At 44.7% G+C, this 140,734-nt stretch overlaps 7 protein-coding genes across 25 annotated transcripts; 4 read left to right on the top strand and 3 right to left on the bottom strand.

The window, feature by feature from the left end:
• Positions 1–9,549: 9,549 nt before the first annotated feature.
• Positions 9,550–17,217, bottom strand: UNC5CL (unc-5 family C-terminal like). Its single transcript, XM_040249751.1, has 8 exons — positions 16,424–17,217; positions 15,600–15,900; positions 14,615–14,877; positions 13,861–13,962; positions 13,534–13,601; positions 12,582–12,682; positions 12,313–12,426; positions 9,550–10,301 (listed from the first exon to the last, which is right to left on the bottom strand). Exons 1-8 carry the CDS (start codon positions 16,806–16,808, stop codon positions 10,079–10,081), a joined length of 1,557 nt encoding a protein of 518 aa, XP_040105685.1. The 5' UTR covers positions 16,809–17,217; the 3' UTR covers positions 9,550–10,078.
• An 8,726-nt stretch (positions 17,218–25,943) lies between these two features.
• TSPO2 (translocator protein 2) lies at positions 25,944–27,037 on the top strand. Its single transcript, XM_040249048.1, is given in 5 exon segments — positions 25,944–26,116; positions 26,397–26,512; positions 26,515–26,537; positions 26,752–26,778; positions 26,780–27,037. Coding segments are annotated over 5 exon segments (597 nt in total).
• A 12,135-nt stretch (positions 27,038–39,172) lies between these two features.
• On the top strand, positions 39,173–52,714 carry APOBEC2 (apolipoprotein B mRNA editing enzyme catalytic subunit 2). The gene is made up of 3 exons (XM_040249744.1): positions 39,173–39,453; positions 48,733–49,296; positions 52,321–52,714. Exons 1-2 carry the CDS (start codon positions 39,323–39,325, stop codon positions 49,274–49,276), a joined length of 675 nt encoding a protein of 224 aa, XP_040105678.1. The 5' UTR covers positions 39,173–39,322; the 3' UTR covers positions 49,277–49,296; positions 52,321–52,714.
• Positions 52,715–54,875: 2,161 nt separating this feature from the next.
• OARD1 (O-acyl-ADP-ribose deacylase 1) lies at positions 54,876–60,877 on the bottom strand. Of its 6 annotated transcripts, none has more exons than XM_040249746.1 (6): positions 60,401–60,877; positions 59,689–59,768; positions 59,199–59,343; positions 58,108–58,166; positions 56,996–57,108; positions 54,876–55,489 (listed from the first exon to the last, which is right to left on the bottom strand). In XM_040249746.1, exons 2-6 carry the CDS (start codon positions 59,725–59,727, stop codon positions 55,387–55,389), a joined length of 459 nt encoding a protein of 152 aa, XP_040105680.1. In that variant the 5' UTR covers positions 59,728–59,768; positions 60,401–60,877; the 3' UTR covers positions 54,876–55,386. The 6 variants fall into 6 exon arrangements, with proteins under 6 accessions (XP_040105680.1, XP_040105681.1, XP_040105683.1 ...); XM_040249747.1 differs by having other exon boundaries at positions 60,417–60,859; XM_040249749.1 differs by having other exon boundaries at positions 60,602–60,832.
• A 154-nt stretch (positions 60,878–61,031) lies between these two features.
• On the top strand, positions 61,032–86,717 carry NFYA (nuclear transcription factor Y subunit alpha). 10 transcript variants are annotated; one of them, XM_040249734.1, is made up of 10 exons: positions 61,033–61,156; positions 68,233–68,378; positions 69,962–70,045; positions 72,783–72,929; positions 77,851–77,982; positions 78,189–78,294; positions 79,349–79,521; positions 80,549–80,722; positions 81,724–81,825; positions 84,130–86,717. In XM_040249734.1, exons 2-10 carry the CDS (start codon positions 68,304–68,306, stop codon positions 84,181–84,183), a joined length of 1,047 nt encoding a protein of 348 aa, XP_040105668.1. In that variant the 5' UTR covers positions 61,033–61,156; positions 68,233–68,303; the 3' UTR covers positions 84,184–86,717. The 10 variants fall into 10 exon arrangements, with proteins under 10 accessions (XP_040105675.1, XP_040105668.1, XP_040105669.1 ...); XM_040249735.1 differs by having other exon boundaries at positions 69,959–70,042; XM_040249733.1 differs by having other exon boundaries at positions 69,959–70,045.
• Positions 86,718–87,718: 1,001 nt separating this feature from the next.
• On the top strand, positions 87,719–124,247 carry LOC120870145 (adenylate cyclase type 10-like). Of its 4 annotated transcripts, XM_040249728.1 has the most exons (32): positions 87,719–88,055; positions 89,085–89,189; positions 91,730–91,768; positions 92,516–92,659; positions 95,900–96,105; positions 96,383–96,473; positions 96,570–96,658; positions 97,253–97,444; positions 97,828–97,949; positions 100,875–100,951; positions 101,055–101,244; positions 101,735–101,790; positions 102,486–102,639; positions 102,795–102,984; positions 104,165–104,251; positions 106,014–106,285; positions 106,840–106,976; positions 107,878–108,003; positions 110,158–110,424; positions 111,224–111,553; positions 113,982–114,045; positions 115,582–115,801; positions 116,132–116,257; positions 118,326–118,498; positions 119,082–119,238; positions 120,776–120,980; positions 121,068–121,164; positions 121,628–121,746; positions 122,011–122,128; positions 122,569–122,767; positions 123,285–123,489; positions 124,004–124,247. In XM_040249728.1, the coding sequence occupies exons 2-32, from the start codon at positions 89,099–89,101 to the stop codon at positions 124,066–124,068; spliced, it is 4,608 nt and encodes a 1,535-aa protein (XP_040105662.1). In that variant the 5' UTR covers positions 87,719–88,055; positions 89,085–89,098; the 3' UTR covers positions 124,069–124,247. The 4 variants fall into 4 exon arrangements, with proteins under 4 accessions (XP_040105662.1, XP_040105660.1, XP_040105663.1 ...); XM_040249726.1 differs by having other exon boundaries at positions 96,383–96,658; XM_040249729.1 differs by lacking the exons at positions 87,719–88,055; positions 96,383–96,473 and having other exon boundaries at positions 88,958–89,189.
• Positions 124,248–134,082: 9,835 nt separating this feature from the next.
• On the bottom strand, positions 134,083–138,724 carry TREML1 (triggering receptor expressed on myeloid cells like 1). 2 transcript variants are annotated; one of them, XM_040249730.1, is made up of 6 exons: positions 138,645–138,724; positions 138,125–138,457; positions 136,010–136,124; positions 135,529–135,617; positions 134,981–135,033; positions 134,083–134,621 (listed from the first exon to the last, which is right to left on the bottom strand). In XM_040249730.1, the coding sequence occupies exons 1-6, from the start codon at positions 138,685–138,687 to the stop codon at positions 134,307–134,309; spliced, it is 948 nt and encodes a 315-aa protein (XP_040105664.1). In that variant the 5' UTR covers positions 138,688–138,724; the 3' UTR covers positions 134,083–134,306. The 2 variants fall into 2 exon arrangements, with proteins under 2 accessions (XP_040105664.1, XP_040105665.1); XM_040249731.1 differs by having other exon boundaries at positions 135,529–135,614.
• Between the last annotated feature and the right edge of the window lie 2,010 nt (positions 138,725–140,734).

The raw sequence follows: 140,734 nt of genomic DNA, 5'->3' as shown, positions 1-140,734 counted from the left end.
TGCTGCTGCTGCTGCTGCTAAGCCGCTTCAGTCGTGTCCCACTCTGTGCGACCCCATAGACGGCAGCCCACCAGGCTCCCCTGTCCCTGGAATTCTCCAGGCAAGAACACTGGAGTGGGTTGCCATTTCCTTCTCCAATGCGTGAAAGTGAAGTCACTCAGTCGTGTCCGACTCTTAGCGACCCCATGGACGGCAGCCTACCAGGCTCCTCCATCCATGGGCTTTTCCAGGCAAGAGTGCTGGAGTGGGGTGCCATCACCTTCTCCGCTCCACTGAGAGACTCGGAGATAAATGCAAAGATCTGACACCCAAATAGTGTCAAAAAGCTAACATTTACTACATTCCAGGCCCCATGCCAACCAGCTCATGTGGGTAAACTCATTTAATTCTGACAGATAGGTAGGCTGCTGTGTCAAAGACATTCAACAATAACTCAGTGGCTTAAAAACGTTAGCAGTTTATTTCTCTTTCATGTAACGTCTGAGGGAGTCTTCCTGGTCAGTGGGATGCTCCATTTCAGGCAGAGTCAGTGACCCTGGCTCTTTCCATCTTGTGTCTCTGTTGTCCCCCAAGATAGGGTCCTCGTCCTCCCAGGGGAAGCTGGGTCACCATCAGGTCTGTCTGCAGCCAGCGGGGAAGAGAAAGGGGGCTTGGGGGAGCCATGCTGATTGCCCGAAGGCCCCAGGCCTGGGAGTCTCCTGCCGTGCCCCCTACTCACAGTCTGCTGGTGGGCTTTGTCACCTGGCCTCACCTAACTGCAGGGAGGCTGAGAAGTGTACGCCCAGTGCAATTCTTTTACCTCAAAGAAGTGGGAAATGTGTTCTAAGAGACAACTGTCAACCACCTCATCTCAGTTATGCTCAGAGATACTCATATGGAGAAATGTTTGCCCCTGGTAACAGCCATACCATCTGACAAACTAATTTTAGCCATCGAGGTAGAACTGGATCCCCTTCAGAGAATATGTGTGTTTTGTATGTTTTACTAACGAAGATCTAATGGCAACGCAAGACTAAACCCAGAAGTCTAGTTCTAACGGGAGGTGGGGATTTGGGCAGACCTTTTTGAGCAGTATTATAATCCAGGTTTTAGAGTGAAGAGGCTTGGGTTTGAGTCCAGGCCCTTCACTGAGGAAAATCACTGGGAACGTCCCTGGCAGTCATGTGGTTAAGACTCTGCACTTCCGCCGCCGGGTCATGGGTTCGATCCCTGGTCAGGGAACTAAGATCTCACATGCCACTTGGCATGGCCAAATAAATAATAAACACATTTTTTAAAAAAGGAAAGAAAATCACCGAACCTCTCAGCTGTCAGTTCTCTGTAGAAGACAATCCAGGAACACAACTGATGTCGCATGGCTATTACTCTGAGAGGTGCTGTCACACGTCTGGGATTATTGTTGGTTGGAGGGGACCTATGCAGTCTACCACCAAGCTGCCCTTGGGAAACCCTGTCCAAGCTCTGGGCTTCAGAGGAGTAGATTTCCAAAGGTGAGCCTGGAGAAATGTGGCAGGAACGCCTCTGCCTCTGTGTGTGTGTGTGTGTGTGTGTGTGTGTGTGTGTGTGCGCACGCGCGCACGTACGTGCATGCACGCTGCTTCAGCCACCTGGGCAGCTAGTCGTTTATCCACATGGATGACTTCATTTTTGATTGAGTTAACAAGTACTTATTGAACACAGTTTCCTGAAAGCCTGCTGTAAATTGGATGCTATACAGGAACCCTATAAATTTTTACAACCCGGTATTCTTCAAGAATTGGAATAGTACAAGCGATAACTGAGGAAGAAGGGGAGGACAGAGCAAACACTAGAGAAGCAAGAGCCTTCTTGCTTCCAAGTGCCAATGAGTGTGTTCACAATGAGACAAACCAATCCACTGTACAAATTTCTAGAATATATAATCTGTTTAGTCGGAGCTGATGCTCATTACAACAGCTCACATTTGGTGAGAGCTAACTGAGTGCCAGACATGAAGCTAAGTTTTGTCAAGACACTATCTCATTTAACCTTGACAGCCCTGCAGACTGGTGTTCTTACTGTGGCACTGCCCTTAGTCCCATTTCACAGATGCAGAAATAGAGGCAGACAGACGTTAATCACCTCACTCAAGGTCACACAACTTGTAAACGGCAGGCTCAGGTCACATTGCCAGGCTTCCAAGATTGGGCCTCAAGGGAATGGAACCACATTCTGCTTTGATAACATTTAATAAATGTAAAGGCTCATCAAGGGAGAGAAACAAAGGCCGCAGTAAAGAGATCACCCGATCTGCTCCCAGGGACGGAATACACCTTAGTCATCTCTACCTAGCTTGGCCCAGAAAGAAGAGGGTACATGGGAAGAAAGGACAAAACAGGCACACAAAGAAGGAGAGCTTCCAGAAACTGAGACTTCCCAAGGGCTCAGGCTCTGGCGCCGAAAGTGGTCTGCTCCTGCCATCTACCCACACGTGGCCCCTTCGGCCGGAACTCAAGAGGACCCAAGCAAGACATGAAGGTTTTCCTGGCAGATCTTCAGGATGACCAATGCCACTGGGTGCCCTTCTCTGTCACCCACTCTTCTTACACTTTTCTTGAATTCCCAGGGGCAGGATGGCCAGCTACCCCCCTGGATCAAGTGTTAGACTCTTTGCAATTTCCATCTCCCTCTCTACCTAACTAAGGAATTTTCTTACAATCCCATCGATACTCACTTCAGCATTTCCTACAGATTATTGTAATTTTCAGATGGCATCTTTCTGAGTAAATAAAGGAGATGTTTTCCAAATAAGGAAAGCAAATCTATTCCCACTTGAGGGTTGAAGCTTGTATAAAGTACATTCCTATCCTCAGGCTAACGTCTTTATGACTTTACAGCACTAACCAGTTAGTATTGATGACAGATTTTTTTCTGGCCAAAAGCCATAATAGTCTACCTACGAGAAACTAGCATAGATTAGAACAAAGCCAGTGTGAGAAAGAGTACCTGAAGATAAGAAAATAAATGAAGGATTCTAAGCAAATAATAAGTAGCCAAATATGTGCTGAGTAGATGAATAAACATACCTGTGTGAGGCTTTAAAAAGGATGAACGAGGATGACAGTTCTCATAAAAGAATGTTCCCCGGCTTTTGAATATCAAAGACCAATAAATTTATTTGTTTTGTTTTTTTAGATTGGGAAGGGGAAGATCAACATAGGATCACTACCTTTTTATTTTGCCAGGTAAGGACATTTTAATAAAACTATCGTCTCCACTATTATCCTTTCATGAGATAATAGACCCTTTGACACCAGCAAAGTAAAAAGGGTATGAACACAAAATAAAAGGCAGTCTTTACAGAGAAAAAATCATGGGCACTTTGGATAGGGGTCCTAGTTGTACATGATAGAGTCTCCCTCAAGCTAGTTTAAGTGGAAAGCAATAGATTATGGAGTCTAGCGAGTCCATGGAATCATTGGAAGGGCTAAAGGAACAGATAAATAGGACTTCTAGTCCTGAGTCCCCGAACCCTTTCGCAGCATCAGGCCACAGAGAGAGCTGCCAAGTCAGGAAGGTGCAGCCACAGCTGCTGGTTCCTGGACCACTTCCACTCCTCAAAATAATCACCACCCTCTTGCCCCATTCAACACCCTACATTACGTTATTCAACACCAAGTCAAAGCCCCACCTGGGTTCAGCTGATCAGCAGAACTTAACCACATCCAAAGGACTTCCCTTTTGCTCAAACGGTAATGAATCTGCCTACAATGCAGGAGACCTGGGTTCGATCCCTGAGTTAGGAAGATCCCCTGGAGAAGGGAATGGCAACCCACTCCAGCATTCTTGCCTGGAGAATTCCATGGACAGAGGAGCCTGGCTGGTTACAGTCCATGGAGTTGCAAAGAGTGGAACACGGCTGAGCAACTAACATACACTTACAAGCACCTCTAGATGCCTATGTGCCAGCAAGTCTGGGAAGCGTAAGTTTAGTTTTCAGCCTCTGCACTACAGGAAGGCAAGTGGGGCTGGAGAAGGCGTTGAGTAGATCAGTTCACTATTGCTGGCAAGCTTTTGCTGCATGCTCATGAACCGTGTCCAGTCTGATCCTGGATTGTGCAGGGATCAGAGAGATGCCCCGAGGGATGTGTGCAGCTGTGCTTTATTGAGAAGATTCTGCAAGTCAGGGAATAAGGCTAACATCTGCTGAGGGCATGACTTTTTTCATGAGGAGAGTTTGCTCCCTGGAGCCACAGCATTAACCACACCCTGGCTATTGTGGACACCCATCAGATTCACAGTTTCCATCAACTTTGAGTAGCTTTTTCCACATTTGGGGATATCTGCATACAAGGAGTCCCTTCTTCCCAAGAGTAAAGTCAGAATTCAAATTTCCAAAGTCCTTTGTAGCTAGGATTCACCGTGTGATCTGGGCTCTGACTCCCTGAAGGCCCCCCTACACACACACACACACACACACACACACACACAAACACACACACACACACACTCTTGAGATCTGATTCAGAAAAGGTGCGAAATATGTGGAGCTTCCATTTTTGCTGACATGGATGGCAGCAGAGGCCTCGGCTTTCCGAGGTGATGGTAAGATCCGGTTCCTAACTCAGAAGTAGCAGAAGTGGTGGCAGAAGAGGTTGCATAAAGTTGAAATTCTGCTCTCTAGTGCTCAGTAGCAGCAGCCACAGTAACATCAGTTTCCTCCCCTTGGGCTGATGTTTCCACACAGTTTAGGGCAACAGTCTGGAAGCTTAACTTCAATTGTATTTCTCAGCCCTTCAAATGATTGTTTATTCTTTACGTTAATGCCCCATCTGTAATCTCCAGTAAGAGTGGATTCTGTTGTCAGCAACTAAGAACCTATCTGATGTGCTGGAGCTGGTGAGCCAGGAATACCTGACTCTGAATCCATCCCTCAGTACCACACTGCCATCTGAGCCATTCTTACAGCACAGAGTGTCTGCCTGGACCTATCTCCTACTTCCCTCTTGACTCAGGTGCAGAGAGAGATACAACGCAAGTGCTCATCTCTGACTCCCACCATCCCAGGAGCTTCTAACAAACAAAGAGTGCTCTTCTTCATTGATTTTTTTATAACCAACACTTTGCAGGTGTTCAACAAATGTTTGATGAATTAATGAATAGGCAAGTACACTATAAAGTTATTCCCAGCTGGATCCATAATACAGATCTTCACTGTCCATCATGATACCCACTAGCCAGACACGCCTACCACGCCCTTAAAATGTGGATAGTGCCCCTGAGGAAGTGAATTTTCATTTTATTTTAATTGTTTGAAAATTTTTAGTTCATACTTCATTTCATTTTTGGAAAACTTTCAGCTCACTTAACTTGCATATGTAAATGTACTTTTTCAGCTGTAATTTTATGAAAGCTAAATACAGACCTGCCTCTTGAGAAACCTATATGCAGGTCAGGAAGGAACAGTTAGAACTGGACATGGAACAACAGACTGGTTCTGAAAGGAAAAGGAGTACGTCAAGGCTGTATATTTTCACCCTGCTTATTTAACTTCTATGCAGAGTACATCGTGAGAAACGCTGGGCTGGAAGAAGCACAAGCTGAAATCAAGATTTCCGGGAGAGATATCAATAACCTCAGATATGCAGATGACACCACCCTTATGGCAGAAAGTGAAGAGGAACTAAAAAGCCTCTTGAGGAAAGTGAAAGAGGAGAGTGAAAAAGTTGTCTTAAAGCTCAACATTCAGAAAACGAAGATCATGGCATCTGGTCCCATCACTTCATGGAAAATAGATGGGGAAACAGTGGCTGACTATTTTTCTGAGCTCCAAAATCACTGCAGATGGCGATTGCAGTCATGAAATTAAAAGACGCTTACTCCTTGGAAGGAAAGTTATGACCAACCTAGATAGCATATTCAAAAGCAGAGACATTTCTTTGCCAACAAAGGTCCGTCTAGTCAAAGCTATGGTTTTTCCAGTGATCACGTATGGATGTGAGAGTTGGATTGTGAAGAACACTGAGCGCCAAGGAATTGATGCTTTTGAACTGTGGTGATGGAGAAGACTCATGAGAGTCCCTTGGACTGCAAGGAGATCCAACCAGTCCATTCTGAAGGAGATCAGTCCTGGGTGTTCATTGGAAGGACTGATGCTAAAGCTGAAACTCCAATACTTTGGCCACCTCATGCAAAGAGTTGACTCAATGGAAAAGATTCTGATGCTGGGAGGGATTGAGGGCAGGAGGAGAAGGGAACGACAGAGGATGAGATGGCTGGGGACGACAGACGATGAGATGGCTGGATGGCATCACCGACTCAATGGAAATGAGTTTGAGTGAATTCCAAGAGTTGGTGATGGACAGGGAGGCCTGCCATGCTTCAATTCATGGGGTCACAAAGAGGTGGACACAACTAAGTGACTGAACTGAACTGAAATACAGATCATATATTTCCAATGAAAATTTAGCACATTTTATATAAAATACACACCAGTTTCCAAATACTTTATGAAACAAGAATGTAAACTCTTCTATTAATTTTTATATTGATTACACGTGGAAATTATACTATCCTAGATATATTAGGTCAAATGAAGTGAAGTGAAAGTCACTCAGTTGTGTCTGACTCTTTGTGACCCCATGGACTATAGCCCACCAGGCTCCTCTGCCCATAGGATTCTCCAGGCAAGAATACTGAAGTAGGTTGCCATTCCCTTTTCCCGGGGATCTTCCCAACCCAGGGACTGAACGCAGGTGTCCTTCACTACAGTCACATTCTTTATCTGAGCTACCAGGGAAGCCCAGCTTTAACGAAATATATTATTCAAACCTGACTTCATCGGTTTCTTTTTACATTTTTTGATATGACTACTAGAAAATGTAGGCTTCACAGTATGTGGCTTTCACAGTATTCTGAGGGGCATCTTGAATCTGACCTTCGCATGAATGTCATTCTGGAGGCAGACAGCGGGCCAATGATGTGTGTTACCTCTGGGCACTGCAGCCTCTAACCCTGCAGACGTGGACCTGACCTTCAGTTCATTCCCCTCCTGACTCTTAACCCAACAGGTGAAAGTTCAGGCATGGGCTTCTACAACATGCGTAAGAGAAGTCACAAATCTGGTATTTTTAGAGACCAGAGAGGTAACCTACCTGGGAAAGGGCCGGAGATAGGGCCACAAGTAGTGACCAACTGCTCTACTTAAAGGCAATACACAAAGAAAAATCCCCAAGTGGATATTCCCTGGGTCTCCCGTGTGCCATCTCTGCACAGGACCATAAAATCCAAAGAGGCCCTTTGAGAGCCTTGAACATGGTCGCTTCATCCCAGTGTAGAGACTGAAGCCAGAGAGGGAAGAGCCAAGCTAATTAGCACTAGAATTGCTAAGTGTCCCAATGCCATCGGAACATGCCTTCTCTTGGCTTTAGGTATTGGCAAATATGTGCCAACTGGGTTTGATTTGAGAAAGGAAAGATCCACCTTACAGGCATCAGGCAGCTTGCCACCCTCCTCAAGATTTCCAAGACTCCGTTTCCCAGCTCTGTGAGCCCATCCTGATAGATTAAGGCTGTGGCCAGAAGGCAGTCTCTCCCATCCTAGAACCACCCTCCACGATATCCCCCATGGCTTTTATTCACAATTCCACAAGACATAAAACCCCTAAAGTGACTTGTTCCAGGGTAGGGAGTAACACAAAATAAAGATGCCTTCAGCTGGTGTAGAAAACTAGGAACAAACAATAGGTGATGAGGGGGGAAGGGCACCAGACTCCAGGTGAGAAAGACACTCTTAGTCAATCCTGAGCCAAATGAAGACAGAGAAGGCCAAGATGCCAGCCTGGAGTAGCTGGCATCCCCCAGTGGGGTAGGAGGACTAACAGGATGGATGGGGTTAGGGGAGGAGGGAGGCAGTGGGGTGGTAGGCAGTGGGATGGTCCCAACCTGAAGGCTTGCTTCTAACAGAATGGAAAGCAAACCTCCCTAATCTACCGTTCTGGACCCAGATGACATTCATACTAGCAGTACAATCTACAAAACACTTCTCTCCAGCCTGCTCCCATCGGTACAGCTTTACCACATAAAACCATTCCTATCCACATCGGAATTTACCAATCTAAGCAAAATACAGTTAGTAACAAAGAAAGGCAATTTTCATATTTTATTATACAATATTGTTCATCATAGAAAAAGCTGTAATATTTTTTAATTAAATACAGAAGCAAATTGTTAGTGTTGCCAGAGAGATCATTTGCCTGCTCTTGAAAAATTTAACAACACCTATTTGCCAACAAAAGAATTGCTTGAATAGAGTCAAATCCTTTGTTCTCCTTTCAGGACCCAGCCTACTGATTTATTTTCTATACAGTGTCTAACACACAGTAGGTACTGAATAAATAATTTACTAAATGGGATGTTCTTTAATCCCTATCCTCTCTCTCCTGACCCTAAACTGGATCCTGACTCACACAATAAAGGACTTCCCTGGTGGCTCAGACAGTGAAGAATCTGACTGCAATGTGGGAGGCCTGGGTTCGATCCCTGCGTCCGGAAGATCCCCTGGAGAAGAGAATGGCAATCCACTCCAGTATTCTGGCGTGGAGAGTTCCATAGACAGAGGAGCCTGGTGGGCTACAGTCCACAGGGTTGCAAAGAGCCAGACACAACCAAGTGACTTTCTTCTTTCACAAGATAAAACCCCCACCCATCGATTCCTAGGGCAGTCTGGTGTCTTTCAGTAGCCTTGATACTTAACCATGGTCTCGAGACATTTGCCTGAGAGGAATGATGAGGGTCTTAGAGAGAAAAAGAAACACACAAGGGCAAGCACAGTAACTAGGCAAAAACAAAAAGATGCTCAGACAAGCAGTGACCACAAGATTCAGGGATGGAGCCACCGCAGGGGCCAGCAACAGCAAAATGCAGTCAGAGAGACTTAAAATGCACACAGCTCGAGATAAAGAGATTAAAAGGTTGGGCAACAATAATCTTGAAAGTTTCTTTCCAGCTTTAACGTTTCATGACAGAGATAATGGCAGAGAGAGAGGAAGACAAGGCAAGGATGAGAGGATAGAGACAAAGGAAGTCAGGGGAGACAGGTAGATCAGCTGCTGTGACTGCCCATCTCTAGGTCTGGCCTTGAACTCCGGTCCTGCTCTCGCCTCACACTCACCGTGCGGGCTCCTTGATGCCTCAGCGCCCATGTGCATTAGGCTGCTACTGTCAGTCCAGTCACCTCTCTCCCTTTCTCCACCTGAAGATCTCTGAGCCACTCTGCAAACCATCTCTGCAACATCCTTCACAAGGCTTTCTCACTGCTCCAGCCCATACTCAGCCCCCTCCCTTCCCAACTCCTTATGCTGGTACAGTTCATATGACATTCATATCTCTAACCACAGGGCAAGCGCTGGGAGTTTGCCCTCAGCTCCTACGAGGGCATCTTTGTTCCCTCAAGAGGGGTTTCAGTTCAGTTCAGTTCATTTCAGCTGCTCGGTCGTGTCTGGCTCTTTGCGACCCCATGGACTGCAGCACGCCAGGCCTCCCTGTCCGTCACCAGCTTCTGGAATTTACCCAAACTCATGTCCACTGAGTGGATGAAGCCATCCAACTGTCTCATCCTCTGTCGTCCCCTTCTCCTCCTGGTCTTCAATCTTTCCCAGAGGGGTTTCTCAAGGGTCCAAACCCGACCTCATTTATTCCAGGAGTTCCCATGATACCAAGTCCAATGCTGAGTATCACTTAAGTGCTCGGCGAATACCCTGCGGACTAACCAGTCCCCAAGGAGTGCCAACAGGGCAGTCTAACAGTGCACTGGTCTATTAACCAGCTTCCCGGAGGCCGGCCAAGCTGGGGCCATCTCCTGGGCTCCTGCGCCCCCTGCCGGCCAGGAAGGGCTCTGCACACAGGACGAAGCGGGCCGGAAGGGCGGTCCCGAAAGGCCGAAAGGCGCGGGCTCACAGTGGCGTCCGGCCTTGCTGTGGCCCCGGGGGAACCACGCGAGGGTCCTGATGAGGTCGGTGGGTCCAGCCAGGAAGAGCAACTGTTTTTCTTCCTGGGTGTCGGGGCACATCACCCCCGGCCTCCCGGGGGACAGAGCCGCACCCTGCGCCGTGCCGGGGCGCTCAGAGCTTCTCGTCCAGCTCCAGGCCTTGGTTCTCCTGGGCGCCAGCGCGCAGCCGCGGTGGGCTGCCACTTTGCGTCCCGTTCAGGTAGTTCTGGATGACGGAGGCGCAGTCCAGCCGCTCCATGAGGGTCATGAGGTAGTGCAGCTCCTGGAGGCTGCCATTCTGCTCCTCAAATAGCTCCAGGATGGCTGCCGCGGGGCTGCGCTGACAGGACATGAACCTGGCCAGGAGGGGGGGGTGGAGGGGGCGGTGAGAGGAGGGAGGGGCCCTGTGTCGAGATTCACCACCCACCTGCCCCCAGCTCTGGCCCTCATCATGCCTTCTTTCAGGACACTAGATGGTGGGAGGACCCAGGACTTTGACATCAGAGATTGCCTGGGTCACATCTGAGATTGCATTGGCTCAAAGTCTACTCCTCGCTAGGCTTCAGTTTTCTCTTTTCTCACACCAGGGCTTAGATGAGAAGACCTCTGAGGATGCAGAATATCCATCTGCGATGTTCTCTGTTTGCCTTCTCTGCGCCCTACCCCCACCCCAAACACTCCCCACCCTCCCTCTCTCCCAGGCCACATCCTGCCCACCACCAGGGAAATAGTTCTTCCTACCCATGGGCTCCCCCTGCTCAAAACCCCTCCAGAGTCTCTTTCACCTGCTAACCAAGCCCACTCTCCTGACTTCCCTGCCCACCCACCATTTGGCCTTGCCGTGTTTTTCTGACCTTTTCTCCCGGCTCCCTTCCTGAACCTTCCTTCCCACCTTAAGCATACCAGACCTGCAGTTGACCCTCTGGCCCCCTCCCCAAGTTGATCCCCTACTTCCCTACCACCTGAAGCGCTTGTTCCCACCTCAGGTGGAGGAAACCATTCTGCACCCCTCAGTCCAGACTCCCATTAGGCTTTATTATTCTTTTTTATTTAATTGAGATATATAATTGACTCTCGAACACCACTTTGAGCTGTGTGAGTCCACTTACATGCAGATATTTTCCTATAGTAAATATTACAGTACTACATGGTCCTTGGTTGGTTGAATCTGTGGAGGCTGAACTGTGGATGTGGAGGGAAGCTGTAAGTTATACTAGGATTTCAACTGCATGGAGGGTCACCCCTCTAACCTCTACATTTTGCAGGTCAACTGTAATTGATGTAAGTCTTCATTATTCTTGCTTTAGCCATTTTGTACCTGTTTTCAACTTGCCTCACAATATTGGGTACATAAAAATAATGTCAAAGGAACACATACCTTGATTTTTTTTTTAAGCTCTCTGTATCCCTTAGTATAGAGTGACCTCCCTGGTGTTGGGACCATATTTTATTCATTCTGTATCCCAATGCTTAGTCTAGTTTTCCAGGACTAGTAGGTACTTGATAAATGTTTAATAAAAGAGTGGTTTTATTTTTTGCTTTTGAGGGAGAATTTTTATTTATTTATGCCACACCCTATGGCATGCAGAATCTTAATTCCCTAGCCAGAGGTTGAACCCACATCTCCTGCAGTGGAAGCACAGAGTATTAACCACTGAACCACCAGGGAAGCCTTTTAAGTGGGTGATTTTAAAATCTACCTTGTTTTAAGGATCCAGCTCTCATCCCATCTGCTGGGTGCGGTCTTTGACCATTGTTGTCATCGTCTGAGTGCTGGAGCTCAGCTCAGAATTGGTCTACTCATCTCTCTGTGCATAGCTGCACTGCCTGTTTTGCCAATGTTTATTGAATTAACGTGTGCCATGCACTCAGCTACAGGCTTTACACACATTATCCTGTAGTCTTCCATTCTGCCCTGCAGGACACAGCATGTCAAGCACTCAGTATGTACCAGTGACTTACATGTGAACTGATTCCCTGTTAAATATTTACTGAGCCAATATTTATGTACTGCACACTGGCCATGAACCAGGCATCGCTCTAGGTACCAAGAATACAGTGATAAACAGAGGATGTCCAGAACCTTCCTATGGAGTCCCTCTGACTTCCCCTGGTCCTCTCCCCTGGCTTTTTCCTCTCTCACCTGTCATGTCCTTTTCTCTTTGAAGCCATGAGAACAAGGACTGCTGGACCCAAACCAATGAGATCATTGCCAATGAAATCAATTCTCTTCTGGGAAGTAGGGTGGGGAGTAGCCATTCCCTGACCTTTAAGTCACTCTTGTGTGAATGGTCCAGTCTCCAAGGGGTCCTCAGAACCCCCACCAGTCCACCCCCCGCTCCCACGTGCACGCTTTTTCCCTCTTACCGGATTTTCGTACCGCAGAGCCCTAGGTGGGAGGCCAGTCGCCGCCAGTCGTTGCCAGTGATGCTGTTTGGTTCCAGCAACATCTGCAGCTGCTCGAAGAGCTCTGGGGGCAGCCTGAGGTATAGGAAAGGGTGTCCTTGAAGGGGAGACTCAAAAGGCCCAGACTGGCTCCACAGATACCGCAATGCTGTGCTCACCCTGCAAGCCCAGGGACAGCAATCCCAAACATCCCCCACCCTTCACAGCAGCCTGAGCAATCCCCACCTCACCTATTGCAGGGGGGTGGCTGGGTGACTGGGGGTGGGGCTGCCCAGGATTCCTCCTCCGATGCCTGGAACCTGAGGATTTCCATGTACTTGGTCTCCAAGCCCTGAGCCAACAGAGGGGCAGGGAACACACTTAGGGATCATGAGACGTCCCGTGAGCAAAAAGCCAGGGCACCCACCTCCATTCCTCCCATCTCTGCTTCAGCCAGGAGACACAGCCCCACCCTAAACAGTACCCTCTACCCTCTGCTTCCCCGATCCCAGAGCCTTCAGCCTTGAGTTTGCTCACTGAGCTCTTTGGGACCTGGGACATGAAGACCAAACAAGGTACATCCTAGGGCACCAGGAGAAGTGCTGAGTGGGGTCAAGGGCAGGGGAGGTCATCTAATAATAGAGATGCTGAACTCAGGCATAGGTGCCCCCTTCCTCCATTGTTCTTCTCCTTGGTTACTCCTTCCCGAAGGGTACCTTGAGGGGTATCTGCCTAGTCTCCAATAAGATGCCACATGGTTCCTCAAAGATTCCCCTGATTTCTTCGCGTCTTCCCGCAGGAGGGCGGGATCTCTAACTTTCATCCCACCTACTCAAGCCCCTCCTCCTCCTGGGTCACTCTCCACCTGAAGATACACAGCACTGTCTCCCAGATGCAGACAATCTGTCCAGAAAGAAAGCACTTCTCTTTGATGCCCAAGTTCCTCCAGGTTGGAAGAAACCACTACAGGGTTCATGTAGGGTCTGGTTCTTTTACCCTCCGGCTGGATTCAACCGTGGATGGACAGGAGAGTCAAAGATGGGGCGTCACTTGGAGGCCAGACAGTCTCTGCCCCTGGAAGAATGCCCTCTTCACCTCTTGACTGTGTGATCAAACCCATACTTGCTGGGCACCAGACCCTCGCCTACCTCGTCCACCACTCCCCCAGCCCTGCCCCTCCTCAGCCCCTCCGCGCCGACTCACATCCTGGAAAGTGTGCATGGTGACGATGATCTCATTGGTCAGCGCTGAGCAGTCCTCGTTCTCATTGGCTACAAAAAAGGAGATGTAGCAGGTGAGGGAGGAACAGGCCCAGAAGAGGAGAGCAGGACAGCAAAAGAGACTTCCACAGAAAGACTTTGGAACTCGGAAGCAGCTGTGCCGGCCACCCCATCTTTCTCTCTGTGAAGATCTGCTGTGGCCCCTATCTTTAAAGAGAAGCTCTGCACGCGTGGCCGAATGAGGCGCTGCAGGGCTCCAGGGTGACCAGGAGGGTGGGGGGAGGAGGGGGACACGGGGCTCCCGGGCTACCTGCTTTTCTCCGGAAGCAGAAGGAGCGGAAGGGGCACTTCCCGTGCCAGATGTGCAGGTGCGGTACGAGCTGACAGCTGCTGTCGTCCACGTTCTCCCAACCTGCAGAGAGCAGAGGGCCTCAGGAGGGTGGCCTTCGTTTAAGGGGAGGTCAGGGCAGGAGCAAAGGCAGGAGGGTGACTCCAGTGGGTGGCAGGTCCCAGGGCCTGGGTGGGGACCCTGTGGGTGGTCTTCCTTCTTCCAGCACACAGACCCACCCCTCCGCCCTTCTACCCCTCACCCTCCTAGCCTCTAAAAGCAGCACGCATGCGCACCCTGTCCGCGCACACACACAACCACACCCTTGGCGCCATGGACAATTCCCGCAGCCAACCCACAAAGCAACGAGGGGAGAGAAGACTGGGCCTCCTCCTCTGACGTGGGCTCAACCAGGCAGGAGCATAAAAGCCTCCTCCTCCCGCCCTGCCCCTGCGGAGGCAACACCTGTCCTCCCGCTGCTCACCAGCATCATCTGTCCTCCCACGGAGGGACCAGGGCTGAGTGCAGCAGAGGGAGGTACTGAGCAAAGCCTGGGGCTCCGGGAGGCAGCAAGAGGAGCCAGAAGCACCCTCCTCCTTCGCCCCCCAAGGCTGCTGCATGCCCAGAAGTCTCAAAAAGAAACTTGAGGCACCCAGATTTCCACCTCAGAGAAGGCCCAGACCCCTCCCTCCATGGGGCTCCCCGATGCACTGTCCCCCAGCCTGGCCTCCCTCACCCTCTGAGATGTATTTGAGTTTCAGGCACTGGTCTCCTCGGGCCCCGGTGAAGTCGAAGAGCTGGCAGGGCCCACGCAGGCGCCCGCCGTGCGGCTGCTCGTTGGTCACGGCCCACTGCAGGGCGCAGGGCGTGTTATTGAGGAAGTAGACACGCAGCTGCAGGTGGGACTGCCCCGGGGCCAGCGGCGAGCAGAACACAGCCAGCTGCAGCCACTTTCGGGCTTCCCGGCCCACCGGCGCCTCCAGCACACAGGTGTAGAGGCTGCAGAGAGAGGCGGTGGCAGGGACCACGTGCGATGAGACCGGGGAGGCCGGGACACCAGCCCACCTGCCACCCAGCTCCCACCGCACCAGGGGCCTCTGTGGGGGCCTCCGGGGAGGAAAGGAGAACATTCCAGGCCATGTAGGGAAGAACTAGGGTGGAGGGGTTGGCTAGAGGGACGGAATGTGAGTCATGCCAGTGACTGTCACTGTGTCAGTGTAGGAAAGAGGGAAGCTGAGCTTCGGGCCACCATGCATGGCCCTGCTCTGGTCATGGGTGGCAAGGAGACTGGGAGGCAGAGGGTCAAGGATCCTAGAAGGACAGAGCCAAGGACAGACATGACATGGGATGGAGTCTTAGAGAACTGGAAGGGGCAACGTGCCCTAGACAGCGGGGAGACAGTCCTGAGCCAGCGCACAGAGAAGAGACAGACAATATTAGAGACAGAGGTAGAGACAGGACAGGCCCCTCTAGACAGACGACCGGGGCTGAGCCAGACCTTTCTAGACAGACAGAGGGACCATGGGGGGATGCACAGTCCTGGATGGGCTGGGAGCAAGATAAGCAGCCATAGGCACTGGGACAGAGGGAGTGGGGAAGGATGGGAGATACGGGCTTTGCAGGCCAGCTTGGACAGCATAAGAGGCAGTCCCCGCAGAGAGGTGAGGACGAGGCAGGCAGAGACAGGGGCGGGAAGTCCAGGCCCACAGGCGGGCACCCACCTGAAGTGGGAGAGGTGGATGCGACATTCATCCCGGGAGGTGTGGTCTCCCGGCCGCCCCAGCGGCTTCCAGGCCTTGGCGTCCAGCAGGGCGGTGTTGCTGCTGTAGGTGCGGGCCTGGCTGGGCTGCTGGGCACAGTGCTTGAAGGTGAGGGTGCAGGGCTTCAGGAAGGAGGCCCCGTGGGGGCCGCACGCCACCACGGGGCTCACCAGCCCCTGAGCTCGGGACAGCGAGGGGGCATCCGTCAGGTCCCACACCAGGGTCAGCGACACCCGCTCCTGGCGGCCCACAGACACAGCACCTGGGGAGGACAGAGAGCTGAGGGGGGCCTGGCAGGCAGGCACACCCCTGCCGCAGAGGAGGCTGGCCAGAGCGGGAGAGGAGGTGGGCCGGGAGCCCCAGAGAGGGGACGCCACAGGGCACTCAGGGCGGGAGACAGTGTGGAGGAGAACAAGAGGGTGGTGACTGACTCGGGATGGAACCACAAGCAAGTCGTCCCCCTCCTCTGAGGGATGCTGCGAGCGAGCGCAGGCCCTTGTGTGAATTTGCAAAGGGTGCTCTTCCTCCAGACACTTTACTTCCCTTTTGGGGAGAACTGTCGTAACAGACTGTTCATTAGAACAAGGCCCTTTGCCTCCACCTGCCACGAAACTGTCATAAAAATGTGTAGTATATCCATCTTTGGAGTCAAGAAAGACGTACAGGAAGCATACAATTTTCAAAATTATGAAGGTGTCTCTGAATGGTGCACTCTCAGGGTTGGCGCCCCGTCTAATATGTAACATGAACAGCTGTAGGCTGAGAAGGGAGCTGGGTGCTGTTACCTGGAGGGATGAGCAGGGAAATGCCTGTATCCTGGAGCATCAGGCAGCCGCCGCGATGGTCCACTTCTCGGGCGGAAAACACCAACAGTTTGTGCATCAGCTGCCGGATGACGGTCTGGCCTTGGGTGGGCGTGTGCAGTTCCTGATAGAAGGTGGCTACCTCCTGCAGCGTGGCTGGCGGGCCTGCCCTGGAGGACTCATCTTCCGGTAGGGGAGTGGGAGGGGGCGCTGGCTCCTCTTGGCTCTCCAGCTCCCAGCAGGCCCCCAGCAGCCGGCGAGGACAGTGCCATCGAAGGCACTGGACCAGGAGCACGGCGCCCGCCACCGGAACCCCCACCAGCAGTAGGAACTGGGCGGGCTGGAAGGAGCTCTCATGGGAGCACATCCGCCTGGTCGCTTGATGCTGCCGGTTGCCCTGCACCCGCGTGCCCGCCGAGGCCAAGGGCCTGGGGGAGAGAGTCAGTGTTGTGTGAGCCGTCGGAGGCTAAGACCTGGCTTCTAAGTGGCTGCAGTGAAGAGAGGGCAAATTGTCTTCATCCCAGCGTACCCCATGCACCCCAGTCAGATCAATTTCCTTAATAGAACTTCACTGATCTCTCCCTCCCTCCGTCTATTTCCCTCTCTCTCCCTCAAGAACCTGCCGTGACTCCCCATGACCTAATTAATTTCACCTCACTAGACAGAAAGACCTTGGGTTTGGAGTTAGAAGATGTGAGTTCACATGCCACCTTGGTCACTGCCTGAGTGAGCTTGTCCTATTGTTTAATGTACCTCAGTTTCTACCTCTGTCTCAACAGAGCCCTTGATCTCCATGGGCCGACAGAAAGTGAAAGAAAGAAAGTGAAGTCGCTCAGTCGCGTCCAACTCTTTGCCATCCCATGGACTGTAATCTACCAGGCTTCTCTGTCCATGGGATTTTCCAGGCAAGAGTACTGGAATGGGTTGCCATTTCCTTCTCCAGGGGATCTTCCTGACCCAGGGATCGAACCCAGGTCTCCTGAATTGCAGGCAGACACTTTACCCTCTGAGCCAGCTGGGAAGCCCATGGAAAGTCTTGAAATAGAAAAGCAAGGACTTTGCTGGTGGCACAGTGGGTAAGAATCTGCCTGCCAATGCAGGGGACATGGGTTTGATCCCTGATCCAAGAAGATCCTGAACCCAAGCTCTAGAGCCCTCAGCTGCAACGAATGAGCCCTTGCACCACAACCACTGAAGCCTGCGCAACTGGAGCCTCGCTCAGAAGCCAGAGAAGCCGCTGCAATAAGAAGCCTGTGCACAGCAGCCAGAGTGTCTCCCAGGCTCCACAACTAGCGAAAGCCCAAGCACAGCAACGAAAACCCAGCACAGCCAAAAATAAATGAATGGATAAAAAATAAATAAGCAGAGTGTCAAAAAAGATATATATGCACAAAGGATTTTTTTAATAGAAAATGAAGTCACAAAGGGCTAGACATCCTCTGATATCATTAATGTAGATAGCAAAACTAGATGAAGTGTAGATATACATTTATGAGTGTGTATATGTAAGTGAGGAGAAGGCAATGGCAGCCCACTCCAGTACTCTTGCCCGGAAAATCCCATGCACGGAGGAGGCTGGTGGGCCACAGTCCATGGGGTTGCTAAGAGTTGGACATGACTAAGCGACTTCACTTTCGCTTTTCACTTTCATGCATTGGAGAAGGAAATGGCAACCCACTCCAGTGTTCTTGCCTGGAGAATCCCAGGGACGGGGGAGCCTGGTGGGCTGCCATGTATGGGGTTGCACAGAGTCGGACACGACTGAAGCGACTTAGCAGCAGCAGCATATGTAAGTGATGGGCTTCCCAGGTGGTAAAGAACCTGCCTGCCAGTGCAGGAGACATAAGAGACACAAGATCCCTGGGTTGGGAAGGTCCCCTGGAAGAGGGCATGGAAACCCACTCCAGCGTTCTTGCCTGAAGAATCCCATGGACAGAAGAGTGTAGTGGGCTACAGGCCATAGGGTCGCACAGAGGTGGACACGACTGAAGTGTCTTAGCATGCACACATGCACGATTTAAGTGATAGAGAAAGGTCTGGAGCAGAGCTGTGTAATAAAAAATTTAATATGAGCCACAGATGTGCTTTTACACTTTCTAGAGTCTACATTAGAAAAGTAAAAAGAACCAGGAGAAATTAATTTTTAATATATTTTATGTAACCCAATATATTCAAAATAATATCATGTTGACAGATAATCAATGTAAATTTATTGCAATATTTTACATTCTTTTTTCATTACAAGTCTTTGAAGTCCATGTGTATTTTACACTCACAGCACATTGCAATTGATATTCTGTCTACTTCAAGGACTCAGCAGCAACATGTTCTAGTGATTCCTGCTTTGGACATGCGAGTCTGAGGGAGGACAACCTCCAAACTATTCTTATTGGTTGTCACTGAAAGAGATGAGAAATTGGGGGAGCTGGCAGGTGTGAAAGAGGACTTTCTTTTTTCTTAAACCCTTTTTTCTGTAGTCTGAATTTTTCACATTCAAGCTCGTCTTTCTATTAATCTTCTAATTCTTTTTAAACACTATTAAAAGTGGGAAAAAAATAGCCTCTCAGACTGATGATGAGGATGGCATGAGATCATGTGAAAATCACTTGTAGATGATAAACCCTGTCCAAATAGGTATGTTTTATTTATGCCCCTCCTTCTGCTAGAAAGGTCAGAGGGTAACTCACAGGGATATATTATATATATATATATTCTACAAGAGTAACAAAAGTTAAAAGTGGAAGGAGAAAGAGAAAGAAAACCCAAAGTGAGGGTCTCCAGGTGAGGTCCACCAGGTTCCCAGGGTCAGACGGGAGCCTGTGCTGTCCAGCAGCATCCCCCTAAAGATGCCAGCTCTTGGGACTTCCCTGGTGGTCCAGTGGTTAAGAATCTACCTTGCACTGCAGGGGCTTGGGTTCGATCCCTGGTTAGGGAAACTAAAATCCCACAGGCCACTGAGCCCACTAGGCCTGCGTGCCCCAACTGGAGAGTGTAAGTGCCCCAACTACAGAGCCCACATGCCGCAGCTAAGACCTGATGCAGCCAAATAAATAAACAAATAATTTTTTTAAAAGATGCCAGCTCTTCCCCAGGTCTTCTCCTCCGACTTATCCTCTTCCTCCCTTAATTTCCACCCTCAGCAAGACTGGGTTCTGCACAGCTGGTGAAGTCTAAGCTTTGGCCTTTGTTCCTGCTATCCTCTGCTTCACACTGTCACCCTCTGCCTCCTTCACTCGCCTGGACCACTCTTGCTTAGTAGTGCCCCCTGCCAGCCCCCACTCACCAGCCCTTGACTGTTTTGCCCTCCCTGACCACCATCCTCCCACCATATTAACTGTTTGTTTTAATTTTTTCTTGGCCACACCGCACAGCATGTGGTATCTTAGTTTCCTGTCCAGGGATCACATACACATCCCCTGCATTGAAAGCTCAAAGACTTAACCGTTGGACCACCAGGGAAGTCCATACTGATTAATTCTTGATCACATGCTCTTCTGTATGGATTTCCACTCAAATGAGCAATTTCTGAGCACCCACTGTGGCCTAGGCATTGTCCTGACACAATGACATCTTACTCGGCTCTCAAAGAGCTTCTGAGAGCATGGGATTCATTTACTCCGAGGTTGAGTTCTGTAAGACACCACACCCTCCTTCTGAGTCCCCAGGGTCCCCATGGTTGATCCACTAGGATCTGCCCTGGTGAATTATTCCCTCACTCACACCTTGTGCCTCAGCTGGTAAAGAATCCACCTGCAATGCGGGAGACCTGGGTTCAATCCCTGGGTTGAGAAGATCCCCTGGAAAAAGGAAAGGCTACACACTCCAGTATTCTGGCCTAGAGAATTCCATGGAATGTATAGTCCATGTGGTCACAAAGAGTCGGACACAACTGAGTGACTTTCACACCCCTAACCCGACCTGAGGCTGCGCCCCCAAGCACCTGCTCCACCCTTGCCCACCTTCTTTCTTCCTTCTCAAGACCCATGAAACCTAAGCCCCCTTCCCAGCTCCCCCGGCCAGGGACTAAAGCTCCTCTGTATCCTCAGGATGGAGCCCTGGGGTGGGATCTATTTCCCCCGTGTCTTCATTGAAAATATAGACAAGAAGGGAAGGCATGACGTTGCCCCCTCGGCCTTAACATCTAACCCTGCAGATGGTGGCCCTGGCAGGGCACATGAGTGGAGCAAGTGAGCTGGCGAAGCCTGAATCTGGCGGAGATGGGGATCAGAGCCACAGGCTTCCCTTTACATCCCATTCAATCTTTGCAGTCCTTTCGCAGTAAAGATAATTGGAATTATAACTGTAATAATAATAGCTAACATCCACAGAGCCAGGATGTTACAGCGCTCTACGTGGCCCAGCTCATTTGATCCTCACAGCAGCTTTATGAGCTAGCTGTTATTTTTATCTCATTTCCCAGATAAGGAAGCCAAGTTTCCTCCCCCAGTGAGGGCAGAGGATGGATTATTAAGCTACAACTGAAGGCAGAAGGGAAGGATGAGCAAGGATGACAAGAGCTTCCAGAAACACTCCCTTTCTCTCCCTGCCCCTTCTTTTTCCCCGAGGTCTCTTCCTTTTCACTTCTAGAGGAATTGAAGTTGAAAGAGAAAGAAATGAAAATAAATAAAAGGAAAAACAAATATAAGGAACTAAAGGCACACCCTTGGTGCCACAGTGAGTGACGCTCTCGCCTACCCCCTGCCCACCAAGGCACCAGCAGCAGGAGATGGGCCAGCTGTAGGGAAAGAAAGGAGGGGCTCACTCTGTTTCTACAGCAACAGCTTTTCCAGGGCCTCCAAAGACCAGAGTCCAAATCCCCTCCACTCCATTGGGTGGTGCAGCAAAGTCCCCTTGTCCTACCTTCCAACCTGGAGGGCCTCTCACAGGAGCCAATTCATTACCTGGCCTGGAGCAGGTAACTCCTCCCTCCTCTCAGCCCCCTTTCTGCCAGGCTGACAGCTCTCCAGGCTGCGTTGGTCCTCACCCCATCCTTCTCTTTGCCCCCAGGAAGGGAAAGTGTCCCGAATATATAGCGTAACAGCCTGGTACCTGCAGACTGGACCCTCCCACCCCCATGGCTGACCCTTTGGTACCCAGCTCTCCAGTATGTCCTGCCCCAGACTCTGGATCATCCTGGGTAGCACTTTCCCAAGATGAGAGTCTTTTAGAATGTGCCATCACCTGTCCCTAGGGAGTTGCTTCCTCCAGCACAACGATCCAGGCTCCTGCTGCAAAGTTCTGCTCATATTCTTTAAGGAAACTCTCAACCCCTCTCCCACATCACTGCTTCTTATTGGGTCTACTGCTGAAAGATCTCCAATTATACATAAAACGTGTACCAGGCTAGTGAGTCCCAGCCTAAGTCATGGGCTGCATTCACCGAGTGCCTCCCCTGATCCTCACACCCACTGGGCTGTGGCCCTCTGCCAAGCCCCTTCCTTCTCCCTCCTCCAGCACCGGGTCTCCACACCTGCCAGCCTCACCTGAGCTGGCCTAGCTCCACCCCAGGGCCCCAGGTAGCCCCATCTTAACGCTCAGCCCACCCCCGGCTGCCCCAACGGGTGCTCACCTTACTGTGTAGGTGACCCCAGAGGCTGCCGGCTTGTCCAGGAAGAGCAGTTTCTTCTCTGAGAAACAGAAGTAAGCCAGACTCCGTCACCAAGCCTGCAGACAAGTGGAGGTGGGCGGGGAATTCAGGCAGGAGTGGCCTGGCGCTTCCCGCTTCCCGCTTCGTCAGAGTCCTGCCTCCCAGCAGCCCCAAAGAGGGGTGGGGAGTCTGTCCTGTATGCTGGCAAAGTCCAGACAGGTGAAGGAGGATCCAAAAGTCCGCGGACTTACCCGTCTAGATCTGGAAGGGAGGGACAGAAGGAGACAACCTGGGTACAGGTGAGGCCTCTCTAGCCTGCCCTCTGCTGGTCCGTGGCTGCTGCAACAGCACAAGGTAGGAGAAACCCTAACTAGGGCTTCTCAGACTGTAACGTGTACTTGAACCATCTGAGGGACCTTGTAAGAATGCAAGTTCTGATCCCATTGGTCTAAGGTGGGGCCTGAGGTTCTCTATCTTAGAAGCCCCTAGGTGATGGCACTGTGGGCCTGCCCAGGGAGCTTGGTAGTGGCTTAGTTGCTGAGTTGTGCCCAACTCTTGTGACCCCATGGACTGTAGCCCACCAGGCTCCTCTGTCCATGGGATTTCCCAGGCAAGAATACTAGAGTGGGTTGCCATTTCCTTCTCCAGGGGGTCTTACCAACCCAGGGATCGAACCCACATCTCCTGCTTTGCAGGTGGATTCTTTACTGCTGAGCTTAGACAATGCCTAGTTCTACCCACTTCCTGCACAGATATGACAGTGGAGACATGGGGCTATTGGCCCACAGGTTGCTGGTGGCATTGGGGCACAACCATACCCACTCCCTACAGAGGCTCTTTCCACTGCCCACAGGGTTGATGCCACTCTGGATGTTTGCCAGCCTGGTTTTTACTTTGTCACTCTGCCACTGGGATGAAAGCTCCCTTCGCAGACGGAGGTTTTTCCAGCCATCTGCTCCATATCTTCAGCTCTAGATAGAGCCCGATCGATCCAAAGTAGGTGTTTAATAAAGACTTGGACAAAAGAGTGGGCCAGCTGAGAGGAAAGAGGAAGCATTTTTGGATCCAGACTGCCAACACTGAACCCGGTGACCCACTTGCTGACTGTGTAATCATAGGTTAGTTGTTCAACCTTTCTGAGCCTCACTTCCTGGCCTGTCAAAAGCACATGATAATATTTGCCTTGAGAGGGATAAAGATGGTCATTATTAAGCTAATAAACATAAAGCGCACACCAGGGCATGGTTACTCAGAAGTGGTAACTTGTTGCCATGGTCTGGCCTCCTGCAGCGGAGGTCTCTCCCAGCCCCACATTGATCATCACCCATAGAAAATGAGTAACTGCTGCTCCTTTCATCTTAGTTAATGATTCTCTAGCTTCTTGTCCCAAACTGCAACCCCCACCCCTGCACCGCCTTCCCCGGTAGGAGGGGATAAATACCCCCCAGAGGTGCCCAGGTCCCCAAAGTGGAGAGATGGGGCAAAGGAAGGGTGGAGAGTAGCCAACCTGGGGAGGGGATCGTCTGTCTAAAGCACAAGCAAGAAAGAGGTGCTCAGAACTTTGGGGGATGAAGAGGGCAGTGGTTGGTCTTTGCTGAACAAAGCTCTGAGCCACACAGGTGGCTGCCTTTTGCTCTGAGTCAGGAGATTCCAGGGGCTTGTGAAACATCTGTCAAGTTCTATTCCAAGCCAGGATGGGCCATGTGAGCTAGGAGTCAATAACGAGGGGCTACGTCTTATGAGATCATTTCCGAAGCTGGGGCTTGTTTCACTGGGGACAGCCCCAGTTACCTCTGAGGGTCCCTGCCACCCCTACAGACACAAAGCTGGTTCGTGCGATGCAGAGACCACGATGCCAGGCATCAGAAGCCTGGCAGCCTGGGGCTCAGCTGTCTCAGGAGGTTCAGGTTGCACAGCACCAGTGCCTCCATAGTTTCATCAAGGGGGCGGGCCCCTCCAGAGACTGAGTCTAGTAGACCAGGGGACCCTCTGCTGAGAGGAACCCTCCTGGGCCATACAGGCAGCAACCTGGACTCCCCAGCTAATGCCACACCCTTGTCACTGGAGAAAGGCCGTCGAGCTGGGAGCCCCGCTCCACCCTTCTCCCTGTGCCCACCCTCCTCTGCCTTCCACACATCACACAACAGTGGCACTCAGTCTGGGAGGTGTGCTGCCTGAGGTAAGGGGAAACACAGGACTGAAGATAAATAAGGAGGCACCAGCAGTTGGAGGAGAACAGGAAAAAAGCTTTGGGGGTGGTGGGAGGGGGGAGACCTCCAACACTGGATAGAAAACTAGAAATGATAGAGAGACAGGAAGGCAGAAGGGGAAGAAACAGACAGTGAGAAGCAGAGAATAAATGGAAAGATGTACAGGCCAACAGGATGGTCAGCCCTGTCCCCAGAACCTCCAGGACATGTTCATGGGCCCTTGACAGAAGAGGATGGTATAGACTGTCACTCCAGACACTGAGAAAAATCACCTTTTTTCCCCTTCAAATTCTGTCAATCATGGGGACAAGGTTGAAATATCATAGGCAAATGAGAAGCATGATATTGGGTGGGGGATCTTGGTTGGAGGAACTCAACCAAGTTGGTGGCTCAGAGATAAAGAATCCACCAGCAATGCAGGAGACTCGGGTTCCAACCCTGGGCTGGGAAGATCCCCTGGAGAAGAGCGTGGCTACCCACTCTGGCACTCTTGCCTAGGAAATCCCATGGACAGAGGAGCCTGGTGGGCTACAGTCCATGGGTTTACAAGAGTAAGGCACGACTTGGCAACTAAACAATAACTTCCGTTGGAGGACGGTCTTTGCCTCACCCTGCTTGCAAAGGAAGACGAGGAACAAAATACAAGTAAGCATGGGAAAGGAAGCTGCTCAATCGTGTCCGACTCTTCGCAATGCCACTGCAGCCTACCAGGCTCTTCCGTCCATGGGATTTTCCAGGCAAGAGTACTGGAGTGGGGTGCCATTGCCCTCTCCGCCTTACTTTGCTGCTGCTGCTGCTAAATCACTTCAGTCGTGTCCAACTGTGTGAGACCCCATAGACGGCAGCCCACCAGGCTCCCCCGTCCCTGGGATTCCCCAGGCAAGAACACTGGAGTGGGTTGCCATTGCCTTCTCCAAGGAAGTAAGCATGGCAGCGTTTTAATCAGAGACCAAGCGGTTGTTCCCTTGAGAGGTCAGGCCACAAGACATCTGGGTGCTTATGTTTGTGGCCCCGACCCTCTGGAAGTGGAGAGATGGAGGGGGACTCTCCCCCAGCCTCTCAGGGTAGATGAGAACTTCAGAGAAAGGAACCCATAGTGTCATTCAGCTGAGTCTGAACTTGGGTGGGAGCTCCGGCAGAGTGGGCCCCTGGGGTTTTCCAGTCTGTAATAGTGAGATAAGCCTGGGGCAGATGTGCTGGTTGGTTCTGGACTGGAAAGGAAGCCCAGGGTTCTCTGGCTCCTGTCTTCCAAATGTGGTTCTTCCAAGTTGGTTATGTTGGCTTGGTTGAGTTTGATCTCAGACACTGCCCTCGATCAAGGGCCTGCTATGTACCTGGCCAAGTGCCATCCACTGTGGGAGGCAGAAGAGATGGGCGATCCTGGACCTGAGATCCAGGAGTCACACACATTGGGGGAGAGGAGTCTTTCACTGAGAAACAGTTGTCAGTCCTAGACAGGACACTCTTGAGTCCCACATGAGTGGTGTGGAGAAAGTAAGTCCATGGAACGTGGAAAAGGGGAAAGGCAGTGTTGGCTCAGAGGAGGGGGCTGGGCGCAGACCCCAGGGGTTGTCCAGGACTAGACCTCCTAGGAGAGGCTCAGGCCGGGGAAGAGTGTCAGGTAGGAGGAGACAGAGAGGCAGATGCAGGGAAGGCTACCATCAGTGTGTTCTCTGCCTCCCCAGATCGCACCTCCTCCAGGAGAATGTGGCCTCAAGGGGCCATCTTCATGATCCTGCCCCTTCTGGGGCCCACCCTTGTCTGGCTGCTCATCCATCACTCGATGTCTGACTGGTGTGACAGCCTGAGAAACCTGCCCTGGTGCCCACCCCACAGAGTCTTGTTGCTGGGGTGGACAACCATCTACTCCATCAAGGAGCAAGTACTCGCTTCTCATGCCCTGGGCTGGGAGCATGTCTCCCATCCCTGAATTGCTGCCGCACACTGGTCTCTAAAGGGATGGGACCTCATCTTGCCTCTTTTGGGGTGTCTCCTCTGTACCTGCCTAGGATTCCAGCCCACCCTCCCTTACCTGCCCCCTGCCCTCAAAGGATGTCTAGACCCACTTACCCCCTGTTTCAGCCCACAAAGGATTTTCTTTTGGCAACCACAAGTCACCATTTACCAAGAATCAGCCTCCTGTGAGCACTGTCCACAGCTATGCCTCCCATCTGGTGTGGAAGGACCTGGGAGGGGGCTTCGGGCAGCCGCTGGCACCGCCCCTCGGTCTCCACGCTGTGCAGCTCACCATCAGCTGGGCTGTCCTGATCCTCCTGTCACAGCCCGCACCCCCGACCTGGTAAGGCCCCAGAGCTCAGCAGTGGGGCAGGGGACGGGGCAGGGAGGCAGCCTGGCCTCCGAAGCAGGGAGCGAGGCGCGTCAGGTGCAGGCAGGCAGCAGTGGGGCAGGTTGCACCGAGCACAGAGCAACTTGGCTCGCTGGCTCCAGGGCGCTGCAGAAAGGTCAAGGGCAATTCCCAAGGCAGCCCTCCTGACTGCCCCGCCCCCGCCCAGGCCCTGCTGCACCTGCTGCTGCTCTTCCGGGCTGGTGACGAGCACGGCTCTGATCTGGCACCCCATCAACAAGCTGGCCACCCTGCTGCTGCTGCCCTACCTGGCCTGGCTCACCGTGGGCGTTTCCATCACCTATCACTTGTGGAGGGACAGCCTTTGTCCCGAGGACGGGCCCCCAAGGGGAGAGGAGCGACTGAGGCCAGGATCAGGGGAGAGGAGGGAGGCAGAGGTGGGGGCAGAGGAGACCAGAGGCAGGGCTGTGGAGGGGACGGTGATGAGTCCCTGAAGGTGACTTGATCCAATGCGGCCACTGTCCTGGGTCCCCTCGTGCCACTTTCCATTAGGATTCAGAGACACGGGAGAGGGGGAAACAGTTCACATTTAATATAAAGTAATACATCCTGTATTAACAAGAGTTAATTTAGTAGTAATAGCATCAATGAATAAAATCCTAACTAACTTTCCGGGTATGATGTGAAGTGTGTGAGGTTCGAGACAGCCGGGTGGGAATGGACATGTCTGTGTCTGTGTCTGTGTGTGTGTGTGTGTGTGTGTGTGCACGCACCTGAATGAAGGTATGAATGCCCTGCCAAACCTCGCTCAAAATTTGGGACTTAAAGCCACAGAAAGATAAAGTAAGAAAGGATACCAATTATCTTGTCAAACTATATATTTATTGCTTATTTTATATCATAATATATAAATATATATTATATACTGCCTATATAATATATATTCTATATTATATTAATCTTATTTATTTTAATTTTTTATATTGGCATATAGCTGATTAACAATATTCTATTAGTTTCAAGTGTGCAGCAAAGTGACTCACTTATACATATATGTGTATCTATACTTTTTCAATTTCTATAATTAATTTATCTTAATTAATCATATTAATTACACTGATAATATAGTATATAGTTATATGATACATTATGCATTGTATATGTCATACTACTCTTTTTCAATTTCTATAATTAATCTTAATTAATTATATTAATTACACTAATAACAATATAATACAGTTATATGATACATTATCCATTATATATGTCATACTAAGACCTTAAGTCATTATATCTGATAAGATTATAGATCTTTTTATTTTTGCCTTCTTATACTATTAGTTTTTTACATCAATTAATCATTATTAATAAGAAAACATGTTGAAAAAGATGTAAGCCTCATGCTGATCAGTGAATTGAGGAGGAGTTTTTTGACCAGCCTTCTCTCTTACTTCTCTTTCTAAACCTTCTTAATGCTTTTTTTTATTTTCCTCTCTTCCGTCCTCTTGCTTTCTTCCCTTGTTGTCTCAAAGCCCTGATGGTGACAAGAATTGATGGCCCCAGGGCTGCCTCCCTAAATCTTAAACAAGGCCAGCTGGAAGGCCCAGGTGCCTTGTGGAAGGAGCTTCTAAAAACGTCAGCCAGACTCTAGGGATGCGCCTGGGCATGGTGTTTTTAAAACTGCCAGGACTTCCTCATGTGTAGCCCACCTGAGAATCACCACTGAGGGTGTTCCAGAGCCATCTGGAAGCTTATTAAGGATGCATAGGGACTTCCCTGGTGGTCCAGGGGTTAAGATTCCATGCTCCCAATGCAGGGGCATGAGTTCAATTCCTGGTCAGGGAACTAAGATCCCACATGCAGCCAAAAACTTAATAAATAAAAATGCGTGTTCCTCGTACCCTACTCAAGACCTAAGAATCAGAACTTTGGGGGTGAGCTTAGGCATCTTTGGATTTATATCTTGCCTGGAGAATCCCAGAGATGGGGGAGCCTGGTGGGCTACCATCTCTGGGGTCGCACAGAGTCAGACACGACTGAAGCGACGCAGCAGCAGCAGCATTTCTATCAGCTGCTCACTGAAATTAGAGCGCTCCAAGCACGGATGGTCGTTCAGGGCTCTCTTTACTGTGACAGCCTTAGATCCCGTGAGTTGAGTTCTGGGTCTGGGACCAAACGTATCCCCGTGGGGGGCCAAGGACCACACAGGGGGAACATTGTGTCTTCCAGACCACAATGCCGGAGGACATTATCGTTTGAGAAGGAGACAGGCTGTTCCTGGAGCTCACCAAAGAAGGAGAAGCGAGAAGGAATCTCCTCCTTCCCGCCTTCTCTGGGCATGCTCTGCCCAGCGGGGCCCATGGGTCACCTGTGTTCTACCTGCCCTTTTGTCCCCAGCCCCAGTGTGGCACAGGACACAGAGCTGTTCATTTATCTTTGATTGATTAAATAAAGGAACACATTGTCCCATTAAAAGATAATGCTGACCAGCCCCCCACCTGCCCCTGACCCTGGACCAACTGAAAAAGCCTCTCCTTGCAGGGAGGGAATGGCAGTCACTGGAGAAGGGCATGGCAATCCACTCCAGGATTCTTGCCTGCAGAACCCCATGGATGGAGGAGCCTGACAGGCTATGGTCTATCAGTTCAGTTCAGTTCATTTCAGTCACTCAGTCGTGTCCGACTCTTTTCGACCCCATGAATAGTAGCACACCAGGCCTCCCTGTCCATCACTAACTCCCGGAGTGCACTCAAACTCATGTCCATGGAGTCAGTGATGCCATCCAGCCATCTCATCCTCTGTCGTCCGTTTCTCCTCCTGCCCCCAATCCCTCCAGCATCAGAGTCTTTTCCAATGAGTCAACTCTTCACATGAGGTAGCCAAAGTATTGGAGCTTCAGCTTTAGCATCAGTCCTTCCAAAGAACACCCAGGACTGATCTCCTTCAGAATGGACTGGTTGGATCTCCTCACAGTCCAAGGGACTCTCAAGAGTCTTCTCCAATACCACAATTCAAAAGCATCAATTCTTCGGCGCTCAGCTTTCTTCACAGTCCAAATTTCACATCCATACACGACCACTGGAAAAACCATAGCCTTGACTAGACAGACCTTTGTTGGCAAAGTAATATCTCTGCTTTTGAATATACTATCTAGGTTGGTCATAACTTTCCTTCCAAGGAGTAAGCGTCTTTTAATTTCATAGCTGCAATCACCATCTGCAGTGATTTTGGAGCCCCCAAAAAATAAAGTCTGACACTGTTTCCACTGTTTCCCCATCTATTTCCCATGAAGTGATGGGACCAGATGCCATGATCTTTGTTTTCTGAATGTTGAGCTTTAAGACAACTTTTTCACTTTCCTCTTTTACTTTCATCATGAGGCTTTTTAGTTCCTCTTCACTTTCTGCCATAAGGGTGGTGTCATCTGCATATCTGAGGTTATTGATATTTCTCATGCCAATCTTGATTCCAGCTTGTGCTTCTTCCAGCCCAGTGTTTCTCATGATGTACTCTGCATAGAAGTTAAATAAGCAGGGTGACAATATACAGCCTTGATGTACTCCTTTTCCTATTTGGAACCAGTCTGTTGTTCCATGTCCAGTTCTAACTGTTCCTTCCTGACCTGCATATAGGTTTCTCAAGAGACAGGTCAGGTGGTCTGGTATTCCCATCTTTCAGAATTTCCCACAGTTTATTGTGATCTACACAGTCAAAGGCTTTGGCATAGTCAATAAAGCAGAAATAGATGTTTTTCTGGAACTCTCTTGTTTTTTCCATGATCTAGCAGATGTTGGCAATTTGATCTCTGGTTCCTCTGTCTTTTCTAAAACCAGTTTGAACATCAGGGAGTTCTCGGTTCACGTATTGACGAAGCCTGGCTTGGAGAATTTTGAGCATTACTTTACTAGCATGTGAGATGAGTGCAATTGTGCGGTAGTTTGAGCATTCTTTGGCATTGCCTTTCTTTGGGATTGGAATGAAAACTGACCCTTTCCAGTCCTGTGGCCACTGCTGAGTTTTCCAAATTTGCTGGCATCTTGAGTGCAGCACTGTCACAGCATCATCTTCCAGAATTTGAAATAGCTCAACTGGAATTCCATCACCTTCTCTAGCTTTGTTTGTAGTGATGCTTTCTAAGGCCCACTTGACTCACAATCCGGGATGTCTGGCTCTAGGTGAGTGATCACACCATTGTGATTATCTGGGTCATGAAGCTCTTTTTTGTACAGTTCTTCCGTGTATTCTTGCCACCTCTTCTTAATATTTTCTGCTTCTGTTAGGTCCATACCATTTCTGTCCTTTATCGAGCCCATCTTTGCATGAAATGTTCCTTTGGTATCTCTAATTTTCTTGAAGAGATCTCTAGTCTTTCCCATTCTGTTGTTTTCCTCTACTTTGCACTGATTGCTGAGGAAGGCTTTCTTATCTCTCCTTGCTATTCTTTGGAACTCTGCATTCAGATGCTATATCTTTCTTTTTCTCCTTTGCTTTTTGCTTCTCTTCTTTTCACAGCTATTTGTAAGGCCTCCCCAGACAGCCATTTTGCTTTTTTGCGTTTCTTTCCCATGGGTCACAAAGAATCGGACACGACTAAAGCAACTTAGCACGCACAAAGGGATTCATAGCTGTTGAAACTTCTCAGGTGGTTCTAATGTGCAAGCAGATTTGAGAACAGTGTGGGGGCGTTGCCTCTCAAAGTGCAGCCTAGTGACCTCCTGGAGCCCTGGTTGATGGCCTGGACTCCACCCTTGCTCCAGACTCACGGAATCAGATCAACTTGAGGAATGAGGACCCACAGATAGGGTGCAGTGGTTTGCAGTTCCAACCTTGGAGACAGATCAACTTAGGCTTGGACACTGACTCTGTCATTCATTAACTGATAATCCGGTTCAACTTACTTCATTGTCTATGCTTCATTCGCACAGAGTTGGACACGACTGAAGCGACTTAGCAGCAGTAGCAGCATGCTTCATTTTCTTCATCTGTAAAATGGGGACCTCAGAGAATCTGAGGAAAGAGTGAATGCATCTGGCACAGAGGAAGTGCTCAATAAATGTTGGTTGTCCTAAGAGGAGACCCTGGGAGGCCACCTGTTTAATGAGCGCCCGTGGTTCTGACCTACTCTGCCCTGAGACCCCAGAAGTATTTCCTGGACTTCCTAAGTGCTGGGAGGCTGAGTGACCTTCCCCACGGGTCTGTGGACCAGCCTAACTGTGCCACACGCACAAAATGGTGAACTCTTTATTGCACACATTCACATGAATTTTGACTTCACCTCAAACAGATTTTTTTTTAAAGCTGCTTTTAGTTGAATTGAAAACTCCATTGATCCAGGTAACTAAATTTATAAATGATCAAGGACATGTTCAGGAGCCACACTGCATAGGTTCTTATCCATTTCAACATATGGACCTTCCAGAGATATTTGTCATTTTCTTTACCGTCACCATCTCATGTAGGCATTATAGATACTTGCTACCAATTGTATTGATGTTGCCAACTAATTCTGGAAATTAAACTGTTTCTCTAAGAAGATGCACCATGCTGCTCATGTGACTCCAACCACCCCAGAACAAACACCACAAGCCCAGAGGTCTAGATGCCTCTAGTTTTGGATTTTGGTCCTAGAAGGAAGCTCAATTTGGGCAGTGTCCCAAGCCCTGGAATAGCCTGACTGTCTGGCAAGGCATGAGCCAAATGAAGGGCTTCTTGGCTTTGTGCAAAAACAGCCAGAAGGGGCAGGATCTCCAACCTCAAAGTTATCCTCTGACCCAAAGTTGTCCTTAATATCCTCCTCAGCACTAGCTCCTTGGTTTCTGAACAGGAGTTCTGATCCCCGTCCTCCACCCTCACCTCCCCACCTGCCTGGCCTCTCGCCCTTCCTCTACCCTGCTTTCCAGCTCTGAGCCCAGCCTGGAATACACACTGCCCTTGGCCCCTCCTCTCTCGTCACCTAGCTGCTACTGCTATGTCGCTTCAGTCATGTCCGACTCTGTGCGACCCCACAGATGGCCTCCTACCAGGCTCCTCTGTCCCTGGGATTCTCCAGGCAAGAACACTGGAGTGGGTTGCCATTTCCTTCTCCAATGCATGAAAGTGAAAAGTGAAAGAGTTGTGCCTAAATAGAGTCGGAGTTGTTTCCTCCCTTTGCCAGACGTGTGCCGGGATTCCACAGTCCGAGCCATGTGTGTGTGCTTCTGTGTCCTTGGGCAGTGTTTTTCCATTTGCCTCTGAGAGGAACATGGTGTCTGAAAATGATTCACTCGGTGAGTAGGGGAGAGACAAGCCCTCCACCAGTGTCTGGAGAGGTGGGGAGCAGCTCCCGGTGGAATGGCAACCCCAGGAGGCAGGGGGATCCCTCACTCTGCTGTATCTTCATCCTTTCTTTGCCCCCCAGTCCCTTTCTCCTTCCTCCCTTTGCCAGTGTCTGCAGAGTGGGGATACACGGGGGCAGGTGAGGTGGGCAGGCTGGTAGGTGTATGCTCAGTGGACAAGCAGTGGTCCTGCCCTGTGGGCAGGTAGCTGAGATGCTCTAGCGCAGGTGTAAGGCCCTCGAGTACGGTCAAGGTCACGCCAGGGCTCCGAAGGCTTGCTCCCTCTGTGCTCCCCGCATTCTATCTCCCGGGGCTCCCCTGTTTCAGAGTCTTTCCAGAGTTCCCTTTTCTTGTAGTTTCAGAAAACAAGCACAAGATATTTTTGTTTTAAAGCTTTCTTGCCCATCTTCATCAGTGATGAAGTTACCCGTCCAAACAAAGCCTGACTTTGGCAGGCATCCACTCAAATCTGGACCGCCCACCTCCACCCTCACGCAGAGTCCACTGAGGCCCCTTCCCCCAACCGAGCTTTCAAGGACCCTTCATAACAAAAGCCCCTGCTTCTGACCTGCAAGCTAGGAGAAGCCCTCTTTGTCACAGGAGCCTCAGCGGTGTCTAATCAGCCTCTTTTGTCCCTCTGGTGTCTGTATCTCTGAGGTCCCCCCAGCCTGCCCAGAAATGACCTGGGCAGAGAGGCAGCCAGCGAGCTCCTTCCCACTCCACCTGCACCTACTCCAGCACATTTCCAAGGGCTGAAAGTCTCCTCTGAGAAGTTGATTATTAAGTTTACCGCTTTCTCCCAGTAGGTTTTGTGGCCCTGCAAACACTCCTTCAAAGGGGAATACTATTAGTCACCTAATGGGCACGATTCTAATCAGATCGCTCTCCTCAAAGACTCGAAGAGCCAGCCAGCCCTGGGGGCCGGGTGGTGCTGGGAGTGGCCGCTGGAATGGAAGACCGAGGTGACCAGGACTAAAGTCCCAGTTGTCACCACTTTTCCCCAGGCCGTGCATCCTGCATGGCCAGCCAAGCATGGTGTCCTGCCCAGGAGAAGACTGGAAACTCCATCCTGCCCTGTGTGATTTGAGTTTCTCCTCCCTTCCCAGGGAGCCTCAGACTCTGGGAGACCTGGGGCCCCTTCACTGCACCCCGCCAAGGCTCCAGACACGCCCTGTTGTTTATATCAACAGAGCGGTTGCCAGCAGGGGCAGGCTCCTGCCCACCAGGGGGTGCCTCGTGCCTGTGGCCCATTGTTTGTGTACCTCGTCTCAGTAGTGACCGCGGGGCGGGCACACCCAGGCTGTGTCGCTGGGGCAACGTGCTGTTGGGGCGCCAGCTGTCCCTGCACATGAAGCATCCATTCCATCAGCGGGCTCCCAAGGTATCTGCTTTCCCAGAGTGAGAATTTAAACCTTCCCCTGGTGAGGCAGCTATTTTCCACCAGCCCCCTCGCGGCCTCTCTACTCCCTTCCCAGTGAGGACAGCTCGGCTTCTGGCCGAGACCCGAGGAAGAGCCGTGCCTGACCCTGCCACCTCCTCCTCAGCACCTCCTAGGACCTCGGAAGGTTTTCTGAAATGACCATGGGAAACAGGGCCGAAAGATGCAGGCCCGGGGCCTAACCCAGCTCCTCCCAGACACAGGGGGCTGGGTCTCAAGACAGCGTGGGAGAATTCCCTTGTGAGTTTCCATTCCCACTAATCTGCTGTCTGCTGTCTCTATACCTATACCCCCTACACACACACACGCACACACACACACATCCTTCATACACAAGTTGCTCCCCAGAGCTCAGTCTCCCTGCAAGAACACCTTCTCCCCTTGGTCTCCTTCTTGCCCCTCCTCCCTCAGAGCCTGGCCTCAGGGGTCCTGGTAGCAGTTGGGACTGAAAGGTGGAGGACTTAAGACTCTAGTAGCCCAAAGCTCTGTTCTCACTAGCTGTGTGACTTTGGGCAAGTCACTTAACCTCTCTGATCTCAATTTCCCCCACCAATAAAATGAAGGAAATACTAGTACCTACCCCAACATCCTTACGAGGAGTAAATGAGTTCATTTATGTGACCTGCTTAGAACCACATCACACCCCAGGGAGGGTTGGGCTGGTGTCAGCTCTCGCATTACTGAATTCCAGGCTGCATAACACAGTGGGAAAAGCATGGAACTTGGAGGCTGACAGACATGAGTTCAAGTCCCAACACCCTGCTGACACCACTGAAATAAATACTTGTTTCTCATTTTCCTCCTCGACAGAAGCGGTTTATTGATAGAAACATACCCAAGAGTACTAACACGGAGGTGTGGGGGGAGTGCCCGCACTAAAAAGAGGACAGTGGCAGCTGCAGGAGGAGGAAGGGTCTGGCCCCTGGCACCCGACCCCCCCAGATTAACTGCTGTACTCTGGGGCCAGCCAGGGAAACTGGACTAGCTTGGAAAGGAAAGCCAGGGACAAGGCAGGAATGTGGGCCCCTAGGAGGTGCCATAAATAGCCAGAGGGAGTCAGAGAGCCTCCAGGGAAGGGGGTGCGGGGGAAGGAGCAGTGGGAAAGGAAACTGTCAGTCATCAGTCCAGGGAGGTCCAGGGCACCCTCCCCAGTGTATAGAGTTGGCAGGGGTGACGGATCATGTCTTCAGGGAGGAACATGGACCACCTCTGTGCCATCTCCCAACATCACTCAGAAAATTTCCACCACACTGTTCATCCCCACACTACAGGTCTTTGGGAGCGGCCCTGATTCCACATTTTCATCCCTTTGGGCATCCTGGAATACGAGCAATAACTCAGCCTTTGTCACAGGCGGGGACACTGAGGACCATCCAGAGATGCTAAGTGATTTGGCCAACATCATCACACAGTGAATCGAGGTCTGAGATGAGGATATAAACATGGATCTTTCCTTCTCCCCAATCTAGGACATACATGCGTGCATGCGTGTGTGCTAAGTTGCTTCAGACGTGTCCAACTCTTTGCAACCCTATGGCTGCAGCCTGCCAGGTTCCTCTGTCTGTGGGATTCTCCAGGCAAGAATGCTGGAGTGGCTTGCCATGACCTCCTCCAGGGGATCTTCCCAACCCAGGGATTGAACCTATGTCTCTTAGGCCTCCTGTATTGACAGGCAGGTTCTTTACCACTGGTGCCAGCTGGGAAGCCCCTAGGGCATACACTACAGCCAAAATGTAAGATGATAGCTCATCAGTTGGTAAAGAATCTGCCTGCAATGCATGAGGCCCCAGTTCGATTCTTGGGTCGGGAAGATCCGCTAGAAAAGGGATAGGCTACCCTCTCCTATAGCTTTGGGGGGCATTCGGGCACTCGGGCTTTCATTATCACCTTTTTGTCAACCTTGCTGACTCCTATCCTCTAATTAGACCATGGAAAGTGTCCCCCAACCCCCGCAGTGTTCTTGGGCTTTCCTTTTGGCTCAGCTAGTAAAGAATCCACCTGCAGTGCGGGAGACTTGGGTTCTATCCCTGCGTTGGGAAGACCCCCTAGAGAAGGGAAAGGCTACCCACTCTAGTATTCTGGCCTGGAGAATTCATGAACTATACAGTCCATGGGGTCTCAAAGAGTCAGACACGACTGAGTGACTTTTACTTTCACCCTCAGGAAAGAAGTCTTTCCCACAAGGGAACAGCGAGCTGAAAGGATCCCTCTCCCCACCTCCCCCCCACAAGACATTTTACTCTTCCTTAGTCCAGTAGCTGCAGCCAGAAGTGGGAGATAATGCTTTAGAGATGCATCGATCAGAGCTAGCTGGGCGCAGCCCTGGAAATAAGAACATAAGCTCAGAAGACCTGGACTTAAATCCTCGTGTGATCTTATACAAATCACCTTTCTGAGCTACAGGGCTCTAACCTGCAAAATGAAGACAATAATACATACCCCTGTGAGACAGGCGTTTGGACCAAAGGTGATAATGAAAGCCTGAGTGCCCGAATGCCCCCCAAAGCTATTAAGACTGGCAGCTGCTCCTGGTGGGGCAGCACCTCATTCATGTCCATATTCTTGGTGTTTACTCCAGGAGTGTCTGGCTCTTAGAAGCCCTCAATAATTGTTGACCAAATAAAAGGACGAAGTGATCTCTTTGCATTTAAATGTTGGTTGTTTGTGCAATGCTAATTATAATAATAACGTGTGTTTGTTATTTATCAGCGATCACTGCCTTTTCTCTGAGGACGCAGGCACCACTACCACTATCCTGTGCCTTACATCCCCTGGAAAAAATGCCTGAAAAAAAATAACTTCTGGATAAGAATGCCAGAATTAGCAACAAGCCTAATAAGGAAGGTGACCATATAGTCTAGGTACTGGAGCACTTTGGGAGTGACTGGGGAGCCAGTAACAATTATACCTGGACAACAGATATAAACTATGACAGATCAAAATGCTTGGGCATCTTACTCATAGGGTGCCATGCTGCCCAGAACTCTCTGGAGGAGAGAGCCCCAGATCCTCCCAACCTTGCTGACTCTTATCCTCTAATTAGACCATGGAAAGGGTCCCCTACCTTCTCATCACCACCCCCCACTAGCTCTGGGAGCTATGTTCAGACTAGTTCCCCAACATTCTTCGGTTCCTCATTTTCAGCCTCTTGGTGACTCTGATCCCCACCTTCTGTTGCCCTGAGAGCGTTTGCCCTGCCCTAGACACAAAAACCCATGGCCCCAGCTCAGCACAAACCACATGAAGAACAAAATTCATCCAGTCCCCCCTGACATTGCTCCAGCTCAGGGACTGCTCCAGGGGCCCCCATCATCCTTCATTCATTTCAGTATGCTTCTAACCAGTCCTTCTGCTTCTGCTCTCTCTCACCTTTGCTCTGTTCTCAACAAAGCTGCCTGGGTGAGCCTACAAATATCTGTTAGACCACGTGACTCATCTGTTCAAAGACAGTGTCTTCCTATCTCACTCACAGAAAAAGCCAAGGTCCTTAGAACAGCCCTTAAGGCCCCAGTGTACTTGTTCAGTTGCTAAGTCATAGCTGACTCTTTGTGACCCCATGGACTGCAGTACACCAGGCTTCCCTGTCCTACACTATCTCTTGGAGCTTGCTCAAATTCGTGCCCATTGAGTCGGTGATGCCAGCCTACTTAGCCTTTGTTTATCTCTCTGGCCTCACCTCCTAAGACCCCCAAGCCACACAAATGTCCCTACTTGGTCCTGAAACACACCAGGAATGCTCCCACCTTAGGACCTTTGCATCTGCTCTTCTGCTCCTTGGAACACTTCCCCCTTAGATATCCCTAGAATTATTTCCCTCAGCTTTTTCAGATCTTTTCTCAATTATTTCCTTTTCAAAGTTCTTCTCTGGCCACCCTATAAAATAACATGTCACTCTGTCCCCCTTCTCTGCCTTTTCTTCCTAGCACTACCAAACAGACCATGTATATGACTTACCCCCTCAAGCTGCATGAGGACAAGGATTTTCATTTGTTCTGTTCTTTGCCATGCCCCAGTAACTGAATCAGCCCTTGGCATTTAATAGATGCTCAATAAATATTTATTAAACAAATAAAGGACCAAATGAGAGGGAACACACACACAGCAGGTGAATGTTTGGCCTCAGGAACAAAAAGTCCTCATTTTAATCCTGGCCCTGCCGCTTTGGGGCTGATGACCCCAAACAGGGGCCTTAACCTTTCTGTGTAAAATGGGGATAATCCACATGCCCTCCCAGGATGGTTGAGAGCATTAAGTCCGATTTCACACAGAAAACACTAAAGTCACTGCCTGGCCTATTTCCAAAACTCTAAGCTTAGTCAATGGCAATATAGTTACTTCTGGAGGCTGCCAGTGGATGTGATGTTGCACTAGGCATCATTATAGGCAAATCAGCATGCACTCCCTTTGAGTAACAGCTCTCAGTGTCTTCCCCATCGGCAGTACTTATCCCCCTCACCTCATCTCAGGACCCTCCTTCCCTGAACCCAAGTCCCCCCAGTCAGGCTGGCCTGGGTCCCTTCCAACACAAGCCTTGTCCCACTTAAACCTCTGAGAGAAGTCCCCTCTGAAAACTCACCCACCCTAGGTCCCTTCCGCAATCTCCCCAGGCGAGCTGGGTGGGGGAGAAAAAAGAAAAAAACGGTTAGGGAGGAAGAGAAAGAGAATGTGAAGACCTGTGTAACCCGGTGCAGGGGGCAGGGGTGCAGGCCAAGCCATCCCCACCTGCCAGCTTCCTGTCTCTGCTTCTGATAAATAGGGGACACCGATGGCCAGATTTTCCATTCCCCCCATCCCGCACCCGCCGTCACTCAATTAAAAAAAGATAGAGAGAAGTTGGGGGAGGGGCCTCTGGCTATAAAGCCTGCGGGCCAGGGGCTGAGTGCACTCGCCTGGCCTGCCCCATCCTTTCCCCGTCACCCCAGGCAGATTTAGCTGCTGACAGCTGCTTGGGACTCTGCCGCCAGGCCTTGGCCCAGACCCGCCGCCTCTCCCCTTTTTCTCATTGACTCCAGAGCCTCAGCCCCTCCATGGCTCAGAAAGAAGAGGCCGCGGCGGCCGCGGAGCCCGCCTCCCAGAATGGCGAGGACGTGGAGAACCTAGAGGACCCCGAGAAGCTGAAGGAGCTGATTGAGCTGCCGCCCTTTGAGATCGTCACCGGGTGAGAGCTGGGCGTGGGCTGGGCTCCTCCTCTCCGGCACGAAGCAGGCGGGACCGGCTGGTGGACTTAGGATGGTAATAGTAGGGGTCAGGGTCACCACGCTACAGCCGGGAGAGCACCCAGGTGTGCACCACGTGGGAAGCAGCAGCAACTCGCTCTGGGCCTCTCAGAGTGACGCCTCCGATCAGCGGAGGTAGGGGGAACTCTGGGGAATGGAGGACCCTGAGAAGGAAACCAGCCCTGGGGCTTCCTGGTATTGGGGTGTCACCTGCCTCTCTGGGTAAAAGCAGTTTAGTCCCAGGGAATTGGGTGAGATCATGGGATACCGCCAGCACGTTTCAGAACGGTCCCAGAGAACCTCCTCCTTCAACTTCTGTCCCTGCTTCTGAGTGGGCCTCTCCTCTACCCGTATGTCTTCCTCTCTTTCTTTAGAGCTTCTCCCTGAAGTAGAAGAGCCTAAGCTAGGAAAGACAGATCCATCCTTTCCCAAGCTGAGTGAGACGCAGTCTGTTTTTCTTGCTGCATCATCTCTGAATCTCCCCAGGGGCAGAGATTTGCATCCGCCCCCAGGGAAAAAGAGAGGTTACAGGCCAGGTAACACAGACCAGGGCTGGAGCTTCTGGGCAGAGGAGGTGTTCCTTCGCCCTCCACCACAGCCTGGAGGGAGCAGGACCTAGAGCAGAGAATGCCGAGGCTCCAAAGAGGGTCCCCCTGCCTTGTCTAGATGATGCCACCTCCAGGAATAAAACAAGGCGGTCATCCTCCTCTTCTCTCCCTGTCCTTTTGGCAGAAGATTCTGCTAAGTTCCTAAACAAAGAATAAGAAAGGAATTTGTTGTTACTGTTATTGTTTAGTCATTAAGTCATGTCCAAGTCTTTGTGACCCCATGGACTGTAGCCCACCAGGCTCCTCTGTTCATGGGATTTTCCCAGCAAGAATACTGGAGTGGGTTGCCATTTCCTCCTCCAGGGGATCTTCCTGACCCAGGGACTGAGTATGTGGGGGCGTAAGGATTCCTTCTTGGGAGTCTCCAGCAATGCCCACAGGCAGAGGAGGAGCCGCAGGAAGAGAAATTCCAGGGAAAATGGAGGCATGATGCCTTCAAGGGCAGAAGGAACCCTGGGAGGTGATTGGGACTTGCTGTTTGAAGCTGGGCAAGTGTTTTTCCAGTCCTAGCCTGGCTGCAATTTTTTCATTTGTAACCTTAGGAAGTTGTGCTACTTGACTCCCAAGTTCCCTTCCGGCTGAGACATTTTCCGCTTTCTAAGAGAACCTGAGGAAAATGTATCCTAGTTCCTGAGGCAAGGCTTCAGGGAAGAGCCCCTGAACTTGCACTTGTCCGTGGCCAACCGGGTAATGTCACCCCCATCCCAGGATTAAAAGAGCCACAGAGCACAGATTAATATAGACACAGGGAGAGCCTAGGGCCGCCAGGCCGGGAGAGTCCTCCATTCCAGTGGCTTTTTATGGAAAGAGATCCTTTTTCTAACAGCTAAGTATGCTGGCCCATGCTGGCCTTGGTCTCTCACACACACGCACACACGGAGGCACACCCACTCTGTGCTGTGTTGTAATCTCCCCAGCACACGGGCAGGGTCAGTTTGGAAGAGAATTAAAGTATGTTTGCTGAGTTGAACATGCTTTGGGGGCTCAGGGTGGTGGGTTTTGAAAGATTAAATCCTCCGATGTTACGGACACGTGTCCGGGGGTTTATGATGCTGGCACACTTACACACACCTGAGTTCATTCCAGCCCCACCGTGAGGCTGACAGAGGAGCTGTATCACCACCACACTACAGCTGGAGAAACAGGGAGGTCCAGCCATGCTCCTAGACCACACAACCAGTAAGAAGCATGCTTTCTGACTCCAGCCTAGCATCCTTTTCACTGGTGTCCCAAACAGAGCTCCCACCTGTCTCCATCCTCCAGGTGGTGAGGTGCAAAGTCTTCCCTAAGCCAAGGCTCCCCAATGAGGCACAGGAGGGCCACTTTCAGGATGCTCTGAGAGCAGTTCAGGAGGGAGGTGGAGCCCTTCGTATTTCCCAGCCACAAGGAACAGCTGTGGAGATCTGTCTCCTGGGCCCCTGCGGGTAAACAGACAACTTAAAATAGCCCCGAGGTGCGGCTGTGTCTGTGAGGGGACAGGCTGAGGGAAAGCTCTCCTCTCCTCCGCTCTCCAGGTGTCCTGGCGTCAAAGGGCCAGCAGAGCCTGGCCTTCCAGGGGGAGGGTCTCATCACACTGCTCCTTAGAACAGGGCCCCAGACTAGACCAGCAGATGGCTTCTGAGGGCAGGGGCACTACCAGGTACGAATAAGGAGAAACGTGCCCACTTGTGATTCTTGTGTGAATAGGGCACTCGGGATAGAAACCACGGAATTCCCGGGTGGTCCAGGGGTTAGGGCTGGGCACTTTCCCTCGCAAGGGCCCGGGTTTAATCCATGGTCAGGGAACTAAGATCCTATAGGCTGCGTGACTCGGTCAGAAAAAAGAAAAAAAAAAGAAAGCAGACTTAAGAACATTAAAAATGATGTGATAGAAAATGCTAGCAAAAGGTCTATAGAAGCAATGGTATGCCCAGGCCTGTTCCTGCCTCAGCTGAGGGCCCATTGGGTGCACCTCTTACCACATCTGTGTTCACTGACTTCCTGTTCGTTTCTTGAAATCTCCACAGCAGGTGTGTGTACAGGAAAGCAGCAAATGTTAGAAATCAAGGCTTCCCAAAAAAAAAAAAAAAGCACTGAGAGAGAGAACCCTCTGAATAGGAATGGAAGGGCAGAGGAGGGATGTGCTTAAAAGGGGAAGACCTGAGGCCCAGAGAAAGCACCATCCTTCAGTACCAGGTTTAATTTTTCGAAAGTCGACTATTGTCCAAAGAGAGGTGAGATTACTCAGTCTGTCTTTTGGATGAGGAAACCGAGCCTCAGAAGGAGAGAGAATTTGCCCAAAGCTAGTGGGTGAAGTCAGGTTTCCCAGGTAATGGTAAAGAACCTGCCTGCTGATGCAGGAGATGTAAGAGACTTGGGTTCGATCCCTGGGTTGGGAAGATGCCCTGGAGGAGGGCGTGGCAACCCACGCCAGTGTTCTTGCCTGGAGAATCCCCATGGACTGAGGAGCCTGGAGGGCTACGGTTTATAGGGTCGCAGAGTCGGACACGACTGAGCAACTAAGAACGCATGCATGAAGTGGATGGAGTAGGATATGAATCCCAAGACTGGCTGACTCCAAATCACCACACCACATCCAGAAAAAGCCATAAAGAGATATCTTTTATGCAAATTCAACAAAAAAAATTCTGAAAAGCAGTCATTTATTCACTGCTTGTTTTCCCCAGAAGTATTTTATCTCCATGAGGACAAGCACTCTGCCTTTTAGGTGTTTTCTCCCCAGCACCAAGAGTGGTACCCAGCTCCTAACTGGTGCTCAATAATTATTTGTTGAATAAATGAGTGAACTCATGATTGAGTGCCTATTGTGTGGTAGGCTCTCTGTCAGACATTCGGGTAGGGAATTAATGAGGGGAGGGCTACTTTTTGTAACTTTTTATTTTATATTGGAGGGCTTCCCCTGTGGCTCAGATGATAAAGAATCTGCCTGCAGTGCAGGAGACACAGGTTCAACCCCTGAGTCAGGAAGATCCCCCTGGAGAAGGGAATGGCAACCCACTCTTGTATTCTTGCCTGGAGAATTCCATGGACTGGTGGGCTACAGTCCACTGTAGCCTGGTGGGCTACAGTCCATGGGATTGTAAAGAGTTGGACACAACTGAATGACTGTCACCTCATAGCTGATTAACAATGTTGTGATAGTTTCAGGTGGACAGCAAAGGGACTCAACCATACATACATATGTATCCTTGGCCCCTCAACCCCCCTCCCATCCAGGCTGCCCCATAACACTGAGCAGAGTTCCCTGCGCTATACTGTAGGTCCTTGTTGATTATCCATTGTAAATATAGCAGTGTGTACACATCGACCCCAAACTCCCTAACCATCAGGGGGACCTTCTTGAGGGGAGAAGTTCCAGCTATATTATTAATATATATACAAAGATCCAACAGCACTAGGCTCACAAAAGAATTCCTCTGGTTCTCTTTTGCTTCTGAACTCAGCTTGCTTGAGGGAAGCTCTGGGGCACCCGAATGGGTTGGTTCCCCATCCCTCCATCCCAGCTGCAGCTCTGCCTGGCGGCAGCCCTTGCTGTGTGTTTGTCTTTATCTCTAGTTATGTTGTGTATGATTTTACATCAAGCTGAACCTGCTATCAAAGGGGTTATTCTGGAACAGAGATAAATAGCACAGGCAGTGAGTCTCCTTTCAACCACTTCTTTAGCCACCCGTAGTTTACTCCTCCCACGTGAGGAGAGAGAGGAGAAGCAGGGTTCAGAGAGGGCTGGGCCAGGAGTTCAATGCCACTATTAATGCTGTGGCTGCTCGCCCCTCACCTGGACTCCTGAGCAGACTGTGAAGGGCTTGTTTCCTAAAGGATAGAAGATGGTCACAGACTCTGGTCTCCTCTGAGGGTCAGGGGAAGGTTGAAGCATTTGTGCAGGATGGCATTCCTCCAAGAAACAGGGCGGGCCCAAGAAAAAGGGCAGGCCCAGGGCTTGCAGAATCCCGTCCAGAACTGCCAGTCAGGAGCCAGCAGCCCATCAAACACCTTTTTAGCTCCAGGAAATCTGGCTGTTAGAACTCTGTTTCCTCCTTCTGACAATGCCCACTCTGTAGCATCCACTTCGAAAAGTGGTCTGAGAAAGGGGAAAGGAAACTCAGATTGGCAATTCTGCCTCTTTCAAGTAGGTCATGAAAAGGTCTAGTGAGCAAATTGGAAATGAGTCATCACTCAGTTACCTGTGAGTAGGTTTTCTGCTCCATGGATTATTTGGAGGGGGCGAATGTCTAATCTCAGACGAGCTTCTACTGCCCTCCAAGTTGCTTGCCTTCACTGTCTAGATTTATGCGTAGGAAATGCAAATGTTTTTTAATGTAAAAGTGAGGGGGGAAATAAATAAATTATATATATATATTGGGTCACATCTCTTCCCCCTCCATCAAGCAGACAGTTGTCCCTCTTTTTCTAGATATAAGGATTCTTGGTTTCCGGCCTAGAGAACTGCAATGTCCAGAAACCCAGGTCTAAGGAGATGAAGTGTGAATGGCCTTGTCTGCAGAAAGGATGAGGAAATGGTTCCTAAGGAGGTGCCGAAGTTGGCAGGAGGGAGTAGGAGTTTTGCTGTTAGTTTCTGTGCTTGAAGAAGGGGCTGGGTCCAGGTGAAGAAATCCATCATCAGCATCTGTCTCCTGGCCACCACGCCAACACACACTCACACACACTCACTCACACACACACTCACACTTCAGCAGGAAAATATCTGCGGGGGTTGAGAGCAAAGAGCTGTATGTAAATATGGTACTGGAGCATGTCATGCTACTAGAAAATGAAAGATGCGTGTGATTAGCTACAAAGTCACTGTCACTATTTCTGTCTTTCCACTAGTGAGCATGATGTTATTTAGTCGCTCTGTCATGTCTGACTCTTTTGCGACCTCATGGACTGCAGCCTGCCAAGCTCCTCTCTCTGTCCATCGGATTTCCCAAGCAAGAATACTGGAGTGGGTTGCCATTTCCTTCTCCAGGGGATCTTCCCGACCCAGGGATCGAACCCATGTCTCCTTCATTGGCAGGTGGATTCTTTACTACTGAGCCACCAGGGAAGCCGAGTGGGCATAATAGTGTTGACTTACTTTGTGATTCTATAACATAACCCAAGATGACCACATTGGCTAGCTCTCTGGAGAAATTTCAGACCACCTCTGTTCTCCTGGTGGCCCTCCAGGACCTGGCTGTTTCAGTCTGAAAAGCCCAAAGAACCTCATTCAACGTGTATGCTCCTTCTAGAAAAACCAAGAATTTCACTGAGAAGCCAAGCAGGCTCAGTCTCTGAGCCAATCCCAAGACTGGGAGCCGAGACTTTCCCTGACTTTCCTTTACCCCTTGAATGCACTTCCCTTTCTGAGGTAATGGGTTCAGAAAGCCCTGATGAGGGACAGGGCAGACCATGAGGCTGCTGGCTCCAGGGGTCAGAAACCAATATTTATGGAGAGGTGAACCTTCTTCCTCTCCATTGGCCTTCCCATTTCTCTGGGTCCTTTCCTCTTGCCTAAAGAAGAGAAGGACAGACTGAGAGAAGCATCAGCTGTAGACCAGCCAGCCAGCATGCAACCTCACACTGGGCCACACGTCTTCTCGGTTGGGCTGTACTTGGCAAAGCTGGGGCAATACTTTTCAGTTTCTGAAAGGAAACCTGAGGGACCACATAGGAAGCTACTGCTGAAGCCCCTAAGCCAACCAAGCAGCTATGAATCTTTCCAAAACTTTACCTGCGAATCCATCCTACAGGTGGCTCTGGATTGGACTTGGGGATGGTTGGGAGGGTGGGGGTGGGATTTGGGGTGGTCTGGCACTGATTAGAGAGGGGGGAAAAGAAGGTTTCAGCAAGAAGGGTAGGCTCCGTGCTTCTCAGGAGGAAAAAAAGCCACTCTAGGAAGTGAAAGGATCATTTAGCAACTGGCTGAGTTGAGGAGTGGTCTTCTGGGGTGAGTTTAACGGGGGAGAGCCTAGTGTGACTTCCCAGCAGGGACTGAAAGAGGAGCGGGGAATCATCAGGCCATCCTTTCTCCCCAAATGTTAAGTAAATAATAAACACATTCAACCAGGGACAGAGGGACTTAAGAGAGCTAAAGATAGTACCCAAAGGAATCCCGGGGCTGGGGCCCCAAACACATCCATCTCCACAGTGGAAACCTAACCTGACAGCAAGGGACATGGAAACCGGGGTGGGGAATGGTGGTGGGGGAGGGGACAACTGCAGGGAAACAGCTCACATCTACTCAGCTCTCCAGCACCTGCTACTTCTCACTAAGAAGCCAAGGCCCGGGGATACCAGGGATCCCCCTGTAGCCCAGGGAGTTGGGTGACCTCTCTGGGGGGAGGGAAGGGGTGTAGGGAAGAAAGAGCAGAGCTACTAGTTGGGGATCCTCTGGGGCAACCACAGAGATCCCATTTTTTTAAAGCTTTTTTATTTTTGTCTGCACTGGGTCTTCATCGATGCATGTGGGCTTTCTCTAGTTGGAGCAAGCGGGGGCTTCTCCTTTCGGAGGCTTCTCTTGTTGTGGAGCACAGGCTCTAGGGAGCAGGGCACAGTAGTCGCATCATGAGGGCTTAGTTGCTCCTCGGCATGTGGAATCTTCCTGGAGCAGGGATCGAACCCATGTCCTCTGCATTGGCAGGCTGATTCTTAACTGGTAGACCACCAGAGAAATCTGAGATTACATTTTTAAAAAGAAAACATTCAGCCTCTCGAGCTGGAACTCCTCCCCTCCTCTCCTTCTTTTTCAGTCTCTCTTCTTACAGCCTCTTCATTCTCCTTGGCCTTCAGTTCAGTTCAGTCGCTCAGTCGTGTCCAACTCTTTGCAACCCCATGAATCACAGCACGCCGGGCCTCTGTGTCCATCACCAACTCCCAGAGTTCACCCAAACTCATGTCCATCAAGTCGGTGATGCCATCCAGCCATCTCATCCTCTGTCGTCCCCTTCTCCTCCTGCCCCCAATCCCTCCCAGCATCAGAGTCTTTCCCAATGAGTCAGCTCTTCACATGAGGTGGACAAAGTATTGGAGGAGTTTCAGCTTCAGCATCAGTCCTTCCAATGAACACCCAGGACTGATCTCCTTTAGGATGGACTGGCTGGATCTCCTTGCAGTCCAAGGGACTCTCAAGAGTCTTCTCCAACACCACAGTTCAAAAGCATCAATCCTTTGGTGCTCAGCTTTCTTTATGGTCCAACTCTCACATCCATACATGACCACTGGAAAAACCATAGCCTTGACTAGACGGACCTTTGTTGGCAAAGTAATGTCTCTACTTTTTAATATGCTATCTAGGTTGGTCATAACTTTCCTTCCAAGAAGTAAGCATCTTTTAATTTCATGGCTGCAATCACATGTGCCTTCAAACCTGCACAAATCTTCCCTATTTTAGAAAAACATGCACATACAAATAAGACAGTCTTCAACTCTGATGCTTGCTTCTTCAGCTTCTCTCCTTTTTGAAACACCTGGCCTTTTTCTGCTGCTTTCATCTGCTGATCATCCACCTCCCCTGGAAGCCATTGGACGTAATCCTCACCAAGTCTGGTGCCCTGACACCAAGTGGGCTTCCCAAATTTCAGACTTTTCCCCAGCTTCACTGTCTCTGCCTTAGTCACCCCCCATAACTCTTCCATGGACCTCAGTTTCATTATACTTTTATTTCCTCAGGAACCTATAACAATTCTCTATTGACTCCTGAGTCAATGCTAAACTTTAAGAAACTTCACCATGGGTCCTTACTCCACCTTGTCACTGTCAGCAGGCTTCTACCATTCTCAGCTGTCTTACTCACATCTTTGCTTTCCAGCTAGAATCTCGCTGGTAGACTATAAGCATCTAAAGGACAGAGGCTAAGTCTTTTACGGTTCTGAAATGTGTCAATACTACACAAGTTAATTCATATCAAAGTACCCTGAGGTAGCCTAGCCTCAAAAACAAACCTTCTTGGATACTTACATGACAACCTTTCTTTCACCTGAGGGAAAAGATGACATGAGAAAGTCCTTGGGAGAGCCTGGGACTGCACGTTTTAGGCCACACCTTACCTAAGCTGCAATGTCTATGAGTGACAAGGAGAGATTATGAAAGTGTGGAATGTGCTGCACAATCTTTGCCTTGCTGTCATGAGAATTTTTACATGCTTGCTACTTTGTAATACTATTTGGACCCTGCTTTTCAAACCTGGCTACTTATTTGAATCATCTGGAGCATTTTTTTTTTAATACTGATGCCCAGGCCTCCTCCAACTGTTCTGATTGATTGGTGTGGGGCACCAGCATGGACATTTGTAGCTCCTCCAGCGGATTCTAGTGTACAGTCAGGTTAGTCACTGATCTAGAAATCTGAGCATGTGCCGTGTGTTGGGAGTGAAGAAGTGTTTGGAGATCTGTGCTAACGTGGCGTCCAGGATGTACACCTCACTCCACACTCTCTCTTCTCCTTCAGATACAGCATTTGAATTCCCTCGTCCCTTTGTCATCACCGTTAGCATATAGGCAAGGCCTGTTTCAGTAGAGAGAATCAATCTGTCCCCGGGGGAATTGATCTTGGAAAGCCACCTACTCTAGGCAAGTCCTAGAACAAGAACTCATCACCCACTCTCCTTCCCTGTGCCTTTGTCTCCTTGACCCGTAGGGAGCGACTGCCTGCCCACTTCTTTAAGTTTCAGTTCCGGAACGTGGAGTACAGCTCCGGCAGGAACAAGACCTTCCTCTGCTATGTGGTGGAAGCACAGAGCAAGGGAGGCCAAGTGCAGGCCTCTCGAGGGTATCTGGAGGACGAGCATGCCGCTGCCCACGCCGAGGAAGCCTTCTTCAACAGCATCATGCCAACCTTCGACCCCGCCCTGCGCTACGTGGTCACCTGGTACGTGTCCTCCAGCCCCTGCGCGGCCTGCGCGGACCGCATCGTCAAGACCCTCAACAAGACCAAGAACCTGCGCCTGCTCATCCTGGTGGGGCGGCTGTTCATGTGGGAGGAGCCTGAGGTCCAGGCAGCTCTCAGGAAGCTGAAGGAGGCTGGCTGCAGACTTCGCATCATGAAGCCCCAGGACTTCGAGTACATCTGGCAGAATTTCGTGGAGCAAGAAGAGGGTGAATCCAAGGCCTTTGAGCCCTGGGAGGACATTCAGGAGAACTTCCTGTACTATGAGGAGAAGTTGGCGGACATCCTGAAGTAGGCAGCTAGGTTCAGCCTCACGTGAGTCCGTTCTCTGTCAACTTGGGTAGGTCAGGTGGAATGAGTGGTCTCTTTGATTTTCCTTTGAAAGGATTTCATCTGTTTTTTTTTTTTTTCTGGTTGGTGGTAACAACATTCTTAGATCCTGCCTTTTCTCTTTCCTCTAAATTCCTCTCCCTAAATCCTTTCTCTCCTACCCTTTTATATCAAACTGACTTTCTCCATAACTTAGAGGGCTAAAGGGTGATAGAAATCCAAAAGCTTTGATGAGACTGAATAACTAAAATGAGGAAGGTACAAGGACCTGTTTTGCACGTGTGGGGTGTGTGTGTGTGTATACACGTGCATGCATGCTCAATTGCTTGGTCATGTCCAAATCTTTGTGGCCCCATGGACTGCAGCCTGTCAGGCTCCTCTGTGCATGAAGTTTTCAGCCAAGAACACTGGAGCCAATTGCCATTTCCTATTCCAGGGGATCTTTCCAACACAGGGATCGAACCCTCAATGGCCCCATGGACTGTAACCTGTCAGGCTCCTGTGTGCCTGAAATTTTCAGCTAAGAATACTAGAGCTGATTGCCATTCCCTGCTCCAGGGGATCTTTCCAACACAGGGCTCGAACCCTCGATGACTCTTGTTATCTCCTGCATTCGGCAGGTGGATTCTTTACTACTACACCAGCTGGGACGCCCGCAAGGACCTGTTACTGAAGAGCAAAGATATTTCAGTCCTCTAACAAGTCCCCATGCCCACCTGTCCAAACTTATAAACTCTAGACACCTTCTAGACACTCTGCCCCCACCCCATTTGCAATCTTACCATTTTATTTTTCCTTTAATGCTGGTTTTTCATTCCTACAGGGGCATTTTTTCCCCTCATTTTTGGTAGTTTTTAATGTCCTTGAATGAATTTGTATTCAACTCTTTGTGAGAAGGGAGGCAGAGAAACTCATGTTTTCAAACAAATGGTTCTGCTTTGAGGGAGACCAGGAATTGCTGTGTGAACATACAATGCAAGAACACTTCTCTTATGTTGAGAAGACCTCAGCAGAACTTGCAGAAAAACGATGAATTCAGGAATGGAGATAATAAAGCAGCAAGTTCTGCTATAAAGGAACGTTTAAAGGGTTTAAAAGATGTGTGCAAATTAGGCAACAGCTCAGAAGTAGCCTCCTAACAGGTATCAAGATGGGATAGAACTGGAAGTAAAGATTAGCTACTTAAGCAAATAATTAGGACACAATTAAGGCCAATTTGATCTCTTGCTGAGGGTAAATTAGACTCTTTCAGAGAAACAGGCCAATTGCCCTCAGGAAAAGAGGGTACAGGATCTCCTACTGTCTCCTTTTGAATTTGGTCTGATCTAGTTTGCTCCCACAAAAGTGGTATGTATGACTAAGTCCCTTTACAAGACCTGAGTTATTGATCAAAAATTTCCCTTACCAGAGAAAGGATCTTCACACTCTTATCCAGCTTTAATTCTGGACACCTCACAGAATAAAAAAACATGAAAGCAGCTTGCTTCCATGAAGATAGTGCCTCTCAGTCTTAATAAAGAGATGTTGCTTCATGGACGTGTTCTGGAAATATCAGTGTTCCAGAGCCTGATGTTGGCAGGTCTATGCACACAGGAGAGATAATGAAGCAGCAAGTTCTGCTATAAAGGGACGTTTAAAGGCTCAGTGGTTGGATCATCCTCTAGCTGAGCATTCACCAATCCATAAAGTCACAGTTCTCAGCCATTTCTTACAAAAAAGCAGGACCCAGTCACTGAGTCCAGTGAGACCAGGGTCAGATAGTGCCATGTGACACCTTGCTCACCTAAAATAGAACACCACTCAAGAGTGGGGGTGAGTAATAATACAAAGATTTCTAAAGGGGACCTCTGAAAATATAAAAATTCCTTGAAGATTTTATTAGTGTAGGGACTAGCAATCGTAATTATAAACCCTACATAAATTCTGTAGAATGATAACTGGCAGCCTAATTTTAACTCTAGTATACTTTCTTCTTAAAGATCTTGTAGTCACAGGCCACTTCTTCCAGCTGCCAAACTAGCAAGGCCTCAGAGATGAGTGTGTCTCACCTATTAAGTCAAATAATTAAATAGCTAAATCTGCTATAAAAATTAAGCATTTCAAGGAGGATTAAAAAGCTTTTAATTTCAGATAGAGAGTTGCCTCTTATGCTGACCTAAATCAACATAAACAGATAAATCAGTTTGAGAGAAAAGTCCACTTCTAAGTCAATTATTTTTTAATAAAATATCATTGGACATGTTCCACATTCTAAGCCTCCTTCCACTAGTGTATATAATCGTATTATCTGGACCCATTAACATGCTTCCCTGTACTCTATTTGAGTTGCTCATATTCCTGAAGGGAGAGGTTAAAATGTACCAAGTTAAAAAAAAAAAAAAAAACTGGCATGAAATCAAGTTGTAATCTAAAAGCCCCAAAGAACTTTGCTTAATTAAAATACTCTCAAGAAATAAGCATTTGTTAAAGAAAATGTGTCTCATATGTCTTCTTCCATCTTTTGAAAAAAAGACAGAATAGGATTTAACCATATAGTTAAAGCAAGATAACACAGTTAAGCTTTCCAGGTGGCTCAGTGGCAAAGACACCGCCCACCAAGCAGGAGACATGGGTTCAATCCCGGGGTCGGGAAGATCCCCTGGAGAAGGAAATGGCAATCCACTCCAAGATTCTTGCCTGGGAAATCCCACGGACAGAGCAGCCTGGCTGGCTAGCCCATGGACTTGCAAAGAGTCAGACACGACTTAGTAACTAAACAGCACTTAGTAACTAAACAGCAGCAGCTGCAACATAGTTGAAGCAGATCTCTGCTGGGGCTTTCTCTGTGTGAACCACACCAAAATATAAATGAAACAAATCCAATCCTGAGTAAAACAGAAATCACAGGTGACTATGGAGAAATTCAGGCATTCATTGAGGAAGGCACAAAGAAACCCTAACTCAAAAAGAAAACTCTTCGTTGTTTGGGGCCAGCAGGGCTCTCAGTAATGTTGCTTTGTTCTCACAAAGGTCTGCCTGCTGCCACCGAGACAGCAATGACACGTGGTCATCGGGGACATGCCTGACTCCCTAATACCGCTTGGAGCTGGACAACATTCAACACCAACCAATCCTGCCCAAGGCCCTCTAAGAACTCAAAATACACTTACGCTGTAAATCACTTAAGCTGTACCTCTCTCTCTAAGGCTGCTCTTGGAAAACAGGAAAGTGAGTTGTGAAGAGACAAATGGCACCAGGCTCCGTGGGACTGAAGGTCCGTATTATTCCAATTGGGCTTAGGGCAAAGAGCCTCAGACCCAAAGTCTGAACAGGTCTTTGCAACATGTCTAGAAATGCATCTTATGTTAAGTTGGGATTTTTTTTTTTTTTAAACAGCAACATTAATAAAAGAGGTGGCGTGGTCTTTCTGTGACCAGGTTTTTTAAGGAACTAGAACATTTAGAAATTATAGACAGTGAGCAAATCCCAGAAACAGGGATGTCCCAGGTTATAAACCAAGCCACATTATATAAAGTGGAAGAAAGGCTTAAACAGAACTTGCCAGGGCTACACAGAATGTACCAACTCCCATGCAGACTTCACCTTTGTCTTGACCTTCAGAAAACAGTCTCAAGATTACTTGTAAATGAGTGTCTTTTCTCTCCTCTGAAATCAATGAGTATGCCAGAGGATGAAACAAAAGGCACAGGAAACCTGTTCCTGTTCCAATTCCCAACTGCCAATTCATAAGCAATTAGCTCCTTGATTAAAGCAAAGGCGAGAAGTAGGATTTAAATGTTTGGATACACATAATATAGGGGTGGTCTGTGCATCATTCTTGATGGCAAGGGCAAGATGGTGTCGAAAGTCTCGTTTCTTAAAAGGCTTGTCTGAGTCCTATGTGGAAGCAAAATTTCACATGTGACTTTCTGGGTGTTTGCCAAACTAGGTTTCCAGGAATAATGTGTCCATTCTGATTATCAGGTCATGTCTCCTTTCCCCAGGCTTCAAGTGTGATAAGTCATCGGAATTTGACCCCAAGAGTATCTGCAAGTGACAGGGCACTTTATCACATCCCTGTGGAATTCCAATTACAGCTGGACCTTCACAAGACTAGGTTTTGTTAACAGAAATGTGAACGAGGCTCATACTCCATGAAACAAATTAACCCTAATCCTAGAAACCAATGTTTCGACCCAGTGATAAGATTTATTTGCAGAGTTAAGCAAAATACTTTAATTCTAAGTTTCCTTTTACCATCCCACTCTCCTTTTCAGTTCTGTACATTCTTTCTTCCCTTTCAACCTGTGTGTCTGTGGACAGAAACAAAGCTTCAAGAAAAGCCTTAGTCTAAAAGTTTGACAATGAACTTGCTCCCAGCACTGCCCCTACCCCAACAACATAGAGAACTTGTCTGTTACACATACAGATACAGAAGTCATCAAATAACTTTTTGAAACTGCTGCCTCATATCAGGCTGCCACGCAATAAGAACACAAGTCTAAAGTACAAAGATTACATTTAACCAGTGCTCTCCTGGTGTTTCAACAAGCCCCTTCTAAAATCCAGTTCTTTTTTTACACTTGGGAAAGCAGCAAGTCCTATGACAGACCAAGAATTCATTCTATGAAGAAAATCAATAGGTCTGTCTGATCTCAATACCACAGTAAGAGAACAGAGGGTGGAAATAAGTCTCCTTGTTTTCCCCGCACCTCTGATACTGAAAGTGAAGTCGCTCAGTCGTATCCAACTCTTTGCGACCCTGTGGACTGTAGCCCACTAGGCTCCTCTATCCATGAGATTCTCCAGGAAAGAATACTGGAGTGGGTTGCCATTTCCTTCTCCAGGGGATCGTTCCAACCCAGAGATCGAACCCAGGTCTCCCACACTGCAGGCAGACACTTTAACCTCTGAGCCACCAAGGAAGCCTGATACTGAACCACTGGCTAAAATCCATGAGCCTTATTCTTCCAATATGGAAATCAAGAGTGGACAAAGTGCTGCTCTGAACTTAGAAGGGGACAAATTTACTCTTTTCCATCCCAGCTGGACACACATCAGAATCCTCTGGAGCTCAAAAACACAAAACTGGCCATTCTCCCCCACCCCTAACCACCAAATCAGAATTCCTGTTTAAGACGGAGTGGACCTTTAGAGAGATGTGTATGGATTTTGTTGAGAACTGCGGATTCAGTCATTCATTAGTTCACACTAAGAACTCTGCCAAGTATTTCACGTTATTCTGTTTTATGACTGAATTCAGACAGGTTTGCTACTAAGTCACTTCAGTCGTGTCCGACTCTGTGCAACCCCATAGACGGCAGCCCACCAGGCTCTGCCGTCCCTGGGATTCTCCAGGCAAGAACACTGGAGTGGGTTGCCATTACCTTCAGTCACAGAAACTATATGGTGGACAGGAGAGAGGAAGAGCTCACCACAAGGAGATTCTAAAAGCCTGCCTTTCCTGTGTTCTTGCCCATTCTGATGTCTTCTCACCTTGCCACTCTTCCTACTGGGCCCTCTGACTCTTCCAAATTAAGTTACAGGTGAATCCTCCATTAGTCAAGTACAGAACAACACAGACATGTGCGCAGAACCTCACTGGAGCCTCCCCCAAAAAAGATATTTATTTTTCCGTTTTTGTCACCACAAATTCCTTGTAAACATAAAAATTTTGTAATTTAAACAAAAATCAAACCCATAATTCTCTCCTAGGATCAATTTGTGCACAAATGACACAAGATGCAAAATTAAATGAAAACGGACATCCTTCCTGAAATTTCTCTTAAAACAGCAGAGAAAAGCAATGCTGCCACCTAGTGGCAACCCAAACAAATCACATGGCATCCGCAGCAAAATAGGGGTCCTAGGCCCAACATTTGGTCCCTCTCCTTACCTTCCTGAAAAAGAAAAATTCCCAGCAACAAGAAACCCCTCCTCCAGTCCTATTCAATCCCGAGAATACAGCAACCCAGGTCTGGCCTGTGACACAGACTACTTCACAAGAAACAGTCCTCTGACCATTTTAAGGTCAGTTTGTTCAATCCTGTGGCCCAGGCGATGCAGAAGGTAGACACATCCAAAATGCTCTTCTGTTCAGAGTGTGTACACGGTAATGCTGATGTCTGTTGCCTCAAAGACCTCCTCAATTATTGCAGATACATTTTCCCATTGCAGACGATCAAGACCACATCCAATCCTGAAAAAGACAAAATATCTCCACTGGTTGTGACTGAGGAAAAAGCTCCTTCCCTCTTTCCCTAGGCTGCATCCACCCAAAGCCAAAGATAACATCTGGTCTCACACCTATAGGCAACCACGGTGGGAGTTTAGATGTTAATGCCTATTGTGAGTCACCTAAGGCTGTTTCCTAGACAGCCCTACCATCCAATAGCTGTCACTTCTCTTTTGCCAAATAAAGTACCAATTCCCAGTTACTTCAGGGTACATTTAGAAATGTGTAACTCTGCCACGAGACAGAAGAACTCAGTTTCTACTAGTGAAAACTAGCCGTGGGTGGATGGGAAAAGGTTGGTATTTTTAAACTGTGTTAGTCACTCAGTTGTGTTTGACTCTTTGTGACTCCATGGACTATAACCTGCCAGGCTCCTCTGTCCATGAGGATCTTCCAGGTAACAATATTGGAGTGGGTTGCCATGCCCTTCTCCAGAGGATCTTCCTGACCTAGGAATCAAACCTGGGTCTCCCACACTGCAGGCAGATTCTTTACCAACTGAGCCACCAGGAAAGCCCATTTAAAAAATACACTTATGATAACAGAATGTTAAGGAAGATAACTGGGAAATGCCAAGCTGATTGTAATTCCAATCTTCCTGACACCCTGGTGAGAAACCTCAATAAGCCCACAAAACTACTACCTGGCAGCTTTCTTCTAAGATGTTACTTTACGGATCCTCAATATCCACAGGGAAAAAAACAAAGGCTTAAAATTGATAATTTTATATTAATGCGTTAAGTACCTGAAAAAACTGTGATTAAAAAACAAAGTTTCTGGTACATAAGTCATGAATATATTACAGACCAGTGTAAGATGAGGGATCAAGTAACCACATTTCTAACTCAGAGCTTGGAATAAACCTGCATGCATGGTCAGTACTGACTCAGAACTAGTCTGTCAGGAAAAGAAGGGACCCCAAGCCTATTCCTGAAAAGGAAACAAAAAGGATACTAAACCCCCAACATCAGTCCCATAAGTTCCCAATATCTAGGGTCTAAGACATTACACCAGCAACATACCCTCTGGCTACTATCCATGCTGAACATAAATAAGCATGCAGTTTACAAAGCAGTGACAACCTACAACTTTGTTCACACAGAATGAACAGGTTTGGGACACCTGGAGTGGCCCAGAGAGAAATCACAATTGCTCAGTCTTGATTCTTGAGCTGTACTAGAGGATGCCGAGAATTCAACAAATAGTGGTGAATAATGGTTCCTCCCTACTAGGCAGGCTGAGGAAGATCTGTGTTTTAATCATCCTGATTCATTCAGCCCAAGCTAAAAGATGGGCATGCCTTGAGCGAAGATCTGACAACTGGTTTATTGATGATTTTTAAATGTTTTGAAATTTGTCCGCCTTTAAGTCTACATTTTGGGTTAAGATAAGCTTTTAAGTCATTTGTCTTTGGGTAAGACACTAAACCCCACCAATCAAGTCTTCATTTAGGGCCCTGGATTTCCTTGCCTTGGCATGGAAAGGTCGGTGACTCCATTCCTCAGACAATGAGACTTCATAGCCTCTAAACTCTTCCGTAAGTTTTCATAAGTTGGCTTGTGTGAAGCCCTTTTCTTTGTAATCTGAGTATGAAGAACAAATTCAAATTTCCATTAGTCCAAAATGAGAGGCAAAAAACGTCATCATGTTCTCCCAACATCGTGATAATTAAAATAAGTATACTTTTATAGACTAGCCTAGATAACAAATGTCATATAGTCTCTTCCAGCTAGGGGAGCCCCTCAGGAATCCACTGAATAGAGCCAGAGGCCCAGACAATGCCACATCTTTTCTCTTCCTAAGAAACCCAGATTAGTAGGTGTGCCTATTGTCTATTGTTTTTAAGCAAGGTAGGTCAAAGTTCCTGTGCCACTTCCAAGAGATAAGCTATGTATCTGTAACAAGGAAGAACCCATAGCACCTAAAAATTTCCTGTTAGGTTTATTTATTTAGAAACAGTGCTTGCTTTTTATTTCCCTATAAAAGCACAGAAAGAAACTGGTAGCATTCCAAACAAGACTGAAAGTCACAGTAGCCTTAAGGACAGCATCCCCACTTTGTGTGCTACCCGAACCAAGCTTGTAGTGAGTTGGCTCTAAGTCATCCAGCAGCATCACCAAGAAGCCACGCCCCTTCACAGGTCAAAGACCATTGGGACAGTGGAAGAAATCTACATGGAGGAAGTAAGCAGGAGAGGAGCAAAGTATTACCTGGCACTGCATTTGGTAAGGAAGAATGAGAGAAAAACTCTTTTGAGCAATCCATCTCTTGAGACTTTATTGTCTCTATTTCAGTTCACTATGACAATGAAGGAATTAAGGCAAGGGAAGCATCCCTAACTTTCGCACATCATGTAACAGGTCTTTGGTAAATATCACAACTTTTTCCCATGGAGTTGGGATGCAGCCTCACGTTTCTAACCCAGGGCACCAAATAGCCACCACCTCTGGATCTGAGTCAGCATGAGGTCAGCTTTTGGACATTTTTGATGGTCTATAAAGACACACTGTGATCAACACAATGCAGCACAGCCCATCTGTTTGCTAGTACTTAAAACTCACTGAGAATTGGCCCCGTCTTACCAGGTAATATATATATCGTCCATCTCTCTTCAGAACAGCCACTTCTCCAGACTTTTTCTCTAAGAAAAACAGTTACTTAATAGTAAAAAAGAAAACCAAAACACTCATCTTCATTCTTAGATTTTTAAAAGATCTTCATAGATCTAAGTCTACTTCAGAAGTAGAATTTTCCACTCTGAAGAACCCTTTGATCCTTATCAGCCTTCCTAAACACCATATACCTTAACTTCCAGTTTTCCGGCTGTTTTAGGAAATCATGTTTTCAATCATGTTTTCCTCACACTCCCATCTTCAATCCTGCTACATTTTCAAATACCCTTTCTTGCTCTCTTAAAAATGTTAATGTCTACTGCCTTGAAATGTTTTAGAATGTACAGCATTTTTCATTTGCCAAATGTGTATTTAATAATTTAGTAATTATATTTTTACATACAAACAGCTAATGTGTTAAGCATTATGGGGGAACATAGATGTATTAACATTAAAAAGTTAATTATTTAACAGTTTCCAGTCAGGAGAACTGTGTAACGTTTTGAAACAAATATAACACAAAGCAGTTAAGAAGTTGCTTTCTTTAGGTGGGGAGTGGAATCACCAGTGGCGACTTGATTCAGTAAGCCTGGACTGTGGTCTAAGCGACTGTTTTCAGAAGCTCCACCTCTGATTCTAGTACACTTTCTGCTTTACAATCACTGGGAGAAAGCAACGGGAACTTCTGTAAGGAAAAGTTCTAAACTCTTTGAAGCATAAGCACAGTATGGGCAAACAGAGAATCCTGAATGCCAGGCTAAAAACTGGACTTTGCCAAGCATGCCAGAGTTATTAAAGGCTTCAGACAAATGGGAGTAGTATTAAGAAAGATATATGAAATAGGGAGAAGAAAGTTAAAACTTTTACAAGAACTCAGGTTTCGTGGGCCAACCCAAACTAGAGACCATTTCTGTAGAGGAAAAAATCTGCAGAGTTAAAAGGACTCGGTAGTTAGGAACCCCATGTGTGCATATATATCTTGTTTAAATTATTAAGCTTAAAAGGAGCATCAAAAGATGGTCTGGTCAGGGCATGTGAGTTCAGGTGCTTTCAAAACTCACGTTGATTCAACAGTTCCTGCACTCCTCCAAATTTCTTCTTGAAGAGGACAGCTATCCCAGCGCCCATTCGACAGTCCTCACTGATACAATGCACTAAAGAGTCTGTCTGGGGGCACGCAAATAGGTCTCCTTTCACATAAGTAATCTAAAATGTGCAAAGAGAAAGAAACTTTTGTTACATATAGAAAAATACTAAACTACTTCTTTTCCTTTACTGTGCCCACCACCACCACTACCTCTCCCCGCCTTGTCCCTCCTTCATTTAAAAGACAAATTTTCAGAATTTAATGAGTTATCTAAAGCGAATTAAATCATGTGCAAAGTAAAGTAATGAGTGGGCTCTGCCTAAGATTGTATCAGCCTTTCTAAAATAAATCAACAGGAGAGGAAAATAAGACAATTCAATTACTAGTTTAATTAAAAATGTGTGTGCTTTGACCTCAATCATTCTGAACTTCAGTTCACCAATAAGTTAATAGTTGTTACGCACTCGGCTTCCTTCTGAATCTTCATTAGGGGTGCCAGCCATGATACTGGGTCGCTATTTCCAGAACTTAAGTGTTTCTTCAGCTATAAAAAGGAGTAAAAATGCTTAGGCAGCCCAAATATATTATATTCAGCCTGCCCTGCCCACCCACGTTCTAACTTTTCCCCCCACCGTTTTATCACTGAGTGTGAGTTCTCTAGAAAGGAACGCAAAAATCCTCGGGGCAAGGAGAGGAATAATGCCTGGGTTCGGAGGCGGCCGTGACCCTGACTGCATTTCGCGCTTCGCAGGAGCGGAAGAAAGGCAGTCCTCAGACCCGCCTCCTCCTTTCCCCGCGCCCGCGGCCAGCAAGGCTGATTTAGGACAGTTTTTTCTCTGCAAGATGCAAGAGTACTTCCCCATTGGGTCTAGCCCAGGGACAAAAAGGTGGGACTTGGCCACAGTCCCGTTAAGTCGCCAACTAGAGAGTGTACCGGTCAGGCGGTGTGTACTGACTGCCAAGGAGCGGGCAGGGGCGAGAGGGAAGGCGGCCCCTTAAGGAAGGCTCACCCCCATCTTTTTGCGGGGGGGGGGGGGGGGCGGGAACTGGGGGAAGAAGTAAAGAGAGGCCTCCCATTCTCCGTCTCCTACCCTAGGGCTGATCTGCCAGGGCGTAGGGCCTGTCCCGGGATCCCGTGGGAGGAAGCGAGCAGGTTTGCTCAAAGACCCAACGTACCGCCGTTACCCTTCACCTGGAAAGGAGTTGGCCGTTACGAGGTCCCGCCCCGCGGGGAAGGGCTCTGGTAGGTGGGTAACTGCGGACGAGCCCACGATGCGAAGCCAATCCCACCACAGTCTTTAATTGCGCGCACCTAAGATGGCCGCCCACCATCCGGGAGCCGGGCGGAAACGAGCCCCTCTAGCTAGCTAGCCGAACCTGCACTCTTTGGTGATGGCCGCCGAACTTCCGGCGGTGAAGCCCGACCGCCGCTGCCGCCCGGGCATGCGTAACGAGACAGCCGAATGCAAGTTCGGTAGAGCGGCGCCTGCGCATTAAGTCCCAAGGGGTGTGTCTCCAGGGGCCGCAAAGAAGAGGGAGGGCAGTTGGCAAAGGAGTTACTTAGCGCCTGCGTGCTGCTAATGTTCAGGGCTGTGTTTGAGTGGAAGGGTCTGGCGCGCCTAGAAGGCGCCTGCGTATTCCGTCGGCCGGGTGGGAGCCAATCAGGAAAGTGGGCGTGGCTAAGGCATACGCCTGCGCAGTGCTGCTTCTGTGGGGATGGGGCGAGCCCAGAGCTCGGGGTAGGGGGCGTGGCCTAAGAGGCGCCTGCGCGGAGGCAGTTGGAGGGAGGCCCGATTCCCCTTTGTTCGACTTCGCCATTTTGCGAGGCAGCGGCAGTGGCGGCGGCAGCGGCGGCTGGAGCCTCTGATTGGGTTTCGGGGTCCGGTACTGGAGCCAATCAGCGCGGGCAGCGAACCGGGGGAGCGAGGCACGGTGAGTGTGAGGAGCCAATATCCAGCGGCCCAGAGCCGGCCCCAGCGCCCCGATTGGCGGGTCTCGCTGACCACTCAGGAGAGGCCCAGGCGCCTGTCGAGCCCCGGGAGTCGAGCTGAGTCTAGCCGAGCGGGGCGACCTGCTGCCCCGGACCAGAGCCTGCGAAGCTCTCCGGGGCACTCCCCACCGAGGCCTGTAGGGGGCCGCCCCGCGAGGGGATGGCGCCCTCGGGAGCAGGCATCTCGGGGCCCAGACCCGCGCAGGGTGCCAGGGCCAGTTGGGGATGCGTCGCTGTTCTCCCCGACCCTTTGGCCCAGTTTCTCGGGCCCCAGACCCGGGGATGTGGGGTTTGCCTGCCACAAGGCCCCTACGTTCAGGTATACACCCACTCGGGCCTAGGCAGTTTCCTCCTGGTCTTTCTGGCCTCACAACTTAAACCTGCCCTTGCACTCAACACGCGGCGGCCCCCGGGACGGGAAGTCTCCCCCCGCGGGGCCCGCGCACCCCTCCCCTCCGTGAGCGGGTCTGTCCTGTCTGCAGCCCTCCTAAGTGGGGAAGGAGGACCGGGGAAGACGCGCGCCGTGGCCACCGGGCCCCGCGTGCAGCGCGGAGAGGGCCCGACCCGCCCCCGCCTCGACACTCTGCGGGCCCGCCCTCGCCGTCCCCCTGCCGGGGGGGTAGGGGGAGGGGAAGAGGTTCGTTAGTGCGCCCCCTTCTCGGACCCCGCTGCGCCCCTCCTCCTAGCGCACTCCCGGGTCTCCGGTCCCGGCGCCGTTACCACCCCCTTTTGGCTCGTCATTTCCTCTCTTCCCCGCCCCGATCGCCGGGCAGAACCGCACACCTCCGTCCTGGAGCCCATCCAGGCGGTGTCCCTTCCTTGCCCGGACTGTAAGCCCCTGTCCATTCGGTGCCTGGAACCTCGCTCTTAGAAGATTGCGAGCTCTGTGCATTCCTTTCCCCCGAGGCTGCACAATTTGCTTTCATTAGCCTTAATCTGTTGTTGCTCATCTCGTGGATTCTCGCTCCCTTAGGAATGTAGTTTCTTTTCCTTTCACCTTTCTGTGTCACTTCGAACATGTCAGACTTCACTCGTTAGCTTGGTTCACAGCCATCTCTTGGTTTGTTTTTTTCCCAGTATGTTGACGTTTTCTTGGGTATTTATAGAAACGTAACAGTCTTCTGGGGTTTTCATTAGGGTGAGAGGAAATCTCCTTTGACAGCCAAGTATCTAACAGTTAGTATGAACCAGGCGTCCATCTGCTGGGGGGGAGAGTGATTAGAGGTCGATGAGAACCTTCCCAGCCTGGTGGAGATTGACAGGTGAACAGGTAGTTCAATATCTCAGGGTTAGTGCTGTAACGGGGCTAAGTTCAATTCTGTGATGTGTGAGCTAACGACAGCCTCGGTGGAAGGCCAGCATTGCCACACTTTTAATTGGCCTTGAAGGATAATGGGATTTCTTTGGGCAGGAAAGAACGGAAGAGCATTGCTCACAAAGAAAAGAGCATGTGCTGAGGCACCAAACTTTGCTGTGTTCGGGGGAAGAAGAAAATGTTGGGCAGTGGGCATTTGTGACAGTTCAGTAGGTTGGGAAACGCAGTTGGTAAAACCACTTGTATATTTTGCTAAGGGATTTTTCAGAAGCAGTTACTTTGTGGAGATTTCAGAAGAAGTCTAGAAGCACTTTTTTTTTTTTCCAAGTTTGGAAAAATAAGTTACTGGCTTGTGAGATTCTGCTCCACAGTAACAGCTGACTTTGTAGGGGAGGGAGATTTTTCTCCTAGGACTTTAAAATTTTTTATTCAGGTGTACTATTTTTCACAGTACAGCAGTCCTTGTTATATACAGTCAGCCTTTAGTATATGATGCCTATTTTTATAATCACATTTACTGGAGTCATATAACTGGTAAGTTTTAGAAAGCTACACTCTTTCCACTACTAAAAAATTGGGGACACTTTTGTTTTCATTTTTGCCATGAATTTTTTATTGTTGAACTCATTTAAAAAATTGATTTGTAAAATATCTGATAGATGGGGCACTGTGATTTAGATATTTTTTTAGAAGGTTTACATTTGCCTTTGGAGAGGATAAATACCTTGGGACTTAAAGATGGTAGTATGTATCACTTTAAAACCAGCAAACATTTTTGCTAGACTTCTAATAGACAGTTATTGTCTGGTCATATTATTGCTAAACCCCTTTAGAAACCCTACCTATTTGCAAAAGAACTTCCTTGCCTGGAATTTTTAGTACAGTAATCTGACCTTCAGCTTTCTCTTGACGTGTGGCCTTTTAGCCTGCTGTTTTATATGTGGAAATTTTTCTCCTTGTTTTTATGCTATGTCTTCATTTGGAGCACTCCATTCCCTTTCCACTTCATCACGTGTAAATCCTACTTGTGCTTAAGACCAGGTCAGATGCCACATTTTTTCTAAAGACTTCATGACTGTCCGCAGTTTCTGTCCTTCAAACTCTTTTGTTTGTTTTTTTCCTTTAGGGTTTGGGTATAGATTTTTACTCCTTTACTAAATTTAAAGACTCTTTGAAGTTAAAAACTTATAGTTTTCCTTTTATTTCTAAAACTTTCAAGACAGTGTTTTACAGGTGGTCCATCATTAGTGGGGATTATGCAAATTAGGAGCTGCAATCCAGAAACCTTTTGGATGATGGGGATACAGGACAGTTCTTTGTTCTCTAGTCTTCTATCAAACATAGATCAGGACCTGTTTGTTAAGTTGTGAAGTCAATTTAGTGGGCCAGTGCTGGTAATTTTTTACAGTAGAATAGAGAATACCACCATTCATTTTAAATTATACTTACAAAGATCAGTTATGAAACTTTTAGTTACTTTTTAAAATATGTTCTCAGTGCATTTGTGATACGAAATGTGTTTCTTACTGTGAGCTGTCAAAAAGTTTAAAAACTGCTCTTCTAGTCTGCCTGGTAGTGATGATTAAATATGATAATTCTGCAGGGTTTTTCACTTATTTATTAAGGTTGAGTTTCTGGTTGAGTTAAAACGTGTGTTGGTCCAAAACAAACGGATTTCTAAGTAGTTAGCTGCATTTCAGGTTCTGTACCTTGAAGTGAGGAGGAAGAGATTTTCTTGCTAACCAGAATAAACATATGTTCTTTCTGTCTTTGAGGAAAAGACATTCAAACTTTGAGTTAGGAGCAAGAACTAGACAGACTAAATCCGGCTGACTTAATTCTGTCAGAATGTGGGCAGAAAAGCACTTCAGGAAAGACGATGTCAGATTATATTGCAGTTCTGCTAACTGAAGCTCACAATAATAGGAACATATGGCTTCATAGAAGCTGGTGGTGACCGTTCTTCACCATTGGCAGTCTAAATATCATCCTCCAAGCTGAATCACTCCTTCATTAATATATGACAGGAAATTGCTGTTAAACTTGAAACCCCTTCTGTTTTGACCCATCAAAGTATAGTGGATTTAAATGTTTTTAAGTTGTAGCATTTGTATTACGAGGATAAACTAGTTAAAAGAAAACCTGCATGACATTTTATCAGTCATTTCTCTGCACTTCCAGTATGATGTAAATTTCTGGAAATTAGGAGTCAAGGAAAGAAATCTCACACAGGAAGGGGACTGAAGGTGGAGTGGGTTGTTAAAATACAGAAGACATTCCTTCCTGATCTTGTTTTATTAATCAACTCTTTTGAGATATAGTTTAGACATAAAGGATAATCATTTTAAGTGTATGTTTTGATGGATTTTGATCAATTTATACACAAATGCAACCACCACCATAATGAAAACATAAGACGTTTTATCACCCCAGAAAGTTCCAGATGCTCTATCCCAGTCAACTTCCCTCTTCCCCCTTTTCCATTTCCAGGAAACCACTGATCTGCCTTCCGTCTCTGGATTACTATTACCATCTCAGGGATTCATATAAATGAAATCACACTACTCAGGACCTTTAATTTTTAATTTTATTAGCTTAGAGACATAAATGCATTGTGGGTATTGCAGTTAGAGACAAGATAGAATTTGGGAAAGACCATTCACTTCCCTGAAAGAGCCACTTAGTCTGGCTGAAAATCTGGTTTTCTGTACTGTTCCCAGAATCTCTGAGGCGCCAACTCAGTCAACCAGTTCAGAAGAGAGAGATAAAAATCGGAAGGCTGATTTGTCAGTATGCAATGAGCATTAACTGTTAGGTTTGCTTGTGTTGCTGATCATATCTGCTCCCTGTTGGCGACTGTATATGTGAATCCATATTATAGCTAGATGCGTGTTTGGTGAGCATTCCATTAGAGCAAGGGTGGTGAGATGAAGAACCATACGGCCAGATACCATACGGTCAGGCTCAGCGGCGCAGTCATCCTGTCACTCGTTTATGGCTCTTACCCTCTGTACCGATTTGGTTGTAAGTAACAGACTTGATTGAGCTTTATTAGATTTTCCTCCCAACTTTTAGTATAGAATTTTTTAGATATACAGTAAAGTTGAGTTTTATAATGAATACCTGTGTACCCGCCATCTAGAATCTGTTCTTAATGTACTGTACTTGCCCTTTTTAGAGAGGTGTCTGTATATATCTACGTCTAAACCTACTTCACCCATCCGTGCACTTCTTCCTAAATATTTGGGCATTCACAAATAACTGAGACACTTTACAATCATGGTGGGTAATTCATCTTATCCACCATGTGTGGATTTGTGGGGAGAGGTACATTGCTTTGCTGCTGTGATGTGCAGCTCATGTAATTCAGTGTAACTCAAATGTAACTGTCACTCAAATTTTAGAATTTATGGAGGCCTGGAGAAAAGTTTGGGAGAGGGTCTAAAGGTTTTGAATCAAGCCTTTATTCAGGGTTCTCATTATTACTTCAGATTATCTAATCGTGTCCTTATTTCAAAAAGGAGCTTTCAGCTGTTAAAGTGTATGAGAAGAGTAAATTTGGGCCTTGACTGCATATTTAATGATATTTGTTGCTGTTATTCAGTCGCTAAGTCATTTCCGACTCTTTGTGACCCCATGGACTGCAGCACACCAGGCTTCCCTGACCTTCACTATCTCCCTGAGTTTGCTCAGCTCCTGTCCATTGAGTCAGTGATGCCATCCAACCATCTCATCGTCTGTTGCCACCTCTTGCCCTCAATCTTTCCCAGCATCAGTCTTGTCCAGTGAGCCATTTCTTCACATCAGGTAGCTAAAGTATTGGAGCTTCAGCTTTAGCACCAGTCCTTCCAATTAATATTCAAGGTTGATTTCCGTAAGGATTGACTGGTTGGATCTCCTTGGAGTCCAAGGGACTCTCAAGAGTTTTCTCCAACACCACAGTTCAAAAGCGTCAATTCTGCAGTTCTCAGCCTTCCTTATGGTCCAACTCTCACATCCATACATGACTACTGGAAAACCCATAACTGATTTATATGGACCTTTGTCGGCAAAGTGATGTCTCTGCTTTTTAATTCACTGTCTCGGTTTGTCATAGCTGTTATTCCCAGGAGCAAGTGTCTTTCAATTTTGTGGCTGCAGTCACCGTCCACAAGGATTGTGGAGCCCAAGAAAATGAAACGTGACACTGTCTCCACATTTCGCCATCTGTTTGCTATGAAGTGATGGGACTGGATGCCATGATCTTCATTTTTTTGAATGTTGAGTTTTAAGCCAGCTTTTTCACTCTCCTCTTTCACCTTCATCAAGAGGCTCTTTAGATCCTGTTCACTTTCTGCCATTAAAGTGGTATCCTGGGCATATTGGAGATTGTCGATATTTCTCCCAGCAATCTTGATTCCAGCTTCTGCTTCATCCCGTCAGGCATTTCACGTGATATGTACTCTGTATATAAGTTAAAGAAGCACGGTGACAATACAGAGCCTTGACATCCTCCTTTCCCAATTTTGAACCAGTCCCTTTTTCCATGTCCAGTACTAACTGTTGCTTCTTATCCTGCATACAGGTTTCTCAGGAGGCAGGTAATGTGGTCTGTTATTCCTGTCTCATTAAGAATATTCCACAGTTGTGATCCAAACAAAGGCTCTAGCGTGGTCAATGAAGCAGAAGTAGATTTTTTTGAGGGGGAGGAATTCCCTTGCTTTTTTTTTTTCTTAATGATATTAAAAACTTACAAAATTTTTAATGTTTGAAGTAATTGTAGAGACACAGTATCATTGTGATAAAATGATAAAGACAAAAGAATCCTTACTCTTTGGAGGCAGATGCTGAAGTATTTATGGAGCTATGGAATAATAAGGTGTCTGGGATTTGCTTCAAAATAATGCAGTCCATGGGGTCACGAAGAGTCGGACTCTGGCGACTGAACAACAGCGATGCAGGGGGAGGGTGCATGAAAAAATGGACAAGGTATATGTGAAATAAGATTGACCGTGGGCTGAAAATTGTGGAAGCTGGGTGATTGCTGTGGGGTTAGGTGGAACATTATAGTGTTCTCACTATTTGGGGTATATATTTGAAAATTGTCATTAAAAAAAATTAACAAAGGGTGGAGTATTATCAGGCATTCAGATTCATGACTGAGGAAAATGTAGATTCTTTTCAGAGAAAATAATAGCCTTGATATGTAAAAATTTTTTTCTTTAATCTGCAAATAGCATTTATGTAATTCCTTTTTATTTATTGCTCTGGATTAAAGCCCAAACTCCTAAACCTTCACTGTCTCTTTCTTACTTAACACTAATAAGCAATCTGTTGGACTTCAGATCTGGGTAATTACGCACTAAATAATAAACCCTAAAATTTTAAATTGCATATCACATTTAGTACAAATGTGTTACAAATTAAAGGCACAGTTCTCTAAAGTACCCGTGCAGGCCTGAAAATCTGTGTTAAATGGGCCTTGTAAGAAATTGATACTGTAACTTAATGAGAATTTCTAAGGTGCAAGTGTTGCTCTAGTAGTAAGGGAAAGTTGCTGATGAGAAATGACTAAGCATTTTTAAATATGTTAAATGGCATTGTCAAGATGCTGTTTAACATATTAAATGTTAATATGTTAATGCATATTAGCAATGAATTAAATATCTCGTGAGGCCTTGACTAACACTCTCACTTCACTTTCTTTTCTTCCCTCTCTATTAGGAGTGCATCTGGCAGTCCTCTAGGATCTCCAGCGTGACACTGACTGTGGACAGGACTGACTTGGAGGGACCATGGAACAGTATGCAGCAAACAGCAACAGTTCAGCAGAGCAGATTGTTGTACAGGCCGGACAGATTCAGCAGCAGGTACGGAAGGAAAACTGCTTTAAACGTCACAGCAGTGGAAGTGATAATAGCACTTCTCAGTTCTGGATTTGAAAGGCATCAGATCTTCTAGTGGGTCTGGTGACTTGTGCTGAAGTACTTTTTGACGATTGGATTTATTGTGATTTCTCCGATTTTCTCTGTTCAGAAGTCTATCCAGTCCATAATTACTTAGAATTTGATGTCATGGGTTCCTGGTTTAATAAACTGCCCCCTTTTATCTTACTAGAAATCAAAAATACCTAGTCTATTTTCAGATGGAGCTTTGAAGGGTGGTTTTGTTTTCCTGGATTAAATTTGGTTGTTTCTTTTATTGATTAAGCCATCTTGTGGTCTGGTAAGGCTCTGGCCACAATAGACAAACCAAGATAGCTTCTAAGAAATCCACTGTTTAATTTGATCCATCACAGTGTTTATTTTGAAAACCTCTAATTCAATATGAAGATAATAGGTATCCACAGTTATGGATAAGCACATATTAGAAAGGATTTCTGTTGCTGGTTTATTCCTAATTAAGATAAGTTGCCGTCTTGAATTTATACACAGATTACATTTTCTGATTATATATACTTGGGTTTGTTTTAGGAAAACTTCTCTTGTTTTTTCTCCCTGGAAGAAAATAAATTTATTGTGCATTGATTTGGCCTATAGGCCAAAATTGAAAATGTTTTGTTTCCAAAATGGGACCTAGATAATATAGAAAAGTCATTAGTTGGGGGGAGGGGGTAGGTGGGCAGTGGGTGTTTTGATGGTGAGTTGTTCTATCTAATGACCAAAGGAAGGAGCTACTTTTTATTAAAAGAGATTGTCAAAATTCCTTTGCTGGCTTTTCCTTCCACACAACTACAGCTTCTTTCAGCTGCCTTGAAAGAAAGAGAGATTCCACAGAGGACTTTCCATTCATTCATACCAGTGCCCTAGTGAGTGAATTCTTGCTCTGTCTGAGGTTACTACTAGGGGTAATAAAAATTAAGTTGAGTCTATGAATACATTGCTTCTAAGGTAGTCCAGCTGAGTAGGAGTAATCCTAGTTTGGGGACATGAGAGCAGTGACCTCATGAAGATGTTTTTGTCTCACAGTGATTGCTCTATTCTTCCTTTCTGGTGATTGCATTCAAGTTCCAGAAGTTCTTCATTGTAGCTTCTAGGCTGCTAAAACCTGATGAACTATTTTGTTCTTGTGAACTCATTTGAGGAAATAAAAAGAACATTAAAAACTGCATGCAGAAGGATCAAATGCTTAATTTTGGAGGGAAGGACTGCATTAAAAATTTTTTGTTAATGATGTCGGCTACATCGATGTTTTTGAGTCATGGAAGTGTATTTGAGTTCTGCTCTAGAGACAGAAAACTGTAATCTGTAATTTGTAAGACAGAAGTCTGTAACCTGTTACCTTCAACAAAAAGCTTCAGTATAGGGAGTCTCCAGTTCGAAAGTCCTGTGTAGGGTGGGGCTATTGAAAGAAGACCCTTCCTCTCCCACAAGAGGTAAGGTGATCTCATGTCTTGAACTATACATTTCCTTCCTGACACATTTCAAGCTCTTCCTGTTCCTGTTCTCAGCAGCAGGGTGGTGTCACTGCTGTCCAGTTGCAGACTGAGGCCCAGGTGGCATCCGCCTCAGGCCAGCAAGTCCAGACCCTGCAGGTAGTGGTGCTCTCTCTGACTCTCTGTAAGCACTGCATGAACCTCTCCCCTCGTGTCTGGTGCTGTTCGTGGTAGGACCTCACGGAGGGACGGCAGAGCCCATTGCATGACTTTGGTGCTGCTAACTTGCCTTTGAGGCTTATGCGACGCCAGTTTCCCAATGCTTCGTGCTAAATCATGTAGTGGTGCTGTATCCGTTTTCTGAAAAGTGCCGTTTGGCTAGTATGTTTGGGGGAATCCCTGAGAACAAATCAGTGAAGAAATTCTTACAAGTGGCATTAGAACCTATTTAGAGATCAGATTCTGTAATAAGATTGCACGGTAAATTTTCTTGAACTTTGTATTACGATAATAGAGAAGAAAATGTATACATTTTACTAGGCTAGATTGTGCTTTATTAAAAGGACAACTCAGATAGAAAATAATGATTGCGTTTGACAAGATTGATCTAATCACTGAATCTTGTTAATCTCTGCTATTCTCTCACTATTTTTCTTGGGGAAGTCGAGACCTTACTATTGGATCTGCAGAGATTGCCCCATAGCTTTTGGTTGGACAGAAGAGAGAGATGCTGTCTGTAAATCTTAGGTATTATAGCCACCGTAAGAATTCCTACTTAAACAATGCAGTTTCTTAACATTATGTATGACCAAGTTAAATACCTAAATTGGGGTTATATTTGGGCCAGGTCCCATATAAACAGAAGAAGCAAAAGTCTTTTCTGTATTTATTAGGTTACTTTAACTAAAATGACCATATTTTTGAGAACTTGGCAAAGTTCAAGTACCCTGCCTTTTTTCCTCCTCTGAATGGAAATGAGAAGGACATAGAATGTAGAACTGGCATCTCACTTTACTATTAGTGCTGCTTAGCAAGCATCCTGCAGCGAACTATCCCTTACTGTAATCTTCACTTTACCCTTTCAGCCCTACTCCCATACCTGCCATTCTTAATGTTTGATGATATACAGCCAGTTCTGAACATAAATTAAGCTGAAATAAGCTGAGTTTGTAGGTACTCCCAAACTATTCAAATCTCAGAGTTCAGCAGCTTGATACTCATGTTTTTCATGCTTGCTTCATCTTATTGATACGTAAAACAGTATTGTCGTTAACCACTTGTGGAATGGGAATGTAACATGCTCTTAACTGTATGGCTTCTTGTCTGATGCATGTATCCTTGTATCATCATATGTTGTAAAAACAGCAGGTTCCTTGGAGTCTCAAATGGTTCATCATGTGCATATATAGCCTGTCAGTGAAGGGAAAAGTTAAGATGATGGATAGCCAGAAAATTACAAAAATAGTTGCCTTAAAACTTGTTTCCTTCTTATGCAGATTTTACTTAAAGAAATGGAAGCGCTTTAGAGATAATGGAAACCTTTCCTCTAGGGCTCTGATTATTTGTGGAGAATTTTAAATAGTTCTTTCAGTTAGTTATGCAACAAATATTTTTTAAAATCTTTCCTAATAGAGCATGTAGAAACATTACTATACCAAAAGGAATTTGATTTGGGATGGGGAAGTGAGAGGAGAAAAGCAGAGGAGAATCAGCTTGTAAAGTCTTTCAATAGTAAAGTGGAATTTGTCAAGGAGCAGTTTACCAAAACACAGAATTTGAATGTTCCTAAAGATTCCAATATGCTCATAGGGGTGGGGAGGGCTTAATATCTAATCTACTAATCTAGGACAGATTGATCTTTTAACTAAATACTGTTATTTGAGCATACTTTCACGGGCATTGAGAATGATTACTTCAGATAGACAAATTTTCTTTTGATCTGTTACAAATAGTTCCTCAAAACAAAGATAGAGTCTGAAAGTTTTGGATTTTCAGCGATTTTGTTGAACATTTCGATTCATGTCTAAAGTGGTTTGGTTTTTGGCTTTCAGAATGCATTGGGACTCAAGATGTTACAGCACTTGCAGTGCCCTGGGCTTTAGAGTGATCCATTTACTCATTGGAGATTGAAAATTAAGAGTTTTTTGGTACTGTTGAAAATTTGTATAATTTTCATGCTTTTTAAAGCTAAAAGAACTATGCAGATATTGCAGGGTCCAGTGTGAGCAGTCCCACCACAAAAATTGTAAACTGACCAATATATTTCTAGGCATTTTTACTAGTAGGCTCCTTAAACAACCACGGGACAAGAATTCTCAGTGGTGAGGTAGAGGGTAAAAGGTATGTGTTTCATTTATGCTTGAGAAACTGTAGGGAGGAAGGGTATTCTATATACGCTTTTGGAGCTGCTTGATAGCTCACCTGAAGTCATTACCAGGTACAGTTTGATTTACTCCTTCCAAGTTATTTAGAATTTGCACTCCAACCACCATCCCCACCATCAGCCCGCCCTCTCATTGCCTACTCTCCAGTCTTCACCTGAGACTATTCCTGGATATTGGACTAGAAAGGCAAATAGTCTTGATGATTTGATTAAATACTTCTCATGAGTTTAGCCTGTATTTGATGATAAACACCTTGTATCTATTGAGACTTCCCAAAGACTCTGCTTATACCCCATTTTTATCTGACTTTTAAGTATTCAGCTTGGCACTTAGTTACAGATACTGTACTTTTGAAGAAGACTACTTGAGGATGAGGACCTGAAATTATTTTCTTAGTGTCTCTCCTACTTTTTCCTCCTCTAGCAAGACAGCAGAGTAGTTGCAGTGATTGTCTTTAGGTAAAAATCATTTTGTGTCTTATGTTATTTCATTGTTCTTATTTTACTTTATTCTAGGTCCAGGGGCAGCCATTAATGGTACAGGTCAGTGGAGGTCAGTTAATTACATCAACTGGCCAACCCATCATGGTCCAGGCTGTTCCTGGTGGACAAGGTCAAACCATCATGCAAGTACCTGTATCTGGGACACAGGGTTTGCAGCAGGTGAGTGATTTTTTTTTTTTTTTTTAAGAGTTTTAGAATATCGGGATAGAATTTTTAAGAAATAAGTTGTTACAAATTGAAAATTGATATTGTATTTAATTGCCTCTTACCTTCCTTGTGCATTTAGTTGCATTTAGTCAGTTTCCCACCTTTGTAGTGTCAGTGATAGAAAGCAGAGCTCTAGAGAAATAGGACGCTCTGGTAAGGACCAAGGTATTAGACATGATCTTAAATCAATGTAAGTAATATAAAAAGAGAGCTTGCTAAGTCATTTCAGTCGTGTCCAGCTCTGCGATCCTAAGGACTGTAGCCCCCCCAGACTCCGTTTCTCCAGGCATCAGTACTGGGGTGGGTTTGTTACCAAAAGAGTGTGGAGGGTCTGGCTGCTCACTGCTCAAAAGCCAATAAACAGGCCAGGTTGGTGGAAGGGAGACAGGAAAGTTTGCTTTGTTTCAAATGCTGGCAACTAGAGAGGGGAAGGGTGGTGGACATCTGTCCAAAGGCCGACTTTCTCCCCACCTCCCAGCCAGTGGCAAACAGTGAGGCAAGAGCTTTTATAGACAGAGGAAGGGGCTACATAGAGGAACAGCACAGTCAGCTCTGACAGTCACCTTCAAATTGCTCTTCAGTGGCCTAACCACCATCATCCTAGTTGTCGTAGGTGTAGTTAATGGTCAGTTCCAGGGTCTGTGTGTCCCCATTTCCTTGTGGCCAGTTCTTGGAACTGCGGCAGCTCACGTCCTGGGTACAGTCTGGTCATCGTGTAGTTAGCTTCTCCACCTGGTGTTTCATTATCTGTGAGACAGCTCACAAGACATAGCTCAGAGTATTATCTGTAGCACTTGAGGAAGAACTAAAGGTCTTTGACTATGCTTCATGACTACAGTACTATTATTAGTCTCCTTTGACTGGTCTCCTTTGTTTCCACGTTTCTCACGTCTCTGTTTAAACTTACTGTTTGACTCAAGTTTGCCACAGACAACAGGCAGGCAGAGGACATGGTTAGGGGCAAGGACTGTAGAGTCCTGTTCCATTTCAGGTTGCCATGCCCTCCTCTAGGGGATCTTCCCAACCCAGGGATCAAACCCACGTCTCTTATATCTTCTGCATTGGCAGTCAGGACCTTCACTAGTGCACGTGGAAAGCCCTTATAAAAAGAGTATCTAGTTTAATAAAAGTCATCATCAATGTGTCCTTTGTTGGCTCTTCTGGGCACTGAGGGGGGAAATGTATAGTCTGCTTTGGAGATTGTTGTTTTGGGTCAGAAATATTATCCTTTTCATTTCTTCCATGTTATTTATAACTTATCTAGCAAGTAAGTGATGAAAATATTTCAGTCCAAGCCTATCACACATACCTCAAGCTATACTTAGAGCAAAATTTATAACCTTGAATATTTTAAAAGAACTGAAAATAAATAATTTTTTTTTAGGAAGTTAGGACAAGAAGAAAATGAGCAAAAGATAGGTTAAAATGAATGAAGTAGAAAACTAACAAAAATGTAAAAAAAACTAAATAAAAGCTGACTCTTTAAACAGACATGTAAAGTAGTTAGGTAAATTCACTGGAAAGACTGATTCAGAAACAGAAAACAAAAGTAAAATTACAGGCATTTTTATCTTGTTGGCAGAAATTTAAAACACTGATCATATCCAGTGCTAGAATGGGTGTAAAGAAAATGAAGCACATTATTTTTGTTGATTTTTGAATTGTAAAGTCCTTTTGGAAGGTATCTCGCTCTTGAATATTTAAGCCTTTTGATGTACCTGTCCCACTTCTGAGAATCTATTCTATAGGAAGAAAAGATAAACATGTAGGGAGAAATATACAAAGACATTTATTGCAGCATTATACAAGCAAAAAAAAAAAATTGTAGCCTGAGTGTCTGTTGGTAAAGAATCAATTGAATACATCATACTATATTCATATGGTGTATTATGTCCTTGAACTTCCTCAGTGGCTCAGTGGTCAAGAATCTGCCTGCGATGTAGGAGACGCAGTAGACTCAGGTTCAGTCCCTGGGTTGGGAAGATCCCCTGGAGAAGGGGATAGCTATCCACCCCACTATTTTTGCCTGGAGAATCTCATGGACAGAGGAGCCTGGTGGGCTACAGTGCATAGGGTCACAAAGAGTCAGATATGACTGAAGTGACTTGGCACACATTATGACATTATGTCCTTGTTAAAAAGGCTGAACTGTTGACTTTGGGGGAAGGGTTAATGATGATTTTTTTAGTGAGAAATAATTTACAGAGAAGTATATGCTTAAGTCATATCACCTTTGTATTAATAACTAATAGCCAGATCCCAGTGAATGTGTGTGTGTGTGTGTGTATATATATTTTTATGAACTTTTTACTAAAATTTTCTAAAGCTGCTTATATCTTCTGTGATTTCATTAATATCTTCATTTTTCTGGAGTAATTTAATATGAAGTAAAGTGAAGTCGCTCAGTCATATCTGACTCTTTGCGACCCCATGGACTATAGCCTACCAGGCTCCTCCATCCATGGGATTTTCCAGGCAAGAGTACTGGAGTGGGTTGCCATTTCCTTCTCCAGAGGATCTTCCCCACTCAGGGATCAAACCCAGGTCTCCCACATTATAGGCAGACTGTCTGAGCCACCAGTTGAAAAAAAATTGAGCAATGCTTGATAACCAGACTTTTAAGTTTTGCCTATTCCTTTGTAGTTTTGTGCACACCTCTTGGGCATAGTTGTAATACAAGCATATAGTTTTATTGTTGTGGTTTTGTTTTACTTCCTTTTATTTTTAAATTCCTTCATAGTAGTCAATTTGATGAATCAGAATTTGTAATTTCACTGTGTACTTAGAGATTTTGTTTTTTTTTCCTTGTTTTTGCTTTTATAGGTAAGGTTACTATAAATGTATTTGAATTTTATAGCTTTATTTTTTTCACTTGAATTTAATCTTAGGGGAATATTTTTGGGAGTGGAGGAATTGATTGGGCAAAGGGTAAGGTCATTTTTAAGGCTATCAGCATATTTTCGCCAAGATAGAGTTGTAGTCAAGATTAAAAATAGTTTTTACATTTCTGCATGCATAAATGTGTGAGTCTTTAAATACACTTCAGTGTGTGTACTTGCCTCAGTTTCACACTGCTATTTCATTTCTGTCCTTCCTCTCAGTGCCTCCTCTCCAGTCCCCCCACTTGGCATGCCCTCTTCTCTGTTGAATAGAAACAATGTGATACAGAGCTAGGAAGACTGTATCAGGAATGCAGTGACCTGAATTCATTTGTAGGTCTGCCATTAAACAGACTTTTTGCTCTCAGCCAAGTTCTTTGATTGTTGGTTTTCTCACTTGAAAAATGCTGTTTATATCAGGTGATTTGCTAGTGTTCATTTCAGCTGTAGATTCTGTGGATTTTGTAGGATTTTTGGCCTTTAAGAGAAGACATTGAAAAGGTTATCTTATTCCCCTCACTCTAGGCAGCACTGTAACTAATCAAACCATCTTGGAAAAATTATTTTCTGTTAATGTTGCATGACATGGCTCTAGGTATGATTCCATAGCCTCCCATAAAACACTTAAAATTTCAAGCCATTCTTATTAGAGGTTACTTTAGTGTGTGTTTTTTTGAATAACCATGTCTTTTAGAAGTGTACTTCACCTTTTTTTGAATTGTACCTTCTGTTTTAGAATTCCAGTTAAGCCTATGCTCTCTCCTTAGATTAAGATCCATGGCATGATATAGACAGTGGAGTAGAGAGCCAAGTAATGGGAGTAGAGAGCCAAGAAATAGATGTAGGAATATTGGAAATTGGTATATAACAAAAATAATATAAAGTTTCAGAGAAGAAATGGTTCAAGAATGGCATCAAAAAGGAAAATTGATCTCTACCTCATACTATATCAAAAATACTTGCTAGATAGAGTACTGATCTAACTATAAAAAAAGCATACTTGGAAACTTTTATATTCTGTTCATAGGAATATTTTCTTTATGATATGGGGTAGAGAAGGATTTCTTAAAAACTAAAAAAAAAAAAATTTTATAACTGAAAAATTTGGTGTATGTCAAAATGTATCGTAAAATAAAGGTAGAAGACATAATTTGGAGAAGATATTTTTAACGTCTAATGGGGTTTGTGTCCAGAATACATTTTTTAAAATTCTTTATATGTGTTGATATGAAAGTAACAGTCGAATAGAAAAATGGGCAAAGAATATGAATAGATAGAAGAGGAAACCCTACTGACCAATAATAGGTATTCCTTGCTATCCAAAACAGGTAGAAATAGATCCAGATAACCAGATAAATTTCTTGTTTATTTACCAACATTTTCTAACAATTTGTTAAATTTCAGTGTTGACTGCAGGGGTGTGTAATATGGTAATACCCCTTTCTATACAAAATCTTTTAAGGATTTTTATGTGTGTGTGTGTGTATTTATAGAATTCCAGCTGGAAAATTTTAGTTACTTAATTTTTTTCAATATTTTGTTACAAAAAAACTTCAAACATAGACACGAGCAAAGAGAATGATACAGCAAATCCTCATCGCCCATTTTAACACACAAACTAGTATTTTACTGTTTAAATCTATTTTCATCTATTTTCCCTGACTCAAGGATTATTTTGAATATATACACTACCATTTCATCTATCAAAAATACTTCAGGGTGTATTTTTAAGTGAATAAGCTTTTAGAAATACATTCCCAATGCCAGCAATATCATCTTTAATATCATCCAGTATCCAGATAGTGATCAAAATTCCCCAGTTTCATAAATGGAAAACAAGCTCTCTCTAATTCATAAGAGAGCAGAACAGGACTTGTGGTTTTTTTCCTCTCCAGAGCATTTCCTGCCTTGTAGATGAATTTGAGTAACTAACGCTCCAGGACCAATGGCGACCAGTGTCAGCAGGGCACTAATCTTGGTGTTCTCTTCTGCAGATACAGTTGGTCCCACCGGGACAGATCCAGATCCAGGGTGGGCAGGCCGTGCAGGTACAGGGCCAGCAGGGCCAGACCCAGCAGATCATCATCCAGCAGCCCCAGACAGCCGTCACTGCTGGCCAGACGCAGGTAACTCCACGGTCTCTCCACAGCATCAGCAGAGGAGCGCAGCTGCTTTGCGAGGGTCAGACAACTGGGTCGACTTTTTCACATGTAGTAGAAATGGGGAAGAAAACTGTCACAAAAATGCCTTTTTCTTAAAAAGCACTGCGTGGTCCTTTTTGCTTGTAGTGTCTTTGGAATTGTTAAATTGTGTCATGATTTGTTTCCTACAGACACAGCAGCAGATTGCTGTCCAAGGGCAGCAAGTGGCACAGACTGCTGAAGGGCAGACCATTGTCTATCAGCCAGTTAATGCAGATGGCACCATTCTCCAACAAGGTACGAATGCCCGGCATTTCTGTTGGACTTTTGGGGGCATCCTGTTCATCTTGAGCAAATGACTGCTTTAGACATTTTGTGGTGTGTCCATTGATTGTTAGCTCCTTGTCACCAATATGCGACCAGTGCTGATTCCATTTTGTAGGAGAACTACAATAGTTAAATTTAGCCACTATGACCCTAGGGATTATACAAGGTTTTAATTCTTTCTAAGAACTGTTCTCTAAATGGAAGATAAAAATACGGAGTTTCTTTAGTGGTAGAGAAATATATCTCTGCTGCTTTTTTTCTTTTTCCCCCGGGCCACTTCATTATTAATTTATTCCAAAAGACTTTAAATGACCACTGTATGTAGCACATTACTGAAAACAGTTTTCTTCTCAAAGACACTCTAGTCTAGTAAGCGAGACATGAATGTGACCAAATACCGTGCAGAACCCTTATTAGTGGTATGTCTTCTGTGACTGAAGGTTTGACTTGTGATTAAAATCTGGCAGTAGACAAGATCCAGTGAGTGCAGGCAGTGTGCTTTCCTAAGACCCAGGAGAGAGCCAGAACAGGCATAGCTCAGAGAATGATGGACAAATCCTCAAGTGCTGCTGTTGAAGTCTGGGGGCTTGGCATGCCTGGTTTAATTTTAAGATTTAGTCCTGTAGCTGTCTGACTCATTGTCAGTTGAGAATAAACAGTTTTTTAAAAATCTTCATCCTGAAACAGGTCATTTATATAAGAACAGTGGCTATAGCTGAAGTCAGACTAACTCATAGAAAGGGAAGCCTCCAAAATATTTGGTCACCCACTGAAAGCTTTCAACTCAGTATGAGTAGTTTTATTCAGAACTAGAACCCATATAGTTAACATCTCTAAACTTGCGATTTCTTGGATTATATACAGCAAGCAAGGCAGAGAATGGAGGAATGCTTTTTCTCCCCTTGGCTAAAAGAGCATGTTTTCCAGGATTAATAAGTGTGTGCCAGATAGAAGAGGGACTAACTGTGTTCCCTTCTTTCTGTATACCTGTTTTTTGTTTGTTTTATGTTTTATTTTCTTAAAGTTACAGTCCCTGTTTCAGGCATGATCACCATCCCCGCAGCCAGTCTGGCAGGAGCACAGATTGTTCAGACGGGAGCCAACGCCAACACCAACACAACCAGCAGTGGGCAAGGGACTGTCACCGTGACACTACCAGTGGCAGGCAACGTGGTCAGTTCAGGCGGGATGGTCATGGTAAGAAAACTGATTTTTCATTTCATTGTCTATAGTTTATTTTTCCATGTATCTTTGTCTTTGAAAATTTCTTCAGCTTGTGTTTTAAAATCTCTCATGAAGCCTGTGTATAATCCTGACCTCTTAAGACTGAGATTCTTAAGACACAGTGTTCTACTTTTACAATAAACATTACAGTAAACCATAACTCATTCTGTGTACCTACTGTGTGCCAGAGACTATTCTAGGTGCTAGAGATATAGCAGAAGAAAAGCAGATGTAAATATTCACTTTTCTGGAATCTTATTCATAATTGAAATGAAGAGAGTTATAGACTACTAATCTTTGGGAAGTAGAAAGTATACGACCCAAAGTGGGTGAAACAAAAACGTTCAAAATTAGAAAGATGTAGTCAATAGAGAAACCAAAAAAAAAGGTGTGATGTAAATATATTGCGAAGAGGGGGAGGAGAGTTGACTGTAAACTCATACGTCAAAATAGAGTGTCAATGTACAATACCTGAAATGGGTAAGCTAAGAAAGAATTATTAGAAACTACACAGAAGTGGAGGAGTCCACTAGAAGAAACAATATAACCATTTAAAGTTGTTATTATTGGGAAGGTAGTGGAACCCGATTTGTTCCAGAAAATGTGGGTTGAATTGTATAGTAAGTTAACAATTATGTAACTAGACCTTGTTAGCAGCGCTTGGTCGATCCCTTGAGCTCCTTTACTGCCTGTGATTACTGTTCATGACCATTAGATGGCAGCAGACATTCTTAGAAAATGGAGCTGTGCCTGGGCAAAAACCTGGACAGGGTTATGTTGTTTCTCAGTGTGGGTCCTTGGCCCCCTATTACAGAATCATCTGGAACATTTGTTTAAAATGCAGGCCTTAAGTGTAAATGTTCTCCAGGAATCTGCATTCAACAAGTACCCTATAAAGCTACTCGTCATAGCATTCAGAAGAACAGGGACCGAGAAATTGTTTCCCATGTCCATACTTCATGTTACTACTTAATAAGTTTTGATTTTGCTCTTCACACAGATGGTACCTGGTGCTGGCTCTGTGCCTGCAATCCAGAGAATCCCTCTCCCTGGGGCGGAGATGCTTGAAGAAGAGCCTCTCTATGTCAATGCCAAACAGTACCACCGTATACTTAAGAGGAGACAAGCTCGGGCTAAATTAGAAGCAGAAGGGAAAATTCCAAAGGAAAGAAGGGTGTGTATAACATTGGGACGGATACAGGATGAGAACAGCAGGGATCTACTTCTGAAATAACCTTTTATGTGGTTAGTTTCCTTGAGTACCTTCCAGACTTTGAAGTTAGATAGCTGTTACCTTTTGTAATGGTACTTATTATTGCTATATGGAGCTGCAACTATAACAGTTAAAAAATAACTACAACATAAATAGTATTTTATTGTTGTTGTTTTGTTTTGTTTTTTAATCTTCCGTAAAGTCCAGAGGTGGACTTCCCTGGTGGCTCAGACAGTAAAGAATCTGCCTCCAGTATAGGAGACCCAGGTTTGATCTCTGGGTTGGGAAGATCCCCTGGAGAAGGGAAAAGTGGTTACCCACTCCAGTATTCTTGCCTGGAGAATTCCGTAGACAGAGGAGCCTGGTGGGCTACAGTCTGTGAGGCTGCAAAGAGTTAGACATGACTGAGCGACTAACGCAAAGTGCAGAGACCTATTGTCCTGCGCTGTGGCAACCCTCAAGAGCATTCTCCTCCCGTCTCATTGTCCTGATTGCTTAGTGTGCTGTCCATAGTCCAAGATGACCGCCTGGACTCTAGCCAAGGAACAAAGGGAATAAAGAAACTTTCTTTCAAGGAAACATTCAAAAAGTTCCATAATCACATTAGCCAAAATTTAAATACATGGCTGTACTTACCTGCAAATAAGGCTAGGAAATGCCATCTCTTTAATGAGACTGTACCAGCTAAAATTTGGTTTGTTACTAAAGCAAAAGGGAGGATATGTATTGGGTAGGTGGCGATTACTGCTATATCTTTGGGGAATCTGTATTTAGTTATTACTCATTTGGCACATTCTTACGATAGTTGGATACGGTTCGCTGCTGTTTGTGTTTTCTCCAAGATTTCTCCGTAATACAAGGTCATAATTGCCCCTGGTGGTTTTGATCACAGCCGTCCTAAACTTTTGAGCATTGGAGAGCTCTGCTGCTTTCAGCTAGTAACTTGGTTTTTCTTGTTTTAGAAATACTTGCATGAGTCTCGGCACCGTCACGCCATGGCACGGAAGCGTGGTGAAGGTGGACGATTTTTCTCTCCAAAGGAGAAAGATAGTCCTCATATGCAGGTAAGAGGATTTATACTTTTTATTCTTAGCTTTATTGCCTTGAATCTTCTTGGGTGGAAGCCTTCACAGTGCCCTCTTGCTATTTTCACACTAGGGACTAGTAAGTCTGGATGCAACATTGTATATCTTAGAGTCCCTTTCTTCTTAAAAGAACTAGGGTCTTTGATCCAGTGGCCTTTTTTTCCTCAGTCTTTTCCAGTTACCACTATTAATTCCTTCTTGAAATTCTCACTGTTTTTGATTTTCAGAGAACAAGTTTACTCCCTAGGGTAGTGGTAGCAGCAGCTAACTCTTAACTGCTGTGTCCAAGCCATTACGTTAAGCACTTTCATAAGCATTTTATCATTGAATCTTTACAACAGCCTTGGCCCCCATGAGGTAAGAGTTATAGTTTCTGTTTTACATTTGAATCTGAGGTTTAGAGGGGTTAAGTCATTTGCCTACAGTAAAATATCTAATAAAATGGTACAACTGAAATTCATGCCTAGGCTGTGTAATTCCAGAACTTAGTCTATAGCATACTGGTTCTTAAATGTAATTTCACTGATTGTATCTTATTGGCATTTCTAGTCAATGTGTCCAAAGTAGAACTCTTGGTTTTTATTTTATTTTTAAACCTAAACCAGACACTCATCTCAAAGGGACTCATGTCCCTTCACCCAATTATTAAAGCTAGAGTTGTCCGGTTTTGAAGTTCTCTTGGTTTTAACTCTAAACTATTCTCTGAATCAGCTTACTTTTTCCCTCCCAACTGCTGTCAGGCTAGTCTAACCCTCTCTTCTTTGCTTCAGTTAAGGCAACAGCTGTCTAATCTCCCTTCTTCCCCTCTTGTGCCCTTCTAGTTCACTCTCCACATCTTAGTGTATGTATCATATCACATCACCAGCCTGCTCCCTTCCATGCCTGCCCTTTTCCATTTGCACGCAGACTAAAATCCAAAGTGCTTACCATGGCCAGCAGGGCCCTGTAGGATCTAGCTCCTGCCTACCTTTGGCTTTATTTCCTCCTGCTTCTTGGTGTTTATGCTCTTGCTCTACTGTTCAAGAACCTCTGTCTTTAAAATAGCTTGTCTGTAAAGCTTTTCATGCCATCCTTTTGCATGACTGTCTCCATATCTTTTAGGTCTTGGTTTCAATCTGAGAGGCCATATCCAGAGGTTTCTTCCACTCCATTATTTTCTCACATCCCTTTTGAATGTAGTAATAATCATTTTATTTGTGTAACTGTGCAGTAGTTGTCTACTCTAGACTACAAGCTGCGTAGAGAGTCAAGAGTTGTTGTTCCCCATTGTATTTAGCATAATACCCATTCAAGAATGAATACCAGTAAATTTTTGTTGACTGGGCTCCTCCCATTATTCTGTTTCTCCCATACAGAAGCTTTATTCTGAAGACCTGTCACATTCCAGCTTTACTGTGGTCCAGTCCATCTTTATAGTGCTTTTTTAATCATAGTGCTTAGTGCATGGTGAGAACTCAGTAAATGTTGGTTATTGGTCTTCCTCTTTGATCAAGACTCAGCCTTTTGTCCTACCACCCCTAGAAATGTTTCAGCTTTGTCTTGGATCATGCCAGTTGAGGCTTCAGAGCCCTGGTATGGAGGAACTGAAGGTGGCTGTTAGGTAGTGGGTTTTTGTGTATATGGTAGCACTGCATGGCTTGCAGGATCTTAGTTCCCTGACCAGGGAGTGAATGTAAGCCACAGCAGTGAAAGCAGACCCACCCTGGGCTGCCAGTGAACTCCCAAGGACTGACCTTCGTCTTAACAGTGCTGGGTTTTGAAAAAGGCAGGCAGCAGGCAGAGTTTAGTGTAAAGAAGATTAAGTCGGAGCCAAGAGATTTGAGAATTCTTGATGGGCTTGTCACTAACTTTTTGATTCTAGTCCAGGCTTCAGGTTTATCTGCAAAATGAGTGCATTAAAGTAAATAAAATCCAATGTCCTTTCCAGCCCTGCCAAGTATTCAGTATTTAAATAATGAAAATACACAACATGACTTGGTTTCTCTAGGTCTTTTTTTAGCCACCTAGGGATCCTTAATCCTTAAGTGTGTAGAGCACAGCACAGGTGTTAAAAAAGTGAGATACTGTCTCAACTCTGGAGTGTTCTGTCATGGAGTGCCAGGCCAGACTTGAAATCTTTTTCTAAGAATGAAGTTTATTGTCTCTTCTTTCCTAGTGGAATTGCATTGTAGTCCATGTGTGTAGACAGTTTGTGTACTTCTCCTTGGTGATAAGTAGTGAGAGCCCTGAATTCCTGGTTGCTTTTGCAGAGGACTTTAATTGTTGCTGTGCTTCCCTTTGTAGGATCCAAATCAAGCGGATGAGGAGGCTATGACACAGATCATCCGCGTGTCCTAACCCCAGGCCTTGCGATGGAGCTGATCGAGGCCATCTTCCTCACTGTTTCCCACCGTTCAGGGAAACTGATCACCTCTTCCGATGGGACACTGACGACCACATTCTGCCCTTTTCTACAGGACAGAAACCACTTAGTTTTTAATAAGTGGCTCAGTATTATAATTGAAAGGATGTCTGGCAAACTGAAGTTGCAAGCCTTTATCTCACCCTTTCAGTCAGGACTTGTCTCAGACTGTTGCTGACATTGACATTTCATGGATTGGGATGATGCAAGGGACTCATGCCAGCCCAGCAGTACACACATAGGACTTGTGTTGACTGGTGATGCCAGCCAGCCATCTGAGCAGAGAACAACTTTCTCAACCTAAACTGCAATTGGGGAAGCTGCAGCCCATTACTTCCCACAGATTCTGAACAGTACCCATCCCTCTAATGGGAGATCTCAGGCTGACTGATGGACCTTTTGTATTCAGAGATGATTTCCAGGCAAGGAAGCTCCATCTCATAATATGGAAACAATAAATTCTGAGATACATTCATCTAATCTGTGGTAATAATAAGAATCTCTTCTACCCAGATGATAGATTGGGATTTTTGGACTCCAGCTAAGAAAAAGCTAACTCTTGGGAAAGAATGATAAAAGATTGAAGCACTAAAAACATAGATTGCTGGATCTCTTGGCTTTCACAAGGTGTGGTCTACTTGTCTGTCTGGTGACAGGTCATATCGACCACAGTTCTTGCTGAGGCTACTTGTAAGACGATTTTGAGGGTACTGGACCTTGAAACTGCCTTTCCTTAGTAGAAAACAAAATTATACAACTTCTGTGCTGAAGTACTGAGGATACGTATAGTAACTACAAAACAGCAAAACTAGAGATTTTCAATCATAGGCTTTGTGACAGCATTTGGGGAATAGAAAGATTTGTGTGTGTTTCAGTCCAGAAGGACAAAGACTAGTATATATACCCTTGTGATGTCATACAGCATGATTCGCCAGTGGATGGATGCCTGGGATGGATCATTATAATGAAGAGAAGAATTTACATTTATACTATAACCTTTTAACAAGCATGGAAAGGGAAGTCTGAGATTTGATTCTTGACAGTTTCTGGAAAGCACTGTTCAGTCAAGCTAGCTGGGACATAATCCAGGTTGCCTGCTAGAGTATGAGGTGGATGCTGGCTTCACTCCTGCTGTGCTTTGTGCTGGCCCAAGAGAGTCAACATTCTCATTCTTTCCATGGCAGCTGATTCTTTGGTACCAGTTTCCGTTCGTTTCCCCTTTTCTCCATAGGTCTTGTGCAGAAAGGCTTTCACTTTGCATCCATATTCTGGGGGTTAGGTGGAGATAGAGATTCTTGCAGGGTCAGGAGCAAGGCTGAAGCCCCCAGAGTAGGCTGTGCCTCAGAAAAAAAAGTTTTTTTTCTAGATGTAGAACCCTGGGAGAACTAAGGTGATTTCAGAAGAGCTGCTGGTTTTTTGTTGTTTTTAGAAACAAGGAAAACTTTGTAATTCTTTCAAAGAACATTTGGTTTTGATTTTAATACCAAGACTAGCGATTGGCTTTTCCTTTGATATCACTCTAGCTGTATTAAGAGGGAAAAGAAATTAAACCCACCAAAGAAAACATCACAAAAGGAAATCAATGTAATGGTACAAAACAGAGGTACAGAGCTGTGCAGAGAAAGCAGGAAGTGAAGTATCTCCCTACTCCCTTGAGTGTACTCATCTGTCCTAGCTTCCAGATGTCAGGAGGGGTTGACCCTTTGGTATTGACTTTATTTGGTAAGCCCCAGGTTCTTCAGATGACAGATTACTAAAAACGAGGAGTTTTTATCCTTTGGTTTTGTTTAGGAGTCTTCAAGATGCAGAGTTCAGAAGAAATTCCTCAGACCTAATTTCTAATACTTAAGCCAACAACAGTTCTAAAATGCTATTTATTTGTGTCTGTAAGATTGTACATATACTACCAACCTCATACTGTTGTGGATTTTTTTCTCACAAGTTTGAGTTTAGGTTTTTTTTTTTTTTTTTTTAATGAAATGCTTCAGTTGTCATTTTGTCATTGCATTTCAGATAGCTCATGACCCTTTTATTGTGGTCATTTTAGCACATAATAACCCACAAAGTGGGGGTGAGGTTTGGATTTTTTTCTTTGTTACTAGAAGTTCTTTTATTCATTTGTCCTTGTGACTGTAGTGATGCAAAGAGTGAATGGATGAGTGAATAATTGGTTTAATACACAGTTATTTTACTTAAGTGCTTTTTTTGGCAGGATAATTGTAAATGTATATATTTTAATTGCACTGGTACATTGAACATGTCAGTGTCTATACCACTGGACCAAAAGAGCATTTTTAGAGCATTTTTCTCGCTAATGGATGTCTGGTAATAATGTCTTGATTTTCCTTCCCGACTCAACTACATAGAAGGGTTTGGGGTTTTTTCCCCCCCTCAGCAGTGGAAGAAGCACAGGTGATGGATCATTGATGTCATTTCAATTGTTATTTTTAAAAATAAACATAAAAATGCTAAAAAGTGTCTTGAATTTTGAGGAGTCTGCATCCCATGGGTTCTGGATTGTGTTTATTATGTATTACAGTCTTTGTAAATACATGTGCTCTATGGACAGTGTCAAACTTGGAGCTGTGTGTTGCCCCTTCAACTCTCTTTCTGCCCTTTTGGCCCTGCCACTCTACTGAGGAGATACTATTGTCACCTGTGGGTTGATCATACATTTATTTGATATTCTTACAAGAGGCAATAATTCCCCGAGTAAAACTAGCCCTTTAGTTATCACCAAAACAGCAGTGACACGTATACAACTAAACACAGTGAAGATGTGATTTTTAATTTCTTTATGCAGAAAAAGACGCATTTCTGTGATTGTTAAAAATCTATAATATACTCATCCTTTTATTGCTTAGTGTTTTAACAAATAGGAATCACAGACCGGCAACCTTAAATAGTACCTTTTCACACAAAAGTGCGAGAAAAACCGCTCGGGAAATACTCCCATGATACCGAATGACCTGGCAGACAACAAAAATGGAAAAAAGGACTGCCTGTGTTTAGCCTTAGTCCAACGGTTAAAAAAAAAAAAATTCTGAGTTTGTTTACGCCAAATGGAATTCGTCCTTACAAACTAAGATGACCCAACTTTCAATGCCGGTGAAATGAAAAGGACCGCCCTTTCGATACTTATCCCAGTTGATCAGTTTCACTGTAGAAGCATTGTCATGTTTCGAACATTTTAAAACGTCAAGTTTTGCTCCTTCAAAGACACCGCCCCGCCCGCCTTCCGCTCCGCCTCCCCCCCCCGGAAGCCGGAGCTAGTGCTAAAGCGCTGAAAAACATGGGACCGGCCCCAAGGGACTCCGCACTGATTGGTTGATGGGAGGGACCAGTCAGGGCCGTCGTTGAGGATTGGCTACTACGCGGAGGAACCCCGTTTCCGGTAACTCGACGGGCAAGCCCGCCGCCGCCATGGCAACCGCCAAGCGGCTGGTGGCGCCGCCTCTATGGCCAGTAGAGGCCAGGTTGGCGGCGCTGCTTCCCGACCTACTGGTCTTCAGGAAGCCCAGGGGATCCGAACCCGAGCTCGCCACGGCCCAGGGCGTCCTCCTTGGCGTCCACGTGACGGGTGAGGGCGAAGGGAGACGCGTCGCTCTCCCGACCTGCTGGAGGAGTGGCCGTTGGGCTTCAGCTCGTCTGGGCCGCGGCGGTTACGGGCGTGGCCCCGGGGTGAGCTAAGGCGGAGTGTGTCTGCACTTTTCTCCGCCTCCGCCGAAAACTAGAGGGCCATTTGCAGAGCAGAAGGACGCCTTTTCGGACGACCTGGCGTAGCCCTGGAATTCACTTCAGCGACGATGTAATTGAGACACAGAAAGGGGAAAGGATTTTTCAGGGTCATATGGCAGGTTTTGAACCCAAGTTTTTCCCAACCTTGAGCATTTTCCATTAAACATTCTGCTTCATCCAGTGATGCTATTTGCTCAGTTAATTCCTATTTTGAGTCTGTAAGTGCCCGCCATTGTTATAGGAGTTGAGACCTAGCAGAGGGGCTTCGCAGATGGCGTTAGTGGTACTGCTTGCCAATGCAGGAGATAGAAGAGACCTTGGTTTGATCCCTGGGTGGGAAACATACGTATGAGGAGGGCATGGCAACCCACTCCAGTATTGCCTGGAGAAGCCCATGGACAGAGGAGCCTGGCGGGCTGTAGCCCATAGGGTCACAAAGAGCTGGACAGGACTGAAGTGACTTCATATGCATAAACAACTGCTATGAGAGTCATTTATTTATCAGATATTTATGGAGCTGAGTGTGTCACGGATATGAAAATGAGTGATTCAGGTGTCTGTCCTCGAAAAGCTCTCCATGAGTTTTCCATAAGGCTTTAATCCATTCTCCTCATCAGTGGTTTCTCTGTCCCTCACTTGGGGCAGGGGGGAATCCCACAGTTTCCCTGGGCCAGGGAGCCTTAAGAAGGGGTAATGGGAAAGCAGTAGCTGGATTTGGATGAGTCTTCACCATGGGCAGCTCCTGGAATCATGGGCGAGGGTGGCCCTCCGGACTCCCAGAGGGAGCAGCAACCAGTCTGGCCCCTGAGCACTTGCTAAGTAACATTCATGTTAAAAGATAATGAAATGACTCATCTTGAAGAGGAGAAGGAAATGGCAACCCACTCCAGTACTCTTGCCTGGAAAATCCCATGGACCAAGGAGCCTGGTAGGCTACAGTCCATGGGGTCGCGAAGAGTTGGACACAACTGAGCGACTTGACTTGACTTCACTTCATCTTGAAGAGATCTTCGGTTTTACTGTTCTGATGTGTGGAGGGAATAGAGCCTAAAAGTTTAGGATTTGCAGCTAACATAGTGATTTTTGCTTTGGTGGTCAGGGTTTACAGCATTAATGGACAGGTTCAGCCTGAGCTGCAAGTTGGAACATGACATGGACAGACTGGCCCACATCTTCAGTTATTACATTAGTGACATCGTGGAGCGTGAGTGACTATTGTGGGGGAGGAAAGAGGTGTGGTGCTGGGCCCCTGAGGGTATGTAACAGAAGGGGACCTGGGGTACTTTAAAATGCACACTAAAAGTGACATCCTTTTAGTGTCATTCATCCTTTATATCTTTTGGTTAATATCTTAATATCTTTTTGCCACTGATGAGCTAGACCTTTGCCTGTATCTGCCATTATACCCAGTTTCACATCATATTGACTCATCCTGTTCAGAAAGGGGAGGAAAGTGCTGCTTTTTACTTTATATATTTGTATTTTATTTCAAAATAAAGTATTCCTCAGGTTGTCTCTTCAAACTGTAATATGTATCTCATGTGTATATCAGATAAAACTTATAGAACACCTTCCCATTCTGTTATTGCATTTTGATCTGTTGAAGTAGGAATGAGTGTTTGCTTTCTGCCATGTATTAAGTTTGTGGATATTTGCCTAATCTGGAGGGGGGAGGGACTTTTCATTTGTACAATAAACATGTTCTGAGTACCATCTCTGTGACATACATTATAATAAGTGCAGGGCATGCAAAAATCTACTCTTCGAAGAGCTTTGAGTTGTTAGGTCTACTTAACATAAATTACTCTGGCCCTATACCCTTTAGTACTAATATAACATTGCCTTCCTTTACTGACAGTATCCTGTTGAGTTATATCATTATTCCAAGATTCACCAGAATAATTACTTCGTGGCATTTCCTTTAGCCATGTAAAGTGACTATTTGACTGTCCCTTTAACCCTGAGGAACAAGTATTAAAAGTTTTTAGAGAATTCCCTGGTAATCCAGTGGTTAGGACTCCATGTTTCCAATACTGGAGTCCAGGTTCAATCCCTGGTCCAGGAACTAAGATCCTGCAAGCTGTGGGGTGTGGCCAAAATTTTTTTTAATTTAAAAATAAAGTCTTTCAATTGATTTCTTCAAGTTTAGATGAAAGGAGGAGATGGAAATCATATATCATGTTTGTATTATAAGCAAGAACTGCTGGGTATTGGAACAGATGGGAAAATAAAATAGATGCAGTACCTGCCTACCCCGGTGGAGACTGTATTATTAGGGACTAGTGGAGGATAGGTGTTAAGAATGGAAGCTGGAAGAGGCATCTGGAGCAGTTGCAGCAAGATAATGGAGGTTTTATCTAGGTTAGTGTTTCTCAACCTTGGCAGCACACTGGATAACCACTTAGGAAGCTTTTAAAAATCCTGTCTAGACTTCATCCCAGACCAGTTAAATTAGAACATCTTGGATGAGGCCGAAGAATGAGGATTTTTAAAGTTTCGCAGGCAATTTCAGTATGCAGTAAAAGTTGAAACCATTGGTCTAGATATATGGCAATGAAGGGAGCTATATGGAGGTGATTTGAAATACAAATATTTCGCAGATCAGCAGACAGGATTTTCTAATGTATCAGATTTCAGTGGGAAGCAGTGAGGAAAGGGATTCTCAAGTTTTCTGACTTTTGTAACTGAGTTTATGGTGGAATCACTGAATCGTGATGGGAAAGATGGCTTTGAGAAGGAAAATTAAGGGTTCTATTTTAATAGATTGACTTTAAAGATGTTAAGTCAGTCATTCAAGGGGAGAAATGAAGTTAGTAGCTGTGATTGAGATGGAGCTCAGAGGATAGACCTGTTAGAGTTGAAAAGTGAGTTGATGGCATGAAGATATTAGAGTTAATAAATGATTGAGTCCGTGTGGGGCAAGTGTAAATAAAGAGCCTAAAACTAAGCCTTAAGGAATTCCAAGGGAGGATTTTGATTACCAAGAAAGAACCCACAAAAGAGACTGTAAATCAGCCAGTCAGGTAGGATTTTGTGGTATTTCTGAAGACTTAAGTGGAAGTAATGTCTCTAGAAGAGGGCTGTTCTAGCTGGGTTGAGAATGAAAGGGTATCAAGTGCAGTGATGTCAGAAAAATAGCGAATTTAGCAAGATGAATGCTGTCGATGATAATTTTAGTGAATTGGTGGAAATGGCCAAATTGGAATAAACCGAGAAGAGAATGGTAAAGGAAATAAGCATGATTAGGATAGGAGGAGAAACTTGTGTATCACCAGTCTCTTGAGAATCGTTTTGCTGGGAATATAACAAAAATGAGCTAATAACTAGAGAAGAAAACAGTCAAGAATACATGGGTCAATTTTGTTGTGCTTTGGTTTTTCTTTTTTTTTTAATATATATTAATGGGAATGATGGAGTAGAGAGAAGATAAGAAAGGGAGTGAAGTTTTTAAGAGGGTGAAAGGGGCTAGGATCCAGAGAACAAATAGAATGGCTTTGAAGATAACTTCAAAGGGTTTTTGAGGAGGACATTCCTGTTTTTACAGAATACGGATTTAGGAACCACAGATTTGCAGGAGAATTTAGGGGAAAGAAAGGAGTCTGAGCTTTAGAGAGAATAAATTAACCAGAGAAAAATAGGAAAAACTCAGTAGGCCATTCTTTTCATCATATATGACTCTGCCCATGATCTGGAATATCTCTGATTTTTGACTCGTTTTCCTCTCTCTCCCTTACTTGATTTCAGATGTGCTCTGTTTTGGAGGAGATATCCTAAATATCACAGGTATTTTTCAGTTTGTTTTTTTTTTTACATTTACAGCACTATAAGTTAGGAAGACTATATTTAGATGGAATTTGGCATATAGCATTGTTAGGTTATTTAACATGTACTGGGCCCTGGGAAAGCAAAGATGAAGGCACAGTCTCTGCCTCAGAGGATCTCTCAATTTAATGGAAAAGCCGTGTCGGTAGTAAGCTCCCATGTACTTTACAATTTGTTCAGATTGAATGACAGGAAAATAAGTACCTATAAAGAACTCATGAGAAAACTAACGAAAACCTTGGTCACTAATAGCAGAAGCTAAGTATACAATAGGGAGAGAAGTCTAGCTTGTCTCTCCTTTCTGGAGAACTCTTAGGATCATTAACAGCTATCTGCCACAGAGTTGGCCTATCCTTTCATTTAAATTTAATAAAACCACTTAAAAACTTAAAATTCAACTGGAATGTAATCCTACATTTTGTGAACTTGTTAGCTAGTACCTCTCCTCTTTCTGTTAATGTACTGATGGAAAAAAGAGAAAGGGCTACCAAAAATAGCCTTAGTTTTAGGAACATTTCAGCTTCTACCTAGTAATGTTTTTATATGCTGAATAGTTTTGAGGATCTAAAGCAGTGTTTTAACCTAGCATGATAAATAGGGCCAAGAAACCTTGTCTGACACCTTCCATGACATCTGCGTTACTGTGGGTTTGCCTGGAGAGTGAATTCAGATGTTTGATCTCTGTCAGCCTATTTTTTATCTCTGCAGGGAATGTGCTCCTAGCACTCTGGACAGTGGAACAAAATCAACTGAGTGACATCATTACTCTGGTGGCAAAATGCAGTCTGGAGATACAGGAGAAATTTGGGATCTACCATACCAGAGAAGGCCAGGACCTGCAGCTAAAGATAGGTAATAGCTACTAAAAGAGTGATCAGTCAATAAACCACTATAAAAATTCAAAAGATAAATGACAACCTAGAGAAAAACAACATTTGCAACTTATGTAGACAGCAGGTAAATTTTTCTAATATAGAAAGAACACCTAGAAATCAAGAAAAGACTAACATTCTAAGAGAAAAATGAGCAAAGAACAAGTAGCACATAAAGAAAACATCCCTTGTAACTTGTAGAAAACTGGTCAACTTCATAATAAGAAAAATATCAATTGAAAGTACCAATTTAGATCATTTCTTATCTATAGATATGGAAAAATTCAGATGCTGAGCACACTGTTGATGAGGCTGTGAGGAATAAACCTCACACAGTGCTGATGAGAGGCAACAGTGGTACAACTTCTGTGGAGGGTGATTCAGTAATTTCTATCAAGATTGCAAATTCATTTTTTTTCTTCAACCCAGCAAGCCTAATATTTATCCTTCAACCATACCATTTATCCTATCAGTACATCTGAATACTTATAAAATATCATATGTGTAAAATTTGGTTGCAATATAAATTGTGATAAAAGTTTGAAAACAATACATCTATGGAAGACTAGTTAAATAAACAATAACATGTCTACCTACTGAGATTCTCTGCAACTTTAAAAAAAGATGTTTTGCTATAGCAATAGCTCCAAAATATAGGTGAGAAAAAGCAAGATACAAAGCACTGTGTTTAGTATGCTACCTTTTGAGTAAGAAGGAAAAAAGAATTTTTATTTGTTTATATTTATATAAAGAAACACCAGAAAGATACATAAGAAACTAATAGAAGTTACCTATGGGAGGAAAATAGTGTAGATAGATATATAAGTTTGAATCAAGATTTTTTTAATGTATAGTCTTTATATAGTTTGGTTTTTGAACTATGTTACTGTATTACATTATCAAAAATATAATACAATGCCATAGAAATTTAAAAACTGAACACAGGCCACAGTTACAACAATGGCAAAGTCAAGGCTGAAGGGGACGCTCTATACAAAAAACCGCTTCACAGGAGTCCACAACCTCCAGGGGTTTCTGAAGTAAGGGCAAAAGTTGGCTTCAGCTATTCATTGGTATTTTGAGGAGCAGAAGTGAAGAATAATATTGTGAGTTGTATGGCATCTCTCCTACCATCCTTTTTTTGTTTTTCTGGTTTTTGTTTTATTGGTAGATAATTCATAATTGATAACTGTACATAGACATATGTATATACTTTTGAAACCATCACGACAATCAAAATTATGAACATATTCAACACTCACTAAAGTTTTCTGTGCCCCTTTATAAACTTTCCCTCCCTTCCCTCCCCATCCCCAAACAATCACAGATCTCCTTTCTATCTTAGAGTTTATTTTTAATTTTTAAATGTTATATAAGTGGTATCATACAGTATGTACTTTTTGGCTACTTTAATTCAGCATAATTTGACATTCATCATTCATTGTTATCCATTTGGGGCTATTACAAATAAAGCTGCCATGAACATCTGTGTACAAGTCTTTGTATGGACATTTGCATTTACTTCTCTTGGTTAAATACTTAGGAGTGAAAGGGCTGGGTCATAATGGTAGATACATGTTTACCTTTTTCAGAAATTGTTAATTATTTTTTACCAAAGTGGTTGTACCATTTTACATTTCCACCAGCAATGTATGAAAGTTCCAATTTCTCCATGTCCTAATCAACCTTTTTTATTGTCTGTTTGAGGTTGAAGAACTTCCTTTAACATTTCTCATAGTATGGGTTTGCTGTAGATATGTTTTTGTGTCTGCAAAAAAGAAAAATATTTCACCTCTTTTTTTGAAGGGTATTTCCCCTGGGTATAGAATTCTAGATCGACAGAGTTTTCCCCTCTTACATGAAAGCTGTTCTGCTGTCTTCTAGCTTGCAGTGTTTCCAACAAAAAATCTACTTTCAGCTTTATTTTTGTTTCTTTGTATATATTGTCTCTCCTCTTCCACTTCAGCTGCTTTTAATATATTTTCTTTATCACTGGTTTTAGGTAATCTGATAATGATGTACCTTGGTACAGTTTTCTTAATTTTTCTTATGCTTGGGAATCTTGAGATTCTTGGTTCTATAGGTTTCTAGTTTTTGTAACATTTAGAAAATGTTCTGCCATTATTTCTTCAAATAACTTTTAACTCTTCCTCTGTCCAGTTATATACCTACTAGACTACTTGAAATTGTCCCACAGCTTGATGTGGCTATGTTCATTGTTTTTTTTTTTTCCCTCCCTGTATTTCATTTTAGATGGTTTACATTGCTTTGTTTTCAAATTTACAGATGTTTGTAAAAACCAAAATTGTATACCAAAAGTATATACCTCTGTCATTCTTTTAAAATTGCTTTTCCCTTGTTGTTGGATTGGGTGGATTGGGTGACTTACCTAAGGGCATACTTCTCCTGGTTATAGTCATGTCTTTCCTGGCAAGCAAGCCAGTTTTTCAGCTGATATTAACAATAAAATCCTCCAGAGCAAGAAAACAGAGAAGGCAATGGCACCCCACTCCAGTACTCTTGCCTGGAAAATCCCATGGACAGAGGAGCCTGGTGGGCTGCAATCCATGGGGTCGTAAAGAGTCGGACACGACTGAGCGACTTCACTTTCACTTTTCACTTTCATACATTGGAGAAGGAAATGGCAGCCCACTCCAGTGTTCTTGCCCAGAGAATCTCAGGGACGGGCGAGCCTGGTGGGCTGCCATCTCTGGGGGTGCACAGAGTCGGACACAACTGAAGTGACTTAGCAGTAGCAGAGCAAGAAAAACAGGAGGCAGAAAAAAAGGGGGCAAAGCCCATTCGTGGTAAAATACTGATTGCTCTCTCAGCCCTGGTCACATATGAGGAGAGCTGGTGTGGTTACAGAGTGGCAGAGTTCCTTAGCATAACCATTTGGTCTCTGCCATCAGGACCTAGCTATCTATTAGAAGAGCAATTTAGAGAGAAGACTCTTGGACACCTAGGATCCAAGAGTTTCTTCCCTCATACAACACAGGCTTGTTTGAATGTCTGCCTCTAGGTGTATTTAACACAGAAGGAGATCTGGGGCAAGGTATTATTTTTGAGGGTGAGCTCACCTAATACTTCTGCAGCTGTGGGCAATGAGTTTGGTGTGATGCATAAAGCAATGTGAGGATTCCAACCCTGCCCCCCACCCTTTGCATAGTTTTCTGGCTGAGTTTGTCTAGTCATCACTTGTCTTCTTTTCTCTGGATAGGTCTGTCTGCAGGTCGGATTTCCCAGGTTATAGTTGGAGATGAGCAGCGCCAGTACCTCTTGGTGATTGGGCGGGATGTAGATGGTGTCCAGTTAGCTCAACGGTTGGCTCAAGCAAATGAGATTGTCCTGTCCTGGAACTGCTGGAAGCTCTGTGAGCAGTACATGTTTGAAGTGGAAATCATGCGGGAGGATGAAGCTGTGAAGGTAGGAGGCTGGTCACATCCACTGAAAGTCCTGAAAAGGACTTCCTGCTGCACAGGGCAGTACTCTGGCAGTGCTCAACACCAGGCCAAACCAATAACCACTGGAACTTTATTTTGGAGGGAGGTGAGGGATACTCTCCCAGGAAAATAAGGCAGATTAGTAAGGCGGAAAAGATAAGCAATAAACAAGGGAAATGCCATCCTCAGCCCTCTATTAAAGAACCAGAGGTAATCCAGTTGGTGGGTGGACACCAAATTGAGCAGTTCCCTTTCTATAGTTAAGAGATATGCGGATCATTGACCCATTTGATTTTGATGAGCATTTTTACAAGTGCCTCGATTATCTGCCACATTACCGGACAAGTGCTGGTAAGTTACTTTGTCCTTTATTATACTACCCATGCCCGTTTCAAAGATTAATTTTTTGCATGGCTGGAGACATTTTGTTTGCTTTCCTTCTCTCAGACATTCTAAGGACCGCCCTGGAGTTGGATCCAGATTCTGCACTTGAGCAAACCCTGCGGAAGCACATAATGAAAAACCTTTTGAAGAAGGTTGTTTCCTAGTTCTTGAGCCATTGTGTGTAGGCTTTGTGTGTGTTTGTATAAATAAGTGTACATATACATATGTGACAACCATTCATACTGATCCAGTTCATCTCCTCCCCATTGTAATACCAGCAGATTTTCCTATCTGCACCAATTACTGACATGTCTTATAAGTTTAGATTTCTCAGTCCTAGAAAGTAGAAACCATATTTGGTTTTTGTTTTCCCTTTGGAAACTAATACTCTGTAAATAGGGTATAGAGTGTATGCTTGGTAAATACGTGTTGATTGATTCTGTATATGTGAATCCTGTAGTAAGTGATATAAAGACTAATAGAATTAGATATATCAAACTGTCTTAGAGAAGAAAATAGAAAAGCTTGACAAATTTCATCAGTAAGTCAGATTTAAAGTCAAATGATTTTAACTCCAAGTGCATTAATTGGTACACGTTCTATGTCTCTTGAACCTGAATTTTAATTTTTTTGTCTAATATCCGAAAGTTATTTTCTCACGTTTACCATGGAATATAGAACTTAAATGCCTAAACATGATACTGAAAGTTCAAGATACAGCAAGGTGACTCACCGTATCTTTGTAGATTGATGAAGGCCAACCTATGGAGTATATATCTGAATTCCGTACTGTGACTATGGTTTTGGTCAGCCTCGAGTTCCACAAGACAACATGGATGTTGCATTTGTGTCAACTTATCCAGGAGGCTGCGTTATACATCTCCACAGTGATAGAGAAAGGGGGTGGCCAGCTGAGCCGAATCTTTATGTTTGAGACAGTAAGTACAAGGGAACTTGCCATATCAACATTAGAGGTGAGTAAGGAATAATAGTCTTATGACCAGTTTCTCTCTCACTGATAGGCACTCTGTCTCAAAGACAGAGACTAGAAATTGAATTTTTGGAAGTTCTTAACATATTTCTCTGGTGTTTTAAATTTCAGTTCTTTATATAGTTAAATGAAGTTTTTCTTTCTTTAAAAATGTCCCTGTTGATGTAGCCTAGGATGTCGATTTCATGAATCTTATAGAGTCCTTCATGTCTAATAGAAATCCCAGCCAGGAAGGGGTCTGGCTTCACTCAGGGAAGCTGGTTCAGTTGAGGCAAGCTATATTTCTTCCCCAGGTCAATTTCCCTTTTCTTTCTTTGTCACCTGTCTCAGGGCTGCATGTTCCTCTGTGTTTTCGGCCTTCCTGGCGATAAGAAGCCAGACGAGTGTGCACATGCCCTGGAGAGCTCCTTCAGCATCTTCAGCTTCTGCTGGGAGAATCTTGCTGAGACCAAGTGAGGAGGAAGATGGGGCAGAGAGGAGCTTCTCAGACCCAGTGGGGCTCTTCAGGCAGGGTAGGAGGTGGTAGCAAGTAGCAGGGGTTGAGAGCATCCAGAGTCTGCCTGAAGGGGAGGGAGCATGCTAAGAGAAGTCAGAAGACAAGATATGTTAAGAAATCACTAGATACAGAACTGTGTGCTAGATTCCCAGGGGAAATGGGTGTAAGCTTTCACCCAGTGGGGTGGGAGAGGGAAAGGTGCAGAGTATGCATAGCAAGATGCTAGAACACTGCAAAGGAACAACCAATGTGTAAATTAATATACAACTAATATATCTGTATGTGAAGAGATGGCTGCCTGTCTTTGGGGAGGGGAGGGGGAAGGAAGAGAAGTTGTGGAGCAATTACCTTGATAGGAAGGGACCACAGCTGGTTACGCTCTTCTTCTTGGCTTTCACTCTTGGTCTTTCCCAGTCCTAGTGATTTTTCTGGAATTCACACTGAATTGATCTCCTGCCTCCATATCCACACCACTCTCCCACCTACAAAAGCCTAGTCCTAATGAAGTTGTGCAACTCTGACGTGATTGGTTGGAATTTTTCAAATGACCGTTTTGGTTTTATTTTTTTTCCACTAGAAAGCTATAAGGAACGTGTGTACATGAATAGATTTGAAAAACAGTCATTCCTAATGTCAACGTTGAGTCAAAGATTTGTTTGCTTGCCATACTTATTGAAGATGAATAAACATTATCTCGCGTACTTCCATAAAACTTTAACATTTTAAAAGTACTTTAGTATATGCTAGCAGTGTGAACATTTGTACCCTCTTACACATGGGGAGACAGGCCCCAGAAGAGGAGTTGCCAGCATGTAGCAGAACTGGTAATGACAGCCAGATCTTCTGAACTCAAACCTGTGTTATTTTCACTACCTCATAGCTGCCTCTTACAAAATGCAAATAGTCCCTTTTCATACTGAAGAGGAACTTAGAGATTGTCTCATCCAACTTCTTACTGGGTTGGCCAAAAGGTTCGTTCAGGCTTATCAATAAGATGTAACAGAAAAACCCAAACAAACCTTTTGGCCAACCTGGTATTTTATAGATAAGATGCTACAGTTGCTTTTCTTGGTGAAAAGTGAAAGTGTTAGTCACTCAGTTGTGTCCAATTCTTTGGGACCCTGTGGACTATAGCCCACCAGGCTCCTCTGTCCATGGAATTCTCAAAGCAAGAACACTGGAGTCGGTAGCCACTCCCTTCTCCAGGGTATCTTCCTGACCCAGGGATCGAACCTGGGTCTCCTGCATTGCAGGCAGATTCTTAACCATCTGAGCCACCAGGTATGTGATGGCAGTTCTTTCAGGTTTGTTGAGATCCGCAGATACTACAGCCTACTTCCTGGTCGTACCTCCAGTATGAGTATGCTAAGCCATTCCTTCCAGTGCGGTCTATTCTGTTTCCAAATTTTGCATTGACTTCTGGCCTTCAACGGTCCTGCTGTCAGCCCTTACTGTTGAATAAGATAGTCATTTCTTTGGTCATTAGAGATTATCTTACAATGCCTTTAAGCATGCCTTCTATGACTCTTAGACGGTAACTTGATCCTTTCAGTCTTTTTAGTTTAGAATATTGTAGATGTTGAGATGAGCTCTCAAGATCTTGTCTAGCTCTTGGTTCGATCCTGGTTCGATCCTTGATTTGATCCTTAGTTTGACCTGGGTTCGATCCCTGGGTTGGGAAGATCCACTGGAGAAGGGAAAGGCTACCCACTCCAGTATTCTGGCCTGGAGAATTCCATGGATTGTATAGTCCATGGGATCGCAAAGAGTTGGACGCGACTGAGTGACTTTCACTTTCATTTTCATTGTAGATGTTAAGAGCTAGACAAGATCTTAGAGTTCATCTCATTTGGCCTCCTTAACTTAAGTAAACTAAGACCCATAGGTCATGTTAGAAAGCCAAGTAATTTGACAGTAATAGATTCTAAAATCTGCTTTCCAGGTCAGTGTTTTTTTTTTTCTTGAAGATAATTACTGATTCAGTAATTTCCTAAAATGTGTTTGGTAGAACATTAGTCCCTTTAAAAGTACTGAAAGAAAATATCTTCATGGTCCTGTATGTTTGGGAATTGATGCAACTGTATTTCCTTCTTGAAGGTTCACAATATACATTAACATCAAAGTTTCTGAGTAGTCTCACAGTGAAGAAATTTGCTCTATTTTGTTTTATTCAACATTTCCCAAATTTGCTTGATCACCAAATACCAAGACATATAAAAACCCAGAAGGATGAATGTTCTAAGGAGCATATTTTGGGAAATGCTTCCATCAGCAGCCTGACATTCTGAGTATTCCTTTTCTCTCACATTCTAGCATTATTTGATCCATTAATCCTGTATAGTTCTATTGATCTACTTTTCAGTTTGGGATTTTATGTGAAATAGCATGGTGTAGTGGAAATAACATTGGTCTGGGAGTCGGGAGGCCTGAATTCTCATTGTGGTTCTAACATTAACTCGTACAACCCTGGGAAAGTTAATTAATGGATTCAGTTTTTTTTTTCCTTCTGTCAAATGGATTTTAAATATTTGCCCTATATACCTCACATGTTTGTTGTTAATTATCCCTCAAAGGATCAGATGAGGTAATGAACTTGAAAGTACTTCAAAAATCACACATAAAGTATCTGATAGATATTAGTGGTTTTACTACTAATAGCTCTTCAACTGCCATTCCTGGAGAAGGAGAAACATTTTGTTCCTTTTGACTGTTTCCCTAATATTCAGTACTTTGTACCCACCATGTGATGCTGTCTGACAGCAGCCTCTGGCCCTGTGCATTCTGAGCCCTAAAACTAGATTTCTGGATCTAGGGGAGTGGCAGTCTGGTGCCTGAAGTAGAGGTTTCTGAGTACATAGTTACCAACTGTTCTCATCCCCAGGCTTGTTTCCATCAGTATCACCAATGGACCAGTATTCTGTGGCATGGTTGGGGCAGTTTCAAGACACGAATATACAGGTAGGATAGGATATTGGACTATTAGGTCTGTGATTTAGAGGGCAAAGATGGAGGAGGTGATCAAAAAGTCTCCATCCTTTTCTCTACTGTCTCTGTGATACAGTTATTGGCCCAAAAGTAAGCCTCGTGGCAAGAATGATAACTGCTTATCCGGGTTTGGTGTCCTGTGATGAGGTAACATATCTGAGATCTATGCTACCTGCTTACAACTTCAGGAAACTCCCAGAGAAAATGATGAAAAATATCTCTAACCCAGGGAAGATGTATGAATACGTTGGCCATAGAAGATGTATGTGAGTGTCATTCTGCGATAGTTCACTCCCCTCTGTATTATAGAGTCGGGGCGTAGAAATAATCAGTGCTTAACTGTATGGAATTAGAGAGAACAATGCTTCTAATACTGGCCTGATGGAATAAGAGACGTAAGAGGAGGGTTTCGTGTCTGTGATCTTTAGCTTTTATGTTTAGCTCTTAGCTCGTTCCTCAGGGAACTTCTGTGCAACATGAAGAGGATAGTAGTAGTCGGTCACTAGGCTAGATGTTCTTTTTTCTCTGTGTACTTTCACTGGTTACTTCCCTAAGCCTGGAAAAATTAATAGTTCTTCTCCCCTTCTCCCCTTCCAAATTTTTTTTAGTTTTTAAAAAACGTTTATACAGAACTCTGGACCTCTTTGATTGTTTGAAAATATTTGTTTGCAAGGACAACTTGTCCTCTATTTAAAAGTATATTATCTATCTCAATCTATTTTTAATTAACACATTTCCCTTTGTCCTTTTCCCCAGAATGTTTGGAAAGAGACATTTGGCCACAGAGAGAAATAAAAATCACTCTTTGCTAGGTAAGTTTCCCTTTTTACCTTAAGTCATAATTTTGTAGGTGATTAAATGTTATTTAAAAAGCAAAAAGAGACTAAATGCATCTAAGCTTGTAATAGAAAATAGAGAGCAACCTTCTTAGTGAATTTATGTTAATTTTGAGGAGGACTTGCCATTTCTTTTCCACGCTGGATGTTTACATTTCAAGTTCCAACATTTAGTAAGAATCTTTGTAAGGATTCGCATCTTTAGGGAGAAATCTTTAGAGGGAAATTCCTCATCCTGAGATGGTGACGATAGCACCGAGACTGTTCCACCCATACTGTGTATTCCCTGTCTGTATATTTCTTTTATCTATATCCACTAGACCATTATTTTCACATAGCAGTGACAGATTCTGAACACTCAGTAGTTATAATGGAAATTTCTTTACAAAAAGCTGAGAAGATATAGTAGCTCCCATGTCCATATGGTGCCTTGTTGTCCTCAATATTATTACCTAGGCTCTGGAGAAAGCCTGCAAGCCCAACACACATTTATGTATAGTCCAGAGTTGATTTTCTAGAAAAAATGATCTGAAGGTTTATCAAGTAATGGAATTCTGCCAAGGATTCTGGGGGAGAAGCCATTCTGAGAATTACCTTTACAAATTAATTCAAATAAATAAGTATCTGCTGAGAAGTACAGGTATGTTATGTGCTCCTTGTCTCTTTAACAGACCGGGAGAAAGAACTGGAAGCTTTCCGAATGGCACAGCAGGAATGTTTGCACCAGAAGAAGGGACAGGCAGTACTATATGAAGGTGGAAAAGGCTGTGGAAAAAGTCAGCTCTTGGCTGAAATAAACTTCCTGGCCCAGAAGGAAGGGCACAGGTAAAGACTCTTGAATTCTGACTTAGCGTGTATTTCTCCTTGGGCTCCCTCACTGGTGAGGTGCTTGTACCATTAGATTCGGCATCCTCGGGCTGCTGGAGTGAGGCCTCTCTGTGCGTCAGGGGACTCTCAGTGACCATGGTAACGTTCACCAGGGTGCTGCCGTTGAAGCTGAAGAAAGCGGATTCCAAGCAGTGCTTCTACGCCATCCAGACCCTCATGGCCATCTTCTTTGAGATTGACACATGCCCAGCCCATTACCGGCAAGAGCACCTCCACAAACAGCTCAGTGGGATAGTGGAGGAGCCACTCCACTGCCTTTTTAATGACCTCTTCTTTGTGAAGGTAACGAAGGCGATAGCTGTGTGAACTGGATTACTGATATTACTGACATTTTTGGTGAATAATTGGACCCAGGATTGTCTTCTAATCTAAAACCCTTTAGCCATATGTACATATATGTACATATATCCTAAGGACACAGAGTTAGCAATGGCAGGATTGAGATCTGAAAAGTCTTTGACACCAGAACCCAGACTTTTTCCTTTTTGAGGAGAATGGATTCTAGGACCAACGCTGAAACTTGCTAGTTGTATGTCTTGGCACAAATCACTTAGCCTTTCTGAGCCTCATTTTTTTTTCACCTGCAAAATGACAGTTGTAGTACTTTATGTGGTTTTTATATGAATTTTAGAGGATGTAGGGTGCATTGTAAATGTGAAAGTGCCAAAAAGGTGATACTGACCAGTCAAGGATACCCAGCAGTTAAATCCATGTGTTCTCGAGTTGGTTGCAGCATCTTGTTCTTTAACCTTCCCTTTCCATTCCTGCATCATGGAGTATGTCACTTGAACCAGCATCTGAATCTCAAAAGCTTCCAGTGATCTAGGACTTATGTAGTACCCAATAGCAAGTAGGCTAAGAATTCCCTGGTCCACAATTCCATTTATTCATCCTTCATCACTTCTCCTAATCTACCCAGCATGCAGGGCATTGTATCTAATGAAAAATAGAGAAAACAAAAATCTTTCCAGACCCTCAGCATACGGCTGTCTTAAGACAGGCCTTCCCTGAAGTCGCCAAGGAGCAGTCTCACTTTGGCTCTCAAGCCCATGGGAGCTCATGCGCTCCAGCCTGGCACAATGGGGATGTCGATTGCAATTCTTTCTCACAAGTCTGATGCTACATTCATTTTGGTATATTTAGAATAACCGGGACACTAGAATTGTCCAGAGTGACATTGCTAAGTCTGACTTGTCACTTTATTCCTCAGTCACAATCCTTTAAGGGTTTGCCAGAGTTCAGCATGAAAAGGAGATGTCTCTCTCTAACCACCAGTGAACTTTCAGTCTCACCCTCTGAACTATATATTGATGTTTGATTGGTATTTGTAATGCTATGCCCACTCCTGTAGAAACCCATTCTCACTCAAAATGGAATCATTTTCTCTTTGCTTTTGAGAACCTGTATATTTTTATTAGATTGTCATTTTGAATGATAATATATGGTTAATTTTCCCGGTCAGTTTCCCTTATCCTTCAAAGTTTCACGCATGGATGACCTGGCCAGACAACAGAAGATTAAAGCATGTTTTTTTGAAGTGCTTGAGAAGGTGGGTATTTTTGCTACATACCATTAATTCTTAATAGGTGGAAATGATTCATGCTCATTGTAATCTATCCACATATTACCTGGACTTAGACATTTCTTGGCCTACATATTTATTGATATATTCATTGTTATATTTATTTTAACCTTGAATCCATCCTACAGCACAGCATACAAGAAAAGGTGTTTGCTCTTTCCTGATTCTGTTTCTTAATGAAATTTTAATAACTTAAAACAGTGATTTCTAGATGCAGGTGGATAGCTATTTTACCTCCTATTTATCAAAAATACAGATACTCAGTCCCCAGTGTAGGATTCCCGAGTCAGGGACCTGTATAAGAAGAAACTGATGTAGCCATTCTGGAAAGCTATGTTGAAGTAACCAGTCAAACTTTTAATAAAATTCATCATCTATACCCAGCAGTTCTACTTCTGGATATAAACCCCAGGTAGCTGGTTCATTGCAGTGTTTTGTTTGTGAAGATTAGGGAGGTGTTGGCATGAATTTATAGATGAACACTTGGGGTATATATAGTGCTGATATTAGAATAAGGCAGAAGGTGAAAACAGCAACACAGAGTGATCTAAAAATAGTCCTGACTATTTTATCTTTTCTTATGGCTGAGTGTGTATATGTACATATACGTACTTATACACCACATATTCTTTATCCATTTATCCATCGGCCAGCACTTCAGTTGTTTCTGCATCTTGGCTATTGTAAGTAATGCTGCAGTGAACATAGGGATGCATGTATCTTTCCAAATTAGTGTTTTTATATTCTTCAGATGAATATCCAGAAGTGGAATGGCTGAATAAAAAAGATAAAATCTTGCCATTTCTGACAACATGGATGGAACTTGAGGGCACCATACTAAGTGAAATAAATCAGATGGAGAAAGACAAATACCATATAACTTCATTCATGTTGAATATTAATAAATGAGCAAAAGCAAACATATAGATACAGAGAACTGAGTATTGGTTGCCAGAGGGTAAAGGGGGCCAAGTACATGGTGATGGATGGAAACTATACCTTCGGTGGTAAGCATGGTGTAGTGTGTACAGAAGTTAAAATATAATATTGTACACATAAAACATATAATGTTATAAACCAATTTTTGAAATCCTGAGTAAAAAGAGAAATAATGAGACCTGTAATACAGTACCATTTACATAAAAACACTTTACTTGACAAAACAGCAATGCGCATTTTATAGGAATGCAATACAAGCAGAAGGTGGTATGATAAGTATACTAGCATGATTACCTGTGGCAGTGGGGAATGGAATGTGGGCGGAGAATGTGGATAAGAGAGACTACTTTTTTAGAAGTCCACGTGAGTGGGACATGATAATTGGTAGTTTTAGCTAGTGCTCCCTGGTAATTCTGATGTGCAGCCTGGCTTAGAAGTTACTCTATAAAAAATACTGTGAATTACCACACAGTTTGAAGCTTTTGCCAACATGAAATATTTGAAAGCTTCAAGTTTGATTTGGAGAACATTTTGATGTTTGTTTCATATTTCAATTAGAGTATTTTCATGTTCAAAGAAACTCAGTACATTTCTTTAGGAATTAGCTATACAGGCTCTATTTTATATTTATAAAGTAAAATATCACCTGGGCTTAGTTTACATTTTACTCTGAAAATACCAGCATGTACTGACATTTAAGGTGTTGATGGGAAATTCATGGTAGATTTGAAAATCGGATGACTTCATTTCTAATCAGAGGTTGTCAATGTTTCTCAACTGTTATTTCCAGGCAGTAAGGGAAACACCACTGATTTTCCTCATTGACGAGGCCCAGTATATGGATGCAGCTTCTTGGGAATTTTCAGGAACGTTGCTCTCCGGTGTGCCCATCATCATGGTGATGGCGTTGACCCCTACCTGCACCCTGTGCGGCCAGGCCCAGCACTTCCTGCAGAGCCCTCCAGCTGTCCTGGTGCCCATTTCAAAGTTGGCAGCGACCTCACTGTTGAGAATGGCATGTTGGGAACTGGGGGTGGTGAGCATCCCCCAAGAGCTGCAGATGTGAGTGGCTAGGACTAGCTGGGCACTTGATTAAGGGAGGAGCCAGTGCCATAATATAAGAGAAGGCTCAGGTCTCACACCAGAGTTGGGGGAGAGAAGGGCATTAGAAATGATGATGAAGCCCAAAAGTGGATTTAAGAGTAGACAGTCTCCTAGTAACCCAGTAAAAGGGCTACCTCCCTGAACCATTCACCAGGTTTTCATAGGACAGTTAGGACTTGGATGGCTTGCCTAATTTTTCCATTATGTGTGGCCAGGCCAATTTCTTCCAGACCCTTCAGCAAGGGGATATTAGTTCCTTTTCAACAAAATAGTTAAGCAAGCAAACTATTTCAAGCAAAATAGTTAAGAGAGAAAAGTTACTGCCAAAATACATTATGAAACCGGTCAGAAACGTCTTTTTATATCTCTGTGGGGCCGCTTCCCTCTGTTAGCATGTATCATCAGGGACTGACTTTAACAAAAGAAGTAGTCCTCATTATGAAATACCGTTATGCTTGGCCCTCTTCACGTGGGCCTCTTTAGTCAGCAATCCCCTGCTTACCTCTCTACAGCTACCTTCTCCGCAGGTGCTTTGGAAACCCCCTTTACTGTGAAGTCTTATGCCAGGATCTTCTCTCTAAAAACATATTGTGCTTTCATGACCTCCAAAAGGAGGAAGTGGAGAACAGCAAGTGGGAGACCCTCTCAGGTAAGCTGAGCTTCCCAAGATTCTACCCTGGTCCTGCTGCTGGAGTTCGTTTCTGAACCTGGCATCACCTGGCCCTTACTAGGCATGTGCCTATTCCCTGCTGACCTTATAAGCTGGATTAGGCCTCCCTGGCTAAGTGAACTATACAAATAATATGCAGCTATGTTTACCATCTGGTGGCTGAGGCCGTAAAGAATCTGCCTGCAATGCAGGAGACCTGAGTTCCATCCCTGAGCCTGGAAGATCCCCTGGAGAAGGGAAAGGCTACCCATGCAGTGTTCTTGCCTGGAGTATTCCATGGACAGAGAAAAGCCTGGCAGGCTACAGTCCATGGGGTCGCAAAGAGTCGGATACAACTGAGCAACTAACACTTCTTTTACTTTTCATGTTGAAAACACTAAATACCTGCCTCAGATAAAGTAATCGAGTCAATCTACTTTAGTTCTTTTTTTGAGCAGCCCAAGAAGTGGGGATTTAAAAATAGGATTTATAAATATCAAAGAGGATTGATAAATATGAGAGTCTAGTAGAGAATTGCACATTAGTGATGAGAAGGATGACTTGAGGGTTTGAATGAAGAATGGGAGAAGGGAAAAAGAAAGAGGTAGAAGTATGTGTAAATCCAGAAAGGCATCCTCAAGCTGTGATGCAGGAGCAGAGAGGGGTGTTGGGAGGTAAACAGGAAGAGTAAGAATGTTAGATACTGTGTATTACAGGAAATGTTATTAGTTTCTAAGAGAAAATGAGAGAACAGGCAGGATGGGTGGGGTAAACCACTTTAAAGGTGTGTGCTCCATTCACCTTAAACAATTCAGTTTCTTGAGTACGTTTTTGTAATCTTGTGTCTTTAAAACTACAGCCACTGAGCATTTTCCTCAATCATAGTCTTCTTCCCCTACAGCCAATGCCATGAAATCCACAATGTACAGCATTTCTCCTGCCAGCTCTGAAGACCAGGAACTTTATGTCTGCACAGTCAAGGATGATGTGAACTTGGATACAGTGCTTCTTCCACCGTTATTAAAAGGCAGGTCCCTTGAAGACCTCATGTGAATCAATTACAGATGTCATTGCACGTAGTAATTTGGTGGGTGATTGAGTATAGATCCCTCATTATGACACTAGCTTCATTTCTTCAAAAAGGGAACCTGCCTTTCAGAAACAAATTCTGGCACTGCCCGAAGAGTTGTTAAAGACTTTGTAATACTACTTGAGTTATGTTTTACATAACTGAGCCCACTGTTCTCTTTGAGGCTGACTTGGAAAAGTTTTCTAGTTATTTAATAAAAATTATGACCTGAGTTTCCCTTTGTGCATATTCCTGTGCTGGAGGAGACAGTAATCAAGGGAGAAAATGTTGCTGAGGTTTAAGAAAATCCATGGTGCTAGTGAAGAGACAGTGTTAGGGACCTAGCAGGAGTTTAAGAAAAAGAGGGCTAAGTATAAGCTTATAATGATTGATGAGATGAAGAATAAAGCCCTCAGAATCGGCTAGGCATAATTAGACAGGGAGTGCTCTTTTTATACATGAAGCTTGTAATGTTCTATTCAGATGTATAGTGGCCAGGGTACTTTATTATCCCCTTTTCAGGACTATTATGATTAAGCATACCTTCAAGTCAACTGTGGTCTTACTGAGAATATAGACATGTATGTGAAACAGCAACACAGAACGCCTTGGTAATTAAGAGCCAGGGCTCTGGCATCAGAAAAACCTGGGTACCATTGGTTCCCCCACTTCCTGAATGTGAAATGTTAGATAAACCTATCTAAGCCTTAGTCTTCTCATCAGTCAAGTGAGGATAATAATAGTCCCAACCTCATGGGGTTAGTTGAAGATTAAATGAAATAAATCATGGTATATAATAAACAGTCAGTGAATATTAGCTGTCATAAGCTGTTCACTCTGGTGATTTTTAGGTTCATCTGGACAGTTCATATTCCTCCAACTGTGATGGGCCACACTTAGCTTTGGCTTCACTAACTGAGAAGCATACAGGTCAGGAAACAGCACTCCAGGAGAACGTAGCCAGTGGTTTCCTTCAGTGGGGATCCTCACAACAGTTCCTATTGCTATCCTCTGGAATCTCAGGGAATAACTTAGATATGATGGAATGAGACTATGATGGATGGGTGCTTAGATGCCCTATTTCCCAATGAGAAACTGCTGTCTCTTAGAATAGACCTGTAGGCATAGCTTCTAGGCACTGTGACCTATTACAGGAATCACTACACCCAAGGAACCCCCACAAAGCTGTGGCTTACCACCAGGTAGCTGTAGCTTATTCACAGTTTTCCTAGTCCAAATTCAGTTTCCAGTCGAGGATCACTCTTTGCATAAGCAGTGTTACCTGGTAACTCAGCTGACATTCTAATTTTATGGGGATCCTAGGCAATGGCTAGAAAGTTAACACAAGGTCAGTATTCCACAGGGAAGGCAAAAGGATTTAACTCATAAGCTAAAATGAATAGTTCAGTCAGCAAGTCTAAATGAAAAGCCAAACCTGCTTTTTTGTAAAAAGCCATATAAGTTATAAAAATATTTAAGAAGGGGGCTGACATTATATTTGTACTTCAGGTGTACAGTTCTACCACTAGTTAATGTGTTATTGGGATAAGAAGAGGAGAAGACTGGTGATGTTCAAAATGGTAGCATAGTGATCCAGATGAAAATGACTACTTAGACTAGAATTGTTTGGAAGGAAATATACTCAAGAACTTTTAGAAAGAGAAAGAGTGGGTGGCCAGTTGGTTGTGAGAGAGAGGGAAAAGTTTAGAATTATTCCAAGATTTGGGGTTTGGTAATATAATTGGTTTAATAACAACTGCTTTAATATATGGATCAGAATTTGGAGAGATTTACTAAAATGCTTGGAGTTTTGAGCTCTTTATACTAATTGGGGTTCTGAGACCAGGAATCCCAGCCTCCATGTTTAGTTGACCACAAGAAATAGCTTCAGTGTCGTGGTGAAAACCCGATTGTTGGATAAATAATGAATGAGGAATGGGGACAAAAGAAGACATGGAGATAAGGTTCTTTCAAGAGATTTGGCTGAGTGGAGAACAGGTGAAAGAAAAAGCAAGCCTTTTTTTTTTTTTTTTTTTCTAATGAGCAGATTATTAACATGGTGTATTCTATGTTGGTAGAAAACTTATTCATTGCTAATTTCTTTTTCTTCAGAAATAGCAGTTAACCAACTAGATCAACTGAGCCCAGAGGAACAGTCTCTGGTTAAATGTGCTGCAGTCATTGGTCACTCCTTCCACATAGATCTGCTGCAGCACCTCCTGCCTGGCTGGAGTAAAAATAAGCTACTTGAGGTGCTGAAGGATCTTGTGGATATGCACGTGCTCCGCTGGTGCAGTTGGGGCCAGGAGCTTCCTGCTGAGCCAATATTAGTGCCTTCCTCTGTCGAGACTGAGCGTACCAAAGAGAAGACAAACTCAGGTGAGCTGGTGCCTTGTTCTGAGGCCCAAATAGAGAGCTTTGGGTGAAGGTGTGTTTGTTCAGAAAGAACATCAATATTATGTATCTCTTTAAGAGATGGCCCCCGTTTCTTAAAGCTTATGTCTAAAGAATTGGGGAAATTATTGTTTTAATCATGGAAAAGCCACGTTTATAGTGAATGAATAGCTTAATTTCAAGAATTCTAGCTCCATGTTAAACCCCGTGCATTAAATATTTGTATCTTGATTTTTGGTTTAGAAAATATTGCTCTAGTCTTTTATTGGCTTCTTGGGATAAATAAGAAGAAAAGTAGGTAAACTGTTTCTGATTTTAGAAGTTCACAAGGGAGTTAAGCGTGATATTGAAACAGACATGAGCAAAGCAAGATATGCATTAAATAGCTGCACTCTCATATTCTCCACATGAAAGAATAAAATTGTGACATAGACTACCCAAAGCACATATAATCCACAAATAGTTTCCCTTTGACTTTGAGTTAAGTCTTATATTTGAGCAGAGCCTTTCTGGTTACTTGATGTTTATAATAATTTATATTAATAGTAAAAAAAAAAAAGCTCAATTTGGGAGGAATAACTAAGAAATATGTCTCCTGATCATTTCTTCCCTGTTGTACTTTATCCTAAATATGGTCAATATTACTGGTATACAATTCTTTATACAAAGGAAGCAATACTACCAAACAAGAATTTTCGATAGAATTTTCTTATAAACTAGTAGCATGTGCTTGGGAGTTTACTACCTTAAGGGAGGCTCTCATTTAGCATTTCCTGTGTTTCAGATGCTGACTCTCCTCTAAAGCTACAAGAGGAACTATCCCTACCTCATATGGAGGTGCTTGAATTTGGAGTGCCTCTTTTGCGGGAAGGGGCTTGGGAGCTGTGGCCCAAGGCACAGCAAACAGCCCTACACCTTGAATGTGCCTGCTTTCTTCGAGATCTGGCCTGCCGCTGTGGGAACTGTCATGGGGGAGACTTTGTCCCCTTCCACCGTTTCGCCATCTGTTCCACTAAGAGCTCCAGCGGGACCTCCCGATTCTGTAGCTACAAAGACACTGGCTCAATACTAACACAAGTGATCACAGACAGATTGCAGCTGCCTTCTCCCCAAGGTAAATCAGGGAGCAGAAAGGAGATATGTGGGCGTCACTTCTCTTTATTCATGTACTTGGAACTCTTTATTCAGAAGATGAAATCAGATGAGAGAAAAATAGGTGGAGAAAGTCATTTATCACTGAAATACCAGAAATTTTTTTAAAAAGTGTGATCTCAGAGTTAAAAGGAACTTTAGAGGTCATACTTGTTTTGGTTGGCAATATTGGGCAAGCTGTGGGTGTGTGCTCAGTTGCTCGATCGTGTCCGACCCTTTTGCGAACCCAGGGACTGTAGCCTGCTGGGCTCCTCTGTCCATGGGATTCTCCAGGCAAGAACACTGGAGTGGATTGCTATTTCCTCTGCCAGGGGATCTTCCTGACCCAAAGATCAAACTTAAGTCTCCCATGTCTCCTTGCATTGGCAGGAAGATTCTTTATCACTGAGCCACTTGGGGAAGCCCCTTGGGCAAGTTACTTAACCTCAATTAATTGAAGAAAATAACAGTACACACTTCATAGGGTAGTTGTGAGGATTAAATGAGTTAAAATATATAATGTGCTTTGAATAGTACCAGGCATATGGTTAGTGCTCAATAAATTAAATTATTGTTTTTATTATTATAAATTTTCAGTTCAGTACACATATACGGAGTCTTTATGTGTATCAGATGCCTCAAGTAGGTGTTAAGGATATGAAGTGAAATTATCAGGTTTTTTGGGGGGTGGTGGTGGTACAGACATATAAATAGGGAATTCCAATATGGTCTGGTAAAGGTGATAAAATGGACTACCTAGGGGTTTGGATACCTAGAGAAATGGCTGTTAGCCCAGCGTGAGAAATGAGTAAGATTTTTCCTTGAAGGAGATAATCCCAGAAGTGAGATCTGAGGGTTATGTAGGAGTTAGCTACCTAAAGAAGCTTTAGTGGATAGATGTTCCCCCAAACCTATAGCCCTCTACCACAGCCCAGATAAGAGTTCACCCTTGGAATTCTCTGGTGTCCAGTGGTTAGGACTCTGAGATTTCACTGCGGAGGGCCAACAGTTCACCCTCCTTGTTTTAACATTGTCAGTTAGCTTGCCTTGTAGGACAGCTCATTTCATTCTCAGTAGCTGTTAGAAAACTTCTCTCACCAAGGTGAACTCTACCTTCCTGCAAATTTTTCACTCATTTTTCAACTTTGTGCCTTCTTTCATATTTGAAGACAGCTGTCAAGACCCAGGAATATCTTCTTTTTCTCTAGTTTAATAAAGGAGAAGTTGGTGTTGGTGTTGGTGTTGGTGGGGGAAAGGGATGTGGCAAGTTGGTGGTGGTAAAATACTAAAATGAAGATTTTGATCTATGATCTTAATACCTCTTCTGGTTGTAACATTCTCATGACTCTGTGAAGGTGGACCAGTGACTTGGAGAAATTGGTCTCTGGCTAATGAGGTCTATGCTAATTGGCACTTTTGTACTTTCTGAGGGGAAGAAGAAAGAAAACAGTGAATGTCCTGGTTGGTATTACTATCATTCGTAATTGCTTTTCAGCCTTTCGTTTTTGAGAGGTCAGTATTGACCTTTAGATGAGGCAGCTTGGTCAGTCTAGGCGTGAGCGAGGCTCAAGACCTTTCCAGCACAGCCAACCTCTTACGGAGACTTCCCAGACCCTGAGTCTCTGTGCACAGACATGCTGAACAAAGCATGCTGTTCTCTCAGGCTGCAATACGGTGGTGCCTGAGAATTGTGCATCTCAGTAGTGCTGCCAAATTCCAGTTTCCTTAGACCTACTTTACCTTATATGACATCATTAAATAATCAGCGAGCCAGTCCTTTTACTTAGCACAAACCCTCCCTATAATCGTTCCTTTAGACTCCTTTTCAATCCCACCACCTGTGCTCCTGAGCCCAAATAGGTAACATCTCCACAGCATTTTCAAGTCTTTGCCTTTTGATCAGAACTCAGCTGCAGAGGAAGAGGCAAATATGGAGTATAGAGGTTATTTAGGATCAACCAAGTAAAGCTGAAAATCTCTTCTGGCTATTGTGACCCTGGTGGGATGTGACATCTTGTGCCCTCATGTTTTTCTCCACTGGGTCACTTCTTCTGTAGTTCTCTCCCATCTAGTTATAAATCTGATCCAGATATGTTCATAGATTTCTACTATTAGAATTAGTCATCAAATCAGGCGGACATATTCTTTATTCATTTCTTTGGCAAACAGAATTAGGAATTGGTTTGGGAGGTTTGAGAATGAAAGGAATTACTATTTAAATCACAAGTAATTGCGTTTAAGGAAAAAAGAATTAGTACCCTAATCTTGCATGTAAGGTTACTATTAAACCTAAATTTACCATTTTTATAATGGGGGAAGCAATTTTCATGAAAGGTAGTCGGGAATTTTTAAATGTTCTCAATTAATACAAACACAGGCGATTAAGGACAGTCATCTTTTCCTCCCTACAGACACTTCTCAGCTCCAGACAGAATCATCCAGAAGTCAGGAGTCCTTCACAAGGGAATACTGCAGGTAGGTGGAGACGCTGAGAGTGGTTGTGGAGGGGGCCAGAAAGTAAGACACAGCTGATTATTAAACTAGGGCACTCACCTTACCTACAGACAAGGAGGGCATCTGACCACCCAGGAATGGTGACTTCTGTTCTCAGCCCAAAATGCAAGTTAACAGTGAATCGGAAAGGCTTTGTTTGACTGTTCATAGGGAAATTATTTCTTAGTGATTAAGAAAAACTTCATTTAATCTCTCTCAAATGTATTATACATGTAACAGATTTTTTTCAGCTATAAATTTGCCTGCTCAATTACTTTTGAACCCAGATGATGTTAAAATGATTTTATATTTCATAACCATGTACTTCCTGGCTTTCTAATGCATATCTTACCAATTTTGCAAGTTCCTACCTTGAATTCACCAGCAACTCTCAAGTTATTCAACTCTCATTTATTCAGCCTGATTTCCTAAAGTTTTCAAACAAAAATCTATATTCTACATTAGTCACCCCCATCCTTAATATGTCTTTGCTCACACAATTCTCCCTTTTAAAAATACTCAGTGACATCTACATCCTTCTACTTATCAGAATGTTCACTATCCAAAGCTGTCCTCAGTTCTCACTTTTTCAGTCATTCTATCTCAGAGAGATCAGACCTCTTTTGAACTTGTGGTGCCTGTGAAAAATGCACCGGACTAGTAGTTCAGAAAGGTGAACTCTAGTTTTGGTTTTACTTAGTAGCTCAGAATCTGCCTGCACTGGAGGAGACCCAGGTTCGATTCCTGGGTTGAGAAGATCCCCTGGCGAAGGGATAGGCTATATCCACTCCAGTATTCATGGGCTTCCCTGGTGGCTCAGATGGTAAAGAAGCCACGTGCAATGTGGGAGACCTAGGCTCGATCCCTGGGTTGGGAAGACCCCCTGGAGGAGGGCATGGCAACCCACTTCAGTATTCCTGCCTGGAGAATCCCAGAGGATTCTAGGGGGCTACAGTCCACGGGGTCACAAAGAGTTGGATATGACTAAGCGACTAAGTACAGCACACACATCAGTAGCTGCGAGGTCATATGTAAGTTATTTAACCTCCCAGAGCTTCAGTTTCTTCATCTGTAAAAGGGAGGTAATTTTGCCTACCTGAATGGCAGGGTTTTTATAGAATAAGATGGTGTTATTTCATAAAATAATATTTACATGTGCCATGATAGAGTTCAAATGGGCTGATGAATAAATTTATTATTATTGCTTTGTATCATTTTTGTGTTTTCATATAGCACAGTGTTAGTTTACTCTTGAGATGTGGTCTTTTCCCCATTTCGTTTGTGAGGTACTTAGTTTGGCTTTAGGTTTTTAAAACTCCCTAATAGCGCTTTGCCATTAGGAACAAAGTCCCTGTCATTCAAAACCTTGTGGATCGATGGAGGAGAATCCTATAGACATGGGATTAATGAACCATAAAGGAAAGCTTCCCAGACAAAGTGGCTTTCGGACCTGGTAATGCCTCAGCAAAAGTGGGTGCTGTATGGCCACTGTTAGCTCTCCATCTTCTCTCCACAAAGAACAGAGGAAGAGTTCCTGGATAAAGTGAGCAGGAGACTGGCTCAGAGCAACCCCAAGAAAGGCCTGTTGACCCCGAAGCCCTGCCGCTGTAGGGAAGTCCTGAAGCTAGTGCTCTCGCCCCTCACCCAGCACTGCCTGGTCACTGGAGAAACCACTTGTGCATTTTATTACCTGCTGGAATCTGCCGCTGCCTCCTTGGAGCTGTCGGATGATTACATGGTGAGCAAGCTCTACTCTCTACCCCTGAGCTGAGCCCTCTGACTTGGGGGGATTTGATTGGGATTTCTTACCAACAAGTATGAAAAAATGGAGGAAAGTGGGGGAGAGGAAGGAGCTGTAAGGGGTCTAGGCGAGAGTGCGAAGCGGAAGTGTGGCAGTGAAGAGCGCCTCGATGCCTCCCGCACAGTCCGGCTCCCCGGCTCCCCGTTTCCAGTTAAATCCTGCCACAGTTCAGATTCTTCATCGCCTTGGTCCAGCCGTCGTCCTGATCACATGCTTAGCAGCATCCGAATCCTAATGCAGTTTCTCCTCCCCTTCTCTTGTTTGGAGGCCTTCTTTTATTTGAGGAAGGCAAGCAGTCTTCTGGGCCAACCCTCCGCATTCTCGTTTTTTAAAAAGCACAAGGTGAAGATCTGTCAGTTTGAAGAAGCCACTTTCTGTCGTCTCCAGTCAGAGGTGAGGGCAGGGGTTAACCTTGAAGTTTGCAGTATTTCTCCTTAAGGATTACCCTATTGTTTCCTTTAAAGTCTCTTTGCCTTTTGTGAGCAATTATAAATGTGATTTAAATTCAAAACATAGAAATACATGTAGAAAGTGAAAGAGCACTTCCTAATCCCTTGTCACCCCCAGCATAGTTGATAGGTTGGTGAAAGTGATCAAAAGATAGAAACTTCCAGTTATAAGTCCTGGAAATGTGATGTACAGCTTGTGACTGTAGTTAACAATACTGTATTGTATATTTGAAAGTTGCTAAGAGAATAGATCTTAAAAGTTCTCATCACAAGAAAAAAAATTGTAATTATATGTGGTGATAGATGTTAAACTTGTTGTAGTGATCATTTCCCAGTATATACATATATTGAAACATTGTACTGTACACCTAAAACTAATGTTATATGTCACTGTCCTTCAATTAAAGAAATCACGTTGTACACCTGAAACCTACACAATGTTATGTGTGAAAGATATCTCAATAAAGCTAGAAGGAAAAGAGCATACTTTTCAAACTCTCCCCGCTCAACCCTGTACCACTCAGCTGTTGAGTCCTCCCTCCAGTGTTATATATCTGTATGTATTTTGCCAGAGGGGCTCAGCATACATTAATGTATATAATCTACCCACTTCCTTTGTTAAATACAAATAGGAGCGCTCTGTACTCCATTCCACATCTTGCTTTAACAGTAAATAAAACTTCCCTGGTGATCCAGTAGTTGAGACTCCACACTTCCACTCCAGTGGCAAGTGGGTAGGAGGGTTCAGTCCCTGGTCAGGAAACTAAGATCTTTGGGTGCACTGCAGCCAAAAAATAAATAAATAAGGTACCTTGTAGATCATTCTTTATCATTTATGACAGATTTCCTGAAGGAATTAGATTTGTATGACAAAAACGCTGGGGCAAGCACAGCATGAGACATTCCATTGTCAAATGGCAAATAGGAGTAAACTATTCTGTATGAATAACTCAGGACAGCTCAGTAACTTCTCCCAGCCTCATTGCTGTTAAATCCACAGAGCACAATGTGTTGGAATGATTACCAATTTATAAATAATGACTCCATAAAACTATGGGGGATTTTTGTTGGGGAGCCAAGATTTAAAATTTTTTTAAAGTAAGTAAAAATTAATTTCAGTGTAAACCTTAAGATACTTTGGTTAGGAGAATAAACCTAATGTGGATAAAGCCTTTGAACACCAATGGGAATATTACAGTAGTCCACAGTGTTGTATTATTTGTGTTTCAACCAAAAGGTCTTTGAAAGTGTTAGTCGCTCAGTCGTGTCCAACTCTTTCAGACCCCATGGACTGACTGTAGCCTGCCAATCCCCTGTCCATGGGATTCTGCAGGCAAGAATACTGGAGTGGGTTGCCGTGCCCTCCTCCAGGGGATCTTCCTGACCCAGGGATCAAACCCAGGTCTCCTGCACCACAGGCAGATTCTTTACCATCTGAGCCACCAGGGAAGCAAAGTTTTAAATAATTATTTCTTTCCATTTTAAAGAAAGAATTATTATACAGTCTTCCTAAGATTGTTCAGAAATTACCATAGACTTGATCCCTTTCTTAGTCATAGATTTAGCCATAGAGCATGAAGGTATATGATAACTTTAGGGTAGTACCTCAGCTCCTCATACACTGTGGTGGTACAACTTGTTTATGAAGAGAGTGATGAGATTTGGTGATATCTCAGATGCTTTCCATGGCATCTGAAGCTAAAGACAGTCCCATCTGAGTCTCCCAGCATCACTTTGTAAATCACAGCCTTTCTCTACTACTCACTGACAAATGTGTGGGAGATGAGAAAGAAGAGTGCTTTCTCCGTAATTACATGTTGTCACTCCTTTGCTTGCTCATGGCCCTACGGGTGCTTGTTAGTGTGGCCAGGTTCTGCTCTAACTCTGCTCCCTCTGGCACCTCGGGCCCCAGGTACAGATTCCAAAATAAGAGCCGGTGTGTTGTATCCAGAACCTTGTCCTTAGGACTCTTCTCACGTTTACATTGCTGTTTCTCACTTTACTATCTCCAGGTCTGTTTCAACATGGGACAGATCACCCTGGCCAAAAAACTGGCTAGGCGAGCCCTTCATCTGCTGAAAAGGAGTTTTCCCTGGACCTGGCTTGGTGTCATTTTCCAAACATTTCTAGAAAAATGCTGGTATTCCTGTTCCCTGAATCAACCTCGAAACAACCCTAGTGAGAAGTGAGAAGCTTTGCCAACTTGTCCTGGTTCCGTTTAGGGTCACAGAGAGCGAAAGTTGGACCTAGGCTGAAGTTTTGCCTATTTGACTCTAAGGCTCCTCTTTTCAAGCATATGAACAGTCCTCATTCATCTACCTTACTCTGGGCCAATTCAGTGTAGCAGAATGAGTACATCTTTTCTCTTTGAAGTATGGTATTATCCTGCCTTTTTCAAATGAAGATACATATATGTGTACTGTGTATACACATACACATATATGGAATTTAGTGTTATTTCTCTGATAGATATACACATAATATTAAACACTACCTAGTTATCGAGCTGTAATAATTTATAGGAAGTCTGTTCAACCAAAAGAACAATTCAAAGAATGAACCTTTTTTAAAAAAAAACCTCTCTGAAAACTTCTTTTTGGTCAAGAGGGATGAATTTGAAAAGCATATGAGGTTAGAAGTAGTGGGCTCCCAGGAATCTTTCTGAGTCTGGAAGTCTGTGGGTGAGTAGACTCCGATTTCTTTGGGGGAAGGCTGGTGGACCCTAGTAAAGGATGAGGGCGTGCTAACCACCCTTTGCTTCACACCAGCAAGAAGCAGCTGGCAGTCCTGCAGCAGCAGATGCACTGTCTCTCCCTGCTCCGGCAGCTCTACAGCCTGGAGGCCACAGCCAGCAGCCACAGCTTTGCCTGCCTGGCCGCTCTTATGCAGAAGAATTCAGTCAAGGAGTTTCCTGGTGAAGCCCAGGTAAGCAAGCCCTTGCTTTTGGACCTCACTCAGAAACCTAAAATGCTAGGGGAGAGACCCTGTCAAGTCCCTGGTAAAGCATGGTTCCACGGTAACCCAGACTTAACAGGACTTTGCTGATTGTGTGTTTGAGCAGGGTTCTTAGTTTGCAGTTTATAGGGAGGCTTTCATGTATGACGCTATCTGTGTACCTCTGAACTGAATGTTGACATTAGTGTGTATTTGTGTATACAAAAGAGTATTTAAGGAGTGATCAGAAGTAGGGAAGGGGTCATAGCTTCCATCAGATTCTCAAGCCAGTGGTCCATGCTGACTTAGGGAAAAAGAAGAAAGGGAAATAATATCTCTTTCTAATTTTAGTGTCTCTCTCTCTATATATATCCATTTGCTCAACAAATAGTTGATGAACACCTATTCTATACCAGATTTCCCTGATAGCTCGGTTGGTAAAGAACCTGCCTGCAATGTGGATTCAATCCCTGGGTTGGGAAGATCCCCTGGAGAAGGGAAAGGCTACCCACTCCAGTATTCTGGACTAGAGAATTCATGAACTGTATATAGTCCATGGGGTCACAAAGAGTCGAACACAACTGAACGACTTTTACTTATTCTGTACCAGACACTGGATCTTAGTACCAGGGAAACATAAGTGAAATATTTAGTATGTTAGGTGATAATAAATGCAATGAAATAAATTAAGTGGAGGCCAGAGGACATAGAGTTCTGGGAACTAGGGGTGCAGTTTTAATAAGGTGGTAGGGAAAGCCTCACCAAGCAGGTAGCATTTGGGCAACTATCTGAAGGAGATGAGAAAGTAGGCCACGTGGGAGAAGAGGCTACCTGGGAGAAAAGCGGGTAAGAGGAAGGCAGAGTGGATGCACAAGGCCTGTCCTCTGTGTTGAGGAGTAGTGCAGGGGCCAGTGTGACTGGAGGGGACAGTGAGAAGAAGAGAAAGAGCCAGGAGGTGAGTCAGAGAGTCTAGGGAGGGGGATGGCAGATGGTGCAGGCCTTGTGGCCGCTGTGGGAGTTTTGGCTTTTACTCCAAAGAAGATGAGAAGCTGTTGGAAAATTCTTAGGAGAGGAGTGACAGAGTCTACTTATATTGGAAATCTAACGAAGACAGAGTTTCAAGAGTGTCATCAAATGATGTCAAATGTACACACAACTGATGACAGAGATCTAGGCAGCAGTTCTGTAGAGTTCTAAGGAGCAATTAGAGGCTTCAATTAGAGAAAACAGAAGAGGTGCAGCTTGACCAGCGTTTTGAAGGGGAAAGTCTTGGATTGCGGAAAAGAAGAGGGGCAGGTGGAGGAAGCTGTTTGTTTAAAGAACAAGCAGTGACAATGGTCAAATCAGAAATGTAGGGGTGAGAAGGAGCGTGTTTTCATAGCTGGAGTTGAGGTGAGCAGTGGCCCCCAGGGGTGCTACATAGAGTGAATAGCAGGCACGCAGGGGCTCTTACCCAGAACAGGGACGACCTGGAGCTGCAGCCTGACTGTGCAGTCTGGATATTCACCCCATGTTTGTTGTCCCACAGGTTGTCTCTACCTATGTGGCCCTCTCCCAGTTCTCCCAGAACGTCGGTGACAAGGAGAAGTGGCTGCACCGCGAGCAGCTGGCCATTCAGAAAAGCAGCCTGTGCTGGTTCTCCAGGGAGGGACTGTCGGCCACAGCCCAGCTCATGCAGGCCTTGGCCTACACCAAACTCTGCCTTGGGCATCTCGACTTCTCCATCAAGCTGGGTAATGGGGCCTGGGGCTGGTGGGCCTGGGGCTTTTACAGAGGCCAGGCGCACCTCTAGACCTCACGATGCCCTTTAACCTCCTTAGGTTTTCAAGCTCATGAGATATGCAGACACCTCAAGAAACCAGCTCTGGAGAATCTGGTTCTCTCAGTTCTCTTCAGATCAGCATTTCTGAAGAAGAAGTATTAAGATCCTTTTCTGTCCTTTGTATATGTTGCCTCAGAGGGGAGACTGTGACCTACCAGAGCAGTTTAGAGTGGAGAGGGAGAAGCCGTCTTGTCTCTACAGCCAGGACTGTCTCCAGCAGTCCTCCAGGAAGCATCATCTTACGTTTGAGGGGTCGGGAGTAGAGATGCAGAGTCTGGGCACCAGATATCCCCCTCCCTTCCCTCCACCCCCTGCATGCATTTTACTGCAGGGAGGTTGGGAATTGCTCAAGACCCTGGAAGTTGTCTCAGAGTCATTTTCCCACTTCCTTTGTTTAGAGATAGGTCTGATCCCAGGCACAGATACTCTCTATATAAGTAGAATTACGAAACAGAGATCTAGGGGCTGTGAGGCCACCTTGAAGGTGTAAGATCCCGTCCTCTCCTGTACAGCCCTTCCCATTCTCCAGCTGGTCCCAGTGGCTCTGTCTCTTGGCAGATTTGATCTGTGTGTCCACGTGCTGGAGAGTCAGTGGGCGCTCATTTCCCAGAGTCATGATGTCCTTGGCCAGGCCTGCTTCTATTCTGCTTGCTTAGATCTTCTGCTCTATGGAAAAGGTAAATCTTGTGCAGGGCTCTGCTGTATTCCTGAGGGATTCAGACCTCAGGTGCAGCCCTAGGTTTGGAACACAGGCACTCATGGGCCTGTCCTTTGGGCATGGCCTCTGCTCCTCGCCCTTGTTCCTTAAAGTCTAGGAACCCCATTGTGATTCAGGGTGTCTGCTTTTCAGCTGGTGTCTCCTCCTCTGGACCACACACCTTATATACCACATTAGGGCTGACAACTTATACTACTAGCCTGGTTACTTTCTCTGTCCACAGGATGGCTGTGTCGGCCCTTTGAGGAATGTCTGCATTTTATTCAACACTATGAGCACAGCTGCATTCTAAATTCTCAGAGCAATGTCATGCTGGGGGTCCACTCCTCTCTGGCCATGTGGTAATGTAGGGTATCAGAGTGTTACTCAGGGCTGTGGGAAAGGGTAAGTTTAAAGACACCATGAACTCATTTAAGCTATTGCCTTTTGCCCTCCAAGGCAGGATGGTTCCACATCTCCAACCCATTTCTAAAGACCATTCACCTCCCATTTCCCTCCACGTTATTGGAAAGGTTCTTCTTGTCCCTTAAGAGGTTTGGGTTCATAGACTAAGGGTTCAGTTTAGAGTTACATTTAAGTGTGAGATAGTCCATGGCAAAGCTGTATATCGTTGGTTTTCTTTTGAGCCTCCTTACATGTGAGTTAGTAGCCTTGGCCCCTTACTAGAATCACAGATCTGACTGAAGGAAGTCTTAGACCCTCAGAGTATTGATGGTTCTGTGGAGGAGCCATAGTGGGCAACTAGGGGAGAGAGCTGAGAGCTGTGGTTCTTTCCCTTCAGGTTTGCCCAGGACTCACAGTGGAATCAGTTTGAGTACCACTTCTCCAAGGCTCGCCAGTTAGTGAAAAGAACCAATGCCTCACTATTTGGTTCCCATGGCTTTGTCCGATTCCTAGAGTGCCATGTGCTAATTTTACAGAAAATGCCAGAGGATGTCTTCCTGCAAACTCTCACAGAGACTTGCCACCAAACCCTCACGGTACCTGTCTCCGTTATCCTCAACTAACACCTAAGGCATGGTACTCTTTCTGCCACCTGCCTCTCTCCCTTACTCTTCTCCTTGCTGCCTTGGTCTCTTTTTCCTCCTTGAACCCTTTTCTCCCCCTCCACCTACAGACTCTGTCCACCTACCTCATGTATCTTCCCAGATATTCTTGCATGTAAATCAGGACTGGATTTCTTACTGGATTTGCAAAAGCTACTACTACCCAATGCCATTAAAATGCTGACACTTAGTCCTTCTCAGTAGAACACTCTGGCTTTGTCTATAGTTTGACACATTCCCCTACATCCTTTCCTTCTGAATCTAAAAAACATTCCAGTTCCTCTGTATCTGAGAACAGACTGTATGGGCCTCCTTGACCATCAGTAACTCCTTCCTGTTCCCCTAGCCCTGAGTGAGTGTGCTGAATGGGAACTGCAGTAAGTTCTGATGGAGTGGAGTGGAGGAAAGAAAGTACTAACCCCTGAGCTAATGGACCTTCCTTTCCTTTCAGTACTTTAAGGAGTTCTTCTCTCGATGTGTGACCTGCCCCGTCTATCACCAGTGGGTCTCTGAGCTTAAAGCCTTTGTAATGAGAAATGGAAAGATGTCCTTGACCAACATCATCGGACCTTTTGACACCTGCCTGACCAGGATTTGGATAGAGGGAGAATTCCTGGAGGAAAATAACTCCTTTGAACAAAATTTGGAAATACAGAGTAAGCATTCCTTTCTGGAACTCTTGTCTGAGAGACATAAAGAACAGTCTCAGATTCTTACTCACAAGCAGTTAAAAGGCATGTTCAAATAAGAAGGGACATCCAGATATGAGGATTAGTCCTTGCTTTAGAGGTAGTTGTCATTCTCTCACAGTGCCAGCCTCCGCCTCAACAGAGACTCCTTTATGTAAGGGGTGTAAGAGCCTCTGTCAGCCCTTTGTTTCAGCATCTGTAACTCTTAGGCATAGGAAGTTCCCCTTTGGTCCCTGCGCAAACAAGTAGGTTGTTTCCGTGGAGAAGCTGGATGATCACTAAGGGAGAAAGAAGGCCTTAGAAATCACAATGTACTGTCTATGAAGATGAATGCTAAGAAATGAGCAAGAAAAAGAGAGGAGAGAATATAGTTTCTTGCTTTAGGACCCAGCAAATCTCCTTTTTCCAGGCCATGAGTTAAATTTGTAATAGCCAAGGAAATTCTTTGTGTTTGTATTACTCTTTATGTTCCTATTTTCAGGGTTTGTCAGAGAGGCTGATGTCAACAAGAAGGATAAAGAAGAAATTCAAGAATGTATCTGTTAATCAAACAAAAATCCTCTGAAGGGACCATGATTCTTTTATTACATGTAACACAAAGATATGCCACCAAGTCTCCTTTTTAAGATGCTGTATATGTACATATTAAATATGCTAGCCTTTTACATTCACCACTATCTGTATATCTTTGTAAAAATAAAAGCATGTGTTTCTAAAGCATGAAATTTAGATCTTTCTTAACTCTCTTCATTAATGCAACTGTGGAAGAAATTATTACTAGGACCAGAGCTAGACCAGAGGCCAGGGAGGCTTTGAGATTAAGCTGATTCCATCTTATATAAGGTGAGATCTATTAACAGGTAATTCTTCCATGTTGTAGCATTTCCTTTTGTGGCTGACTAACATTCCATTATATGGATATGCCACATTTTGCTTATCTGTTCATGCACTAGTGGATATTGGCTTGGTTCTGCTTTTTGGTAATTACGAATAATGCCATTATAAACATTTGTGTGCAGGTTTTTGTTTAAACATATGTTTCAGTTCTTTTCAGTATATACCCAGGAAAGGAATTGTTAGGTCATGCAGATGCTCTCTGTTTAGCTCTTTAAGGAACTGTCATATTTTCTCCTAAGTTGCAATACCACTTATATTCCCAGCAGCAATGTGTAAGGGTTCCAGTTTTTCACATCTTCACAAACAATTGTTATTTGCTTGTTTTTTTATATAGCCATTCTAGTGATTGTGAAGTGATATCTCATTGTGGTGTTGAATTGCATTTCCTTAATGACTAATGATGTTCATTTTTTATAAGCTTATTGGCCATTTGTATGTCTTCTTGGAGAAATGTCTATTAAGATCCTCTGCCCATTTGTTATTGGAATATTTGCTTTTTTATTGTTGAGCTTGAAGAATTTCTTATATATTCTGGATGCTAAACCCTTATCAGATTTGATTTATAAATATTTTCTCTTATTCTGTAAGTTTTCTTTTCACATTCATGGTGGTATTGTTTTATAGCACAAAAGTGTTCTGTTTTGATGAAATCCAATTTATCTGTTTTTTGTTTTTCGAACACGACTGAAGCGACTTAGCAGCAGCAGCAGCAGCAGCAGCAGCAGCAGCTTTGGTGTCATATCTTAGAAACCATTGCTCATCTTAAGCCACAAAGATTTTTTTCTCTGTTTTCTTAAGAGTTTTATAGTTTTAGCTTTTATTTAGGTCTTTGATTATTTTGAGTTCATTTTTTGCATATAGTGAAAGTTAAGTTTCCCTCATTCTTTTGCATGTGGATATACACTATCTCAGCTGCTGCTGCTGCTGCTGCTAAGTCGCTTCAGTCATGTCCGACTCTGTGTGACCCCATAGATGGCACACCAGGCTCTGCTGTCCCTGAGATTCTCCAGGCAAGAACACTGGAATGGGTTGCCATTTCCTTCTCCAATGCATGAAAGTGAAAAGTGAAAGTGAAGTCACTGAGTCATATCCAACTCTTCATGACCCCATGGACTGCAGCCTACCAGGCTCCTCTGTCCATGGGATTTTCCAGGCAAGAGTACTGGAGTGGGGTGCCATTGCCTTCTCCAACTATCTCAGCACCATTTGTTAAAAAGACTATTCCTCCCCCATTTAAGTAAATACTGTCATTTTTATTTTTTAATAAGATTTGTTTATTGGTTTTGTTTTGGCTGCACTGCATGGCATGGCAGGGATCTTTAGTTTCCTGACCAGGGATCAAACCCAGGCCCCCTGCTATGGAAGCTTAGAGTCTTAACCACTGGATCACCAGGGAAGTCCCCAAGTACTCTTGTTGATATATGGTTTTATTAGACATGTGGGTTTATTTCTGAACTCTCAATTCTGTTGCATTGGCCTATATATCTACCATTATGGCAAGCCACACAGTCCTGATTATTGCAGCTTTGTAGTAAGTTTTAAAATCAGGAAATGTGAGTCTTCCAACTTTATTATTCTTTTTCAAGATTGTTTTGATTGTTCTGGGTCCCTTGCATTTCCATATCACTATCAGCTTGCCAGTTTCTACAAAAAGGACAGCTGTAATTTTGATAGAATATGTTGACTCTGTAAATCAATTTGCAGAGAACTGCTATCAGCATTATTAAGTTTTCTTTTTAAAAATTTTATTTATTTAATTGGAAGATAATTATTGTGGTGGTTTTTGCCATACGTCAACGTGAATCAGCCATGGCTGCACGTGTCCCCCCTATCCTGAAACTGCCCCCCCTCCACCCCATCCCTCTGGGTTGTCCCAGAGCACTGGCTTTAGGTGCCCTGCTTCATGCATCAAACTTGCACTGGTCATCTGTTTCACATATGGTAATATATATGTTTCAATGCTATTCTCTCAAATCATCCCACCCTTACCTTCTCCCACAGAGTCCAAAAGTCTGTTCTTTACATCTGTGTCTCTTTTGCTGTCTTGCTTATAGGATCATTGTCACCATAAATTCCATATCAGTTCAGTCAGTTCAGTTCAGTTGCTCAGTCGTGCCCGACTCTTTGTGACCCCATGAATCACAGCACGCCAGGCCTCCCTGTCCATCACCATCTCCCAGAGTCCACTCAAACTCACATCCATGGAGTCGGTGATGCCATCCAGCCATCTCATCCTCTGTCGTCCCCTTTTCCTCCTGCCCCCAATCCCTCCCATGTATAAGTATTAATATTGATGTTTCTTTCTCTGGCTTACTTCACTCTGTATAATAGGCTCCAGTTTCATCCACCTCATTAGAATTGACTCAAATATGTTCTTCTTTATAGCTGAGTAATATCCCATTGTGTATACATACCATAGCTTCCTTTTCCATTCGTCTGCCAATGGACATCTAGGTTGCTTCCATGTCCTAGCTACTGTAAGCAGTGCTGCAATGAACATTGTGGTACATGTGTGTCTTTCAATTCTGCTTTCCTTGGTGTGTATGCTCAGCAGTGAAATTGCTGGGTTGTATGGCAGTTCTATTTCCAGTTTTTTAAGGAATCTCCACACTGTTCTCCATTCCCACCAACAGTGTAAGAGGGTCCCCTTTTCTCTATACCCTCTCCAGCATTTATTGTTTATAGATTTTTTTGATGGCAGCCATTCTGACCAGTGTGAGATGATACCTCATTGTAGTTTTGATTTGCATTTCTCTGATAATGAGTGATGTTGAGCATCTTTTCATGTGTTTATTAGTCATCTGTATGTCTTCTTTGGAGAAATGTCTGTTTAGTTCTTTGGCTGACTTTTTGATTGGGTTCATTTTTCTGGTATTGTGCTGCATGAGCTGCTTGTATATTTTGGAGATTAATTCTTTGTCAGTTGCTTCATTTGCTATTATTTTCTCCCATTCTGAAGGCTGCCATTTCACCTTGCTTATTGTTTCCTTCATTGTACAAAAGCTTTTAAGTTTAATTATGTCCCATTTGTTTATTTTTGTTTTTATTTCCGTTACTCTGGAAGGTGGATCGTAGAGGATCTTGCTGTGATTTATGTCAGAGAGTGTTCTGCCTATGTTTTATAGTTTCTGGTCTTACATTTAGATCTTTAATCCATTTTGAGTTTATTTTTGTGTATGGTGTTAAAACGTGTTCTAGTTTCATTCTTTTACATGTGGTTGACCAGTCTTCCCAGCACCACTTGTTAAAGAGATTGTGTTTTCTCCATTGTATATTTTTGCCTCCTTTGCCAAAGATAAGGTGTCCATAGGTACGTGGATTTATCTCTGGGCTTTTTTTGTTCCGTTGATCTATATTTCTGTCTTTGTGCTAGTACCATACTGTCTGGATGACTGCAGCTTTGTAGTAAAGTCTGAAGTCAGGAAGGTTGTTTCCTCTGATTCCATTCTTTCTCAAGATTGCTTTGGCTATTTGAGGTTTTTTATGTTTCCATACACATTGTGAAATGATTTGTTCTAGTTCTGTGGAAAATACCATTGGTAGGTTGCTAGGGATTGTCTTGAATCTATAGATTGCTTTGGGTTGTCTACTCATTTTCACTGTATTGATTCTTCAATCCATGAACATGATGTGTTTCTCCATCTATTTGTGTCATCTTTGATTTCTTTCATCAGTGTTTTATAGTTTTCTCTATATATAGGTCTTTTGTTTCTTTAGGTAAATTTATTCCAAAGCATTTTATTCTTTTCATTGTGACGGTGAATGGGATTGTTTCCTTAACTTCTTTCTGTTTTCTCATTGTTAGTGTATAGGAATGCAAGGGATTTCTGTGTATTAATTTTATATCCTTCAACTTTACTATGTTCATTAATTAGCTCTAGTAATTTTCTGGTGGTGTCTTTAGGGTTTTCTGTGTAAAGGATCATGTCATCTACAGATAGTGAGAATTTTACTTCTTTTCCAATCTGGATTCCTTTTATTTCTTTTTCTTCTGATTGATGTGACTGGGACTTCCAAAACTATGTTGAATAGTAGTGGTGAGAATGGGCACCAAGTTTTCTGATCCATGAAAGTGACATATCTTTTCCATATATTCCTTAATTTCTTCCTTAATTTCTTTCAGTAATGTTTTATAGTTTTTAATGCACCAGCCTTACTCCTATTTTGTGAAATTTTTGCCTAAATAGTTTTATTATTCTTGATACTATTGTATATAGAGTTGTTTTCTTAATTTCATTTTGAGTTGTTCAAAATTGCTAGAGTATAGAGATAAAACTGATTTTCACATATTGGTTTTGTATCCTGAAACTTTGCTGAACTAATTTGTTAACTCTACATTTTGAGTGGGGGTGGAGCGGGGAATGGATTTCTTAGCCTTTTTTATATACAGATCACGTCATCTGCAAATAGAGATAACTTTACTTCTTCCTTTCCAATCTAGATGCCTTTTATTTTTCTTGTTTAATTGCACTTGCTAGAACCTATAGTATAATATTGAATAAAAGTGACAAGAGTGGACATCTTTGTCTTGTTCTCAACCATTGGGGAAAACTTTTTAGTTTTTCACCTTTAAGTATGATGTTAGCTGTGAATTATTTATAGATGTTCTTTATCAGGTTGATGAAGTCCTGTGCTATTCCTAGTTTTTTGAGTGTTTTTGTCATGATAGAGTGTTGGGTTTTGCCAAGCACTTTTTCTGTCACCCATTGAAATGATCATGTGGTTTGGCGGGGAGGAATTTCTATTAATATGATGTATCATACTGATTTTCAAATGTAGAACCAACCTTGCATTCCTAGAATAAGTCTTGCTTTGTCATGGTCTGTAATCCTTTCTATTTGTTCCCAGGTCCTATCTGCCACTGTTTCGTTGAAGATTTTTTGCATCTACATTCATAAAGAATGTTGGCCTATAGTTTTCTTGTGATCTCTTTGTCTGGTTTTTGTATCTAAGTAAAACTGCTCTCATAGAAATGAGTTGGTAAGTATTCCTTCCTCTTCTTTTTTATTTATTTTTTTTTTTTAAGAGTTTGTGAAGGATTGGTTTTAAAATTCATTCAGTATTTGATTGAACTCACCAGAAAAGCCATCTGGTCCTAAGCATCTCTTTGTGGGAAGTTTTTTGATTACCAATTAAACCTCTTTACATGGTATAGATTTTCTATTTCTCCTTAAGTCATTTTCAGTAGTTTACATCTTTCTAGGAATTTGTCCATTTCATCTAAGTTATCTAAGATATGCAATTGTTCATAATATTTCTTATCCTTTTTATTTCATAAGGTCAGTAGTTCTTCCCTTTTCATTTCTGATTTAGTAATTTGAGTCATCTTCTCTTTATTTCTTATCCATTCTAGCCAAGATTTGTCAGTTTTGGTGATCTGGTCAAAGAACCAACTTTTGGTTTTGTTGATTTTTTTTCTGTTGTTTTTCTGTTCTCTATTTCATTTATTTCTGCTCTAATTTTTATTATTTTCTTCCTTCTACTTGCTTTGAGTTTAGTCTGCTCTTTTATTTCTAGTTTCTTCAGGTGGAAAATTAGGTTATTAATTTGAAATCTTCTCTTTTTTTTTTTCTAACATAGGTGTTTACAACTATAAATTTCCCTCTAAGCGCTGTCTTTGTTGAATCACCTAACTTTCATTTCAAAGTATTCATTCATTTCTAATTTCTGTTGTGATTTCTTCTTTTTCCTATTTGTTATTTAGGAGTGAGTTGTTTGATTTCCACATATTTGTGACTTTCCAAATTTTGCTTCTGTTATTGACTTCTAGTTTCAAACCATTATGATCAGAAAAAATACTTTATATAATTTCAGTCCTTCTAAATTTATTTAGACTTGATTATGGTCAAGCATATGGTCTACCCTAGAGACTGTTGCATGTATATTTGAGAAGAATGTGTATTCTGCTTTGTTGGATGGTGTGTTCTGCAGATATCTGAGAGGTCCAATTGGTTTATAGTGTTATTCATGTCTACTCTTTTGTTGTTGATCTTCCACCTCTTTGCTGTATTGTTTTTGAAAGTAAAATATTGACGTCTACAACCATTACAATTTATCCCTTCAGTTCTGTCAGTTTTTGCCTCATGTATTTTGAAACTCTGTTGTTAGGTACACATATATTTATAATTGTTATATCTTCTTAGTGGATTTATTCTTTTATCATTATAAAATCTCCTTTGTCACTAGTAACAATTTTTGTCCTAAAGCCTATTTTGTCTGATATTAGTATAGCTACTCTGCCGCTGCTGCTGCTGCTGCTGCTAAGTCGCTTCAGTCAGGTCTGACTCTGTGCACCCCCAGAGACGGCAGCCCACCAGGCTCCCCTGTCCCTGGGATTCTCCAGGCAAGAAAACTGGAGTGGGTTGCCATTTCCTTCTCCAATGCATGAAAGTGAAAAGTGAAAGTGAAGTCACGCAGTCGTGTCTGACTCCTAGCGACCCCCTGGACTGCAGCCAACCAGGCTCCTCCATCCATGGGATTTTCCAGGCAAGAGTAATGGAGTGGGGTGCCATTGCCTTCTCCCATAGCTACTCTAGTGCTCTGTAACTAGTTTGCATGTTATGTTTTTCCATTCTTTTACTTTCAGCAGACTTGTGTTTTTCAATCTAACATTTGTCTTCTAGAAGCAGCATATAGTGATATCATATATTTTTTAAATCAATTTTGCCAATATCTGCCTTTTAATTAGGATGTTTAATCTATTTACATTCAGTATAGTTACTGATAAGGTAAGATTTATGTCTTCCAGCTTGTTATTTGTTTTCTACTTGTTTTATGTCTTTTTTCTCCTTTATTTCGCCACTGTCTTTGTCATATTAGATAATTTAATTCCCTTGTCATTTCTTTTACTGTATAATTTTGCACTATTTTCTTACTGTAGAGATTATAGTTAGCATTTTAATTTAAAATAATCTAGTTCAGATTAATATAACTTAATTTCAATAATATATTAAGACAAAACCTTTGGTTCTATATAGCCCCAATCCTTCTTTCTCCCTCTTCATATTGTTACTGTCATAAAAGTTACATCTTAATAAATGGTGTGCCCATCAGCACAGGTATATAATTATTGCTTTATAAAGTTGTGTCTTAAATAGGGGCAAGGGGAAGCCATTTTTCTTGAGTAAACACTCCTTGAATTGATGCAAGCCATTGGTTAATTTCCAGAGTTCTAAAAATGTTGACAGTATTTTTGCCAGTTTTCTTGTTTCTTTTATGAAGGCGAGAATTTTCAGAGTTCTTTAACCATTTTCTTTTAAAATTACTCTCAGTGTACTTTTAACTTGTATTTTCCTTAGATGAATTTAAACATCTTTATTATGTCTATATTTCTTTTTATGTGAGCTGTAGGTATATATCCTGTGACCATATTCTATTAAGTATTTGTTTTCTAATTGATATGTAGGAGTTAGGGAAATGAGCCCTCTGCCTTTATATGGGTTGCAAAATTTGTCCTTATTTTGTCTTTTGACTTTCATTTATGGTGTTTTGTCACAGAGGGAAAAGTATCAGTCTTAATTTATCTTAATGTGTCAGTTGTAATGTATCTATGAATTCTTTTATGGCTTCTGAGTTTTGTATGATACTTTAAAGAGCTTTTCTCTCTAAGACTGTTCTAATTATTCCCCAATGACCTTTCAAATACTTTGTAAAATAAATTTTATCAAAGTATAATTTACATGCAGTAAGTTATGCCTATTGGATAGGTTTTGACAAATGTATATACCGTGTAACTACCACAATCATGATGAAAAACATTTAATTACACCCAAAAGTTCTTTTAGGCCCCTTTACAGTCATTCCCACTCCTCCACCACTAGCACAAAATATTCTTATTTTTTTTGTTATTGCCTTTTTATCTGTGATTATTTCCCCCTAGTTTATTTCATCCATCTTCTTGAGTAAGTTAGCTAACGCTTTATTTCAGTTTAATTCAAAGCACAAACTTTTATTTACGTACTAGTTATGTCATTTTTCTCCTTTAAAATTAACTAGCTGTTTGAGTAAGATGCTTAATTCTTGTTAAGGGTGTGTATTTTCCTCTGAGAGCTTCTTTAACTGAGTTCCAAAAGTTCTAGTGTGAAGCAGTCATCTCACCATGTTATTTGCATTTACTTTGTTTTTATAAAATAAATGAAATTAATTTTAGCATTTTCATTTTAGAAGTTACTTTTATAACTGACTCTGTGACTATAATTCATAGACTTTCTTTCATAGGCATTGATGGAATTAATATATTTCCGTTTCTTCCTTCAGTTTTCTCTACCAGTCAACTGATTATCTTAGTATTTTCCTTTGCATTGCTAAATATACTTCTACTTCTGTCAGGTTCTAAAAAGTTACATTCAGACCAATTATAGTCATTTCTCCCAGAGGGGTGCTTTTTAGACTTTATTCTGCCCTTCCCCCATCTTGCCTTCGCACCAGGAAAGTCCCTAGTCATCTTAGCCAGGGTAAATGAGGGCTTAGTTGATTGGTGGGGAGCTGCTGCCTCCACAAGGGACAGAGTAAATTTAGGTTCCATCACAGGCTGAGACTCTATCAAAGGAAGCCCAGAACATCCTGCCAGAACTCCCTGAAAATAGCATTACTAGGCTTACACAGCTGCTGCCTATGTCTTCACCTCATGTACCTAGACTAAGCTTAGGGCCCTTCCAGATGGTTCAGACAGTGAAAACCTCTTTTTTCCTAGTTCTTCATGATTGTAAAAGACTGGATTCCTGAGCCCCTCCTCTTCTCCATCTAAGTCTCTCATCTCAATTTGGACAAATATTTTCAAACAGTTTGAGAAGAAGTCATGGCAGAAACCTTAAAGGCCTTCCTATACCCAGCCTGGATTAGCTTTCATTTACACTTAACTGTGGCCACACATTTACCATTTATTCCTTATTCCTCCACCTGCATGCCTTTTCTTCACTGGGCTCTTCCAGGCTCAGAGTTAAGGGAACAGAGCTACCAGAAGAGCACACAGTTGAGAAAGAGCCAACTCTGATAAAACTGATGTCTGTGAAGATCTTTTATCTCCTGGTGCTTGAAAATCCTCTGTTCTACCAAGGAATAGGCTTAGTATCTATTTGTTTCTGGCCTTACTCCTGTTTCCTTTTATCCCCATCTCTCCTACCCTTTCTGTCCTGAGCCCTCTTGGTGCTGTGCTAAGTTGCTTCAGTCTTGTCCAACTCTGTGCGACCCCACCAGCCTCCTCTGTCCATGGAATTCTCCAGGCAAGAATACTGGGGTGGGTTGCCGTGCCCTCCTCCAGGGGATCTTCCCCACCCAGGGGTGGAACCCGTGTCTCTTACATCTCCTGCACCGGTGGGCGGGTTCTTTACCGCCAGCAGCACCTGGCACTGATGAATCCTCCTCCCCCCCCCCATCATATGTGTCACATGGTAAGGTGTCACTTGTTTACGAAAAAAGGAGATTTCTGTCTCAAGCAAATGAATCTGTACTTTTAAGTGTCACGATAAAGGCAGGAAATGCTTTTGAAGAAATCCCCCTTCATGCCCCTTAAATCAGACTGCAATTCAGGAGTCTGACCAGGGAGGGAAATCACTTCCCCACTGGCAGGAGAGCATTACAGCACAGACTCTGGACCACTCTTTTCAGTTCACGAGCAGTCAAGCCTGAGCCCTTTCATTCCCTCCCAAGCATCAAGAGCTCATATATTATCATTTAGAGTTTATTTAGTTCTTTGGTGTAATGACAGAGGCATTAACATGGCTAGTTTCCCAGGACACCTCAGTCATTCCAAGTACCACTTACCAGGTCAGAAAAGTCAAGACATTAGATCCTAAAGATCTGATAGCCTAAGGATCTAGAGCATGGGTTGCATGGATGGCTACACAAAACCCTGAGGCTAATCTGCAGGTGTACAGGGGGTGAACAGCTCAGCTGGGTGGAGCCTGGCTATTAGGCGGCTCCTGGGCTGGCTCGCAGGCGGCTCCTCCACTCTTGCCCTTTCCAGGGAAGATGACTGTAGCGTATGTCACAGGATTGGAGCTGATCTCAACCTTAGGAGGCAGAGGGGCCACACAGGGTGGTTCTAGGGGTAAGAGTTTCCCTGACAGGGAATCAGGAGGAAGGTTGGTGTAAGTGGTATCATCAAAGGAAGGTGGTGAGTCAAGCTTGACATATGGTACATCTGATGGCAAGTCAACAGCCAGTCCAGAGTCACTGATGTGGTGGACCACTGAGGAGGGAGCCTATAACAAAAGCAGGCCTGTCAGGCAAAGAGAAAATGCTTCCCTCTACCCTGGTTCCTTGAGGTGGGAAGTCCAGGATCACACTGGATCTGTCTCTGGAATCCTGAGTATGTCTGTGGGCAAGATGGCTTCACTGGGAAGATTTTCAGGCCCCAAGTATCTCCCTAAATCTGGGCAGGTGGATGGCAAAGTGGGAAGATGGAAGACTATAGTTGGCAAGTTTACTGCATTTAAGAAGTGGGTTTGGACCTCATGTGGGTTCCAGTCTTTTCTCCACCTGATCATCCCAGGACTTGTCAGTGAGTATGACAGAGAGAGGGTCTAGGGAATTTGGCTGGGGGCCTGCAGAGGTTTCTTACCGTGTTTGAGATTCCACTGCTCTGAAATTGTCCACCAACAGCGAACCTGTTGCCTGGTAGAACAGAAGCACAGACTGTTCCTTGTGCTGACTCAGTGCCTCCCACATATGCACTCTCTTCAGAAACCTTGGCAACCTCTGTTCTAGCCCATACTCAAACATCCCCACTCCCACCAGCAAAGTCTTCCCCCTCCATCTCCCCAGCTCCCACTCCCAGCCAGCCCTAACTCCCCCACTTAACTGCTTCCACAGCTCCCTTCATCCTGTCTCAACACTCAAGCCATCTCCTGAAATCCCCCATCTCTTCCAGCCACCTGTCCCCAGTGCCACTGTCTCACCCTCTACAATTCCTGTCTCTCCCCAGCCCACCTCCCACGGAATCTCCTTGCTCTCCTCCACCTTTCAGCCATGGGAATTGTACGGTGTGGGGGCGTTTGCCGAAGCCCATCTGTAGGGGGAGCAGACCTGGATTCCCAGCCTCAAATGCAGGAGTGGCTGATACAGGGCCGGAAGAGCCCTGCTGGGGTACACAGGTGGAGAGCTACCCACCTTTCCTTTTGGCCATCACAGCAAGCAGCACCGCCGCCACCATCACCAGCAGGCCCAGCAGGAACACAGCACCCCAAATCCAGGGTCTGCTGAGACACACGAAGAAGGAAGTGAGCTTAGCCCTGAACCTGGTGGGGAGCTGCTTGGCAGGAATCCTGGAAAAGTGGCGCAGAGGCACCATTCTTGGTGTGCCATGGTTGGGAGAAAGAGCTTTTTTTTTAATGGAATGAGGCAGGCAGACTCAAGCAGGGAAGGAGACACGTTATCAGGGTATCCTGACTGGAGATCTACTGGAATAAAGGGGTCAGCGCTGAACTGGGATAGAGAGGTACGCCTGTCTGTCTGCCTACCTGCCTACCTGTTGAGCAGCTCCCCAGGAGTGGAAAGAATTGTAAGGTTTCCTTTCGATTTAGTCTGGGACTCTAAACAAGCTGTATCTTCACCATCACCCTTTCCCAGCCACCCACATACAGTTCAGTACCTCTTCTTATCCTGGCTGGTATCCAAAGGGCTGCCGCTGTTTACAGAGTCCAAAGAGGAGCTCTCACCCAGAGTCCCATCCTGATGGATCTCCTCCTCCTCTTTCAGGCCAGGAGCTGAGTGAGAAGGAAGTCCTTATTGAGCATGTACCCACTGAGAGCAGGGTTCAAGGGCTTGCTGAGATCTGAGGGACTGGGGGAGTAGAACTGAGGAAGGTCTGGAGTAAGAAACACGAAGGGGTGCTTGGGATATTCCTTAAGGGGCCTCTTATTCTGGAGGTCTTTATCTGATTGTGAATATGCTCACTTCCCTTCTGCTGCCAGCTCCCAACCTCTCCCTCTGAATTTCTTCTCCTTTACCCGTTCCCCCTGTGCCTTGTCTCAGGCTGCTTAGACTATGCAGAAACCCCACTGTGTTATCTGTGCCCACTTCCCTACCCCATCCCAGAATAGGCCTCTCTACTCTAAGCTCCTTGGAGACCTTGCTCCCAGCTCTCATCACTTGGTCTCTAAAGAGGCTTTGGCCCAGCCTACTAGACCTCTCTGCATACCTGCAACCTTGTGACCAACGCTGCAGGTTGGCTGAGCCCCATTCCAAGCTCTGGAGCTAAGGAACATAGGGTTGGTCCTGAAAGGACACAATGCCAACTGACACTTGCTGAGAGCTTTGGCTTAGACCCTGAGACTCAGTTTTGTGACAATTTTTTTTTTTTTTTTGTCATTCCAACAATGTGCTCAGCTTCTGTCTGTGGGACTCAGGGTTGGTTTCTGTCAGCCTGAGGATCTGCCTTGGGAACACGGCAGTCCTCCTAGATCCTCTGAGAGGAGGGTCTTGCCTGGTTCTTAGCAATCACCATTCCCACTCCCCACCCCATGCTAAACCAGGAACTGAGACATCATTGACCCCAGTCTTGTGGCATATGTCCTGATCTGGTTTTTAAAACCACTATATCCTCCCTGGATACTGGGCTCTACCCATTTGCTTGAATATCCATCCTCTACAACCCTTGGGGTCCCCACACCTCAGATGTCCCACTGAGGGTACCCATCTCCCTGCCACCCCTTCCCAGTGCATTGTCTTGTGACCGTTTGCCATTTTGGAAGTTCTAACCTTGAGTTACTAGACCTTAGAGTGTCAAGGAAGCAGGAGAACAAAGGATAACCAGAGTTAACAGGAGTGTATTTATAATATGAGTAATAATTGTAGACACAAGAGAGATTCTAATGACAGCTTAGTCCCTCCTCATAACAGATGGAGAAAAACAGAAGGAAAAATGTCTTGATTTCATTATTTTGGGCCTTTGGCACAAATTACTTAAGAAAGGAATACTTGAAAATGAAAAAGATGTCAACATCCATAAGAGGAAGGCAGAACAGTCTGCTTCCTCAGGTAGCTGACCATGTTCCCAACAGAACAATTATTTTTTACAATATTGTACTTTTCTGAGGAATATTTAATACTTTGAAATGTTCTTTTAGTAAATATTTAGACATGAGAAAGTTATAGACTGTAAAAATGAATCCTGTGAAGAGTACTTTGTAAACTGAAATAGGGTCGAGAATATTGACTATATATTGATGAAACACTTTTTCTGTTTTTAAAACTGAACAAGTCAAAGGAATTCAGCCATTGAGTGTACCCTGCCTGTTACATGAGACACATACTAGACGCTCAGTGAAGACTTATAAAATAAGGTATAAATTCAGTAGTTTTTAAGCCATTAATCTTAAGCCTGGAACATATACCAAAAAATTAATTCTGGTTGATATGTCTGAATCAAAACTTTGTTTAAAGCATTTCTAAGGGGAAAAAAACAGCATATGGTATGTTGAAAATGCTGGATGAGGAGGCCAAGACCCTGAGTGGGGGAAGAAGGATGTGACTTCCTGTGGGGAGACCCACCCATGCAGGAGCGGAAAGGGGACTGGTCTTTGGCTGATTTATCTCAGACTTCTCACCCAGTTTGGCTTCCGTTCCCTGCAGAGCTGTCAAAAGAATATTGGGCATTTGGCCAATATTCCTCACTCACAAGGGCTCCCACCCACCAAGGACCCAAGAGCGGCAGGTTGGGGCAGGAGGGCAGGCCAGGGCTGCTGGCCAGGCTGGGATAACTCACCTGCGGGAAGCACATCCAGAGTGACCCTGTGCACAGTCTGGGGCCCCGAGAGGCCCTCCACCACACAGGCATACTCTCCAGCATCCTCCTCCCGCAGGGCAAGCATCTCCACCTGGAGCAGGCCGCCCCCCAGGTCGGTGAGAAATATGCGGCTGCCAGCGGGGACCCCGCGATTCACAGCTGATGTCACCAAGGGCTGGCATCCCTCTGGCAGGACCTGGCACCACACCTTTTGTGCCTTGACATCCTGGAGTCGGTAGTGGCATTGCACCAGGATGGAGCTCCCCATGGGCACCTGCAGCAGCTCCGGGAGGCTGCCAGCCGAGCCCTGGCCTAGGGAAGGAAAGTTGAGGGAATGTCAGGCAGGGCACCTCCTGGTCCACCCACTGCCCAGGGGGTCAGGGGTCTAGAGGTCCACTTCTGGGCCTACACATGTAATTGTTGCCAGGGCAATGCCAGTTATCCCTGGGCAAGGAGCAGGGTACATGGGGCCCAGAGTGCAGCTCCTTCTGAACCTTACCTACTCGTCCCAGGAGCAGCAGCAGGAGCAGTTTGGGGCCCATGGCTGGCAGGGAGATGTCAGCTCTGAGGCTCGTCTGGGCACTGACGCAGCATTCCCCGGGGGCAGGAAATTTGGCCTCAGACACTCACGTGGGGCTCTCAGTGACCATGGGGTTGGGAAGCAGGCACTGGTGGGCCCCGCCAAGGGTGGGGAGAAGGAGCTGTTCCAAGCTCTGGTTGGCTCAGTGCTCCAGATAGGAGTGGGCGAGGTAGAATGAGAAGGCCCAAGGAAATACAGAAGCCTGGGATCCTGGGCGCCCCTAAGGAGTGAAGTCAGGGAGGAGGATTATGGCAACCAGGGAGCATTAGAGAAAGGGGGAAGATGATCTTCAGGGTATTCCAAATATAGAATCTGATGATGCAGAGCTGTGAAGGAGGGAAGTAAAATGTCCTCCCCAGGGCCTGAGCCCATCTTACTTTTAAATTCTGTGTGAGTGCCCTACCCGAGCTCTCTGGTGATCATCCAGGAAGCCCCCCCTGGATGGTGCACCCTGGTCTGACCTGTCTTCACTCCCTGTGCTGAGTGCTCCCTAGACACTCACGGTGTGGACCGCGTTCTCCACTTCCAGCTGCTGCACTACAGCTTTGATGATTAATCGGATATTGAACCTCCTGTACTCATCTCATTTTCATAGCTTTTCTGTCTAGGTTTCCTTCCTTTTTTTTTTTTTTTTTTTTTTGCCCATTGTGTTCTGATTCCTGGAAGATATCCTCATATTTTTTCTCCCATCCCTTCTATCCTTGTCCTTCAAATTTTTATCCCTTAATGCTTTTAATTTACAGTATTTTTAATTCTCCAAGCATTTTTGATATATTATTTTTATTTCATGAATGCACTGTCCTCTCTGTCGGAAGACAGTTTTCTGTGAATATGTCCATGTTTCTGCATGATCAGGGCCTTCCCAGGAAAGGGCACTGACCAACCTTTGTTCCAGGGAGCATGAAGAGCAAACGTGCCTGGGAGTTAGAGACAGTGTGTCAGCTCCAGAGAGGTTTGCTTCCATCCTGCCCCTTCCTCCCTGGAAATGATCAGGTTCTATTCCAAAGTAAAGATGTCTCTCTCTCCTGCCAGAGAGGAAGATGGGCCAATGCTCAATGTGCCAGATGCTCTGTGTCAGCTCCAAGTCTCATAACGTGGGGTTCCTCTCCATGACACAAACTCAGTCCCTGCACAGGGTCCATCTGGTCCCCATTTGCATCACCCTGTGCAGAACTGGGGCTGGGGATCCCGCACAGAATGTGAGGGGGAAACCTGCTGGCACCAAGGATGCGCCAGTGCTCAGATCGGAGCAGGCCAGGTGGGAGTGCCTGGGAGGACACACCGCTCTGACCTAGATGCTCACGCCTGCAAAGGGGCCTGGAAAAACCACCCTCCCTCCTCCTTTTGTCCTCCCTGCCCTCCTCCTCCCCCTCCCTGCCTCCTCCTCCCTCCAGGAGCAAGGGAGCTGAGAATGCGAAGCAGGGACCAGGAGCTTGAGAAAGCCATGTTTAGCCGAGTCTCATGGACACGGTGATAGGGAGACCAGCTGTCCCTGTTCACCTGGGGTGAGGGTTTTCTGGGGACACAGGACTCTTGGTGCTAACACTGGCAGAGTCTCCAGCCGACTGGACACCTGGGTCTCCCTTGTGAGTGATATGGAAGGATGTATGTCTGTCCTGCCAAGGCGTATCAGGCTTTCTTTTATTTCCTTACCAGAAAATTATTTTTGCTCTAATAAGCCAACCTGGGAGATTTGTGTGAGGAGGAGAACTGTCTTCAATATTTATTGAGTGCCTAAAACAGACACAGTCCCCCACTGGGTGTCTGGGACAGAAGTGGCCAGGATCCAGAGAGGTGTCCTTTCACCAGGCATTTGAGAAGAGGAAGAAAGCCAGTGCTTATGCAGGACCTACTATGTGCCAGACAGCTGGCCAGGGACTTTCATGTTATTTCTTTCAATCTCATAAAAATTCACCCAAGTACGGTTGTTGGGGTTTGGTTTGGTGTTGGGATTTTTGTTTGTCTTTATGTACAAGGAGCCTGAGGCTCAGAGCAGTTAAGGAACTTAC

Source organism: Oryx dammah, unplaced genomic scaffold (assembly GCF_014754425.2).
Source record: "Oryx dammah isolate SB20612 unplaced genomic scaffold, SCBI_Odam_1.1 HiC_scaffold_11, whole genome shotgun sequence".
NCBI classification, from domain to species: Eukaryota; Metazoa; Chordata; class Mammalia; order Artiodactyla; family Bovidae; genus Oryx; species Oryx dammah.
This window is presented reverse-complemented; position numbering and strand designations above follow the sequence as displayed.

Coding starts and splice junctions, on each gene's coding strand:
- UNC5CL (XM_040249751.1), bottom strand. CDS start 16,808: ATGTGCTCCCATGAGAGCTCCTTCCAGCCCGCCCAGTTCCTACTGCTG. Junction 15,901..16,423: donor TTCCCTGCTCATCCCTCCAG/GTAACAGCACCC, acceptor TGTCCTCCCCAG/GTGCTGTGTCTGTGGGCCGC. Junction 13,963..14,614: donor ACTCAAATACATCTCAGAGG/GTGAGGGAGGCC, acceptor TGCTCTCTGCAG/GTTGGGAGAACGTGGACGAC.
- APOBEC2 (XM_040249744.1), top strand. CDS start 39,323: ATGGCTCAGAAAGAAGAGGCCGCGGCGGCCGCGGAGCCCGCCTCCCAG. Junction 39,454..48,732: donor CCCTTTGAGATCGTCACCGG/GTGAGAGCTGGG, acceptor CTTGACCCGTAG/GGAGCGACTGCCTGCCCACT.
- OARD1 (XM_040249746.1), bottom strand. CDS start 59,727: ATGGCTGGCACCCCTAATGAAGATTCAGAAGGAAGCCGA. Junction 58,167..59,198: donor GCAGGAACTGTTGAATCAAC/GTGAGTTTTGAA, acceptor TGTTTTTCTTAG/AGAAAAAGTCTGGAGAAGTG. Junction 55,490..56,995: donor ACCGACCTTTCCATGCCAAG/GCAAGGAAATCC, acceptor TGTCTTTTTCAG/GATTGGATGTGGTCTTGATC.
- NFYA (XM_040249733.1), top strand. CDS start 68,304: ATGGAACAGTATGCAGCAAACAGCAACAGTTCAGCAGAGCAGATTGTT. Junction 72,930..77,850: donor GGACACAGGGTTTGCAGCAG/GTGAGTGATTTT, acceptor TCTCTTCTGCAG/ATACAGTTGGTCCCACCGGG. Junction 79,522..80,548: donor GTTCAGGCGGGATGGTCATG/GTAAGAAAACTG, acceptor CTCTTCACACAG/ATGGTACCTGGTGCTGGCTC.
- LOC120870145 (XM_040249726.1), top strand. CDS start 89,099: ATGGACAGGTTCAGCCTGAGCTGCAAGTTGGAACATGACATGGACAGA. Junction 97,445..97,827: donor GAATCTTTATGTTTGAGACA/GTAAGTACAAGG, acceptor CACCTGTCTCAG/GGCTGCATGTTCCTCTGTGT. Junction 108,004..110,157: donor TCTTCCACCGTTATTAAAAG/GCAGGTCCCTTG, acceptor CTTTTTCTTCAG/AAATAGCAGTTAACCAACTA.
- TREML1 (XM_040249730.1), bottom strand. CDS start 138,687: ATGGGCCCCAAACTGCTCCTGCTGCTGCTCCTGGGACGAGTAG. Junction 136,125..138,124: donor TCTGGATGTGCTTCCCGCAG/GTGAGTTATCCC, acceptor CTTCTCACTCAG/CTCCTGGCCTGAAAGAGGAG. Junction 135,618..136,009: donor ACCAGCCAGGATAAGAAGAG/GTACTGAACTGT, acceptor CGTGTGTCTCAG/CAGACCCTGGATTTGGGGTG.